At 48.9% G+C, this 126475-nt stretch overlaps 2 protein-coding genes across 5 annotated transcripts; both read left to right on the forward strand.

Annotated features, from left to right (window-relative positions):
• Positions 1 to 9134: 9134 nt before the first annotated feature.
• Positions 9135 to 84388, forward strand: RBFOX2 (RNA binding fox-1 homolog 2). 4 transcript variants are annotated; one of them, XM_032188460.1, is made up of 14 exons: positions 9135 to 9244; positions 13110 to 13240; positions 30517 to 30741; positions 39996 to 40142; positions 52670 to 52723; positions 61851 to 61943; positions 64689 to 64749; positions 67200 to 67253; positions 67406 to 67498; positions 68648 to 68780; positions 74248 to 74287; positions 81828 to 81916; positions 82881 to 82953; positions 84122 to 84388. In XM_032188460.1, the coding sequence occupies exons 2-14, from the start codon at positions 13214 to 13216 to the stop codon at positions 84164 to 84166; spliced, it is 1134 nt and encodes a 377-aa protein (XP_032044351.1). In that variant the 5' UTR covers positions 9135 to 9244; positions 13110 to 13213; the 3' UTR covers positions 84167 to 84388. The 4 variants fall into 4 exon arrangements, with proteins under 4 accessions (XP_032044351.1, XP_032044342.1, XP_032044360.1 ...); XM_032188451.1 differs by lacking the exon at positions 13110 to 13240; XM_032188469.1 differs by lacking the exons at positions 13110 to 13240; positions 74248 to 74287.
• Positions 84389 to 99071: 14683 nt separating this feature from the next.
• On the forward strand, positions 99072 to 108291 carry MB (myoglobin). Its single transcript, XM_032207897.1, has 4 exons — positions 99072 to 99130; positions 99819 to 99920; positions 106490 to 106712; positions 107416 to 108291. The coding sequence occupies exons 1-4, from the start codon at positions 99072 to 99074 to the stop codon at positions 107560 to 107562; spliced, it is 531 nt and encodes a 176-aa protein (XP_032063788.1). The 3' UTR covers positions 107563 to 108291.
• Positions 108292 to 126475: the final 18184 nt, after the last annotated feature.

Below are 126475 nucleotides of genomic sequence, written 5' to 3' on the forward strand. Positions count from 1 at the left end.
TTTTAGGCTCCTGGCGTTAGAAATAGCAAGTAGAGGAACCAGAGCTAGTGGTGCAGAACATGAAACTGGGTATTATAGGGATAATATCAATCTGCGAGAAGAGTAATCTTGACTTTAACATGTATTCAAGATTATGTGTGGTTCAGATAGGGTAGATGTGAAAGGAGATAGGCTGTATTGTATGCAGTAGACTGTAAAGAAGAAGAAAAAAAAAAGAGCAATACCGATAACGCAGGATCTATTTCTGGTCAAATTTGCTGTGGGGAGGAATGGTAAAAGGGGTCCCAGAGGGAGCTCCGTGAGTCTGCTGTAATCTCTCATAGGATTGGATTCAGATACAAACCTGAGTCTCTGAAATGATGTTATTCCCAGCACCATTACAGAGATAAATATTAGTATGAGAAACTTTAATTTCTCAGATACAGCTTGGAGACCAAATGCTGCTAATAATAATAGGGTCAAAAGACTTCTTCACTGTAGCATCGTCTGTTGTTGAGACGGGGCACGTATCGCAGCCGATAACGACTAGTGCAGGAAAAGGAGCTGCTCAGAAGCCTCCATGCCCTCAGCTTTGTGCTGGGTGGTGATGGTGATACAACCTTTGATACAAGAAGCAATGTATTTAGCGAAGGCGGTGAACTGGATTGAAAACTCGGATGCTGGGGTGTGCGTGGTGGTTTTTTTCTTTTCTTTCCTTTTTTTTTTTTTTTTGATTGACAGAGATGCTTTGGGTGCAGATTCCTGATAATAGAAGCGAAAGGGAAAAAGCTTGGAAGGAAAAACATCGTCCTAAGTGGAGGCATAATCACCTCATAAAGGATGCCAGGTGCAAAAAGAGAATCTCCAAGGGGTAGAATAAGGCATCAGCAGAGATTGCTGTGCCTTTAAGGTCAGGAAATGTGGGGATAAAAGGGGGAACTGGCAAAAATCAGGCTGAGTTAAACCTTGCAAATGTTACTAAGAAAATGGGTGACAGCTTCTCAGAATCCTACTGCAGAGAGGGAAGGATGTGGGGCCACGGAGTGCTGGGGATAGGATAGTTGATGAGGATGCTCTTGTTGTGGTGGCAGAATTGAACAAATCCTTGTTGTAAGTGGAGTTGATCATGGGGGTGAAGGCAGGATGGTAACAGGCATGAAATCACTGTGGAAGCAACCAAGTTAGACGTTTCAAAGACCACAGCGTGTGCAGGCTGGGCTGGGAAGCAGGTTGCCTGGGGAATGATGTTTCTGTTTCTGAAAGCAGGAGAACTGCCTCATGAAACTGCAGATCTAATGCAACTTCTGATAAATCTATCAGATCAGGAGTGGTATCGTTTGCTCGGAGAAGAGGCAGCATCGTACCCCTCGCAGTGATAGGGCATGACCTGAGTAAGTGCAGACCTGTTGGGCCAGCCTCCGTTGGGTGCAAAATCGGAGATGAAAACAGCAATTAAAGGCTCGGATGCAAATGAAAAATGGGATAAAACGCAACGCAAATTCATCAGAATAGCATTGTGTCAGGTCAGCCGATCTGTCTTCAACAATTTTATCTTTTCCTTTACTCGCCAACATGCATTTTTCTTAACAGGTTGGCACATCTTGCTGTAGCACAGGTCCTACAGCATCTGATGTGATGCTGCAGAGGAAGGTGCAAATGAGGCTGGAGAAGATGCAGTTTAGTGCTGGAACTGGGAAACGGATTGGGAGCAACCATCTTGTTCTGGCTGCTATATGTGTATTTAAATTCTATTTTTCATTTTATTTAGAAAAGAGGAACACAGGCTAGATCAGGTGGAAGAAAGGGATTTTGGAGACTGGGGACTAGGAAGCTGGATGTGAGAAAAGACTGGAACAGCTGCTTGTTTAAATGGGTAGAGGGGGCATACATCAGGGAGGTTAATTGTTAGGGAACGAGAAGAAACCTTTAAGCCAGAGGACAGCACTGGCACAAGAACAAAGAACAAGCAGAAATTGCTCAGGAATAAGGTGAAGCTGGAGACGTGCAGAGCTCCCAGCTGCTGGCGGGCGCCGTTCTAGAGCAGGCTCTGGGCCAGGGGAGCGTAGCTGCAGGACCCGGTACTAAGGTAAAAGTTCTGAAAAGATCAGATTGCGTTGTACGACAGCAGTTGAAGAGACTTTCCGACACAAGGAATCAGATCGAGACTTCATATTGCTGTAATTTTAAACTTTCTTGTACGTGTGAGCATTTGCAGGAACACGGCTATGGTTTTATAGCAGTTACCCAACTTGTGTTACTGGAAATGCGTGTGCAGAGCAGGTTATATGGTAATGTAGTCGGGCATTTATCTCCAAATACAATTACGGAGCGCAGCCTTCATGTATTGGACTAATATTCCTTGCAAGTCAACGTGCAGTCGTAGACCAGCCACTACGGGCAGCCCCTGTAGCAGTGAATTTTCACCGTAGACAACTCAGGCGTTGATTACTGGTCAATAAAGTACGTCGAGTCCTGCTGTGTCCATCTTGGCACACACAACTTTACAAGTAGTTTGTGTAATTAAACTTTCCGTGGGGCATGGGAGGTGTGATGCTTCCTTACTGAAGCATCACCCGGGTATCCCAAGGCAAAGTTTAAGGCAAAGTACTTCAATCTGCATCAACAACTTGAAAACATCACGGCTCTATCCGGATCTATCCGCTATAGCTAAAGCAAGGGAGAGGTTGGGTGATCCTCCCCGCTCCCCCTCCTTGTTTTGTTTTGCCCGTTTGACAGTTATTTATAGATAGTACGATATCTGCACGAGGATTTGGAAATGCTTTATTCCCCGGAGGCCTGGTGGAAAACAACAAAAAATCGGATTGTGAAATAAATGTAAGGTTTTTAACTTAGTTAGGGATTTGGTTTTAAAACCTGGGGCGGTAATATGAAGTAGCAAAAAAAACAAGCAGTGGAAAAGACTTCAGGTTTTTATAAATTAATGCCTTTTCATAAACAGATGTTATTGGAGATACTAAATTGCCCGAGTGCATAATAACGAGCTATGCAGAAGAATGAAGGGCAGACACCTATTGAACGTGCAGTTGCAGAAAGGGGAAAAATAAATAAATAAGCATTGTTGTCTGTTCGGAGGAAACCAGATACAATCTGTGCCCTACGGCGGGGCTTGCGGGGAGGGCGAGGAGGGGAAGCCACGCAATCTTCTGGAGGTGAGGAAGAGGCACGGTGCGAGCTCCAGAAAGCCAGGCTGAGTCTGGGGTGAAGTCAACTGGACGAAGGCAGAAGAAGATGGAAGTTTATTTTGGGAATCATCCTTTTTTTTTTTTTTTTTTTCTGTGGCAAAGAGGTTTAGAGGCATAGCTGCTTTCCCATTTATGGGCAATTAGCTTCTCTGTTGTCTGCACAAATCTTCACGCAGAAACAATGGCTATAGAAACGTTTTTTGCTGCTCGCGTTTAAGGAGCAGAAAATGGCATGCTTTATACTCCCCAAATTGGCTGGGCTCCTTTTGTAAGGCAGGAGTGGCCCTAGGAAAGATGATGAGAGTGGGTGGCAGCTGCTCACCCGGCTCCTTGCTGTCCTTTTCCGAGGCAGCTCGGCCAGAAGGGGCAGTCGGAGCAGGGGAGAAGCCAAGAGCTGACCTGCCCTGTTGATAGGTCAGAGGCTGCGGGTTCCCCTTCCCTGAATCGTGGATTACCAAGGAAAGGGTGCCAGAGACACGATCCACGCATTTAACCTTTGGGGGAGAATGAAAAAGTTAACTCGAGTCTTTTTGAAGGGACCTAATCTGCGTGCCAAATGCAAAGCTGATAGTTGTCGGTTCTTTTTTTTTTTTTTTTTTTTTATTAGTATTGTGGTGTCTGAAGGAAAATGGAGGTGCCGCAGGAAAACATGAGGGGGCAAAGAAGAGGAAAAGGGAAAACAGCTTTCTTGTGGTGATGCTGGTCCATCATACAGGAATGGCTCCAGCCGCCCGCCCCAGAGCGGGTTAGCAGTGCCCAGCCACGCTACGCGGAAATTAAAGATCAGAAATGTTCAAAGAAGAGGACACAAAGCAATGAGCCCCCTCCCAAGATGCATTTGAAGCAGTCGGGGGGATTTGGGTAGCCTGCCTTGGTTTGGATCACTGTAGCAATCCCACTTTTGAAGCCCCAGAGCGAGGCTGTGGCAGGCCTCTCCCTCTGGAGGCCGGCATTTTGTGTGCCTGGGGGTCTGTGAGCCCACGCGCCTTGCCGCGGGCGGTCGCCCCCCGGCCGTGTTTTGTCTTCTAAGAATCACCCGTGGGCTCTCGGCTTTCGGGAACACGCCTGGCATGCGGGGCCAGGCCGGGTGAACCCTCCGCCCCGTGTCAGAGCAGCCCGGCATCTGTCCCCGTCGGTTATCCCTCCCTGGGAACGCGCCTGGGACAGAGGAGAAAGCGCCGGGGAGGGGGCCGCTTCCCAAAAGAGGGAGAACAACTGGCTCTGCCCCCCTCACCCTACAGACCCCGGCCTTGGGGGCAGCATTAATCCCCCCCCCGGGTGCTGTGGGACAGCTGAGAGCGGGTGACCTGGGGGTCCCCGGGCCCGGCTCCCCCCCGGCAGCAGGGAGGGCGAGGCGTCAGCCGATACGGCCGCATACCCCATCCCGAAAGAGATCCCTTCGGCTCGAGGCATCGACGTGGCTGCTCGCCTCACCCCTCCACCCCCCTCCCCTCTCCACAGCACCAAAGGGTTTTTTGCGACTCTAATCCCAGCACCTGTCCCTGCCTAGGACGGCAAGAAGGGTACGGGGGTGGGGGAGGAGCGGTCCCATATGTTTTTCGCTGTCCTGGATTGGGAGCGTTCCCTCTGACGCACCTAGAGCCCGGAACATATGCTCCCTTCAGATCCGAAATGCTGTTTGCTTCCTCCCGTCCCCGGCGGCTGCGGCGAGGATCCTGCCGGCCCCGCTCGGCGCTCGAGGCTCCTAGGGCCGCTCTCCGGACGGGATTTCTAATTTTAGGAGCCTCCGCTGCGTATGGTCGAGCGCTGCCTCGCCGGATCCCAGAAGAGAGGGGCTGAGCCGAGCCGAGCCAGGCAGCTCCTTTTTATTTTCAGCTGAGCCAGTGTCAACCTGAGTGGCCCCAGAGGCCTGAGCCAAGCACTGCGCAGGGCTGCCAGAGTCCTTCCCACCAGGCTGAAAGACGGAGGCTCGGGTCTGAAGCCTCCGGTCCTGCGTCCTCTTGGCCTCTACCTGGAGGATCTTTGGCTATGTATGGTGTGTATTGTATGGATTATCAATACCCAGTCGTCCAGGTAAGCGAGAGGAGAGCGGCGACTCGACAGAGGCGTGCTGTTTGCTTGGGGCGGGCTGGAGCCCTGGGTGCTGGTCCCGTAGGACACCGCTGCCACCACGCTCGGCGTGTGCCAGGCCTGGGCTCCCCAGAGGCTCCGCCGAGGGCTTTGAGCCTCCCCGCATGCGAGTGGCCCTGTCTGACGCTTTAACTGCCTTGTTTGAGACCCGTGTGCGTTTGCATTTCTGGCTTTTTATTTTTTAATTTTTTTTTTTTAGGGGGGTTGAGTTGACAGCAATGCCGCGCTCTGCAAACTGCTGTGTTGTCGAGTGCCTTGCTGCTTTGCCCAGGGCATGTGACTTGTGTGACTGCGGCTTGTCCCTCAGGGGTGGCGAGCCACCCCGTCACCCGTTTTCCTCCTCCCTCCTCTGAAACCAGCCACAATGCCCCTAAAAGTCTCCCCCGTCACCTTTTTGCTCTTGGAGATCCAGTAGGGCGACGGCAAAGGGTGGGTTTCGGAGCAGGGCTTTGCCTAAGGCAGGGCGCGTTGCAGCCCTGGCTGGGGAGGGGGCTATATTTGGAGCACACGTGAGCTTTCCTGGCCTGTCGTGTGGCCTTGGAGAAGCCAGGGGCTCTGGGTCAGGCTCAAATACTTTCGGAGCCAAGTGAAAGATGATGTTCTCTGCGCAATCCTTGACTATTCAGTGTCAGCATTCCTTGTCCTCAGAGGCACCAAATTCATCCAGAAAACGTGAAAGGCAGACTTAACAGTTGAGGATTATCTACCCTGAGATGCTTCAGATAGCCACTAAAGAGTATTTTGTTAGGTTACCTTGTACCGGGTTTTTGATTACATACATGAATAGACTCCACCACCAGAAGTGTGTCTTTTGGTTGTTAAGATTTGTTCCTGATAAATTGGTTCTTTGCACTTGAACCTTTTTTTTTTTCTTTTTTTTTTTTTTTTTCTCCCTCTGGCCTTGATCCAGCTGGCAGGTTTGCTCCATCTCAACTTGAGCCAGCACAGAAATGCAGGTAATGGGATGTTAAAATCGAAGGCTGGCCTTTCTTTCTGCCCTAGCAGCACAGGGAAATTAGAGGCATGGCGAAAGAAAAAGTCCTGAAACTTGCTTAAAGCCGAGTGTTTGTGGCTTTCTCTTCTCTTCCCATTTCTACCAGCCTTACGAGCATTGAACTAACTCAAGCATTTGAAAGTGGAAGTGTAGACCACTTAATCCAACTGCGGGTGAATTCTTCATTTGTGCTCTCACCAGTGTGATTTCAGTGGCCTTGCCCCATCACCTGCTGCTTGAGAAGCCTTCTCCAGCTTGTTTTCCAGTAGGATATGAATGACAGGAACTAACAAACACCATCAAGTGTGTCTGGGTGAGCACAGAAGAGAATGTAGCGGGAGGTGCTGAAGTGCTCAGGTGTGAGCAACAAGCCTCACCTGGCTTGGTGAGGATGATGAGGTCTGCCCTGGCTCTGCGGAGGCAGACGAGGTTAATTTTCCCTGATTTACTTCCTAATGCTGCTTCCACAGCACAGGAAGGAAGTTTCACTGCATTTGTGCCTGTGATGCACAAAAAATCATGGCAACTCCCAAGTCCTGGCATCTAGATCTGTTCTGAATGTGTCGCTTTTTGAACAAATGCAGTCAGTAGGAAGGGATGATCTCATGGCTCTGAGCTGTGTTCCTCAGGCTTCCCGTGCTCGGCTCTGCCTCTGCGTCCCTGTCGCGTTCAGCAGCCTGCTCTGCATTTTGGGGCTTGGGCTCTCCTGGGTGAAGGGTGGCAAGCCATGATGCTAAATTGCGTGGTGGTTCCGTGACGGGCACACAGGTGACACTAGGTGGAGGCCCACCAAATTTATTTCACTTGACCGTCGGACAATTCCCCCAGCCCCCAGGGGGAAAGGTGAGTCGTGCAGATCAGCTAGTTAATTTTATCGGTCTCGTTCATCATCAGGTGTTGCTTTGTTGGCTCCGGTGGAGCCCAAGTCGAGGTGTGCTATCAAGTCTGGTCTTGTTCTCCATGGTATTCTTGAAACTTTTGAATCTCTGTATCGGGTGTTCATGTCAGATGTGTTCAGGGCGATCAGAGCTCCTGCAGACCCATGTTTCTTGTTGCCTGAGTGCATCCATTAGAAACAGGGGGGCTTCTTTGGCTAAGCAGGAGCAAAGGTGGGTGAATTCCAAGCAAAAGGGAGGAGATGCTTCCTCCGTACATGGTGTAAGAGGGAGACCAGCAGGAGATCATACTGATGGGAATTCCCACTCGTCTGTCACGTGAGCAAAGCAGTTGTAGCAGCGGGGTGGTGCAGATGGGTAAGTGCTTACACCTTCCTCTCTTCCCTTAGAGGGCTCCTTGGTGGCGGCCAGTATTCCTAGAGGTTCCTGAGGTGAAGGCCAGAGTGGGTTAGAAAATAACACTGGGTGACCAGTGGTGGGATGAGTGTGGCAGGCCATTTCTCTACCCTAAAGGTCTGCGCTGTGCCCTTTGATTAGGGACAAGAAATCGCCACCATATGCCGTAGAGACGGGGTGAATGCAACAGTTAATCTCCATTAACTTAAGCTGAATTACGCTGAGTGATTTGCAGAGGTCTGGTGAATGAGATGCACGTAGCTCCAGCCTGGTGCTTTGCCATGGCAAAGGTATAAGGAGGTCACCGTGTTTTCTGCTGCTTTGAAACGGAGCTCACACTTGACCCAGAATCGTGCTCCAGAATCGCAGGTTTGTAATAGGGGAAAAAAAAAAAAAATAAACCCAATTCTTTCCCTGCTTGTGCAATACCGCCGGCAGACCTGTGTAGTGTCATAAGGAGCGGGTTGGCGGAGAGGATGCACTAACGGGGGAAAATGTGGGCTCTGCTCTGTTGGGACAGCATGGCTCGCTGGGGCTTTGGTCTTGGGCTTCTCACATGGAAGGAGCAATGAGCTCTGGCTGAATTGGTGGAGATAGGAGGGTCAGATCTAAGTTTGCAGTGAAATTGGGGAGCACTGGGGGCCAGCGCAGGCTGCTTGGTGCGATACCTGTGGTGTTTTTTTTAGTGGAAATTATAGCTGAGGGTTTGGGGGCAACGCAAAGGAGAGCACATGGGGATGTTGTGGTGTCACTTGGCTCCTCTGCCACAAAACCTGGCGGGTCTCTGGATTGCCAGGCGCCAAAAAGAGGTGTCAGAGGGGCCGCTCTCCTCCTCGCGTCAGGGCCCCCACAGCTTGAGGTGGGCTTCGTGGGCACGACGCCCGCTGCGCCCAGCAGCGCTGCCGGCCATTTTACCAGCTCCCGGGCAGAACCAGCGCCGCTCAGCCACCCCCTTATTTACATTTTGAGGGAAAAAAAACACCAAGAGGGGAAATCTCCTGGCCCTTTTCCCTCTCTATTATGAGGGAGCCGCGGCTCCAGGCGCTGTAGTGCTTCCGGGTGAGGGCTCGGACCGTGCCGCCCGCTCCCCTTTGTGGCAGCCGGAGCCCGGCCGGCAGCTCCCCGCCGGGGAGGGGGGGGGGGGGCACCGCTTTTTGGGCTGGGGGGAGTTTTTTTTTTTTTCTTCTTTTTTTTTTTTTTTTTTTTTTTGAGCCGAGCCGGGCGGGGCGGGCTAAGGGAAAGGGGGGGGGGGGGGGGGGGGGGGTCCCGGCTCGCATTAATTACCGCGGCCGGGCGGGGCGGCGCTTCCCGCAGCCATCTGGCCGAGCCGGGGGGGGCGGCGGGAGGAAGGGGGAAGAAAGGGAGGAACACGGGAGGAGGAGAAGAAAGGGAGGAAAAAAAAATATATTAAAAAAATAATAATAAAAAAAATAATAACAAAAATAATAATTAAGGGCTCGGGGGGCACCGCGCCGGCGAGGCGACGCAGCGCAGGCACCCGCCTCCTCGGAGCCGCGGGTGGTTTTTTCTTTTTTTTTTTTTTTCCCTTTTTTTTTTTTTTTTTTAAATCGTCGCTATTTGATTATTTTATTTTTTATTATTATTATTATTCTTTTTTTCCCACCTCCCCGCGGCCGGGCTTTCCCCCATTTTGGTTTATGGAGAAAAAGAAAATGGTAACTCAGGTAAGGCTGCTTTGTCTGCGCGGGGGAAGCTCCGGAGCTTTGGGGCCGGGAAGGGGGGGGGGGGGGGGGGGAACCGAGCCGAGCCGGGACCGGGGCCACCCCACAGCCTCTCCCCGGCTCGGTACCGCTCACCTGGGCCGGGAGGAGCCCGGAGGGAAGGCTGGGGGCTCGCAGTGCCCTCTAGGGAGAGCAGGGCAGCGGGCGGCCCCTTCCCAAACCGGGCTGCCCGGCCCCGGCCCCGCACAAAGGTAAGCGGGGGGCCGGCAGAGCCGGGGGCGAACCTCCCCCCCCCCCCCCACCGGGTCAGGGTTTGGGGAGGGTAGCGGTGGGGTTTTTGAGGTCTCTGCACGGTTTTTGGGGGTTCTTTGCCTCGGTGGGGTTTGGTATCTGCAAGGGAGGAGGAGGGAAAAGCGGCATCGGCGAGCTGGGAGCCTTGGGAGCCAGGCATTATATAACGCCCCGCAGTGCCTTGCGGAGCGGCGAGCCTTTCGGGGGGCTATTCCCAAGGCTCTCGGAGGGAACTTTGCTTCAAATCTGGGTTGATCCAAGCTCTTCCCTCCCCCACCCCCTCCTCACCCCAATCCTTCCCCTTCTGCGGAGCTTTGCATCGTTTCTCAAAGGGATGCCCGCGCACCAGCCTTGGCTTCCCTCGTCCCTCGCCTGCCCGCGCCGAGGTGCTGCATGTCCCGCTGCTGCCAGAAGCGACACCCGCTTTGACCCTTGCCGTCCCCTCACCCCGCATCGACTTGTCAGCGCCTGAAAAATAAGCTCCCTGTCCACCGCGAGGTGTCTTCCCCTGCTCCCAAGCCCCACCTTCTGCTCCTGCTATTTAGTCCCTTCCATTACCCGTTCCTTTTCGCCCGGCCCAAGGCTTTCCGTTCGGAGACAGAAGAGCTCTGCGGAAACCTCCCGAGGCGCTCGGTACCTATATTTAGTGCCGTGAGTGATGCTCGAAAAGCCGGGGCTTTGCTTGCAGGCGGGGTCCATTTATCTGGCGCTGCCTCGCTGGGGATGCGCCCGGGTGGACGGAGGTGGATGCCCCCGAGCTGCGGCCGGGCGCGTGCACGTTTCGGAGTTCCTCCACGCAGCTTGGTGTGCGTGCTGGAAGCTCCCTGCCACCACCTCTCTGCGCATAATCCCTGCCTGTGTGCTGCAGAAGGGAGCCCGAGCCCTCAGCACACAGCGGGTGCATAGCTGGTGTGTCCCCAAGACCCAGCACCCCAAAGCACGAGCTGCTTTGGGGCCGCGTAGAGCCGGGGAGGACGGGATGCCCAGCTGCTGGGGCGCTGGGTGAGGCACAGGAGGGCACAAGCTCACGTAAAGGTTGGGGATACCCTCCTAGGAGCACGCGTTGTTAGCGTTGCTTGACCTTGAATTATAAGTGCCTTAAAAGCGCGTGCTGCCCAGGGTAGGTTTTTGGGGTTTGCGCTGCGTATTCGCGTGCTGATGTTGCAGCTTCATGTGGAGCAGTAGGGGAGGAGAGCTCAGCTTGCCCTCAGCTCAGGGTTTTGGGGTGAGCGGCTGGTGGCCCCAGAGTGGGAGATGAGGAGGATGGTGATGGTGAGCTCCGCCGCAGCGCTGCTTCTCGCAGGGGGCCTCCGGGGAGAGAGGCACGGCCAGCACCGTGCCCCCACTCCGCAGCGCTGCTGGGGGCAGTGCCCTGGCCTCGCTCAGCGCCTGCAGACCTGCTTCACCAGGGCTCCGTGTCGTGTATGGGAAGTAGACATTGCTGGTATCTTCAGCTGGTAATTGCTGCTGAAGGGATTCAGCACCGCTGAACCGAGCAGAGCGAGGTGCTGTCGGCAGGATCTCGCTCGGTTTGCTTCGAGCTCTGGATGCCGTTGTCTGCCTTGGCTGAGTTCTGTGGCATTTTAGGAGGCGAGCTCGCCCATTCTCTTTGGGAACCTGGGAGGCTAGCTGCCCTGTAGACCTGAGGGCTGGTGAACCAAAATACATGGGGGGAAGACCAGAAATAGCGATGGGAGGTGCTGGAAGGGGGAAACGTGCTTGAAAATAGGAAACCAAAATTGCTAATGAGAGCTAGAGCTCAGCTTCATTACCAGCAAGTACCCTGCTCTGATCCCCCTTAATCCTAAATCAGGGAAAACGAGCGTTCAACGGGGCCCGGTACATCATGTGCTAATTGCAGATAAAAGAGAAAAGTCTTGGGGTGGATGGGAATTATACGGTAAAAGGCTTTCTCTCGGCGCGGGGAGCTTGCTGGCTTGCGTGGAGCACAAAGCCCTCCCTTTCTTGGACAGCCCAGTGCCTTGCTGGCGTTTTCCTCCGAATCTGTTTCCCATCAGGGCTGGGAGAAGGGGGGAAGGTGTCGAGCATCTCGCAGAGTGGGAAGGGAGCCGCTGCCTCCTTAAGGAGTCCCGCCAGCCCATGTGGCAGCCGGCAGCAGCAGCGGCGCTGGAGCCTGCGTGCATGCCCGTGTGTGGCTGTGCGTGTGCCTTTGTAATGAATCACCCCGCCATTGTCTGCTCCCCTCCCTGCTGCCGTGCCTGCCTGCCTGCCCGATGGAGCCTTTCACCTGGGCTGCTGCCTGCTCGCCGGCCTTCTTCCAAGACGGGAAGAGGAGGAGGAGGAGGAAGGGCTGCTGGCGGTAATGAAAGCCAGACCACGGAGAGCCGCTCTTTTCAGGCACCCCGCTTTCCCCCTCTCCCTCTCATCCGCTCCTTTGGATGCGGGTGTAGGCAGGAGCATCTGAAGGTCCCCTTTTGTGCGGCCCTGGGCTCACCGGGCTCCATTTTGCGGCACCATCCTGCCTGCCAGCCTGCCCCCTCTCGGCCCCCCGGCACCCCCGGCGGCTGCAGCCAGCACCGTTTATCTTGGCACGTGTTTGCCTCGCTGCGCTCTGCCCGGGGCTCGGGGAGGTGATGGCGTTTGTGGCTTGGAGACTAATTTATGTCCTTGTTAAAACGAACCAGCGAGCGGCCTCATTTTTTCCAGAGGTTTTCTTCCCTTCCCCTTCCCCCTTCCATAACCCTTTCCCTGCCAGGGCCAGCGTGCAGCCGGGAGGCGACCGTGTGCAGCCCGAAGTTGCCGCTCGCTCGGGCAATGCTTTAAAAAAATAAAAAGCAAATTACAAAAAACCCATGCAGAGCTCCTTAAATGGAGATCTTATTTAAATCAGAGCAGCGGCTGACTCATTAAAGGCCTCCCTGTCTCCGTTTCTTTCCCCAGCCTCGTTCCCTTCCCTTATCTCCCTTCGTACCCGGTGACAGTAATGGATTTTTGGCTGCCCCCCATGCTGGGACCCGGAGGGGGGGCTGTGTATTTGGGGATATGCGGGGACAGGAGAGGGGGAGCCCCGTCACGGCAGCTACCTTGTGCTAGCTGAAGCTGTGCGACGCATCCTGCTGTAGCAGAGCATCCTCCTTTGTCTGAACTGTCTGCAAGCGAGCCCGAGTGCCAGGACAGCCTCCTCCTCCCGTCCCGTAGGTCTGCTTTAGGGTCTCTTACACCTCCCCTGGGTGCTCCAGGATCTCCTCCACCTTCCCCCTATCATCCCCTCCCCAAAATTAAAGCTTTTTTTTTGCACATTGAGGGATTCTCTCCGGAGCTACCACTGTTCCCCGTCCCCTTCCCTTGCTTCGAGGATTGCAGCTCCCTTTTCCTTTCGGCCAGGCGTCCTCGCTGTTTGCTCTGTGGTTTGGTGTCACCCTGCAAACTTGCATGAGCTGTCTGAGGGGGATTGCTCTGTTCTCCATCCACGGCCTCGTGCTCTTTTTTTTTTTTTTTTTCCTTTTTTTTCCCTTTCTTTGCCGCTCCGAAAGTGGTGCTCGCTGACGCGTTACTTGACTTTTCTGCCTCTGTGTGTATCCCCTAGTTCTCGCTTCCCTTCTGCTGTTTGTCGTAGGACCTCGTTTTAGGGCTGCGGGCACCATGTCAGCAGCAGAGGTTTGTGTGAGAGGAGTCCTGGCCAGGCCCTTTTCCAGGAGAATCTCCCCCGGAGATTGAAGGATGGATCTGCAGCTCGCTTGCCCTGATGTAAGGACATGTTTGTTTGATGTGGGCCTATGGATTGTGTCTGTAACTTGTTATGATACCCAGGGATTTAACTGCTGCCTGAGAAGGGCTTATTCTTAAGGGCTTAAAAATCAATGGGGCCTGTCAGAGCCCAGTGAGTGGTTTTTTTATTTTTTTTCCTTAAATGTGCTTTTTTTTCCCCTCTTTGCCACCTTTCCTGAGCGCTTTCGGACGCCTCGGGGTAGAAGCAAACTCGCAGGGCAGCCTCGGGATGGCAGGAGCTGCGTTTGCCGTTGCCTAGGCAGGATGGCGATGTGAAAGGGAACCCGATACAGCAGGGCCATTTCCTTAAGTCTCTGTCCTAGAAATAACCTCGCTGCTCCCCGGAGCCTTTCTCCTGCAGGTGCCTGGGTGACGAATCCCAGGTACCCGGGAGGGGAGAAATGAGGATGCCAGGGTTCGCGCTGTCACCCTCAGCTGGAAAAAAAAAAAAAAAAAACACCACATAAATGTAAAAATACCGTTCCGGCGCTATTTTAAGAGCTATTAATTTGTGAACTATCCAGATCAGTGCAAAGGGTTGTCGTGAGCTACCAGAAATATTATCAGCTGGAGGTTTTGAAGGATGGGGAGCCCTTAATACCAGCGGTGTCTTTCCCTGCAAGTTGCTCGGTTCTGATGGCTCCCCTGCATTTAATTAGTATTGAGCGGCCCTTTACTATAAAATGAATGCCAGCGCAAAGGGGAGCGGGGGTGAGAGGGGATTTAATTCTTTATTTTCATAAATGGCCAGGTCTTATTGACCTTCTTGCTGGATTCAGGTAAAATGCTTGACCCGTTTGCCTCCTGGCTGCAAAATCCCAGGATTGCCTAAAGGGTATCCCTCCGAGGAGTCTCGAGGAAGTGGTTAATTTGCCTCAGTATGGGCTCAAATGGGATTTGAAAGGTTGTAGTCAGGCACTGTCCCTATCTGACGTGTTCCCTGGAATCTGAGCAGAGAAATGTTGCTTTCCTACCAGATCCTGGTTTGCTCTGGCAGGGACAGGAGTGATCCCGTGCTGTGCGGGATGGTTTTTGTGGGGCTGCTCGGGGTGGTTGTGCTGTGACCAGCAGAGGCTGGAGGTGGGTAGGCTCCTCTTGCAGGGTTCACCGAAGCCAGAACAATTAATGTTGAATGGAAAGCTTTTGCAAAAATAACAATAATAAAAAAAAAAAAAAAAGCGTGCTTTGAATATGGAAAAGAAACCAGGACAAATGCTGGGCCTGGTCAGCAGTGATTTGTTTGCAATATTTATTTATATGGCTTTGCAATACCGTCCATTGATACAATCCAGCAACGTTATTCATGAACTGAACCGAGAGTATCACGACGCTCATGCCCTTCAGTTCTGGGGCACTTCTATATTTTAGCTCGGGAAGGGGACCTCTGCTTCTTCTCTGTATTTCCACGATAGTCTTTAATCACCCAACTGCCTGCTATTTTTTTTTTCCACAAAAAAAGGAAAGAAAAAAACCTCCCATCCCCATCAACTCCGGTCCCTGTGGCACCACGGTGACCTCTGCGAGGATCGCTAGCAGGGCTGCCCACCCCAGCTGCATCCCACAGACCTCTGCCACTCGCGCTGGGTGTGTAATTAGCTGGCGTTTTCGGCGTGTGTTTGCCAGTTGGTTTCGTGTATTTGCTGACAGCAGAGGAGTGGTGACTTTTTGCAACGTTAGGTCCGCTTTTAGGTTTGGGGAGTGTTTGCCAACGGGCACGTTTTCCCTTCTCTTCCGTCCTTCCCTGACCTCTCCCATCCACCCAAAGCGGATGGCTGAGGTGAGGCAGATCTCCTCCTCCTCCTCACGATGTCCAGCCAGTAGTTTGTGCTGTCCCTGTCTCCTTTCCTCCTAGTTTGGCACACTATTTCTTTGCCGTGACAGCTTCAGTTCTTTCTCACCTGACTCTAAGGTCTGCTTATTCGTCCTCTGCTCTCTTCCTCCTCACTTCAGTCTCCTTGTTGTATGCTTTAACCATCCCACCTGCCTTTTTCTGCCCCTGTTGCAGTCAAACGTGCCTGATCTATCCCTTTTTCCCCCAGTAACCTCGTCCTCTTGGCTTTCAGGCTCCTTGTCCCAAATTACTTTCCCTCTGCTACACCTACAGATTGGTTTCTTGGTTATTTTACGTCTTGCCTTCGAGGTGGGTAACTGCTGTGCCCTATCCTTGGACCTTCAAATATAGCTCTGGTAGCAAATGTACTTAATAAAATGTAGTTTTCTATAGTTCTGTTTCAGCATCAGTCAGATTTTGGTACCTTTTCGGTATCATTCCTCAATGTAGATCCCTGAAATGAAGGTTTTTCTGCTAAATATGAAGTCCTAGCGGGGTTTTCAAGCAGGCTTGTTCTTTTTTTTCCCCCACCCCATCATAAGACAAAACATTCTCCCCGCTCCTTTCTCAGGTTGGATTGATGTGGCTGAAATTAACTGCAGCAAAGCAAATCACCGACCGCCAACTAAAATGCAGATAGCATGAATAAAAGGGTCCGGATGTTTTCTCAGGATGGTAAACAACTGCAAACAGGGTCTTAGAGTGGGAAGTATCAGCCAGCCTTAATAATAGGTGGCACGACTGGCCCTGCCTGTAATGGAGACTCTCTCCCTGAGCAGTCGGGCTCTAAATACCCAAGTGGAATTGCGCTCCAAGTAGCCTGTAATCTGAGGGTGCAAGGAGACACCAAAAATGTCCCAGTAATTGCGAGGGTAATCATCCAGCTGCCTCTGAAGGCTGCCCTCGGGCTGGGAGGCTCGAGGATGGTTGAAACCCTCTGAACTGTCCTCCTGGGTTACCCTGCTTAAAATTCACGGGCTCTGCAGTTGCGGTCCTGGGGAGCGCAGGCTTTCTGCCTGCTGTGGAAGTCCTGGGCTCCCCGAGCTGTCTGACTTTCACATAATCTCTCCTGATTAACCAAGGTTTAGATAATCAGAGGGTGACCTGTGTGGTGTACAGACCTTCGTTCACCTCTTGGGGGTCTTACCGAGGCTCCCTCCAGTCCTCAGAGCAAAATCTGCTTTAAATTCCTGAAAAAGCCAGACGTAAAAACGCCCCGGAGAGGAGGTCTGATTTCTTGGATAGCATTAGTCCTCCTTTGTCACACGTACCCTCGACGGATGGAGAAACCCTTCATTTAATTTGTAGCTTTCCTTGTTTTATTTTATTTTTTTTGATGCTGTTCGGCGTGGCACGGAAAGGAAGGTTATCAAAACTCGGCCAGCATGCAAGGGGCTTTGCAATATTAGGGAGCGGGAGTAAGAAAGGCTTTTGTTTTCCAGCCTGTGTCCCTTCCAGCTCTGGGAAACGTCATTTAGATAAATAGGGCAGCGGGGGAAAGGACTTGAGCGTTTCAATAGGCAGAGTTTTCAATCTGTGGTATCCTGCAAAGGATCCTCCCAGCCTGGATCGGGAGGCAGAGGGGAACAGAGCACGGCAATTTGGAGGAATTAGTGAATTAGCCAATTTGTTAACTCTTGGTTGGGCTGTGAGGCGTTGTGGTGTGTTAGCTTGGTGCTCAAGTACTTAACACACGTTAGTTTGCTTTAACTTTGCCCTGGCTTTCCTTTGTGTGCATGAAGGAGCTGTTAAATTTGGGCAGGGTATTAGTATGCTGAGCCATCCCCCGAGCAGCCCCTGACCTCGTTGCAGGCTGAAGCTGTTTCAAAGCATCACCAAAGGGAGGGAAAGCACTTCTAGGAATCCCTCTTAGGGTTGGTTTGGAGGATTGTGTTTCGGTGCTGGGGCTGGCTTAGTTCAGACCTGCACGGTGGAGCCTGTCTGAATTAAAGGGCTTGGTGTGGAGGGAACTGGGAGCGATGGGGGTTGTGACTGGAGGCTGTGGTGGGACCTTGGGAGACTTCTGTGCTCCAGGTGTCCTTCACGGGGACCTGGGGAAGAGATTGTGCATGGTAAAAGTGACTGAGGAAGAGGTGTGTTAAGAGCAATGTGTGCTTGGCGCTGTGTTCAGCATCGGGTCCCATCTTCAGGAATTCAAAAAAAAAAAAAAGAAAATTTCAGGATTAGCTCAAGCTGACTGTAAACTTTGCTGAAAAGTGGCTCCCTGCAGCCCATTCCTGTGTGCTCCCTGCAGCCCATTCCCGTGTGCTGGTGCTGCTCCTGGGCCGCTCAGCTCACAGACTTCGTAGTTTGGTGTGGAGCGATGCTGGGGGACTGCCCGACCCTCGTGGTGGCAGAAGCTTTGCTCATCCAAGCCAGCTGAGAACCCCCATCCTCAGAGGTAATTTTTGGAGGGTCTTTTTAAGTCTTTCAAGCTGTTGTTGGTTAAAATACCGTGAGAATGAGTTTATCTGGTAACGTGAACTTCAGAAAGGTAGGGAAAAAAATTGCTGCTGAGGTCTTGATGCTCCGTCAGAAAGCGGGACTTCTGTGCGCTTTGTCTTATTCACTGAGACGAATCTAAACAGAGCAGGTTAAATCAGATTAAGGGTCCCTGAGCTGTGTTTTTTATCCATTTTGAACTTGTAGCTTTAGGCAGTCTGTTGGCGACTTGGCCGAAACGAAGAGGCTCCTGAAATCAGCCCCTCTGCGCGGAGGTGGTGACGTTCCCGTCCCTCTTGGCTTGCGGCTCAAACGTGATTTCTTAAGGCTTTTTTTTTTTTTTTTTTTCCTGTTAGCAGTGCTCTTAATTAGCTCTGACAACGAGCTGCGGGAGTTGCAGCGAGCGTGGTGCAGAGGGAAGGAAGGAGAAAGCTGTGCCGGAGGCTGCGGGCTGCAGCTCGCCCGGGAAGGTCCGTGCCTGGTGGGGACCCACACGGGCAGAAATGCGGCTCCCGGCCGGTCCTCTGCTGAAAGCAGAAGTATCCAGAAGGCCAGAGGGTGGGTAGGAAACTCTGAGCGACTTGGTCTGTCACACGGAAGGGAAGAGGAACAGCTTGAGCCAAGCAATCGGAATTTCTTAATATTTTGGGGGAGCGTAAAGGAAGGTGAACCATCTAGGAGAGTGCATTTTGGAGAGGAGCACGGTGTTCTCCAAATCCTCCTAGGGCTCCAGGTTAGCTGTGAGGCTCGGTGCATTGCTGTATGATTTTTCTGAGATGCTCTTTGGCGTAAATCTCAGCAAAAAGAAGTTGTTGGAGGGAAAGACCCGCGTTAGATTGACCTGCAGAGCTGTGCTGAGCCTCCTGGGCTCGTATTTGGGTGCGATCTCTTCAGCAGATCTTGAGTGGATCTGCTGAGCGCCTGGCTAGCCCTGGAAGATCTCAGCCTTGCCTCTGTACCCTGTCGCTTTCCGACCAACAAAAAGCAATCCCAGTTCCTTATGTCCTCGTTGCTTTGTCTCAAAACTTCTCCATCTTCAAAGAAACAATTCAAACCAGTGCATTTCTTGCTTTCAGCTCCTTGAAGGATCAGCATCTTGTGACCGCTCGTGCTTCAGGATCTCCTTCCTCCCTGTCCTCAGTCAGTGCTGTGCATTTCACACGTCGTACCTCCGAAATTCGGAAAAACTGGCAGGGGCAGCTGAAATCTTGTGGTGTTTTCGGTCAGCTGTCAGTGATAGTAACCCGATCTCGGGCAAACCCCTCCCTCCCTCTCCCCAGGGTGCCTGCTCTGCCATTTGCGTGCCATTAGGGCTGATATGATCCAAATTAACTTCTTCAGCTGTTTACATTTACTTTCTGAGTCATGAGAGGTCTGCGGGAGCCACGAGATTCGGTGTTGTTTTCCTTCCTAACACTTTTCCTTTTGTCTTCGAACGAACTTTTTATCTTTTCTTGCCTGGGATCAGATGCCTTTTATTTATTTATTTATTTATTTATTTTTACCACATTAGCGTGCTGGTGGGCACAGGGCCCATCACGGGAATAATCGGCAGCTGCTCTGTCAGCGGAGGAGCACTCATTATTTTGATGTCTGCTGCAAAATGGTGGCTCCTGCGCTAAATGACTCGGTGAGGTAATTGCTCGTCTTCCAGGATACGCTGCTTGCGCTGCGCAGGAGGTCTCTTAATAGGATGGAAAAAGCACAAGGTGGTTTTTTTTTGGGGCCAGGCTGAGTCTGACTTCTGAGCAGATCCTTCTCAGTGATGTTGTTGAGGGTTGTGGTGGTTGGGAGCGGGGATGGAAAATCCCAGCACTCGCTGCTTGCCGGGCAGCAGGATTGGTGGCCCTGTCTGAGCTAGGCTGCTGCGATTGCTATTTTCTATTTTTGATAAAAACTGTGTCTTTTTGGAGGTGCTGCTGCTGATTATCCAGCAGCTTGCAGTAGGAAGCTTGTTCCTGGTACCTCTCAAGGCCTCCCCTGCGTAGGTAAGACCCAACCACCCTCAGAGAATGGTTTGGGTTGGAAAGGACCTCAAATACCACCTGGTTCCAACCCCTGGGTTTTCTGAAGGCTTCCCTGCCCTGTGTGACCAGTGGGTGTTTTCTGTCCTCTGAGTCTGGTGAGGTAAGTGGGGGAGGCTGGCACGAGAGCCCAGTTTTGAGCATGGCCGTGGATTTTATGGCCTTGTAAGTATGATCCTGAACCAGTGCCTTAAGGGAGTTTGATTTCCTTCAAAATACACTGCAAAATTTTTGTTCCTCCCTCATATTTTTTTTTAAAGTTCCTTTATAGGTGCAATTAAGAGGGGGGAAAAAAAAGAAAAGCAAGCTTTTAGCACCGTGGTGGTTAAAATCGTCCCCCTTACCATGAATGGCATGCAAATGACAGCTGATGAAATGAAAGCACTTTCTGTTATGTCCTAAACCTGTTTTCTAGCCAGTTTTCTCCATGCCAATGCTGGCCAAGTCCTGTGCATCTGTCAGCATCCCAGGGAGAGCCAAGCAGAGCTGCTAGTGACGGAGGAGCACCCGCGTGCATCTACTGCTTAAATGAAGGAGAGGAGCTGCAGGGGATAAAGATGGGCTTTCACGGGTTCTTGCTCGACCAGGCAGTGAGCTTTTGGGTTTGGTGGTTTTGGTTTTGTTCCTCTTCTCAAGGTTTGTTCTGAAGTGGCCTCATTTCTGCGGGGGCTTTAAGCAAATCCTCTTTCCCTCATCGCTACGCCCCAAAGCCAGCGGCCCCAGAAGAGGTAAAAGCACACCTCGCTGGAAAGTAGAGCACCTTTTTACCTTTTTTGCGGTGTTTCTGCCTGTTTGGATGGTAACTGGAGCTGTGCTCATGAATATTTGAGGTGCTCAGGTGCCTGCTGAGGGCTGGAGGGATGGGAGGTGGTCGGGGCAGGAGGGGCAGAGCAGGGAGCGGCCGCGGCCCTGCGTGTTTGTGTCTCCTCTCTTATTCTAATAGACTTCTCATCGGGATGAATGTGCTCTGAAATATTTATTGCCCTCTTTAAATATTCATCGCTGCAAAGGCAGCGCAGCCGGATGGCAGCAGCAGAGCCTCGAGGGACAGGGGCTGCAGCAGTCCTTGGCATTTCCTCTCAGCAAGATGATAAATATATATATATATACGTGGAAAAAAATAATAAATAATCGGGCATTCCCCCCACTGCAGGATTGATAGGAGCAGCCAGGCGTGCAGCTTGGTGTTTAAAAGTCTGGTTTTTAACAGAAGTTTGATGCGTGTTTGGTACCTGATGTCCATCACGTGTAAGCTGCTATTGCGCCAGCTTACGTGGGGACGCTCTAAAAGTTAGGCACAAGCGGAGCAGGGTTGTGGCAATAACATCTGTTCGTTGTCCACGTAGCCTCTTTTTTGGGGCCGAAGCTGCTCTCAGGTGTGTTTTCACGTTGTGCTTAACCTAGCACGACCGCAGGCTGCTGCGAGGAGGATGGTTCCCCTCGCCTGCCTGCCCTGCTGGGGCAGATAGCGGGCGAGACGGCTGGGTTTGGGACCGAACAGAGGAGTATTGTTTGGATTCATGTTCTGGCTGTGGCCGTGGCATAACGAGGTCTCGCAACAGCCAGGGGAGGCAGCAGAATCGCCTCTTCCGAGGCCGCTTGGTGGTTTATCGCATTAGCTGGGCCGTGTAACTCCTCAATCGCTTGTTTCTCTCCATAAGACTAGGTCATTCCGCTTATAAACGCGTCTGCTGCTTGGTGTAATCTGCTTTCCTTGCTGTTCATCGACTTCCACCAGCTTCTCGTGGCTTTCTAGAGTATTGCCCTATAGATCCACCTCTACGCGCGTTGCAGGTCGGTATGTCTCACCCTGACACCTCTCTTCTGAACTCTGTAATGTTCGCAGCGTAAAGGCACGAAAGAAGGGACCAAATCCTTCCCAGTAGCTGGCTTAATGACTGTCATTTAGAAAATCAGCAAACAAAATAAAATGGTGCCTCTTACCACAGCTGAATTCATCAGACTCAGCTCCTGGCTATTGGTTTTCCTGATGCTTTCGCTCATTTGATTAAATATTATTAGTGCCCAGTGTTTTTTTTTTTCCTAACCATTAATGTACTTTCACAGAATAATGAGTTGGCACTTAATTTTTTTTTTTTAATGATAAGCAAGATAGGTTGGGGTGCTCAAGTTTTTTTGGTATACAGCCATGTTTTGTGTCTCCCCACCACCCTCCCAGTTTTGTGGTCACTTTGTGGCTCTTTCCTGTTCCCTTTTGAGTTAATTCCCCTTTTAAAATGCATATGTGAAAGCACGTATCTTATTTTTCATCTAGCCAAGGCCACACACTGAAGTAATATTGCTCTCGTTTTCTTGTTGGTAACATATCCAGATGATTTTACTCATGCTTTTTTTTACCAGGCTATTGCTCTGGTGAGTTGCTTCTCTGTGGCCCTCTATTCCTTTCCAGCATCCCTGCTTTCCAGGATACAGAACGAAGGCTTTCTTGAAAATGGAAAACTCATCTTGGAACAAATGAATAACGAGATAGGAGAAGCGCGTTGCTGGAATGGAAAGTCATTGTGGGAAGAAATCTGCATTTTTTAAACTGTCAAAATTCTGTTCTCGAGCATATGCCAAGTCACAGATTTCCTCCACCCCGCACCCCGAGAGCAGCTTGATTATAATATTGTTGCTTTGTTATCGAGTCCTGGCACTTGAGTCACAGATGAGTCTCGTTTGCCTTGGCTGGGGCCGCGTGCATCCGAGCCCGTCTGTTCGGCGCTGCATTGTGGCCGTACCCACGGTGAGGATGTGACAGGGCTGGGAGCTGTAACTGCCTGCATTGAAACAACAAAACACACAAAAAAACCAACAGCCAACAGCACAAAAGAGATCCTCAGGAGGAGCTCTGGTGCTGTGTTTCGGTATGCTGCATCCGTCTCGTCCCCCACCTTTGCTCCGTAGTCACGTCCGAAGGCACAGCTCCGCGCTCTGCTTTCTGCCAGCTCTGCAGTTCTTTCCGAGGCATTCAGAGCCTTCCCAATTGATTCCAGATGTGCTCGCCTGCCCGGCGTTTTTCTCCCTTCCTCCTCCTCAGCTGGCAGCGGAGGCAGAGCTGCTTTTCCGTGCGAGGTGCTGGAAACGTACGGGCAGGAGGGAGGGCTTCTTGCTGGCCGGGGAGATCAGGGGGATCAAAGGGGCCTGCGTGAGTACGATACAAATTAAGCTGTCCGGGCTTTGAGGTTTTCTTTTTCTCACTAGTTGGCCCTCATCAAGTAACCACGCCAGCTCAGAGCAGCACCCCCATGCAGCGAGCAGCAGGGGAGAGGGGTGCAGGGAAGCCGTGTGCCAAAAGGCATCTTCAAAATCCTTCCTAGGAGAGCACCAGGTACAGAGAGAGATCCGGGGGAGTCTGTCACATATAGGTACGTCACGCAGTAAGGGCTTGGAGAAATTCCTGGGACTAGAGTAGATTTGGATCTTTCTAAGGGGCTGAATGAAAATCCAGAGGGTTTAACCCTCAGGAAAGAAGCCCGAATTCCTGGGGCTGCAGGGATGACCCGCCCCACGGTGTGGCTTGGTGATGTGCTTGCAGCTACGAGGAGACAGCCAGCCCGTTCCCAGAGCAGGGATGGGGGATGAAGAACCGCTTCCTGGTCCAGCTCAGGTTCCTGGTTGGGTTTGAAGAGGCAGATGCTGGTTTTTGGAAATACAGCATCACCTGGAAAGCTGCCATTGCATCGGCCTTGAAACAAAGCCGCCTGAAGCGAGCGATCTGCCTGCAGACCTGGCTGGGATGGCTGAGCTGTGCCAATACCCTGCCATCCCAGCAGAGAGCTACCGTGGGTTTTTCCCACGTAGCTTTCCCAGAGAGCTAAAATCCCTACCAGGGATTTTCCTCCCTGTGTCCTGCGGCCCTTCTCGTGCTGAGCAGCACCGGGGATCTGCAGGTTAGTGGTCAACTCTGGCAGAAAAGCAGTGCAGGCAGCTCCTCTGCAGTTGTGTATGTACCCAGATATGAGGGTGGGCTTGATATAATGCAGCCATGGAGTGCCCCCAGACGAGCTATCACCCTGCTCCTTCCCTGCTGCTGGCCTCTGGATCCTGCTGCCTCCCTGCATGGGAATCCGCACTCGTGCGACTGCGAGTGTGATCGGTTTGCTAATCCGCCCGAAAAGCTAATCGTGGTTAGCCTGGATTAAACATACGTGACACATCTGCAGTGCACTGTCTCTTAGCTGTGATTCATTTGAATTCTGGTCCAGAAGAAGAAACTTAACCCTCTTTGCCCAGCAGCGAAGTCATCTCACTCGTATGGGGGATGCTTCTGCCGCTCCGGGTGCCTGTTGGATCAGCGTGTGACTAGATTCACCGTATTTTGAGGCTTTATTTTCATAGCAGTTTGGTAGAAGCTAGCTGTCTTATGGAAATCTCTCTCCCAAGAACATCTGACTATGAATGCAACGTGGAAAATGTTCACGTGGAGCATTGCGGAGCTGAGAACACGGCCAGGGTAGGTGCTAAAGATTGGTTTCGAACAGGAATCTGAGCCTGGCCTTTCATTCATGCTGGCTTTTCTTGCTTAGAAAGCATCCATCCTGGGGACTTTTTCCTTTGTTCCCAACCCCCTTTCTCCCCAATAATTTTCAGAAGTAGTTTCATTCCTAGTACGGAATGGAAACAGATGTTGGAGTCTTGATGGAGTCTTGTGAAGCACAATTCTCTTTCTAATCAACCCCAGAGAGCGTGAATTGATTGAAAGCATTTGTTGGGACGCCTTAATTGCCAGTAACATTTAACTTCTGCTTCTTTTTTTCTTTTTCTTTTTCTTTTCTTTTATTTATTTATTTTTTTTTTTGGGAAAAGGGAATAATGTAGATTTTAGGCAGAGGAAATCTGTGTTCTTAACCTCAAGGTGGGCAGGTACATTTCAGGCTGTGGCTCTGGGCCTTGCTGATGTGCTACTCTCAGGCTTTGGTCGTATCCAGCTGGGAGCCTCTCTGCAGGTTGCCCAGGGGCTTCTTAATTACAGGAGGGCACGTTCAGCACCGAGAGCCCACATCTGCACGTAGGGATGGAGCAAACCTTGGCCAGTCCTGGAAATAATGACAGTGTGGGGATGAGTGAGTGCTTCCTGTGTATAAGGGTAAGATAAGACTATAATTGTCTTTCTTCCTTTCCTACAAAAGAGGGGCTTGAACTTCTGTTTTTTTTTTTTTTTTTAAAAAAAAAAAAAAAAAAAAAAGCCAGCTGCTTTCTTTTACCAAACAGTTTTTGGTGGCCTGGAGCGATAGAGCGCATATTGGAAGATAACTTGTTCTTCCCTTGCTTTACATATCGAGGAGAAGGAAGGACAAGATTAGATAATCTAGTGCAAGCTCGCACCGGGAAGTTGAAGAAAACATGCCTTTAAATGGTGAGCGAGGTGCAGGTCTGTGCCTGGGCATCTATTTTGGTGGAAGGGTAGCTTATTTAGGCTTAAGCTAAGCCAGTTGAAAAACTGCGTCCTCAAGTGATTGCATCCAGTGTAAGTTATAATAAAAAAGTGTGCCTCTAAACTTTCCCTTAACAAATCTGGCATAAAACTCCAAATTCTTGCAAAACTTTTCAGGGGTTCGGGAGGCATTGCTGTTGTGTCTGCGGTAGCAGAGTCAAAAATCCCCGCTGCGTCATAAATCTAACGAAAAGCAAGCTCCAGGCATGGGGGTGAAATCCCAACCCCCCTCATTTTGTGATCCTCCTCAAGGTGCTTTTATGATCGACCAACATCAAGGGAAAAAAAATTGTTGATTTTATCAGTCTGGGTCGCCAGACAGACAGACAGACAGTGCTGGCCTCGCTCTCTGGAGTCTCAGCAATGCCTTTGTAGTGCTGGCTGCAGGTGTGGGTGTCGGGTTGGGGTCATGCACCCGGCCCGGTCCAGGGAAGGTTTGGGCAGAGGTGAAGATTGCCAGGGGCTGGTGGCATAGTAACTGCGCTCAGAAGTTACCTTGTGCTGTCCTAGGTCTTGTAATCAGTAACACTTGCAGGGAAGGCATGTTGTCCACATGTATTTTTGCATTTTTCTCTTTTTGTTCTCCTTCCCTTGTGTCTTTCCCCTTCCTTTTAGCTTTGTATAGCCTTTTCATTCTGAACCTTTCTTTCCATAGGCTCTGTACCTATGGGGTCGGGTGCTAAAGGACTGATTTAGAGTAAAAGTTTGAAGTTGTAAAGCTCTTCCCATTCAGAAGCTGGTCAATAATGAAATGGCGATGACATGGAAAGCGTTATTACTATGTTTTGGGGTAAAGAGCTTGTATGATGTTCCCAGATCCCAGAAGGGTTCATGTGGCTGAGTTTCAGCAGGACGGGGGTGATGGAAACACGTGGCTGCACCACCCCATGCATCACTTCAGCTTATGTTTGACTGTCTTCAACACAAACTGACCGTAAAGAGCAAGGCACAATTTAGATTGTTCCCTGATATGCTCGTTATCATCAGGGGGCAATTTGGGGATGGCCTGGGAGAGGGTTAACATGTGCTGTGTGCTGCGGCTCGCCCCAGCTCATCCCACTGTGGGTGCCCCAGCCCTTTGCTCCCCCCATCTGGCTCCCGTTCTCCTCTTGCTCTCTGCCAAGCCGCTTCAGCGCTCTTAACTGGGAACAAAACTAACCTGATAATAAAAAGTACTTCTTAGTATGTAAGAGGGCGGCGGCTCCACTTGGAGCCGTAGCACCCACGGAGCCCCAGGAGGCTGTTTTGGGAGGGCTGGGAAGGTGAGCCCGCTGCAGCAGGCTTAATTCGCGTTCACGGTGAGAAGGGGGAGAAAGCAGCCTGTGGTTTCTCTCACTTCTCTCTTGGTCTGCTACAGCAGGGTTGCAGGCTGGCCCTTGTCTGCTCCACGAGGAGCCACACGAGGCCTCTTCTACAGGAGCCACGTGGCACGTTTGCCTCCCCAAGAGCCTCTGTGACCTGCTCAGAGGGGGACGGCGCCGTTCCCTCGTCCCTATCCTTGTCCCCATTCCTCCTGTGGGGTAGCACGGGGCAGGTAGAGCTGGCGCGTTGGGCTCTGCAGATCCGAGCTCCAAGCGCTTTTTGCTGTTGACGAAAGGGATTAGGGCTGGCGCGGAGAGCAAACAGCCGTAGCCGGGAGCACACCAGTCGGCACAAACACCTTAATTGCCTTCAGCTAGCTGGGAGGCAGCTCCTTCCAGCCTCAGTAACACAGGCACGGCGGAGGCTTGTCCGTCAGCAGCGGGCTGGCCCTCCCCATGCCCTCAGCAGGCATCTGCTCAAGTCTAGCCCAGTGTTTTGGGGCTTACCAGCAGTGAAAGGTGTCTTGAAGAGGCTCACGTTTACGAGCTGTAACATTTCCTTGAGCCTTTCTCCGAAGCTCGTGGCTCTTCATAAGCTACCGGGCAACACCCAAGTTGTGGCGCTTCCCAAAAGCGGCCCCTGGCAAAATAAACTGAGCTTTTTGTTAGCTGACAGCTTTACGGGAGCGGGAGGCCTTTGTGTGTGTGGTTGCGGCCCTGGCGCTCGGTGCCGCGATCTTGGATCACCACCTGCTGTCTGCTGACAGAATTCACCCTAAATCCCCTTCGCAGAGCCGCGGTGCTTCTGGTTGAGGCTTCCCCCCCACCCCTCTGTGAGGTGCTGCCACGCGGGCTTGCTTACGGCTCGTCTGCCCAGCTTTTGTTAATTAAGTTACCGCCGCATCGCCTCGTGGAGCTGTGTCCCCGTTCGGGGTTTTTCACTGCCTTAAAATGGGTTTTTGAATAAAACGTGGGCTGAGCTGCGTAGGCCAAACCCCGACCCGGAGATGGGAAGCTGGCAGCTCGAGGACAAGGCCTTAGCTCTGCAGGGCTGAGAGCAGGGCCTGAATCTGGGAACCCAGTGTGATATCTGTGTCCTCTGTCCCTTTGGTGCCCTGGTGGCGTGAGCTGATGGGGCAGGTGTCCGAGCTTGGCCCCAGGGAGCTGCTCCGAGCCCTGCAGATAAATAAGCGCTTGCTGTGGGAGTAGGGGAGCTGTGGTCGCCATCTACCTCGCAGCTGAAGGAAGGGGCTGTCTGCTCCGGAGTGCTAATTAGGTTCATTTCATCCCATCACACACGTCGCTAGCAGCAGCAGTCGATGGGGGAGCGTCGCTGGGCTTTCTCCATCCTGCGATGGCATCTGTGCATGTGTTTGGCAACGGTGACCGCTCTTTGGCGTGGCCACCTCAGCCTGTCCGTGTTGGGTCCCGACGTGGGGAACCTCACGAGTTAAACCAGGCAGTGCTGGCGATGCGGTGAGGTATGTTGTCGAGACAGGACAGACCAAATAGTTGCAGCTCAGCCCTTCTGATTGTTCCCCCCCCCACATACCTTCAGCAAGGGTTTTCTCGCTGCTCGTTAGACCTCCTAGGAAGTGGGAAAAGCAACGCTCCTGAGTGCAGGACTTCCCCTGGAGGGTTGGAGGTAGGGAAAGGAGTTCAGGTTCTGTGTTTGAAGATAAATGGGATTTTTTTTTTTTTTTTGTTAGTTCTTGAAAATATGAAGTGTTGGGTAAATGTTGAAATTAGGCAGAGTAACGGGAGAGGAGGATATCGGTCTGCCACGAAACCTGCGGGGAACACCTCAGGAGTTCTTCTTTGTAGACAGCAGTGGAGACAGGACAAGTAATTCCACAGCACTGAAGGAAATTAAAATTATTAAAAAAAAAAAATCAGATGGGAAACGTGTACCTAATCATATCAAGAGAAAATAATTTGAGATCCAGATACTCCCTCGGATGATGAAACCTGGACAAGCATAATAGTGGTAGATCTACAGATAACCTGAGACATTAAATTAAAGATACATTTGTAATAAAAAATATGATTTCTGCATGTGTTAGTAAGATTGCTAAAAACCGAAGTGACAGTGGTATTAAAACATTGCATTCTGTACCAAAAATTCCTTATATAAAGATCTTAGGAAGGTCAGAGAGAAGTAATAAATAAAGTTGCCAGGTTATTTTGGCTTGTGAGATGTGATTAAGCTCCGAATAAATATGTATCATCAAAACGCCATGAGAAACAGGAGAGAGAGAGAGATAGCATTTTTCATCCTTCAAACAGTTGTAGATAATTGAAGAAAGGAGAGAAAATATTTAAAAGGTTGCAATGCATTTAAACCAGAAGGAGCAGTATTAACTGAGGGGGGGGGGGGAAACGTTGAGAATAAGATGATACAAGGTTTCTGGGCTGGCATTTTAAGTAGCCTAGGAGTGAGATTAAACAAAACGCTGGAGTATGTCCTTCAGGGAGCAACTCTGCACTGTTGAGAAGATGGCATAATAGGTTTTGTTGGTGGCTAATTAGCATTCCCTTCCTCCTATCAGGGATCCCACCAGCTTGCGAATCTGGTTTGTTCAAGGAAAATTAGAAATAGTTTCTGCTGCGGCATCTTTCCTGGGGTTATCTTACCGATTTTTGAAATTAAAAAAAAAAAAGATCGGTTTCATATTTAGCTCTTAATGTTTAACAAAAGAAATGGGCTGGCAACGTGAGCTGTATGGAAACAGGCGGGAGGCTGGATGTAACGAAACGTGGTCAGCAGCAGAGAGCTTGGAAAGACAGCAACGTGGAGCTGGAGCTCGCCCCACAGATCTCCAGCGGGGTTGAGGCTGTCGGCAGCCCCACACCATAACCCTGGGAGTGAGCACAAGCACAGGGAGCCATCCTCGTTTTGGGGCAAAAACCCATCCCTTTGGAAAACGTGCTCGCTGTGTGAGAAGCCACCGCGTGCATGCTGGGGAGGAGGAGAGGGCAGGGCGCTCGGTGCCAATGCAGAGCTTTGGCTCATGCCGAACAAGGGATGGTTTCATGAACTCGAGCCCAGCCACCCAGAGGCTCGCTGCCTGCGTGAGGGCAGCGCTCTGCAGCCTCACCCGAGGGAGACAAAGCCAGGCTGCCACAAGGCCTGGGTACGCCGACGTCCGAGCAGATTTGGGACTCGGATGGCATCTGAATGAGCTGGTGCTGGCCGCATGCATGCTGTCATCGTGCCTTTTGTCAGGAAGGGAAAGTCCCAGGTAGCCTGATAAAGGGACTGGGAGGTTTGTCCAGCTGCAGCGGAGGCCCTGCAGCCCCGGTGTGCTCCCTGCTGAAGGCTGCTCGGTAATTCCCTGCCTGCAGGACAAGCTCCTTTCCCCCCTTTTCCTCCGTTGATTGAAGCGTGCTGTTGTCAGAATCGGCTCAAGTACCTCTGGGCTTTGTGGGGGAGGACCCGGGGCTGGAACAGCAGCCAAAATTTAAAATCAGGATTAGTCTGTTGACACGCACATAAATCAACCAGCCGTGCTATCATAAATCTTCTCCGTGGATTTCGCTGCGGCGGCGGTGAAAGCGGTAGGAGCGGTGCTGCGGGCTGGGCCTCCCAGGGTTGGGTTTCAATGCCAAGGCTGTGCTCCTGCACCCCGGGGGGCTCAGGAAGGTCTCCCCCAGCTCCCCCCCTTTTCCCCTCTCTGAGAACCCAGCGGTGGCTGCAGCCTGCAGGCTTTGGCCTTTGCTCCTGGTGGGTTTGCAGGCAGGCTTAAGGCAAGGGTAGGGTGGGATATCTGCTGCCTCCTGGGGATGCAAGGCAGCGCTAAAAGCTGCACCCATACCAAGAGCAAGGGAAGGGGGTGCAAAGGTCAAGCTGGAGGAGACGGACTGAGATACGGTGCTTTGAAGGGATATTGAAAGGTAGCACCTTGTTCTTCTATCTCTGCGTCCGTAGCAATCGGTATCTGTGCTTTCCTTAGCAAGCAAATTGCACACCCGATAGCTTGTTCTCCGTATGCCACCCAGCAGCGAGCAAGTTGCCCAAAAGAGATTAAAAACCGGTGTCGTAGTTCGGAGGAGCGAGGCGTGCTCCTTTTGATAGAGAAGATAACAGCAGACGGTGCAGCATTACAGCGGCGGTGGGTGGGATGTTGACACGGACTGTTTGTGGATAACTTCTCCGGGTGATGTTTCCATCTGCCTGCCGCGGTGTAGTAAATCCGCCTTCTGCTTTCCCCTTTCTCCAGGGTAACCAGGAGCCAGCAGCAACTCCTGATGCAATGGTGCAGCCATTCACCACAATCCCATTTCCGCCACCCCCACAGAACGGGATTCCCACAGAGTACGGGGTGCCACACACTCAGGACTATGCAGGCCAGACCAGCGAGCACAATCTGACGCTCTACGGGAGCACGCAGCCGCATGGAGAGCAGAGCACGACCACGGCCAGCACGCAGAACGGGTCTCTCGCAGTAAGTGCCTGGGGCAGGGTCGCTGGGCTCTCCGGCCAGGGAGCTGCTTCTGGAAGAGAAAGCCACGGAGCAGGTGGCTGACTCCTTCTGGAGTATGCAGCACATCAGTGGTGGGCTCAGAAAGGAGACGATCACAAAAGGCCGGAGGTTCTGATGATCCATGGCTACATTCTTGTGCGTGTTCTCCTGTAAATAGGTCTCTGGGAAGAGGAGCCATACCTGAGAGCCGTGGTTTTTCACCATGGTGGCGTTGCCCAAGGATGTTCCTTTCTAAAAGGATTAGTTACCTTGAGTCAACTGACGAGTGGTTCAAGTGAATGCGATGGTGGCAAGTTCTGGAAGGTTGACAGTACAGAGGATTAGGGAGAGCGCATGTATTGTAGGTGTAATCCCAACGCACTTCTGCTTTCGGGAAGCTAACAGAGTAGAAAAACACTTTTCTTTGACTTTCTGAAGATGGCAGGAAGCTTCAGGGGCAAAGATAGGAGAGGACCTCTCAGCTACTAGGCATCCATTTACCAAACGAAGATTTTCACCTTCTTAGTTTTTTTTGCTTTCTTCTTCCCATGGCCTGGAACTGGCACTGGGCAACATGCTGGCAGATTATCCCAGGAAAAGCTTTATCCACCCCTTAAGCCACTTGTTAAGACTTAACTTCCTAATAAAGAGCCTTATGGTGAGAGCCTTCGGTGCTCAGGGGCGGATTTAATCTGTTAATGCTTTCAGTTTTGCTTGTAGTTGGGTGTTTGGCTCGCAGAGATTATTTTTCCCCCAGTAAGTACAGAGTGAATTTAGTGCCAGCGATGGGAAGAAGTGATAGTGCCAGCTCAAGTGTGCACGGTTCCCAGCGTGTGGCTCTGCTCTTTCTGCCCTGGACGGTGGCTGCACGGTTGACAACGCAGGTTATGGCTTTGATAAGGTCCCTTTGAGTTTATCCTGGCAACGCCACAACTTCCACGTCTCGGAGAAGAAAAAGAGTCCAAGCCCAGGAAAGCACGCTGGCAGCGCATAAAAGTAACTTCTTCAGCCTGAGGCAAATGTAAATGTAGAGAGGGAGAGATCAGGCTGGAAATAAAACTTGAAGCTGATGCAGCGTGCAGAAATGAAAGTCATCATTTCAGTACCAGGCTGTGTCCTCCCAGCCTTTAAGATCTGGGCTGCCCGTCTCCAGCTAGCAGGATGGAAACGGGGAGCAAAACACGGCGGCGGCTTTCCCCGCTGCGTATTTTTGCTGCTCCCATCTTTGCCCAGAGCTCGAGGAGCGTTTCTTTTTTAACAGCAACACCGCGAGCCCTGACCCTAGCCGAAAGCTCTTGCCAAAGCTCCCTCTGCTCTTCCTTATTAGGAGCCATCCCCGGGGCGCTGCAGGGCCGAGCTCTGCCTTTCATCAGTGCGTGCCGGCTCCGCCGAGCCCGCTGCGTGTGCAGGGCAATGCAGGGCAGGGTGGCACGGCACGGCGTGGCGCATCACGGCACGGCTCAGCTCGGCTCCCGGGGAAGGGAGAAGAGCAGCCCGCGTGCGTGGGAGGAGGGAGGGTTGCTGGGAGACTGCAGGGAGAAGGTGGCGTTGCCAGGAGGGAGCGTGACTGGGAGAGGTTATGTGAGAAACAGGCAGGGGAGCGCGCAGCCGGCCTGCTGGCCGCCAGGAGTGGATGGGCACGGCTGGTCCGAGGGCTTAACACAGCTCAGGGTGTGAAGGGTGCAAAAACGGGCTCAGACCACAGCTGTGAAAGGGTCAGGGTGCAGCCCGGCTGTCGCTGCTACGGCTGGGACTGAGAGCATCCCGCATGCTGGCACGTGAAGATGTCTGGAGGGAGAGGCAAGGCGCCTCGCATGGGCATTCCCACGCTTTACACGCATCAGGTTTTGGATCTTCCGTGTCCCTTTACCTGTTCTGTCCAGGAATCCTACTGTATCGAGTTACTTTGATGCTGCGGGGTGCCTTGGGATGTGATTGCTCGCAACTTCTCCTCCTCGGCATGCTGATTAATGATGCAGTAACTAGGGGAAGGAAGAAGGCTCAGCAGTGGCTCAAGCTGTTAACGCACCGCCCCGCAGGTTGGCTGCTTCATCTTGCACACCAACACCAAGCATCTCGGCTGTCCCGTACGCTGGTTCTTGCTCGTGTGGCACACACACACATCCCATCCACGCGAGCGAGGCTGCTCCGCTTTAAGGCGCCTTTCCCCTTCACCATCTTGTTGCCTCGCTCAAATGGCAGCGCTGACTTGAACACAGTAAAAGCTCGCTGCAGGTGATACGTGATCCTCCCCTCCCCTTACTGCGACTGACAGGCGCAGCTGCTGCCATGTGTGCGAAGGCGATACCCCGGACTGCATAGCTGGGGGATTTTTTAGCTGCTGACTCGAAGCCTGTGGTCCCGTGGGATAGCTCAGAAATTCCTCCAGCCAGGCAGCTTCGGTCCCTCCTGGCATTTAAGAACGAGGCCTCTGCTGCCGCCCGGCTGGCAGGAGAGAGTGAGATAGCAAAAGCTGTGCTCAGGTGGCGTGGGCTTCTGCCTTCCCAGGCTGGTAGCGTTTGGGGGAGCTGCAGAAGTAACAGGATATGAGGTGGCTTCAAAATCCCTCGTGGAAAGGGGAATTTCTTCTGGCTGGTATCAGGTTATGCAGCGGCCTAACGGGGTCTGCAGTGGGGTCCCTAACACAGGGTGGGAGCTCCTTTTCCTAGGAACTTGGCAGGACCCCATGGAAAAGTCAGGCTGAATGACTTGAGCTTATCAGCGGCGTTGGCTGAGTTAATACCCAGCCATCTGGAAGGCTGAGGTCAAACACCAGCAGGGAACTGAAGTAAAATAAAGCCTTGGGAGTCAAAGTCCGTGCCTCCCTCGATGCTCCCCCGGGCTGTGTAAAACCCCCGGGTGGAGGGGAATGGCTGGTTGGTGTCGTCAGCTTTGGGCGAGCTCGGTGCTGGAGCCGAGAGTGCTGGAAAGCATTCGGAGCTCTCGGGGCTGGGGCACGGAAAAGGAACGGGCACATCGGTGGCGTAATGCAAACAGCCGCATAATTTGGAATCTTTTTTTATTTTAGGATCAGGCCTCATCCGCGGGGCTTTGTTTCTCGCCTGGCATGTGGGTCTCCCGCTCGTCGTCTCGGAGCATCTGTCCTTTCTCTCGATACTGCCCCAAAGCACAGCTGAAAGACCTGCCTTAAAAATAGACGGAGGTGTAGCGGGCCATATTTGGCCTACTCCCTCTGCCCGTTGCGGGCCGTCTCTGAAGCCGTTGACGCTCTGCATTTCACTTTTTATAGTGCTGGGTCGCCTGGCTTGGTTTATATGGCTTTTTACTTGGTTTACAAGAAGGGTTCACCCCTTCTTGGTTTACATCAGCGTGCTTCTCCCTGACGGAGCTGCCGATGGGGCTGCGGTTCCTCCGCCAGCTGAGCTGCTCTGAAGGTGCACTGCTGTCAGAAAGATCTGGCTGCGAGCACTCCTATTTTCTGGCATTCCTTCCGTGAGCCACTTCAATTCACTCACCTGGCAGAAAGCTGTCTGATTCTTCTGCTGGGTTAATGAATTAGGGGCGCCCTTGGAGGACTCCAGCAAATGCTGTTGTCCCAAGGTAAGCGCCCGGAGTGCGTGGCCGGGAGCCGAGAGCAATTGTCAGCTCGCTGCCGCTCCCGGTGCTCTACCCACAGAGGGGAGATTAATCATCCGCTGAACTAAAAAAGCTTGCTTGATAGTAAATGCAATGCACTTAATACTGGGAGCTGATTATTCAACTCGTTTCTCTTGTTAATGTCAGAGGGAAGAATTTGTGTGTCTATATAAATTACCAAATGCAGCTGGAGCTCTGGAAGTCGAGGAGTAAGTTTATGTAAATTACTTTGCACGAAAATGGCAGGTGCTGTCGCCTTGGTGTTATGTTGTCGTGAACCAATATAAAGCATTATTTAATTACAGAGCAGCGTGTCTCTAGGCGTTTTGACGTGCCATACCGAAGCATATTTAACTCATTTGCTGCACCATAAAGGGCTGTAGAATTCCAGATTCCTTAAAGAAGGCACATCTGCGGTGGGGGACCCCTGCTTATCACGTTCAGGGGCAGGAGGGGGAAGCTGCTCGGTCCTCTGGCCGTGGCCCAGGCATCTAATAAGGGTTTAGAAGGAAGGGAGCCAACAGCACCACAGGGCTTCCTCAACTTCCTTTTGTAATGCACGGATGATGTTATAAGGATGACTTTCCCTTGGGTATTTCTTTGCCTGGTCTGAGATTAGCAGAATTTTCCTCTGTAATTATTTTTCATCACTTCGGTAATTAAAGCATTTGCTCACGTAAGGTATTTCAGGTGAGGACTTATGTTTAATGAATATCCTCGCTTATCTTTTGATACCGCTGAGCAGGTAGATGCGAGGAGGCACCAGCTCCAAATAAGTTACCTAGCTGCTGATTGTTTAGATACAGCAGCTTGGAAATCACTGTCTTGAGGTAGCAAACTCTGACATCTAACATCAGAAATTTGCTTTGAGGATGAGGCAGATTATTTTGCTTGTCGGCACTTCCAGACTCGTGGCTGGTGAGGCAGGTTTGAAAATGATTTCAAAAGAGAAATAGGGACTAAATCAGAAAATATCATTGTGTTAGAGTATACAGCTGTGGTAGTTCTGCATTTCTCTCAAAGGTTAGAGCAGATCTTGAAGTAGTACAGAGGAGGATAATAGCGATGATGAAAAGGATATAGCAGGTTCTTTACGAGAAGAAATGAAATCTTCACAGGAGAGGAGCTGACAGATGAACGAGGGAATGTGAGCTATATAGAGTATTGAGAGGTATGGGAAACCAAATAGGGAACTCTCCCATTTTCACTGACTAAGATGCAAACAGGGAATAAGTGGCATGCATCAAAACAAAACCAAAAAAACCGCAACCCCAAAACACAAAACCATTTTGTTGTTGGTTGTTCCTTTTTCTCCTTCCATGTAATGAAGATTTTAACTGGGGAAATCTTGTTCACAGGATGCTTTAGAAGTTGAGAGTATAAACAGGCTCATAAAACTCACTAAACATTTCACGGGCAATAGATTCATTGCCAGTGAGCAGCTCTGAGGAGGACGTGAACCAGCTCAGTTTTCTGGGGGCTGGGAGGCTGGAGGAGCATCACCGAGCATTTGCCCTGTTTGGCCAGGTGGCATTTGTCTTTAATAAGGAAAGGGGGCAAAAAGACTAAGCTTTAGTGTGTCTGAAAACAGGTACTTAGCAATCAGAAGAAATATGCCCTAAATTAATCTAGTTGCTGGAAACAGTTAAAAGCCCAGAGAAGTGGTTTGGTACCTCCTTAGCCATTTTTTTTTTGGTGAAGCTTTTGGCATACAAAGCACTTGGGCACATCGTTAGTTGTGCCTGTACTGTAGCCCAGTTGTTTTTTTTATATAACCATGCTTGGCATCTCTGAAAAATCAAGCCCATGGATACAATGCTAAAATACAATTTGCTGCTGTTGAAAGGTGATTATTATCCCCAAAGCAAGCGCAAGCTCCTGTGCCCTTCGCTTTCAGGTGTGTAGCTCCCTGCCTCTCTGGTGAGGCAGGAGAGGGGTTTGGTGTCCAGAATCCAATTCTTCACTCGTTTTTCCACCAGACCTGCTTAGTGGGTATCTATTGATGGGTGACTGGTTGTTTTGACACAGGCTCTTCACTGGGAAGTGCACAGATCTTCTGTTATCGCTGCACTCCTTGGCAGCGGGCAGGTTGCCTTCTGCCAGCCCTAGTTTCCAGCCCTTGTCTCCACACAGATCCTCAAGGTCTTGATCCGATCAGGGTTGCTTTTTCCTTTTTTTTCCTTTTTTTTTTTTTTTTATGGACCTGATACTCTAGAAGCAGGGAGCACAGTCTGTCTCCCAGATGCTAGGAACTGCCCAGGTCCCCTTTTAAATCCAGCTGTTAGTTAGTCTGTAAATATTTTGTATTGCAGGGACTTACGGGTCTTACCCCCCTCGCTGTGATTCACAGCCTTACGGACCCCCTGGGCCATGGGGGAGGAGGACAAGGGGGTTGTTTTATCGTGTGTTTTGTTGTAGTTCCTCTGCACAGGTACACGTGCACGCCTCCTTTTGCAGCCGCCCCTCGTCACGTGGCGTTTCTTGGCTGCTGGCGGGTGCAGGCAAGTGGCAGGGGGGCACGGGGAGCAAGTGGTTGAGTGAAGCAAATACCCTGCGTGTGCTGAGCCCTGATCCATCTCCCGGTGACCTTGAACAGCTCAGAGCTTGTGTGTGCAGGCGTGGATGGCGTTATCGCCGCAGAAGTGTGCGTTACCCGGGCTACGGCGAGGAGGTAGCGGGGATCCGAGGCTGTTTTCAGACGCGGGGTCTTTGCCCCGTGGCAAGCAGCGAGACCCAGGGGACAGCCGTCAGCTCCTTTCTGTGCTGTTGTGGCAAAGGGAAGAGGTCGGCCCCGAGCTGCCAGGTGCTGACGTGAGGCCAGAAGGAAGGAGCTGGAAGCGGTGCAGGGGTCGGGGTGAGGAGCGGGTGCGCGGTGAATCGCCGGCTTTTATCATCGGGCTCGGGCAGGGCAGCGCTTTGCCAGTCTCCATTATGTGCTGCCAGAGAACAGGCTCCAGGCCCTTCCTTTCATCTCCTTCCTAATGAGTTAAGACGAGGAATAACTATAAAAGGAAAAGGGGGAAAAAAAAAAAAAGGCAGCGAGATCTGAAGAGCCTATTTCTATCGTTTATGCTGTAGCTGAATGTGTGGCAGCGGACAAACGTCCTGAGCTCGTGTTAGAGGGGCTGAAAGTTCAGAGCTCACCGTAGGGCCCTGGGTGCTGGAGACGAGGGAGCTGCAGCATCCAGAGAGACAGGAGGCATTTCATGCTCAACTACTGCTGAAAAATCAGGAGATGTGGGAGGCCGCACAGCATCCAGGGGGTGTTAGCGTAGTCAGCGAGGTAAGATCGGGCTGAGCCGCCCTGTTCTTTCTCTTACTTCCCCAGTTTCGGGGCCTTTGTCTTACTGTACACGTCTCACGTGCTGGAAAACCGACTCCCGTGTGGCGGCAGCACGCTGCCATATGCAGGAACAGCTGTGAGCGTTTTTGAGCAGGCCACTGTACATGATATATTGCACCCTTGGAAAGAAAGGAGCTCTGCCCTCTGCTCGCGAGCAAATGGCTGGGAGAGGAGCACGAGCCTTTGTCTCCCGTGGAGGCAGCAGAACCAGTCCTGTGCAGCCTCTATTTGAATTTCGGCACTGACACGTTTTTGTTGTCACCCTTCATAATCTCAGCCTTCCCTCATTCCAGCCGGAGACGTGCTGGTGTGTTTAAGGACTCACCTGTGGGCCTTTGCCCACTTGCAGTTCCCCACCGCAGCCGTAGGAAAGGCAGGATTTGGCAAACGGCTCTCGCACAGCTCCAGGATGCGCCTGAAAATGGGACGGGGAGAGTTCCCTCGGAGCGGGAGAGCTGATGATTTTGGGGAGTTGTTTTGGAGCGCTCGCTCCAAGGCAGGCATTGTGTGCAGTGATGGATGGGCTACCCCTGTGTTTTGTCCTGCTTGGACGGATTTGCCCTGAGGAGCAAAGGACTCTGATGGAGTAATAAAAATAAAACCACCGAATAGCATGGTGTGATTTAATCACAAGCCAGCTGCATCGATTCTTCCCCTAGGGTGCACTCTGTGTGTTTGGAGATGCGTTTTGTCATCGGGGTGAGGCTAGAAAGAAGACAGGGAATTTAGGGAGGGGGAGCAGCTTTTTTTTGATACGATCCAAGGGAAGTTTGTGAGGTGGTTCTTGACAATTTGATATCTGGGGGGGTGAGTCTAAGCCAAATAAAAAATCTTCATCCTGGTACGCTTCTCCCGAGACTTGAGTGGCTCTGGGGAGTAGAGATAATTGCAGGGCAGTATCTCCGTTCTCCCTATCACAGCTTAATTTATATTAATCAGATCAAACATGTTTTGTGCTGCCTGCACTGCCCTACTAAAATAAAATGGAAAGCTGCCACTGCTTTGCTCAGCACGACAAGGCCCCGGTGCTTACTGCGAGCTTGCTCTTGTCAGTCCTTTATAAGCAGCGTGCAAGTTCAAGGTCGTAGCTCTTAAGGGATGTTTCTGGCCAGGAGGAGCTCTTGATGTTGCTGGTTCAGTTTATCTGTGGAGGGAGGTTTCTTTCCAAACGTTCACTGAGTGTGTATCAAATGGTTAGGGGCTGGCCATACCCAGCCGGTGGCTGGGCAGTCAGCGTGGGCAGCTCCCCTGAGACTTTTTTCTGATTTTGGGAGACAAATTATGTATATAACAAATAAAAAGAGCACCCCCCAAACAAAATCAACCCCCCCTTACTCTTCGATCGTGAGTTTTAAGGCCTGCAAGTGTTCTTGAAGGTGCCTGAAAAAGCTGACTAGCAATTACTAGCACTTCTTACTCTAAGCCCAGCATGGGTGGCTGAGGCTCTCTCCCTTTCTTCTTCCCTGCCCTTTTTCTCTGTTCTGGCCCACTGACACACCTTCTTGCTGTGTGTTTGCTGTGCACAAGTGCCCCAAAGCCCACACCTCGCCCTGGCTTTGCCGTGCCAGTCAGTGCTAAGGAATGTGGGAACGAATTCCCTCCTTTTGTTTGTGGAGCTGGTAGCAGAAAGTAGCACTTGGAGATCTTATAAACCCAGCGGTGGTAATGACTGCTTCCTGTCCCTGGGCTGACTTTTAAGTGTGCTAGAAAAGTTAATCAAAGACGTCCGTAAGCTGTTGCTATGTGGATTTTTCCCATTTAATTACAGAGCTTCTGGGGTAGTGCTTCTCTGAAGGGAACTTGACAGAGCAGATGCCATTTTGCCTGGGGATGCATTTCTGGTATTGGCCCGGTGAAGAGCTGCCACTTCAGCTGTGGGATTTTGATGATTGCATGAACATCCTGCCACATGAGATTAGAGTGGCGGTACTACCTCCCAGCTTCAGGATACGGAAGATCCGCCTCTTCATTAGAGCTTTCATATGGTGGCAGCTGAAGTGAGGAAGAGCAGGGGAAAAGAGAGCAATTTAAGAAAACCAAAGGCAAATCTGCTAAGCTAAAAAGGTGATAGGAGGGGAGGGAAGCTGAGATCTCGTTAGTGTTTACTCATGGAAGGAGAGGGGAAGAACAACAGATCGATTGTGCAGCGTTACTGGCTTTATCAAAGTAATTGTCAAGTGTTCAGATACCGCAATCACAAATGTAGTGCTAATACATGAAAAGAGATGGGCAAAGCCTGTGAAAGGAATTCGAATGGTTTCTGTTCACAAACACAACTTTGTCTTTCTGATTCCAGCAGACAGAAGGAGGGGCACAGACAGATGGACAGCAATCACAGACACAGAGCAGTGAGAACACCGAGAGCAAATCCACTCCAAAACGGCTCCATGTGTCCAACATTCCCTTCCGCTTTCGAGATCCGGACCTTCGACAGATGTTTGGGGTAAGTTCCCGGAGCCATTCAAAGCATGGCAGCTCTCCTTCACCACAGGAGGAACGCGTGGTGCTGGGGAGGAAAGGCCCTTCTCCTTCTTTTGCCCCTGCCCCAATTTACTCAGCACACTGTAAAACGTTTGCAGAAGTACAGCAATTAGTAGTGTTTACCTCAGTTGGTAAATACACATGAAAACTGTAATTGTGTTGTTCATATCAAGACGTTGGGGTAAGCTAACAATTGGCTTGGAAAAAAAAAAAACGAAACAAAACTTCACCTTATTTCCCAGCGAAGACTAGGATTAAACAGTGACTTAATATATCCCTTGCAAAGCTCTGTTTTTCAGTTGCTTAGAAACTTGCTGAAATATTTATGTCTTTCCTCATGATCCACTGTTGTGATGAAAAATTGCTGCAAGGAATTGGCCAACTAGTAATTGCATATGGAAAAGCTGGTGCAAGTCAGATGGCATTTTGCATGGTGTGTGATATATATTTTGTTTCTTTTGACTGAATAGTTTGTCTCCCCTAATAGTAACCTTTGTGTGCTCCTCAATTTATAAACTCTTCCCCGAAGAGTTGGTTCACATGAGTGTAGATGGTGACTTGTTCCATATGGACACAGAGATGAGCTGGGTACTTCATGACCTAACCTTCAGGTGAAGTTGGCTGTGTATCATCGTCAGGAATCTGTGACTTGTTGGTATGAAGCTAGTGTCCTTGGCAGATGATGTGTTTTATAGCCTTTATAAATATTTCTTCTGTATAAACGACTTAAAATGTTGCTGCCTGTTTAAGATACAGTGCAGAGCAATCAAGTCAGGAAAGACTAAAGTCAAGTATCCTTTAACCCTGCTGCTTTGTATACCTTGGTCCTACATGCATAGCCATCTGCTCCCTCAGATTCTGCACTATTTTGTAGTTTCAAGTGTTGCATCTCTTTAGACATTTGTGTGCGTCTATGCATGCACCTGTGCATGTGGAGAGTAGTGTTACAGTGTGTAAATGTGTCAAATTCAGGGACTTCAAGATTAAATTTAAAATAAAAGAAAAAGAATTGGGGTTATCTATTCATTATTTGAACAATATGAAGTGAAAAAAGTGTGCGGAGATGTTAAAACTTTCACTAATTGTCTTCAGCAGGAGTCTAAATTGTATATATATTGAGAGATGTCTTTGCTTCTTGTTCTTGAAAAATTTTTATGGTTGTTTGTTTTTGTCCATAAGAAGCTGTTCTGTGGATGAGACCAAACTGAGAAGCTGTCAAAATACCAGAGGGCAGGGTTGATGTTCGGAGGGACCTTAGCAGGTCTTCAGACACCTCCATCTTTGGAGGTGTTTAACACTTGGCTGCATACATCCCAGCCCAACTGATCTCATTAGACCTGCTCTGAGCAGGTGTTGAACTAAATGACCTCTGCAAATAGGTCCCAGCCAAAATTAGGCTTCTGTGACTCTGTTGCTGGAGGCCTGGGTTTGCATTTCTTGTTGTTCACGCATTAGATTGCTGCACTTTTGACATCTGTGGGAATGTTTTCAGGGCGAAACTCATCTCCTGGCAATCTGTGATTGCTGAATCTCCAGTTGCCTGTTCCGCTTGTGTTTTTTAGCTTGCTTTTTGCTGTTGCAGGGCCGTGCGGTAGGCAGTTCCGTCCGGTTTGGATAAACCGCTTGCTGAAATCACAGCCAGTTCTTGGACCACCTGCTACAGTCTGTATTTAGCACACCCTGCTCTTTGCTGCTGCTGCTCCCCTCTCCTGGGAGCTGCATCACTTACATAAACTGTTCCACGGTGCTGCTGCCCCTTCCCTTGGGACCGGTGCTTGACAACTGGACCCTCTCACACTCATTCGTACTGACACCGTTCTTCCCTGTGCTCCTGGTGTGGGGACAGGAATGAGGTGGAAATGGCAAGAACATCCCTCTCCTGGTCAATTTTATGTCTGCTTTGCAGATGGAGAGACCCAGGCATTATGAGTGAACTCCCATCCTGAGATGGGATATGTAGAAAATAGAGCCTAACTGCTTACATTAAGGTTTCCCACTCTTTTCTGTGACCCAAACGTTGCCACTTACGCATTTCCCCATCCCCACTAAATGAGTGGGTTGCCATTGTTGCCCAAGTGACCTGTTGTAGCTTTACTTTTTGTCTAATCATCATTTTGAGTTCTACCACAATGATGTGGTTTTAACTTAGGTAAATGGTATATTCCCTGTAAAACCTTTTGCTAGTTCACCTAGCACTGTCTTTGCTGAGAATTCTGTGTACCAGAAGATCATTCATCTTTTGGGGCATTAAAAAAATAAGTGCCCTTTTCCTGTTGCTTTGCCAAGGAAAAAATCGGTAGTTCTTGCAGATCTGTTTTTCTCAGTGCTGCTTCTCTCAGCATGTTCAGAGCCTCAAGCAGGAGAGTGTTTCTATCTGAATTCCCCCTTGCTCCTATTTCTCTTCCAGGATCAGGACGCTTTCCCTTGGGTGACTCACTGAAACCAACCCTTTCTCCTACAGGGGACTCGTGGTTGTCTGAGTCTTCAGCTGTGGCTGGCCTGTAACCCCCATCGTCTCCCTTTCCCTTCTGTGTGTCAGGTCACATCTCTCTCAACGTCATATCTGAGAGACTCAAAATCCTTGCCTGGAGTGATTTTCCCCAACTACTGTACAATGAGAGAAATTGGGTAGACAGCAAAGCAGCAGAGGAGGAAGAAATAAATGTGATGGTGGGGAGGGAGTAAAGAAGTCCCTTGAGGACTCTGACAGCATGCGAGAGGTCAGCCCAGTCCTGGGGCGCAGAACATTAGCTGATGCTTTCATCCTGTATTGAATAGAGGTGGACTTCAGATGTGTTGTTGTGCGTGTGATTAAGTGGAAATTACATAACGCTTTTCAAACCATCGCCGTCCAGGAGAGCTGCAGACATAAGGATTTCCTGATGAATTCAAGTTATTCGGGTTTCGAGTCATCTCTCACCTGTCACGTGTTCCTAACAGGTCCCTGAAATATCCTCAGCCGTGGAACAAACATTTCCTTATGTATATGCTTCTTATAGGGTGGCAAATAAAATAGGCTGCTTAAAACATGTAATATTTACCTGACATTTCATGATGCCAATAAAAAGACTTCAAGAAAGCTTCTGGAAGGAATAGGTCATTTTTTAATGCACACAGTTCTGCACCCACGGTGGAATAAATCAATAGTTGACCTTGTTCTAGCAGATAAAGAAGAGTTAATAGCTGACCTGAAATCCCACGGTTGCCTAGGTACCAGTGATTGTTATTTGTCTGTATTTACTTTGTGCAAACAGAATATGGCATCAGTCGGTAATGCAAGGAGCTTTAGAAGAGCCTGTTTCTTCAAGTTTAAACAATTGGAAGGAAGACCAACCAGGAAGGTACTTTTAGAAGGGGAAGTGTTAATGGAAGCTATGAAGTATTTGACAAAATCATACCGATGGCCCAAAAGGCATGATTCCACACTCGCAGAAAGTGTGTTAATAAAACACAAAGCAAGCTGCACACCAGGCAGGGAGGATGAAGTAAATGGCAGTGGATGTAATTACAAACTTAAGCAAAGAAGCAGGCAAGAAAGGAAATGTACTAAATCACTGAGATATTGATGATGAAAATCCAGAGGAGAAGGTGTCAATTATTTACATGCAAAGATAAAAGGTCCTATATAGGCTTAGGTCCAATATAAAATAGTGTTCAAAATTGCATTGAAAAAAACAAAGGACAAAAAACAAGCAAACCTCAAATATTTGTTTAGTACTTGCTGTGTTTCTGATGTAACAGAAGGTATTTGTACCATATGGTTTTGCGTGTAATTTATAACAAAGGAGGATGAGGCAGTGCTTGCTAATACTAAAACAAAAAACAAACAACCAGCGGATCTAGATAAGATATGCCCAAGGATAACAGCCAAACTAAGGAGCTTCTTTATTCATTAATGTTAATTTTTAGCCAATTTATATAAGCTATGGGAATTGGGGAATGACTGGAATGCTGCCCACCAGGATTCAGTATTGGTGCTGGTGGGGAATGACCCAAAGAGATACAAAGTAATTACCCATAAGCAGATTCAAGATTAAAATAATTTTGGAAAGTTTTAAAAAAACACCATCAGAATCTGAAGAAAGAGTTCAGTGCCATATAGTATGATTTTGTGTAAGTTAATACATCTTTCAAACACATTTTGTCTCTTTTGACAAGATTGTACAAAGTTGTATTGGGAAAGTTGAACATTATTTAAGCAATTACTTAATCAACTGAGTTAGTTTGTGTGGCCGATTAATGTGTTCTGTTTATTTGAATTTTTTTTTTTTTTTTTTTAGAAAAACATCTATTATTTTATTAAATATCTCTTTAAGGATGGATCATGAAAAATACTATTTATTGATGAGACATTAGTGATCAAGATTTCTTCTAGTGTAGATTTCCCCAGGGATCTGTTTCAGTCTCAGTGTCTATCTACATCAACTCATGGAAACAGTGCTATTAAAATCTTGCTAGTAAAGTTTGCAGTCAAAAAAAAAAAAAAGGAAAAAAACAAACAAAAACAATAGACAAAACAAAACAAAAGCTGTTCGAGGAGGAAGATTAGGTTACTGTTACAGAATGACTTGAGATGATTGGATTTATCATCAGTTCCCCAACAAAACTGTGTTTGATATAGGTAAGTGCAGAGTACTGTGAATCTGGGAACAAGCTGTGCTTGCATGATAGAAGATTTTATTTGGAAAACACTGATTTGGGAGAGTACTGGTGATCACACCTGAAGACAACTGTCACTGCTGAAGACAGTTGCTTCAGCAATGCAAAGAGCAATATTGGGTTGAAGGAGAGAGATGTGTCTTATGCTCAAAGTTGGAAAGATTGCATAGTTTTGTTCAGTTCTGAGTTCAGTTTAGGACCATACAAATAATCTGCAGCTTTGAAGATGAGTGGCTCTTCAGGTGTGTAAGGTGTTGGGTTCGTTTATTCAGCTTCTCAAAGAGAGGTTGGGAGATGACTAGTCCGTGCTGTCCATGTGCTTATGCATGGATGATAAGGGTTTTTTTCTAATAGGGTTTTAAATCTTGTTTACACTCATAACAAGATTTTCCAGTTGGAAACTGAGAATTTTCACAATTAACTTAGAAATAAAAGGTAAAAGTCACAGTCATTTAAGCTAATTTTAAATAATCAAGGATCTTATGGGGGAGTGAAAGAGTGCTCTCAGAGTTAAAAACAAGTTAGCCCATCTTTTCAAAATCTTATCCAGTTTTTGAGGGACGTTCTACAACCTGTATAAGGCTTCTCACATGATGGTAGCATCTTCTCCTTAACTGCTGGTAGGCTGCCTTCCTTTCTTAATGGACAATATATGGAGGAGAAAAGCTCATTCCCCTCAGTGTGTTCCCAGTCCTTTCATCTTTGTGCTGTGGTAGTGTCTGTGGTTGTATCTCATGACTGATGCCTTCACTCTTAGGCCTCAGGAAGCAATTTGCCTCCCACTATAAAACTGGCTGAGTTAATATGGTCAGTTCTGATGGCCTTCAGAGTCTCCTGAGGAAGATGGAGGCTGGGTTGGACTGCCTGCGAAAGGAAAATCTGTCTATTTGCAGGCAGAATCATGAATTACCTCCACAAAAACAATCAAAGTTTTGCTTTGGTGGTTCATATGGACAACTGTGTACTAAATCCTACTTATCTGTTGTGAGAGCAACAGCACAAGTAGTCAGAATTGATTTCTCTCAGAATTTACCTTGGTGAAACACTCAAGTGCTTACAAATCTTCTCTTATTTTCAAAACAGGAGAAAGTATAAGACAAAAACAAGGAATATACTGAGGAAGATTGTAGGTGAAGGTAGGATAGCAGTGCAGAAGATGGGAAACTTCTCAGGTTCTGGCTTCAAAAGGAGGCCAGAAGAATTTGGTTTATAAATTTATTTAATTTTTTTTAGCAACATTTCATGTATATCATTGCATGGCTACTCCCTTTAGACTGTTAGTTGCTTCTGGTGGGAAGCATCATTAGCCCCAATGATAAAGGAGTTTTGTGGGTTATTAGCTACAGCAGCAATAATGCATAGTGGTTTATATAAAAGCGACCATTTTGTCACTTCTAACTTCAGTTAATTAAGTTATTAATGATTTTACCTATTAAAGGTGACAGAGCAGTGACTATTCTTTTTAAATAAAAGATTTTAAGGAAGGCTATGTTACCATTTTCCTTCTCTGAGCATAATTCGTATCTCTGCTGTAAGACTCTTCATGTTTGTGGTAGACCACTGCTTTGTATGATCCAAACAATTCAGCTCTGGGAGCTCCATAATAGGTATTCTTGGAAAGTCTCGTAACCTGAAGGTCTTGGCTTCTGGGGAAACAATTCGGTACATTGTATTTCTTAAAATATATCAGTGGATATAATTTCTCATCTAATTTCATTCTGGTGTCAAAGAGTACCGAACACCTCTGTGAGGCCTACACTTTGAGGCTGAAGCAATAGCAAACTAGACTGCAGCTCTTCCTACTAAGATTTTGCTAGGATTTTAAGCCTGTATTTGCCAATAAATTAATGTAAATCCACAAGTACTTCATGATACACAACTATTGGAAATGTCAGAAAACTATTCGTTAGGTATTTAAGTAAACAGGCAAATAACACGATAGGCCGAGAATAATAGGAGAGTTGTGGAAAGGGAGTCTGCTCTTCGACTGGATTGGACATCTGAAGGAGGAAATCTATCTTCTGTATAGCAGGACGTGTTTTAGCTTCTTTAGTCTTTGACTAGCATTGACCACTGATCACATGTAGCCAGTCCTACACAGCACCATGTAGGGAACAAAAATAGGGGAACAAAACTTGTGGCACGAGGTGTGCTCTTTGTGAGGACTCCTGTACCCTCACTCTTCCTGTGGTAGGGGAGAGCTCCGGCCCTGTCACAGGGCAGGACTTTGTCCCTGCTGATGCTGTCGAGTAGCCTCAGGAGAGGCAGTGCTGTTTTTTCCAGATGTTTCACCTTCTGTGACTCTGTGCTGCTTGAGCAGCCTTGCTTTTGTCTGAATAGCTGGGGACCGTGGCATTTCTCTGCAAAGGTACATGTGTCACTTCAGCTGTCACCAGCTGTTGGACCCTCTGTCTCTGAGGGTTGTGTGGAGTCCTCCCAAACCGAGCTTCGAGTTTATGCCATGTCTGTGGGCACAGCTCCAAGCACCTCTCACGTGGCAGCAGCACCAGGCTGAGGTGCAGGCACGTCTCCAGGGATGGCACAAGGCAGGGAGAAGTAGCTGGAAATGTACTCTGGAAGCCAGCCCGCCGTTAAGATCTCTGGAGCGGTACCCTGTGGTACTGTTTACCTGCATCTCGCTGTTTTTGTGTGAAAATCTTTTGTGAGTCAGACCAAAATGAATGACTGAGGAAACCATGCTCCTTGTCACTTTGTTTGCTGCACTGGCTGCGGTCTGTAAATCCTGTTAGAAATCTGTGCTCTTTGTGTGGCTTCCTTTTAAAGGCTGGTTTCTTAGAAAACGTGTGTTGGGCAACAGGTCAACCCTAATAAGGGCTTGGTGGTGCTTGTTTACCATCTATTCAGCTGCTAAACTATGGTAGAGCTTTGGTTTACAAATCTTTGTTGCTTTTATCTTCCTGTCAGCCGAGCATACTGGTGCAGCTTGGCTGAAGGCACAGCAGGCTTGGCCCCACTGTTTTGAAGAGCAATGACCCAGCTTTAGGTGAGGAAGTTCATGCCTTGATAGCAGCTCAGCTCTGGCAGACTCCAGACTGTCATAACTAAGCACTGACTAATACGTCCTATGATGGAGACAGCTGGTCCCAGATGAAAGACAGCCTATGGAGCAGGGAGCTGGGGTGGTAGGGGCACTCTGTGCAGCTGGGACCTGTCCTGCAGGCAGAGCACCATTGCTCATGCATCTCAAGCCTGAGGTCCTGAAATTATGTCTTGCATAGGCAATTTGTTTCTTGGCAATCTTGAATTTCTAGTGGAATTTAAACCCTCTTTGAAAATGGACTGTTAGGTATCTTCTAGGTTTAGGTAGCTCACTGCACTCGCCTCTAAGTGAATTGTGTAGGGCCACTGCAAAGCTGCTTGGGCATACAAAGTTCTGTTGCAGGGATATGAGGTTGTCAGATGGTGGCTTACGTTACCTTTTATTGTTCCATAATTTCTATAGAATTCACCTTTACTTACTGTTACCGGCATCTTTAGGGTTAAGTTACTTGTCTGGCACGTTTTAGAGCTGATTTTTGAAAGCTCTAGACAGAGAGGAGGTAGGGCCAGCTGGAACAGAGCAGACAGGAGGGGCCCTATGAAACTGTCAGTGCCTTGGAAGGCAAAAGCTCTCTGGTGCCAGATCTCTCAAATTTATTATATGTAATGTAGTTATGGCCTCTGCTGGAAAAATCTGCTGCCTTCGTGTCATCTGGGTAGAAAGAAACACAAAGAGTGCATGCTCTTCCTTGCACAATGCCCTCGCATCTATTATAAGGTACGAAAAGTTCAAGCAAGAGAATCGTGTCCTGTTCATAGCTGAGGTCTCTTAATACCTTTATGCCCCTTAAAACTGTTATTTCCAACAGCCCCTGCTGCTATCGTATAGGAGATGATTCTCATTTACCTGCTTTACGGAAAACAAAACAAAACAACAAAAAACCACACATATGTCCCCACCTGCCATATGATTGATATGGTTCTGGTGCACAACCAATTCACAGAGGAGGCTTCTTGCACGACCTGACGTGTAGCGGGACGTGCTGGCTCCTTGGTCTCACAGCAAGCTGTTGAAGTCACGGTGGGGAGCATTTGAGATGTGTAACTCCACAATGCTTTCTTCAGAGGCTGTGAACTCTGGTCAGGATTTTTTTTCTTTTTTTTTTTTCCACTGCTGCTGTGCCGCGTTGTAAATAGATGTTCATGGTAATCACTGAGTGAAAGAGGCAGGTCTGTGAGCACAGTGATTCATGTCTTCAAGGTTAGAGATTAGAGGGTTAGTCCCCATCATGGATGACCTAAGCATGGATCTTGTTTTATTTGGCCAGACCCTCTGTCTGCTGTAAAACACAAACATGCCTGTATACATGATTTTAAAAAATTACTAGGAGGGCATTTGGTGTTGACCCTTTTATTTACACGGCCTAGCATTTTCCATACAAAATTTGTAACCTCTTGCAAAGGAGCTCTTAAAACTTCCATTGTTTGCCGTAAGCTGTTGACATTTGGTAGGGGAAGCACCATCGGAGAACAAAGTGCCTTTTTATGTTCCTCTAAATTAGATTCAGCTCTGAAGGAGATATAAACCGCTAAAATGAACTAGTTCTTTTTTTTTTTTTTTTTCCCTGCTTTCGTTCTTCAGGAAAATTCTGGCCTGCTACCAAAAAAAAAACACAAAACAGTGCCTCCAGTCCTGGACCTGCTGTAACCGTTGCAGCAGTAAGGACAAGAGCCATGATGTTCAGAGCTGCCAGAGCAGCTGTGGCAGAGTCCTGGAGAGCCCAGCACTTGTCCTCCTGCCTCGCAGCCACACTGCTTTCTTCCAGGGAATTTCACGGAGCAGGAAACCCCTCCCCAGCAAGCAAACCTCAGTTCAGCAGTTAGCTGCTGTTGTCCCTTCTGTCCCCAAAAGTTTCTTCCCTCCTTCTTCGCAGCTTTTAGGTGGAACGGAGATGGGGGCAGATTGCACAGGTGGCTGTAGCCCCGTTGCAGCAGGCTTCAAATGGTGCTTGCTGCAGCAGTAGGATTTGATGATCTTAATTATCATCGAGGAAACAACATACATATCTCCTTCATCTTCGAGGCACAGAGACAGCCCTACCACCTGTCTCGGAGCTGGGTCAGACAGCTTGCATTCAGCATTACCACCAGCTTTTTACTGCTCCCGAGGAATTAAACACACAAGGCAGGATTTCCTGTTGGTGTGGAAACCCTGAGCAGTGAGCTTGGCCGAATGGGGCTGGCAAACAGCTCTGGCAGTAATACCCGAGTACCCAGGCCCAGCTGGGTGTGGAGAAAGGGGAAGATGGCAAGGCATAATTGTGCACCAGAAGCTGCACAGTTTGTTCTCTTTGAAGATGATTCTAATGAAGAAGAAACCGGTGATTTTTGATGGCTCTGAAGATTCTGAAAATAATTTTGGCATTTGCATCTATCAAGAGCCCGGCTGTTTCAGCGCGCGTGGCAGGGCTCGGCAGCTGAGCTGATCTGGCAGGGACAGATCCTGTTCTTGGGCTGAGTGTGCAGCTTTCCATCCTCCCTTGCTTCCCAGAGCCCTAACGCTCTCCTGACCCTTTGAACCAGTTCAGATCAGTAAAGCGTCAACAATGTCTTATTTATTCCATTTCTTGGGCTTTTTTTTTTTTTTGGTGGGATTGATGAGCTGTATCAGTTTATCTGCGGGTGAGAATGAGAATGGGGGCCAGCTTTAGGAAGCTGGGGAGCCCAGGCAGGAAGGACGAAGGAGCAGGGACAGCCCTTTGGCAGCCGTGAGCTGTTAAATTGGTTCAGCCCCTGTCGTGTAACTACACTGAAATAGTCTACCAAGAAAGCAATCATGACTGATTTCTTTCATGGCAGTGCCCAAACAACAAAGACAACAAAAAGCAATCAACGGCTAATCTCCTTTATAGACAAGCCCACACCAAGCGTGGGATAGAAATAGAAAATGTATTTTCGCTGTGATTGGCACAGCAGTGGTCAAAAGAGGATCCAGCATGGATCAAGCCGAAGCTGTTGAGATGTTGAGGTTTCAAGGAAGATGCAGTCACTGTTCACGTTTACATTAGCATTATTCAAACTTCGGGTAACGTAGGATATTGTGAATTCAATTGTTTTGAGATGAATAGGAGATCAAGTATTGTCCTTAAACAATAGAACAGTAAAAACAACATCTGTGATCCAGCATTTGTAAAAGAATACAACCATCTCCTTTTTAAGAATGGAAGATGGGAGCAGACAGAAGCTACGGCTAAAATTGTTGGAAGTATTCGGTTTGCATAAAGACGATTGAAGGGACTTAATAGCTTTTTACTGCTTTACATATTCAAAGCTTCTCTGCAGTCATCATAGCTTGCTGTTGCAAATGTTCCACAGTTGCAAATCTGGAGACAAGTCTTTCAAGCAGAGCGCCCAGAAAATAAGCATTATACCTACTTGACTACATATGGAAAGGCTGATTTAAAAAAAAAAAAAAAAAAAAAAAGGCAAATATCATATTGAGAGCACCATGGCAAAGTAGAATTCCAATGCCCAGAGGTTGTGTTCACCATCTTTCCTAAGTGTTAAGCCACTCTTTCTTCTCCTGTTGCCTCTTCCTTCATTTCCTACCTCCTTTAAAACTTCTGCAGGCAGTAAGATGAAAACCATGTTGATGAGAGCTTTGGTAAAGGATGGGGTATGAGGAACGTGCAGATACGTATTTGATTTGAAAGCAATAGACATTTCTGGAATGAAGGCTCCACACGTGCATGTTCCTGAGAATGAGATCTTGGAGCTGTCTTTCTGGAGAGCAAACCTCCCATTTGGAAATAACTACAGCACTGATATTTCTATATGACAGAGTATTGTGGGGCTCTGCTGAAGTGTTAATACCTTTATGTACAGAATACTGGTTTGAATCTGGCCAGATCGATATAAATACTAAAATACGTTCCCAGGCAAGGGATGTGATCGATACATGGTTCCTTGGTGTGGCAAATTGCCTTGCTAGCTTGTAGCCCTCATTTCCCACTTTCTGTTCTGTGCTAAGTGGTGAGATCTTTGGAGCCAGTTGTTGAAACAGCACAGAGCAGCGGGGCACTGTTCTCCCCTGGGGTCTCCAGGCTAAGGCAGAAATCGGGATCATCATACATGACAAAGTTACATGGGTTTTCAGCAGCTTCCTGTATGTCACAGGTTGAAGTGAATGATCTTTTCTGAAAACAAACAAACAAAAAAGACCTGTTGTGATTTGGCCGTGTTCAGTTTCTGAATCTTCCCTTAATTCTTTTGAAGGCTGAGTTTCCAAAAGTAAAGGAGGAAAACGAGGGGATTTAGAGTTTTTGGAATTTCTAGGGCCGGGAGTCTTTTGTGACTATCCCCTCCAGAGAAACATCCTCACAGTTCAGTTTCTTTGTGATAGCCACTTCAGGAGGAAGATGAAACGCTGAATGATATTTGAGGACTGTTGTTAGAAGTCTTAGATGAAATCATTTAACCATGTCTTAGATAAAATAGTGGAATGAGGAAAGAAAGAGCTGTTTAGATTAAAAGAGGTGAGGGGGAAGCCAGCAGGGGGAAACCAGCTGAAATCCCTAAAACTCTTGGAGAGATTGTTTTTCTTCCTTCAGACTTTCATGAGAAAACCTGGGGTCTGTGACCAAGAGGTTTTGTGTGTCCTAACCTGAGAGAACTGGGTCATGTCACTGGGATTTTATGCTTTTGCTTGTATGCTGGAAATGGAAATATTCTCACCTCCCTTCTTGTGTTAAGCCAGCACCTAAAAGGTACAAAAAATTGACTGCCAAAAATAAATCTTTTTTTTTTTTTTTTTTCCCCTTGTCTCTGCAGCAATTCGGCAAAATCCTTGATGTAGAGATAATCTTTAATGAGCGCGGCTCCAAGGTAAGTCCTGTTCCTGTACCTGCTTCTCTTGTTTTGATTGCACAGAGTAAAAGGCAGTTCATTGCCTAGAGAATACACTCTGTAGAGATCAGCAGGAATTAGCATGATGGGGGGAAGGGAAAACCTATTTTGAGGACTGTCTCCTGTTCCCTCTGACTCCAGACTCTGAGCATGGTCATTTCTGGGCAGCATGTACGAATGCTCCTAGACGCTCCTGTCTGTAACGTGGGATCAGGTTCCCCAGCCTTTTGAGCAAACAGGGAGTCAGCTGAGCCTTCATACCAACCCCTTCTCATTGCACTAGCAATGGGTGCCCTGTGGGGAAGGCAGAATAAGGTAAAAACAACTCCATGTGACGGGAGCTGGTAAAAACAAAGCATAATAGCCCCACTCCCCTCACCCCCCATCTTCATTGCATTAAAATACTTCCAGAGAAAAAAAGTGTAATATCTCAAATGTGGAAGGATTTTGTTTACTCTCTTTTGCAGACTTTGCCTGGTATTTCTGAGATTCTGACCTTTCACGTTTGAGATATCTGATGCTTCGTAAAAGCATCCTCATTCCCCTTGCCCTGCCCCCGTGGACCTCCCCCCACTGAATTTGCATTCGCACACCTATCTTCATCTCCAAAACGTGTTAAGAGGGAGGTTTCGTTGAGAGCTAATGGTAATTTGTTTCTCTGGAGATGAGATTTCAGATGTTGCTTAGGTCAGTTGCAGAGAGATTCAGTGATCTTTGTCCTAATTGGCAATTGGTTCTCATCACGTAACCAGTATCACCACAATGACAAATTGATGTGATTCTCTCTCTGCCCAGGAGGTTCAGCACTGGAATAGCAGGGAGTTTTGCAGGTCAGGAGCGAGGTGCATTGCCAAAGCTCTATGGGGGAAGCTTGCACAGTGCATGTCTATACTCTGCTTGACTTAATCAATGCTAAGATTCCCATTTTCAATTAAAACAAAATTTCCCTACTCCCCCCACACACGTGTGTGCACATGTGTGCATGCACACAAGAGATTTTGAAGTTGCAATTCAGCTAAGCAGTTTCCGTGTAGAGCCTGTATGTCTTTCTCCTGAATTTGAGGTTCACGACCTTAAGGTGGCCTCTTTGCTTCAACATGTCTCCTGGGGTCTGTTCATGTTCAGAGCCCTCTGCAAATTTCAACATGTGCTCACCAAGACGCATTGGGAACTTCTTCAGTCTCTGTGTTATCTGGAAACCAGAAAGCAGCTGACCTGTGTACAAAACAAAGGAGATCCAGCCCTTTCCCCATCCTTAGTTTGGGCTTACTACCATGGTTTTTCTTGTTTTGTTTTTTTAATAAAACAGTCTGAACGAGTAAATGGCTATGTGGCTTAGAGAGCTGTACTTGCCTTGTGGATAAAAATCTATACGCTTTAGCAAAACAATCAGCTATGCTGAGTTTGTAAATATTTATTCTGCTCTCTGCTGTTCTTCTGATATTTATAGGCCAGAGCTGTCTGCGAATTAGACCCGGTTTTAGTCATTTCTATTTGGCTTTGGGAATAGCCTCTGGCCTCTATCAGATCTCTACTTTTTTGGATGTAATTGCAAAAGAAAGGGCAAAAATAACTGTCCTGACAAAGCAGTGAGCTCTATCCTCCATCTCCCTCTGCTTGTGCTTTTCCAGCACAGTGTTTTCTTCTCCATACACGAACTTCACCCTCACTCTTCCATCCATACAGCCCTATATTAAACGCCCACGGCTGCCCTTTTCCTTCTGGGCAACACTAACATGGGAGGCTTTCTGTGAAGACTTGATTTAGGACTATGAAAACTGTTTTCTTCTGCAATTGTTAAAGCCCAAGGCTTCTGGTTTTCAGTTAAAACAGAAATTGTTGCTGAAGAGTTCCTTGATCAATCTCGTCCTGAACCCTTGATAAACATACGAAAAACGAAAGCAATCCAAAGAGATATTCTTCGAGTCCTTGACCGTGCAGTTTTCTACTGCTTTTTTGTCATCTTAGAGCAAAAAGCAGTTGCAGAACTGGTAGCCGATGTGAGGGATGGGGCAGAATCTGAACAGAATGAGAAAACGCCCAACGAATAATTTTGTGGTATCCTTGCATCCTTCTCTACCCAAAAGAATTAATGTTTAAAAAAAAAAAAAAAAAGAATGCAAGATTATTCCTGCTTAGCATGAAAATGGGAGGCCCCAGTGTTTGAGTGGGGTGTAGCTGCACGAAGCACCTGGTATTCACGTAACAATGGACAAACAGTTTGGTGATCTGATGGTGAAGCAAAGGAAACGGATCTTTCTGGAGGCCACTCACTCACTCTTGGGTTCTTCCTCCACCTTAGGAAAAAAAATAAAAAATAAATCTGAATGCATTTTCCTGCCCTGTGGTTTCCATTCTAATCTAATGATATGAAACCTCTCTCTCTTCTTCTCCTCCTCCTCTCTTTTGGGAATCCGAAAGCAGATGCTCCTGCTGCCTGCCTTGTGCTGTGTTCTCAATGCTCCCTTCCCTCCCCTGGGTTCCTGAGGGTGTAGAGTTTTCTCTATATGTTTTGAAAGCATTTAAAAGGTTACAGCGGTGAAGCCCACGCTGCCCTGGGTCTGCCCCCACCCAGCGGACGATGGGGTCGAGCAGCTCTTTGTCCCTGCCCGGCTGGGGCAGGAGCTTCTGCTGAAAGCGCTCCAGCGCTGGCGGGCAGGAGGGCCTGGAGGAAACCTGATGTTTGCGTCCTTCCTTTCGAATCCACCTGAGATGACCAGGCCCTGACGCTGCACCCGAGGGAACCGTAGAGGACAGGCTACGTGTTTGGGATCTCCACGCTTTTAGGAAGGATTAGTAGGATTAGGTGGACCTTGGTAGACTTCACACTGATACTGCTTTGCTCCCTATGAAAAACAAGGTGTAAACTTCAAACATCCCTTGAATTCCATTTCGTTTTATTCTTTAGCTTGTATGACAGAATGACATCAGCCTTCCCCTGATTTATTTACTATTTTTTGCTTGCTTCCTGGAAGCTGGCTGTTTGCTGCAGTTGTCCTGTTTACCATAACAATTTGAGCTCTGACCCATGTAAATAAAGGCCTTTAAATAACATCCTGCTCACGGCTGCAGCTCACCGTGCACTTTGCTGAACCCTGAATAAAACACCTCCAGAGGAAGTCGAGGGATAGGATTCCTGCTCCCCTCGTCAGTGGAGAAGCATCCTGCAGATGCAGATTTTGACACGGTTGTGGTGAACTGACCGGGCAGACACATTTGCAGAGTTCCTGCAGTCTGCCTGTGTAGCACTTCAAACAAGAAGCCTGTGACATTCATAAAGCTGCAGGGGAAGGGAATCCAAGCTCTCTGCTCGCCAGCCGCGTGCCAGGTGGCATTCTGAGATGTGCCCTTGGTGACATTCAGAGAGCAAGAAAGCGTGAGCACACAGCAAAGCAGTGGCTGAGGAGGGAGCACGTTGTAGATGGCTAAATGGTAAGAGGTCATGCAGGTGCAGATTACAAGCTTGAGATTTCAGGTCAGCGTAAGTTTTTCCCCTCTGCTTTCCAATTTGAAAGCCCAGATCCTTAAAAAGGAGGATGGTCTCCAGGTTTTTGTACAGGACTGAAGCATCTAGAAGTGCTTCACGTTTGCTTGAAGAATTGGTTGTGTAGTGGCTTACATCCAGTCTTCACAAGGAAATTCCATCCCTTAGTGAGTGGAGGTCCATCAAGAAACCCAAAGTAATGAAAAACTTGTGCAGAAAGCTGCATGGAAGCACTTAAGTCTTCATGTTTGCAGTTAACTGCAGGTTAATAATACTCATTTAGGTTTGAATAACTCTGCCTAAAAGACCATATGCGTGCCATGTGCATTTATGTCTTCTTGGAGTGGATTAGGTGCTTTGAGAGAGCCACCCTGTCCTGAATTTAGTTTCTACTCAGGGAAACAAGTATCTTTCCTTGTTCTAGAGGGCCTGTTTTCACTTTAATTCTATTTTTGTAATTTTTGTTCAGATATCATCAGTTGAGCCAGAAATTCAGATAAAGTTATTAACACAAAGAGGCTTAATAACAAATTAGGCATAAAGCAGTGTCACTTTCTCAGGTCACCAAATCCCTTCATAATGCTCACGGTTTGCAGGAGACCTGACCTTTTGTCCTAGTTTAGTTAAGAACGGTGAATTGCCTTGGTCACCTTCAACTCTGTGATACTAATAAACTAACGAGTTAAATTTGTCCATACACGGTGAACTGGTTTATTTGAATTTGAGTATTTAAGGCTGAGGTTGATGGAGTGATAGCGTAAGCCGATTTGCTGCTCCTTGTGGGAAGGGGCACCTTCCTCGTGGTGCTCATGTCACTGTGCAGGGACTTGAATTCAGGGCGCCAAATTAGCAAAAAGAAAAAAAAAGAAAAAAGGAAAAAAAGGGAAAAAAAAATCCAGCAGGGAGAGAGAAGTAGAAGCAAGAGCTCATCTTCTGCTGGTTTAGCGTGTTGAACTCGCTGACCACACAGCAAGGTGAACTCCCTGTCGGATGAAGGGGAGGAGGAGGAGGAGGAGGAGCACACAACCAGCAAATTGTGGGGCTGCACGACCTCTGCTCCGAGTTGGCTGGAGCTGATCCAGAGCCGCCAGCGCTCGCAGCCCTGGCTGCAATCCCACCATTCAGCCCCATCCTCTGCCCCCTTCTTGGTTTTTGCAGGAGGGATTGGCAGTGGAGCGGCGCAACAAGCTGGATCGGGGAAGTGATCCAGCTTAAAAATAGCCCTGCTGTTGATTTTTTTCTTTGGATTTTTTTTTTTTTTTTTTTAAAAAGGGATGTATTTATTTATTTATTTGCATTTCTTTAGCCAGAGTAATTCCTGCATCTGTTTCACTAGACGGCACAGGTAGGCAGCTGGGTGGATGCTTTGTGCATCCGTGCCTGATGCCCCCGGAGCAGCACAGGGGAGCTGGAAGGGCTGCTGAAACGATGGCAGCCTCAGTTTACACTGTTTAATTTACACCAGTATGAAGTGAGTGTGTGCCTCTGATACCATGTGCTTCTGAATTTCGGGCAGCGTTCCCATCGGTGCACCCAGTCCTGCTCATCTCAGGTGGATTATAGCTGAAACCTTCCTCCTCTCTCAAACGCCTTGGAAACAGGTAGCCTAAACTTCTGCCCCTTGGCCGTATTTTTTCAGGCTCCTGAAAGTTTGTTTATAAGCAAAGGTGGGGGGAATAAATTAAAAAAAAAAAACACAACCCAACAACTCAAGAGCACAGCAGTAGAGGAAGGCAAAGCCCATTGCTGGCTGCGTGCTCTAGGGGTACAAGGCAAAGACGCTGCTGCTGAGGTGACTGTCTAAACTCCATGACAAACAAAGGGTTAACAATGCATGGATTTCAAGGGGCTCTGTTTAGTTTCCTTTGTTTTTATTTTCTGTTTTTTGTTTTATTTTATTTTATTTTATTTTATTTTATTTTATATTTTTGTTGTTTTTTTTTTTTTTGTTTAATTTCTGTGTTCTGGCCACACCCAGGAGAACCGTCTGCTTTTGATTTCTCCCTTTACGGTTACATGGTAAATTTTCTTTCTCATTCTTCAGAGATGGAAACGTTCAAATACTCTCTCTATATACATTTATTTATTTATTTTTTACACTGCTCATCATGTTGCTTGTTATTTATTGCAGAGTCTGAGGCCAGACTAAAAGGGTGACAGTTACTCGGTCTCTTCAGGCCCTTTGAATAAACCTTTGGGTAAAAAGGGGGTTAGTCTGGCCCTGCAAATTACTCATAAGTCCTAAATTTTTTTTGCAGGGTTTATTTAGTGTTTGTGGGGTACGTTGAAGTTTACATTTATTTTCTGCCTGGGAGAAGTTCCTGGCAGTCGGTGGAGGGGGAAATGTTGAAAAATTCAGCCTTGTTATCATAACAGTCTTATTAAACATGAGTTATTTGTATAAACTAAACTCTAGAAACGTTAAGTCTTTTTTTCTTAACTCAGGATTGTATCTTCCCTTCCTCTGGCTCCATATCTAGTACTGTGGGGCAAACCAGTGCTTGCTGTAGACCTGAGCTAGCAAATACTGGTTATCTGCCTCCTTTTTAATTTATTTTTCTTTAAGGGCAAGCCAACCTTGGGAGGGAAAACTGAGAATTGCTTGTTGTATATGTATTTGGGTACAAATTAATCCCTGTTCTTTGCAGGTCATCTGTGAGAAGGAATTAAAAATATATGTATGTGTTGTTTTCTCTCCCACATCAAAAATATGTGTATTTAATTGCTAGCTTTTAAACTTAGAAATAATAGAAATGTCAAGCGTGGCTCACCTATTTTTCCTGATTGAAAATTTGAATGTCAAAGGGTTGCATTAAGAAGACTAACCAAGCGGACACAAATATTGACTCTTATCGTAGTCAGCTATGTGAAGTGTTAATTCAGCGTTGACATGAAATGGTTTTCAACAAAGCATTGCATAAGCCGAGGACCGATCTGTCAGTACAACAAAACTTCTGGTTAATTAGTTAAGTTGTTCAGAATCAAGTTAACTCCGTTTTAGTTCACATTGTTAATTATTCCTGGATAGTCTGCATGCGGATTGTAGCCTTTCTTGATTTAACTTATTAAAAACACAGAAAATTCAAAATCAGTTTAAAGGTGTTTGACGATAATCTGTTAAAATCTATTAAAATCCCATACAGACTTCATTCATTGCAAACAAATGTGAATTAAAATAGTCTTAGTTTGGTTCTAGTCTGCACAGGCTAATGTCTAAAAAATTACCTTCCCTCTGCTCTCCAGCTTTCAGTTCACAGCATCACAGAAGACATAAATCTCATTCAGGCTCTGCAGGATTGACTAGAACAAACAGAAATTTTAATGTCAAAAGAGAAGAGGGAAATAGAGATTGCTGCTGCAGTCTGTACCTCCCCTCCTCCCCAAACCTTTTTCAAGATGCTTTTTCCCCATTATATCGAACAGAGGGAAACGTGTTACTCTATTTCTCAGTCTTCCCTTTCTCTGTAGGGGTTCTTTGAAGCAGATAAAATACACTGTCCCTTCATAATCAGCTTGGCTATTACACTCCCCCCCATCAGTTCCATGCAACCTGCTTGACAGCTGCATGCGGTTGGACTGATTTATTAGCCCTGATCTCTTGTAGCTCAGATTTTAATTGATTTCTGCTGAAAACATATATGTTGTTCAGAACAAGGCAATGGTTTGTTATTTGTATAGCCTTTATGTTTTAAGCTGACAAAATGAAATTATCCCAAGTTTTAGATTAGGGGGCTGGTGCCCAAAGGAGAGTTCTTGTTGATTTCAATATGAGACAACACTTAGCTAGGGAGTTTTTGTTATTGCTGATTCTAGAGGAAAATAATAATAATAATAAAAAACCCCTACATTTTACAAATATATAATAGTTTTGTGCTGGAAACCTAGCTGTGGATGATAAAGGCCAGCATGCACAAAGGGGCTTTCCAAGATTACTGTTGTACAGACCTTAAAAAAGCACTTAGAGAACGACAGCTTGCTTGTGTCTTGTTGCTAACAGTGCCTGGAAATCCAGATGCTGGTTTTTGGGGGTCCACGCATGCCAATCCTGAGCTGCATGCAGGGGGCTGCCAGGCTAGCATGCCAGTGCTTTGGGTCGCTCGCCTTACCTAGTGCTCTGCTCAACATCAGGAGTTTCCATTGCATCAAATGCAGGCTTTGTTCTCCCTCCTCCTGCGCCAGCAGAGATTGCTGCCTGTGCATTAGAGTGGTATTTGCCTTGTAGCCAGGAGCCAGTTCTCCTCCTCCTGTTCTTAAGGTACCCTAAACACAGACTGTCGCTGAGTTTTTGGTTGGCTCCGCTCCCTGCAGTGGCATGAAGAGTATCTCCTCGTGGTTGTCTGTAGTAAAATACATTTTGCTACCAGCTAATTCCTACTTCCCTCAGTCTTCTTGGCTCTGCTTGACCATCGGTGCTCCCACTTCTGTGGAAGTGAGCATGATCTCTTCCCCTGCCCTCCTATGTGACCGCATGAACTGATGGCAGCATGTGGGATGTGAGCATTGCATGTGCCGCCATGGGCTCAGCAAACCTAAATCCCTCTAATAAAGGACGTTTTGGTAGTCCCCAAGCTTTTGTGGCTGTGCCCAGCAGGGCACGTTATTTTTTTTGCAGCCTTCATAGCGTTTCTAGGCAGAGATTCGTCATCCACAGCGCAGAGGTTGCCATCTCAGAACAAAGCCAAGCGAGATGGGTGGCAGGCTGTGAGGGAGGCAGCAGTAGGGCAGAAACACCAGAAAGAAAAGATATTTACCAATAGATCCACATTTAGGTGTTTAGATTAACCCTCAAGACCAGCGTGGTGCTTACAGGTAGGCAAATTTTGAAACTAGACCACTACATAGTACTGTAAATCTTCACCTTGGGTGATGTTCATTTGGTGCTACCTAGAAGCCCTCCCCATGCGTTATTAGGGAGGTTACAGGCGTAGGAGTAGCCATGAACCGTTCCCTGAAGAGCTTGCAAGGGATGCTTTACACACAGCCCTTCCTCTCAGCCGTTCTCCAAGGTAGGTAATTATTATTGTCTCCGTTTTACAGGTGGGAAAAGCAAGGTTCAGGCTTTGATTTGCCCAAAGCTTCGCAGGATTGCCGGTGCCAGGCCTGAACTCAGCTCGCTGCTCTCTCTCGCAGCGGCTGCTCAAGAGGACCAAGTGCTGCTCAGTGCCGATGGCCTGTACCGTGGCCGGGGGGTTGGTGGGGTCGGCACCGCGTGCGTCTTCATGGTCAGGGAGAGAGAGGGCAGGAGCCCCACGTGGGCCGAACCAGCTTGAAAAAGGAAAAAAAAAAAAAAAAGAAAGAAAAAAAACACTTTTAAAAAAATTTGTCTCGAGTAACTTTGTACTTCTTTTTTGGTCTGGCCTCAATTGCTTTTATGTTTTCTTTTTTTTTTTTTTTAATTACTCTTATTATTCTTATTATGATTACAGTTCCTTTATTTTATTGAATTTTGATTTCCTTCATTTACGAAACATGCATGAACCAACAATGTGACTCTAGGAGGTTATTGCTGAGTTGTGCTGATGTCGATTTCATACTGTGATATTTTTTCTCTATTTACCTAGAGATCAGTATTTCAATATATAACGATGTGCATGTTTTCCCCCCTTCTCCCGCTGCATGCAGGGATTCGGGTTCGTAACTTTCGAGAATAGTGCTGATGCAGACAGGGCCAGGGAGAAATTACACGGCACCGTGGTAGAGGGCCGTAAAATCGAGGTGCATGTCTTCAGTAATTCAATTTCTTCTTTATATTTATTCTTTTGATTTCTTTTTGTGTCTTGCCTCACTTATTTCACATTTGGATCCCAGTCTCGTGTGTGCGTGTGTGTTTGTGTCTGTGTCCTTCACCTCCCTGCACTGAAATGTATAAAAGTTTACCCCCCTTTACGAAATATTTTTATTGTTGTTTTGGGTATATATTTTTTTTCTTTTCCGTTTCCTTTTATTGAGTTGTTTTTTTGTTTTTCTTTTTTTTTCTTTTTTGTTTTTCTTTTTTTCCCACCCACTCCAAATTTTTGCCCTTCTGCTGTCTTGATTTTTTCCTTTGCTTCAGTTTGCGAGGCTCCGATCTCCTGTTAGCAGGCCTGAACGACACTAACCGAAAGAGTACTGTCCGACTTCTAACTCTGTGTCCGCACAGAAAGCAGGGGGCCAGCCAGTCTCCTCTCTTTCCTCCGAGGCCAGTTCTCCTCCACGCAAGTGTGAGACGATGCCCGCGGCGGGCGGGGAGGGCGGCGGGGCAGAAGGGCTCCGGGTCACGGTGGGAGCCGGTCTTTAAACGTTTCTAGCTCTCGCTTTGGTCCTAAAGGGGTGGCGTTGGCCAGTTTGGTGTTCCACTGTGGTGAAGGCTAACTGGCCCTTCCCTCTCTCCCCTCTCTCTTGAAACAAACGAACAACAACAACAAAAAAAAAGTGCAAATATTGATCGAATATGAAAATTACGGAAAAAAAAAAAGCCGCCGTTTTGAGTAAGATGTCTGCATATTTTGCTTTTTTTTTGTTTTCTTTTTTGTTTTTTTCTTTTTATTTCCCTTTTCAATGGTTTAGGGTTTAGGGCCCTCCACTTGACTCACTCTTTCCATGGTAACTATACACAATGCTGGCGATGGTACGAGTTGGCGGTAAGTGAAACAAAAGCGCTAGAGAAGAAGCTTTTTTTTCTTTTTTCTTTTTTAATTTTTCTTAAAATTACGAAAAAAAAAAAAAAAAACGAAATTAAATAAGAAAGAAAAAATCCATCTGCCATCTCACATTAACACTACAAAATGTGATTTGACTTGTTGTCCCCACCCGCCTCCTTCCTCCCTCTCCCCCTTTTATTTTCAATGCTGTTGAGTAATGCCGCCTGGACTTTGGATGTACATATCGTTTTGTAGCAGTCTGAGCTGTTTGATTACTGACTTCATGGTGATTTCCCCTTGCACATCTTACTCAGAGTTACTGAACTCCAGTTTGGCTGGTTTTTATTAATGCACCCATTTCCTCCCCTCTCTCTCCTGCCCCTTCTTTCTGCCGCTCTCTCTTTCTGAGACCTGTTTGTAGCTGTTACCGCTCCTTTCCTTTCTTTCTTTCTCTCTCCCTCCCCTCCCCGTTTTTTTTTTCTTTACTCGGTTAAATGCAGCTGTTGGTCTCTTTGCTGACTGGTGGTTTCTGATCGGTTCTGGCAATTTTTCCTTTAAGTGCTTGTGTTGCACTTTGCTGTAGCAGCTGATTTCAGGCACTCGCTCCATCTTAATGATTGTCTGTGAGACCCTATCTCCTCCCTCCTCCCTCCCCACCCCCGAATCAATTGTGTTTTTTTTTTTTCTTTCTTTTATCTGTGTGTGTTTAACTGCATGCTCTCAGTCTCATCATTGTTGTTTCCCATTCTTTCTTTTTTAAATGTGTAATGTTTCTATCGTTTTGGGGCTGAAGCAAGAGTAAATGTAGTTCCAGATTCCCCACCCCGCGTACGCTCACCTTTCCATAAGCCTCAAGGGCCTAGAGCAGCTTTGGTTTTTATAGTATTCTTTTTTTTTTTTTTTTTTCTTCTTAACCCTAGCCTGAGTTCCCATTTGGCATGTGCTTTGATAAATTATTGATGTTGGATAAAACTTCACCCTCCTTGCAAGAACTTTGAGGCTGTCTGACACGGGGCTGCAGTAACTTGGCTTCCGAACTGGTCCATCTTTTCTTTATCAGCACCATCTCTGTGGTAACACCCCACTTGCTTGAGCAATCAAACCGCTTGGAACGATGCAGAGCTCTGTAAAGAGGGTGGAGGGCACCATAAAACGACAACAACAACAACAGATTCAGCTCTTCCACTATGCATTTCTTCTCTTTGCTCCCAGAGATTTGTGTCTCGGGAGGATAAAACAATTTGGAAAAAGATTTGAGAGTGATAGGGAGGAAATTGGTGAACGAGGACTGTCCAAACACTTTGGGGGCATTCCTAAAACCTCCTCAAACCTTGGCAGTTCAAATCTAAAGCTGACGGACTCCAGGTTTCCTGTGACCTGTGAGCCACAGCCCAGCGGTTAGCGTGAGGAACAGGTCAGCTTGTGCAGCACCTGCTTCAGTTTCCCTGTCCTGGGCTGCAAATGTGGTTGCTGCCACTCGAACAGAGCCTGGACAGAAATCACCAAGGTTTTGCCCTTGAGATGGGTGAGCTGGGAATAACCACAGGCGCCAAGGGGTGGCAGGGTGTCTGAGAATCTGCACGTTACTCTTGTTGGCCTTCTGTTTAATGCATAATTTTTAAATGCCATGTTTAGCTGTAATGGTTAAAAATTAAATGGCAATTGTTAAAAGTAATTTTAAAATAACTGCATTTTTGTAAAATTAGTTATTTAATTTTTTTTGCTCAGAGAAGTATAGTGTGTGTGTGTGTGTGTGTGAGATAGCTGAGAGTTTTCCATCATTTTCCCTAATGTCCTTTGCTTCCTCCCCTCTCCTCCCCTTCCCCTTTCTTGCTTTTAGGTTAACAATGCCACAGCGCGAGTGATGACCAACAAGAAGATGGTCACACCATACGCAAATGGTAAGAGAGACTGTTGGGACTGGTGATGTGCTGAAAGGTTGGAAGGAAGACGAAAGCTTCCTGGTGAAGGGAATGTCGTAGTATTTCATCAGGACCTCCTCAGGGGAAAAAAAAAAAAAAAAAAAAAAACGAAAAGCCCCCACCAAAATCAAGAAACAACTCCCAAGCCCTAATCTACACCATTAGGCTTCAGTATAGCTAAGAGTTTATGGAGGATTACCATTTTTCAGGTGGAGAAGTTGGGGCAGAAAGGGGTAGTGACATGCCCACTGTGGCCAAGCTAGAAAAGGAGCCCAAGGTCTGATGTGTCACCTGCCACCGCTGCAAGGTGATGCTGCGCCAGTCTGCAGAGGGATGGCCGTCACCTAAATACCTAAATACAAACGGAGTATAATCTAAAGAGCTGGATATATCTCAGTTTAGGTTCTACCAGTAAAAGTACAACTGTCCCCAAGCAGCTGGGAAAGCAGAGGCCTTGGACTGCTTGTGTGTTCACTTGTTGTTACAGGCTGTGTCTGGTATTCAGCCATTTTCCAGTGAACCTCAATAGAGAAAGACCAAGTTGTTTGGTTAATGAAGAATCCTGTTTCACTGTGATATCTAGGTTCTTCTGTCTGCGCAGTACTTCTATGGCATAGACGCATATAGCATAAAAAAATCATTCTTCTGCTGACAGAACTGAATGCTGCTTTGATACACATTTTGAATTTGAGTCTTTGTCCTGAACCAGGCAGGAAAAATTCTTCTTGGCCTGAAAATGTTCCTGAACAGCTACAGCAATGCAGGAAGCTAAGCATAGGTAGTTGCTAGTGCAAGAATCTGTTTTGATTCCACCTGAGACTCAGAAGTCAGAAGATACAAATTTTATTTGTGGCTCTGCTGCTGACTTGTGTGGCTCTTGACAAATCATATAATCTTTTTTTGGTTACAGAACTGGGGAATTAGGGATAGGGACAAATTAGGGATAGGGCCAAGCAGAAAGACTGGGATTCTGAGTTTTAGTGTTTGAGCAAAGTTGGGAAATTCTGCAGTAAAAGGTAACACGGCCATATTACATTGTCTTGAAAGCAAGGACAGAAACGTGTACAAATTGGTGTCAACAAATAACTGGTGATACATGATAACAGGCAGGAGTATTTTGTTTTATCAACCAACAGTGTCTGCTTTAAAACTACATAAAGGCACTCGGTATTAGGCCAGGCCTAAGGCACAGGCTAAGGCCTAAGCAGTGGTACAATCACTGTTAAATTGAGGGTTTAATCCCAGTCCTGTTATTACCACCATTGCATCAGTATTTTACCATCGAGGTGGCAGTACAGGGCAGCATGCCCAGTCGTGTGGAGGAGCATGTTGCATCTCTCGGTGATGCTCTGCCAGCCCGTGAAGGGGTGGTGCTGATGGGCTGCAGCTCACAATGTTGTTCTTGTGGTTTCTGGGCTGGGTAGGGGTGGTAAAAGTGCAGCGAGTGTGTCAGGACTCCTAAATCAAGACAGAGAGGAAGGGGATGGATTTATTTCAGTGGAAATGCCTGTGTGATGGCTAGCTGAACAGATGAGGTCTCTCCGTCCCTCTCCATGCTCTGTGGAGGCCAGCCCAGATCAAGTTGTTAGCTTTACACCCATCTCCTCTCCCCAGAGAGAAAGGTGGGGGAGATAACAGGTCTCTAGATCTGACTGGGGAACATATTTATCATCAGACCCCGTCTCCAGTGGCAGGCCTTTGATGACCTGAAGGGTTCTCTCTTGTATTTTTTCTGTTGGTGGTTTTCAGTTCTTGCCAATTATCCAGATGATATTAAAACCGATTCTCTGGGAAGGCTTTCATCTGAAAAGATGAAGCACAAAGAAGGCAGGAAACACTAAAATAACACGGAGAGGAACAAATGTGAGAGGAACAGAGTGAATTGCTTCTGTGCGATACAGTTGTGTAGTTCAGTTAGCGAGGAAATCTCAATCACGGGCGCTTTTTAGGTCTCTAGCAAACAGGGCAGAACGGTGATTTGAGGATTTAAGGGTGTGAATTGACCTCCCTGGGACGAGAGGCTGGGCCGCTGGCTTTAGAGAGAGGCTTTGGCTCCACGGCGTTCCCCTGGGCGCGTGGAGGAGCTGACAGCAAGGGTCAGGCCGAGAATTCAGGGTCGCACGGTGCTCGTGGCAAACATGCTTATAAGGTAGTTGGCATTCCCTCAACGGCGTGCTTGCCCTGCTGAGGATCAGCTGACGTTTGGCTGTTCCCTCCAGCACAGCGACCCGTCCCTAGAACTTGACATTAGAAAAAGGCAGTTGGCCTCCATCTACACCAAGGGGGATTGAGGTGAAGCCGAAATTGGGAAAGAGCTGCTGCATGTGAAGCTGCTGGGGCGCATGCAAGAGACTGTCCCCCGTCCCCACGCTGCCTGCTCCTTCTCTTGGTGTAGATTTTGGCATTCACTGCAGTCTTTGTTGTTGCAGGTTGGAAGTTGAGTCCTGTGGTTGGAGCGGTGTACGGCCCTGAGTTATATGCAGGTAGAGCTTAAGTAGACACTTCCACTTCTGCCATTTAACTGCAGTGGTGTTTGTTTATGTTCTCAATTTGCTGTTTCTTTATAACCTTTTTACGTTCTTTTTTTTTTTCTTTTTTCTTTTTTTTTTTTTTATTCTTTCTAAAATTAAATTAGCGTCCAGCTTTCAAGCAGATGTCTCGCTGGGCAATGACGCCGCAGTGCCCCTGTCAGGAAGGGGGGGTATTAACACTTACATTCCTTTAATCAGTAAGTAGCCCCCATTGGCCCCCTGTATTGTTGCTGTGCTTGAGTTAACTATGACCTGTTTCCCTTCTCTCCAGTCTGTATAATATATACTTGAAAGGATGGGTCTCGCTGGGAAGGAGTTTACCTCTAGCCCAAGCCTATACCGTGCAGTGGCCGTAACTTGTTCATCCGCAGTGTGTTTCTGTGCCGGTGAATGGGGCTCTGAGCGATGAGGAGGCTGCAGAACAAGGGGAGGGTGTGTGCGAGGAATAGGCCATTCCCTTGATTTCCCCCCCTTCCCCCCCCACCCCCCAACCCCGTCCCCTTGGAAATGAAAGAAACCCAAGGGACAAATCCCTACAAAGTACATATTATACACGCTGTTAAACCACCAGTCTGCAGGGCCCCCGGTGGCATGCACCTGGGCGCGCGCTGGGTTGGGTTCGTGCCTGGCGACTCGCTCCCTTCTGGGCATCTGCTCCTTACAGTATTTGCAGATGCCTCGAGGGCTTTCCATCGTTTCCTCGTGAGCCAGTTCACGCCAGCGTTAAAGAGTAATGATGCAGGCCCCGCTAGGCGTGGGGCCGGGTCCTGGTCACGCTTTTTTTTAAGTGAAGAGGGGCTCTCGGAAAGCTGGCACTTTATGGGAAGTTTCTGCTGCTGTTATATGGGCTATCTTGTCTTTCAGGCTTTAAAATGAACATACAGAGGATTGGGTGGCAAAGAGTGGGAGGGGAAAGGAGGGAAGAGACTGATGTAAGTTGATTGACTTTAAGGGCCTCTTGACAAATTATTTTAAAGAGCCTCTGCAGTTTTGGAAGAGCCGCCTGCTGTATTGATAGTAACTCTCTGCGCTTCTCGGACTCTAACCAGACTGCATGGCGGTGTCAGAAGGGGGGGATTTGTACCCTGTTTGTGGTGGGCAAGGCATGCCGAAGCATTAACCTCTTGCATGCCAAACCTCTCTGCAACCCCTCTTCCCCTGAAGGCCATGGTGTAGCAGGACGTATGTATCCGATGCTTGCTGGGATAGAAGCATGCCCCTCTGCAGGATTGATGCAAAACGTCCCACCGCTGTGGAGCTATTGTGTCACCTTGTTTGAAGCAGGCGGTTGTTCCCTGGGCAGGAGCTCGGATCCTTTTCACCCTCCACCTTGTCTGTCTTTCCAGTTCCAGGCTTCCCCTATCCAACTGCAGCCACCACAGCAGCCGCGTTTCGGGGAGCCCACCTGAGGGGCCGAGGAAGGACGGTTTATGGGGCAGTCCGGGCAGTACCTCCCACAGCCATCCCTGCCTACCCAGGGTAAGCACTGGTCACAAGAGCAGAGTGCTCTGCACAACCGTGTCAAATAGCTAATTGGCTAACAAAAACCTAACGAAAATTGTCCGGATGGTGAGAGGCGGGATATTGCAAGTGCAAGAGCGTTCTGCACACAAGGGCATCCAACGGGGGCAAATCTAAATTTTGCCTGAAACAATTCTCAGTTCTTGCAGCAGCCTAAAGTGCTGATGTACTCCTTCTCATAATTCCTCAATTCGTCTGCCTGGTATTTGTCATCCATTGGCCCAATACATGGTAGTGCTACTGAGAAGGATGCAAAGAGAGGTCTAAGATTTCTGAAAAGTTCGTACTCTCTGCGCTCCCTTTGTGGTTTTCTTACCCAGGAATGAGGAATATTATCCATTACCTTCATGCCTCACCATCTGACAGTAGGATACAGAAGAGCCAGTTACCCACAATGGATTTGCTTTCTTTGTTGGAGACAGTTTAAAAAGGTTTAAAACAAAGATTAATCAAGTCCATTAATTTGAAGTTGGGAGTGTTTGGGATACAGGGAGAACGAAAGTGCAGCATTCTTCTAACTGTTGTATGAAGCGGTGGTGAATGCGTGGCCTCAGCACACTTCTCTGCCCTCTGACTTTTTGCTAGTAATGCAGTGGAATAGATTCTGTTACAAAAGAGTATTCTGCTCTTCAGAGTACAGGGAACCAGGTTTGTACGTGGGTTTTGTTTGGGGATTTTTGTTTGTTTAAGTGTGATGGAGTGACAAATACATCGGCAAATCCCTTCCTTTTTCTTTTTTTTTTTTTTTTTTTTTTTTTGTTTGATTTTGATGATTTATTCATATTGCCTGTCTCTGGAATTTTGTTTGCCATATTTTCCAGGCAAGTTTCTCAGAAAGAGTAGGAGCAGGGACAAATCCTCCAACAGGGAAAAATGGATTGACCCTTTTATTACCCCCCCTTAGACTAGCCCCAAAAGGGAAGAAAATAAATGACAAATCTTTTAATAAAAAGAGAGGAGGAAGCCACACAGGATGTAAGGATCTGGCCTGATGGATGCCGGATAAGCTTGCAATGCCTTCTGTAGCAGATGAAGCAGGGAGAGCTTCTGCAGCCCTTTCTTGTTAGAGTCCATTTGATATTTAAAGTGAAGCTGAAGGAAGCAAGCTGCAGCGGTCACGTATCTGTCTAGCTTTGCTCTCAGACAAATCTGGCAATGTTTGTATTTAATTCACCCAGAGACTTAAAATGAAACCTCCTGGCTGAGCACACAGGCCTTCAGAATGGAGCAGTTCTTCTGGACTTGTAGATCCACCTCTCTGTACCGCTGCTCTTAGTTCATATTGTACGTCCTCTAACCATAGCCTCTGACCTGCAGCTTGTCTGTCTGTTGCTCTAAAAATGACCCAGCCCTGTTTGATTGGGAAATGCTCCACGGTGAAACAGAGAAGCACAGCTAAGTGCTGCCGTCTAGGAGGATATGCAGCGCTTGCACCAGGGAGGGGGGGCACATGCTTCACTCAGGGCATAGCAGCTAGATCATTCCTAGGAGAGGCTGTCAGCAGGGCTGCACCGGGAGGGACTCGAGCCCTGTCTTTGATTTAAACCCAGCCTGAGTCCCCTGTAAAGGGTTTATTTCTGTTTGGAATATAGGCCAGGATCCAAAGATTGTCCCTTCCAAATACTGTCTTGTGACTCTATTTACTTAGATTATGTTTGGTTTGTCTGACGCTGCTGACCGATTTCATGTCTTCATGGGCAGTGTGCTATCCAGTAAATACTTGCGGGACAGCAGGAAACAAATTGCCTTCAGAAATGGCCCAGAGCTGCCCCTCATCCCAACCACTGGGATGCAATTAACTAATTCTGGTGTTTATTGTCATCATAGTCAGAGTCTCTACGTGCTGTTTTGTAGATGGAATTTGATTCCTTAGGGAATGATGTAAATTCTGCTGTTCAGCTCTGTGTCGCAGTAACCTGTAGGACAGCCACAGTTCTGTGTGGGCACTGCTGACCTCCCCTGAGTCAGGGCAGTCACACATTCCTGACACCTTATCCTGCATCAGTTGCTTTCTTCCTGGCCAGTGGGAAGCTGACACCGTAAGATCTGTCAGCAGCATGTGAATGATCGAGGTTTAGAGTCTTGTGGAAGAAGACAGTAAAGTAAGCTGCAGGTGAACTCAAACCTGGTAGAAGGAACTGATTTTCACAAAACTTTAAAAATATGTTTTAATACTTTAATACATTTTAAAAATTAACAGTACCCCTGAATGTGTGAGCTTAGCAGAATTCAAAAAATACAGAATGTAGAATAATAAAAGCTTGTTGGAATTGCCATGCTGGATCAGACCTGAGGGCTGTTCAGGTTAGTGTATAATATTTGACAGCATCTGCAGTGCTAGATGCTCCAGAGGAAGGTGCAAGAAATGGTATCATTCTTAATACACACTTTTTTCAGGATCTAAAGCAAAGATTTACTAATACATATGTAAAAGGTACGTACGGGTATGTACGGACATGGATGTTTATCCAGGGAAGGTTATTCATACAGTAGAAAGCAATTGCTCAGACCATTTAGATAGTCACCCAAGCCTGACCTCAGAACACAAAATGCACCCTTCAGTGTATAACTGAGGCAGCATTCAATACTAGGATGGAGGCATTATAACCTCTAGTCTACAGTGTGACTAAAGCCAGTGCAGGAATATTGCCCTGATCTGCAGTGGCTGTGCTTTCTAAACGAAAGCTGACAAATTGCACTTCAGATCAAAGGCTGTAAGAATTAAATCAAAACCTTTTTTAAAAAAAAAAAAAAAAACACCAAAAAAAACATGCCTACTGTAAAATTCTCCCAACTAAGTAAGCTCAATCAATTTTATTTCTCAAACTGTAGGTTAGGCATTGGCTTGTTCATGTTCATTAGGTGCATCTATGAAGAGCAGGCTTGTTAGAGTAAAGTGTAATTTAGTCTAGGAGTGTAAATATGTAGAAGATTCTCTGACTGAAAGAAGTAGATAAAAGTCAGACTAGACATAAGGCAGTAGTGATTTTTGTGGGGTTTTTTGTTTGTTTGTTTGTTCTTTTATTTTGCTTTGGTTGGTTGGTTTTGGTTCCTTTTACAATACAGTCGAATGTTGGTACAGCTCGATTAATGATATGATGGCTGCTTTACAAAATCAGCATATGCCTGGTTCTTGTGGATGTCTTTTAGCTCATCTATTGGGCTTTTCACAGATGCCACTGAGATTCGATGGGGCTGCTTTACGCTTCTGGTCAGTCTACGTAACCAGAATGGTCTCTGTGGTTCTCAAGCGAAGCTTCTGCCAACGTTACGAATCACAAATGTGGATGTTTTAGCATGTAAATAAACCTTGCTGAATTTCAGCGCTGGCAGTTGGTATCAGTTAGGTCCCAACTGAAGGAGAGAGGATGCATGTGTGCTTGGTTGCTTGAACTTAGGAAGCCTTCCTCTTACATGTTACTAGTGTTCCTTGCAGTTTTCTCTGGAGAGCTGATGCTAGCATCTCTTGCTGACAGGATTCTAAGTTACACGAACAGTGGCCTGATCCAATGTGGTAATGCTTTTATTAATCCAACTGGTTGTGTTTGGAATAACTGTTAAAACTGCTAACCTGTTCATAAACCAAGTCACTTCCTCTGTCATGCATTTGCCTTTCCTGCAGGAGCAGGTGGAGTATCACTGCTAAAACACTCCAGATCCTAGATAGAGAACCCAGCAATGTAAGTCACTGCCCCAGGAGCCAAATTCTTTGTTATGTGGTTGTCAAAATTTAGCTTCGACAAACATGATCTCATGGCCTGCTTCTCCCTGCTGAAGTGGCTCCCCTCTTCCTCTAACAAGGGTCTCTATCTACATATCTGCTCCCAGCGCTCTTGGAGACAACAATAGCTCTGTCCATTGGGAATGGAGTGTACTTTTCCTGGGGAAGACAGCAAGACTGAATTATTCAAGCAGTAGCTAACTCTGCAACAGATTTATTTTTATTTACTTATTTATTTATTTTTTTTTAGTAATAGCATGCAGAATTTTGGCAAGATACGCTGGGCTTTTTTTTTGTGCGTGCGTGCCTTACAATAGGTGGGTGTCTGAGGGTGGCAGGCTCTTGGCAGCATTTCACATTCCATCTGACGAGTAAAAAAAATAATAATTAAAAGAAAAGCTAGCACTCCATGCCTTCTTTTTTCCTTAATGCTTCTGGTAAGTCATGCACATTAGGTCCACGAATATCGCAGATGGCGGGGCTGATGCTTTTTAAAGCCTTGAGTGAGTTTGTGCGGAGCTGTTCAGAGGAGAAAGCAAGAGGAAATCCCTCAGTACCAAGGACACGCTTGAACGCACACGGGTGGGGGGCGTACCCTGTCTTCCTTCCTCATCCTTCCCCAACCCCTGTCCCCAAGGCAAGCTGCGTAGTCCTATGCCAGCAAACGCTCTGGTAAGGGTGGCTCTCTGGGCTCTGGTTTATCGATTTTGCTGCTTGAAGTTCTGAGAGAAAGAAAAAAAAAATTAAAAAAAATGGCTTAAACCAGAAAAGGCACCATCCCATGGAAACCCTCCCAGTCGCTCCTCTCTGCTCTGGAAAATGCCGTGACTTAGCAGGGACTCCCACTGCACCTTCCAATTCTCGGACCTTGGACCAGTCACCTAACCTTTTTGGCTCATTATCTCTGCTTGTGAAAGCAATGCATTGTGGGTATTTTTGGTTTTTTCTTTTCAATTACATTTCTCTGTGTTTACTTTGATCAGAATTGATTGACTTGTTTTTCCGGAGGTGTTGCATCGGTTCTTTAAGATGCTGAATAATAATACTTTGCATGCTTGTGTGATCAGCCGAATCTTATCGCATGTCTAATGTGCAGGGTAAAAAGCAGGTGATGTATGGATGTCAGAAACAAAGCCAAGCAGCCCCGTGGAGCTCAAATAAACAATCGTACCCAACTCTCTGAAACGTGCTTCCGACATAGGTGATTCTGGCCCCTGTGGGATGCCTTCTGAGGGGCTTCTCGATTTCCAAGCCCACTTCACGAAGCCCATGTCTCCATGTGTGTAGGGGGTAACTTAAAACAATTCCAGGAGAAAAACAAAAACAAAATACAAAACAACAAAAAAAAAGAGTGGAGGTTTCTAAACCCTTGTTTCTCTTCTTCAGGACATCAGATCTTTTCGAGTCTATTTTTATTGTACAACATGGTTGTTCCCCTCCCTCTCTCCTTCGCATACTGTCTCCCCCTCTGCCCGCCCCTTCCCCTTTGCATGCCATGGAAGATGACTTGGAGCCGTCTAGCGTGCGTGCGCACACACATTCTCTTGCTGATTTGCTCCTGCCAAAAGCCCAGGTTGTGGATTCATACATCACCTGCCTGTGTAAAACGCATGTGCATGCTGCCGTCCTCAATAACCGGAATGTGTTTTCTGTTCTTTTGTTTTTTGTTTTTTGTTTTTTTGTTTTTGTGTGGATTTTCTGCAGTGTGGTTTACCAGGACGGATTTTACGGTGCTGACCTCTATGTAAGTACACACACCGGAGCCTTCTCATCCCCAACCCCTGACAAGCCAGCCTTTTTTTTTTTTTTTTTTTTTGGTTTGTTTGGTTTGGTTTGGTTTGGTTTGGTTTTTTTTTTTTTAAATATCATTTACTTTAATTTTCTTCTTCCTTGTGGATATATATATTTATATATTTAGGAATGCAAGCATGCTTCTCTGTCACTGCGCTTGCCCCTGGGTGCAAGACCTAAGCCTTTGGGTTTCCTGATCATTGCCAGGGTCAGTTTACTGGGTGTCCTCTCCCCCACATGCACACTGCTACTAATCAACCTGAGAGATGATTAGCGAATTAAAATTTCTCTCAACACTTCTCTCGTTTACATAATTCGGATATAAAAATAACAGGACTGGTTTAGCCTCAGACCTTCCCTTTCCTTCTCCCCCTCCACCCTCCCCTTTCTCTCCCCTCTTGGGGCCCTTTCAGGTTTGATTTGTGCAGCCCACACTAAACAGTGCAAGCTGTATGTTTAAAAACGTTCCTGTGCCACTGGGACGTGGAGATTATCCCTTTGGGGAAGGCACTGGGACTGATTAAAAATGGAGACCGAGATGCTAGAGTGAAAACTGACATCTCATTTTGCTAGTCAAAATGGTACCTAAATAGGCTAGATTCTCTTTACAATTCCCTGAAGAGGTAAAGTACAAATACATGGAGATGTTCGGTTAGAGAAGTCAGCAGCCTCCTCCTGTTTGGGAATTAGCTCTGATACCCCAGGAGGCGTTGTCTGTCATTGCCTTTGTCCTACCCAGCCAGTCGGTGTTGCAGATCTCCAGGGCATCTGTATACAAAGCTGGGTTGTGGCCGTCATGGATCGAGGGACTCTGGCCAGTAAGAAAAGCGGTTTTCCTCTCCGATGGAGAGCTGTTGCAAAGCAGCTGGGATAGGAGCGTGCCCTTCGTAGCCAAAATATTCAGGTCCACTACTGCCATCACAACCTGTGGCCTCGTCTGGCTCTGGCAAAGCTCCCAAAGTTACAGGTAATAGCTCTCTGGAGCTAGGGATGCTTTGTATTGGTAGTGGCATGGTTGTCAGCATGGATTTCACGTCCCTGCTCCTTTGAAGTTGCTGCTCCTGACGTTTATGAAGAGGACCCTGAGGGGTTAGACTGAAGATAATGGATGGAATTAGCTGTTGGATTTTCTTGGCTTATATGGAGGGTCAGGTCTTATAAAGGCACTTTGCCCATCATAGTTTACAGCAGTCAGAAGCTGTACTCTCTACACGTAGACGTTTTGGGTGCATTTCTTCATTCTTACGTATGCCAGTGTGTGCACATCCCTCAAAATTTGACCTGCGTAATCAAGTGTTCCTGTATTAAATGCTGTCAAGGGCTACACGAGAGTTTTGGGTTCTCCCATCTCACTCCTAGAACGCTAGCTCGACAGACCACTGAGTTTTCTACAGCAGGCAAGCAAATGAGCAATACCTTCTGCTTAGTGCCTCTTCCCTCAGAGTATGGCATATAAAAGGTTGTCATGTTGAAATGGAAAACTGGCTGGGGTTACTCCCTGTTCCTTTTCAGAAAGCTCCTTCAGAGCTTCCATTGCTGACGGGGACGAGATGCTTATCTAGCGTGTTTTAAAGACAGGGACTTCAGCAATGAAGAAGCCCCATAATCCACCAGAAAACGTGGTGCTGCCGTGTGGTAGCATCACGTAACGCAGAGCCGAGCCTCCAAGGCAGGTTAAAACTGCGTGGTGACCTTCTGGCGACTTTGCTTCCAGTGGTTTAGGTCTCACTGTGAGAAAGCAGGACGGCAGGACAGGGTGCTCATCCAGGGAGGTGGTGCTGTGTTTTCCTGTGTTGTTGCTGCCCTCCAACAGAGCTCAGAAAAAAAATAATCATAATCCTGATGTGAAGTTACCCTTCCAAGCGATTTGCTCATTGGCACACGTAGAATGAGTGCAGCATCCCCGTGCCCCACTGATGTGCAGTGCTGATCTGTGGAAGGAAAGGCAGAGGGCTCTTCTGTTAGGTTTAGCCCTTCCTGGCTGGTTTAGGGGGAAAATTAAACTGAGGTTCCCTTAGGGCTTCAGGGTGGAAATGACCCTGAGCTAGGAAGGAGTAGTTAGCGGTAGGGAAGATGAAGGGGACATGTCCCGAGTTTGGGCTGCTTTTTCTGCATAAGTACTACGCACCGATTTCTCGTTTTCCTCCTCCTCCTCTTCCTCACTCCTTTTTTCTGTCCTGGGGCAACCATCCTGCTAGCCGCGCCTTCTCTGAAGAAGGCATTCCACCTCTTGTTGGATGCATCCCACTCTGGCAGGACACCTGAATCCATAAAACAACCAGCCCCAGGCTGCAGAGGGCATCATTTCGGATCCTAAGAAGGGTTCTCATTCCTCTACAATGGGGTCAATCTGGGGCTGGGGGGGGGAGAAAAAAACAAACAAACAAAAACAAAACAAAACAAAACAAAACAAAACAAACCACCTGTGTGAAGACCACTCCTGCCTGTGAAAAGCGTGCTTGCATCCGCCGGAAAGAAAAGGCTGGTGAGCCCCGCCGCGGGCTGTTTGTATGATTGTTTCTTTCCACAGCTGTGTTTTTTTGAACTGCTCTTCCTGTGTTCTGTTATAGAATAGTCTTACAGGAACCAATCATTAGCGCTAAAATACCTCAGGTAGGAGTGCCAGTGTGACCTGCCAACCGATCAGATTGTGGATTGCAGTGGAAAAAACTGAATTATACTAACCATTCCAGCACCACATTGGAGATGGGAACAGAGGCTTTTTTAGGGCAGCGCAGACTCCCGTGTGAGCCAAGCCCCCGCCGTAGCAGGGCGGCGTGTGTCCAGATTTCACACCGAGTGGCATTTCATTCGAAAACTGTGTATACGTAAATTCAACGGAAGGGTTAACAAGGTCATGCTTGTCCCATTACCATGTAGAAGCACCTGCTGCAATGGACGCTGTTGTCCTGTCACCTCTTTTAATTCATTCATGCTCATTCCTGGTGCACGTATGCCACCCCTTCTAATCCAAAAATACTGGAAACGGTTCTGGCCCTCTCTGCTTCTTAACTTCTGCTCTAGGGCACTGTAGGGGTGGAGAAGGCACACTCAAGTCACGACAAATTGAAAGATCCCCAAACCGGGCTCTCCGTCTAAACTGGCAGGTGGCCAAATGTGTCCAACTGGTACCATGAGTTGCACATTGCTCCGAGGGTATGGGAATGCTCGTGGCATCGAGTAAAGGGTGCCAGCAACACGCTTTGTGCACCTGCCTGAGGCAGCAAGGGAAGAAGAAAAGGGAGGCTTATGGTCATAGGATACACTGACAGAGTAAGCTGTAGGTTTGGATTTCCTCACATTCCCATTGCGTTGTCAGATAATATGGACACAAAGAGTAGAAGAGAAGATGGGACTTATTTTGTGCTGAACTGTGCAGCCTTTACATGCTCATTTATTTGCGTTAACACGTTCAGTAATTGGAATGCTGCTCTAAATTGGGATTGCAGCTTCCGATATAGCTTGTTTTCCCAGGTTTGTTTCCCTGAAATAACGCATTATTGAGAATGCTATCAGCTAATGTTAAAGAAGGGATTAAAAAAACGTTTTCTTGCTTCACTGATGAGCCAAGGATGATAATATCACAGAAGAGTCATTTGAAATTTGGGCTCTTATGAACACCTGAGCAAATCCGGTTGTTTGCCAATTGAGATCTATAGGCTCGGGCTCTCTACACGTTCTCATGGGAAAAGGGGTTCAGCACAGCCCCAGCAACACCGGCAGGATAACAAGAGAAGGAGAACTTAAATTAGGATAAGCAGCACTTAGAGTTGTGTTCACCTCTCTCACCTGCTCCCCACACAATCCAAAAGACTGTACCAGAAGGAGCCCGTCTTGTTTGAGACAGTCCTTTTGGTTGTCGACTGGCCCAGTAAAAATGCATAAGGCTGTTTTTAAACTGTCCCCATTGACAGAAATGTCTCTGAGCTAATGTCTTCGCAAGAAGCTCAGACACATCCATCTCCTCTGAGACAAGGCTAAAGATTTTAGACTGAGCCTAGACGGGTAAACCTGTCCCTGTGGGATGGCTTCACTTAAATAGATGGAGTGGGGAGGTTGCGCAGCTGTCCTGGGTTTCTTGCACAATGCCACTCGATGGTGTCTTCTGTTGCAGTCTGGAGGAGCGTGGTGCAGCTAGCCAAGGGCCTTTTAAAAATTATTTCTTCTTTTATTGGGAAACACGATTGCTCATGTTGGGTGAGGATGCTCTACTCTGATACAGTTCATACTTAACGAGAGTACCTGGAGTGAGTGGCATCAGAAATCACTAGGGGCGGTAGGACCTTGTAGCTGAGGTGACGGATGAGCTTTGCCTACCAGTTACAGTTCTGTGTGAGCAGGGAGGGCAGGAGAAAGCACCTGGGGCATTGGGCAGGCTGAGTAGGGCTGGAGATGCATTGAGGGAAGTCCACCTGGGTCCCGGGTTAAGGAGAACAGGAGCGTCAGCTGGGTGAGGTGACCTGCACAGCCTGGTGAAAGCGTTTGTGGACTCAGGAGGAGTGCTCGCTGCAACTGGCCTCCTCCGGCCTTCACCCTGTTTCGGTGGACCTGCTGGTCACGCTAAACACATTCCCGTCTCAGAAATCCCCCAGCTGTCCGCACTCATTGCTCCTGTGACAGGAACGTACCATGGCCATTATAATCCCCATTTTTGGTTTTATTTGGAGTACACACGAGTAGGCTTTGCAGGCCGCTTGGAGCCGAGCGGCCCTGCCCGGGAGTGTGTACCCCTATCCCGTGACATTTTTTTTAAATTAACAGTAGCTTCAATTTTGCATCAGTGCATGGTTAAAAAGCAATACACATGTCAGCTATTTCTTAACTTCATTTCTCCAATGAATTATTTCTCCTGTTTTTTGTTTTTTTATTTTTCCTGTTTTTCTTTTTTTTCTTTTTTTTCTTTTTCGTTTGTTGTGCAGTCGACTGAAGAAATGTTAACATCCCGCTCTAAATCTCTCAGTGGAGTCTCTGTTCCCTTCTCTGATATAACAGATGGGTTATTGCTTGTTATAATTATTAACATCGTGGTGTGGGACAGGGCTAGGGTGGGAGCCATCCCGGGGACGGGGGGGCGAGGGCGGGAGGCTGCGGGGAGTCGTCGAGGTTGGAATGTTAACTCCAGTGGTGACTGACTGTTTCCGTAATAGCAGGTTGTTGTGGCTGCACGCTCTAGTACTTGAGGCTGTGTACTTCACTGAGCTTGTGGTAGAGCCTAGGGCGAACTGCTGTCCCAAGAGAATGCTGGGATGGATAGAAAACTAGCCAATATGAGTCTGAACGTGGTGACTTTGCTGGTTGTTCTAGCTCCAGATGTCAGCATGCTTAGTTTTTAATTTTGATTAATAAATGTTACGCCATCCCTCCCCCTCCCCCTTCCCACACCTGATTCCAACCCTTTTCTTTTTTTCTTTTTTTTTTTTTTCTTTTCTCTTTTTCTTTTGTTTTGGTTTTGTTTTCCTTTACGAGAGACGTGAGTTAAACGAGAATTACATGATAACCCTTTTCTGGTTTCAAACTGCATCTCGCTGCCATGTGTAGGGCCTGTGCCAGTCACGTTTTGGAACGGCTTCGGATGTGAAATGTGGCTGGTAGGTGGGAAGGAGGGTGGGAATTATGGGGGGGCTGCAGCAGCCTGCCCTGCCGAAGGACAGCGCCAAGGGGAAATGTCTTCCACGCCGTGCCCAAGTGACAGACCACACCAAGAGTTCAGGAAGGTCACGAGCTTAAGGAAACGCCACAAGCTCCTAATTTGGTGAGGTCGGTGAAGGTTTCATTTGGATTGCCCCCTTGTTCCCCTTGTCTCTGTCATGTTTTGGAGGTGGAGGTAGTGGTGGCACAGCAGTAGCGTGCCAGAAAGAAGCCAAAACCTCCCCAGAACATCAATCTGAAGGGCAGGGATTGAAACCACTAGGTAAGGGGGACAAAACCATGACACAACGTTCCTTTCAAGCAATGTGGTGATGTTTCACAGGTGATAATTTGCCTTACTCTCTTCTATTGACTAGAAGATTAAAAGCTCTGCAAGTCTTTCTCCTCCAGAGTAAGAAACCATCCCCAGGTATGTTTGGGGTAGCATGCAAGCCATCGTGGGGGCAGTCCCACAAGGGCAACCAAAATGAAGTTGAAATCGTGACTTCTATTTTAAAGGCTGTCTAGACCCAAACAGCACTGCTGAGCCAAGACAAAGTCTGCCCTGCAGTGGAGCTGATCTTGTCCTCTTAGTTACATACAGCCGTAAGATTTACAGGGGAAAAAGCGGTGGAGATATTTTGAGCTGATTCTGGAGGTAAAGAGCATAAGCCTGCCTTCTGGTCCTTCCAACTCTTGAAATGTCACTTAAAAGGGGAAAAAAAAAAAAGCCAGAAGCAATCTGGAGTTTTCTGATGTTATTTATGGCTCATTGTGTTTCTGGCAAATCAAAGCCACGGTTCATTTACCATTGCTCCCCCATAGAGTTTACAGAAACGTGTTCAGAAGCATACAGTCAGGAAAGATCTAACCTGGGCTTCAGAGCTTTGTCGTGACTGCCACGCAGCCTTAGCTCCCGCTCTGAGAGGTGGCAGGCACCCGTCCCTCATTACTGCGAGGTGCACGGAGCTGTGGGGCTGAGCCTGGGCTTCCTCTGTTGGTGGGAATTCTGGTAGGACACTTGCAAGCCTTCCTCTGGGCCAGGATTTATGTTTTGCCAGCTCAGCTGTAACTACATATTTAGGATCTGCCTCTTCCCAGTGTAAGCATTTTAAAGAGCTTTACTACAGATGTGTAACGTAGGTGTAAATGCAGCAGCAGTACGGTCTGCTCAGATGTAATTTCCCCCAACCTGTTTCTTTCTTACTCTGAGGGAGAGGAGAATGCTCCGGTTGGTATCTGTGTCAATTTGCTTGTTGGCAGCCCTTTAGACCACCAGAGATTGACTTCTCTGACCTTCTTTTACTGATTGCTTTTTGGCTTCTCTGGCTATTGATGCTTTTATGCATCTGAACCAAAAGAAATTCTAGCCTTTGGGGTCTCCCAGGCTTAGAAAAGAGACAAAGGAGAAAAAAAAGCAGGAGCTCCTCTGAATGATGCCCTTTCTAAAATACATGCTTCACAGAAAGTGCCCACCTCTGATTTCCCCAGCGTAAGAGGAAGGGGACATAGAAATTACATTGCATACAGTATTTCAGCTCTCTTCTGATTTTCCATTCCTCCATGCCAAATTTAGTTTCCTACAGGGATATCACCATGCCCAGGCTCACTTCAGTTTATTCCTTGCACTAAACTGGGAAATGGAAGAGCCTCCTTAGTCCTTCTGAGCAAAGGGAGATAGGAGTTAATGGGCGATGCTTGTGCTAGATAAGACATGGGAGCTGATGCAGTTTGAAACACTTCCTCTCCTTGTGATGTGTGTGATTCCTTTTTTTTCTTTTTTTCTTTTTTCAATTTTTTTTTTTTTTTTTGGCTCTGCGTGGGTGGACAGGTATCTGTAAAGTCAGTTCTCTTCTCTCCTGCAGGGTGGATACGCAGCCTACAGATATGCACAGCCTGCTACTGCAACAGCAGCCACGGCCGCTGCAGCCGCTGCAGCAGCTTACAGCGATGGGTATGTAAGGGGGAGGCATCCCCGGGGGCTAGCTTGCTGTGCTTGGAGGTTTGAGGAGCATTGATCCATTACAGTACTTCTACTTTCCCCGTTTCTTTGTCTTACTTGCACTCGCACGTGCACACTTGCATGCACAACCCAACGTGAAAGATTCGAGTGCACGACTTGTCTCTCTCTGCTCCTGGGGCACTGTTGCCCTCCGGTCTGTGTGGGCTGGCACAAATCCTGGCCTCTTCCTTTATCCTGGTGGTTCTCTGGGCACAGGAGGCAGTGTGCTTACGGCCTCAGAGTTGAGAGACCTGGTTTGCATCGCTAGCTCCTTGCTCTGTGACTCTGAGCAGGTCGTTCCATCGCTGGGTGCATTTCTCTCCCCATCCATGAAGTAAGAAGGGTTCAGCTCGTCCAGTACTCTCGGGCGCTTTAACCTGTGGTCCTGCGTAAATGCAGAGGGTTATCATCATCAGAGTGCTTGCCTTAAGATTTGTTATCTCCCGTGCAGTAAGGCTGTGTTTTAATCTTTAATCTGCGCATGTCAGAGCGTTAAAGTTCATGCTCCCTCCTCATGCTGGAGAACCCCTTTGCTGCTCTCCACTTAGCAGCTGCTACCATGCCAGTAGCACTAGCACCAGCAGCCGCCCTCCTCCCAAATTGCATCGCTCGAGGTAAGGGATGCACTAACCGTCTTGCCAAGGCGCTGACCTCTTTCCTACAGGTTGAGCTCACGGCTTCTGCCACCTTCCTCCTCACAGGCCGGTCCCTGCCCATCTCATACGGTGCATGGCAGCATGCCCATCGGCTCTCTGCGGAGAGGGGCTGCCTGTGTGCATGTGTGTGCATGTATGCATACATGTGTGTAGAAGGGCATGCTGCTTCCTCCATCGCCCGTGGTCAGAAGGCTGTTTCTCTGCCCCTCCAAAGTGACTTTTTTTTTTTTTTTTCTCTCATGTTTTCTCCCTCTCTTCAGTTATGGCAGGGTGTACACAGCAGATCCTTACCATGCCCTTGCCCCTGCCGCTAGCTACGGAGTTGGCGCTGTGGTAAGTTGAGATTTTCTTCCTTGTGCTGTTTCTCATTCCTAGCACGGGCATCAGCTGCTCACGGTGTGTATCAGGGACCGCAACTCTATCCAGAAATACCTGTCCACTGAGGGAGGAGGTCCTTAGCTGCAGTGCTGGCTCCCCATTCTGCATTCCTGTGTCTGTCTGTGTGCTCTAGGAAAGGAGCTGGGTTATAGGAGACCAGAAACCATTTAGTCTTGTACATCTTGTACAAAGGAGGAGGTTGAAGGATGACCAAAAACATCAGGAGCCAGAATGTCATTGCTGACTCGGTATAACCGTATCAAGGAGATGGATAGAGCAAGAACCAGCAACGGCTGGAGATGCCGGACATCCTTTCTTGCCTTTTTCATTAACTTAATTAAGAGCCCTTTAGAGCTCTGTTGCACGATGAGAAATCAGCCCAAGGGAAAGCGAGGGAATAAGTTGTTCTTGTGACATCTTGCAGCAAAGCTGCTCCACTCGGTTCCCTCTTCCACCGGCGGAAGGATGCGGCGTCCTGCCTGCCAGCAGGAGTTACACAAGGGCAGGGATGAGGTATATTGGCATAGGACGGGAGCGGCACAGCTTGCTGAAAACACATGCTTGCCCATCTGCTTCCAGCCAGTGCAGGAGCTGTGTTGCTGCAAAGGCTGCAACGCAAATGTGCGCGGAGGAAAAGACACCCACATACAGCTGGCTGCAGTGGAGCACCTCCCTTTGGGCTCAGCGCATCACGCGGGTTCCCGTTAGGGTCAGTGGAGGAAAAGCAGGGATTTCTAGGATACCAGGTCATCGTGTCTGTTTTAGATCTCTACCTTAAGGTGAGGTGGAGAGCATCCTGGAAGTGTGTGTCTGCTATCCAAAAAGTCAGTCTAGACAGCTGGCTCAGAGGTTATGACCTGTGAGTCCCGCCTCTGGTACTGAACTCCCTGTGACTTGGGCTTGCCAAAGTTCACCTCCAGCTGTGAGCACGTCCTCCAGAGCTATGTTTTTTGTTTTTTTCAGGCAGAGTTCTCCTCTCTTACTCCTTAGGGGGACTGATGGTTGCGGGTCAGTGCCAGGACACTTCCATTAATCCTTCTGAGAGCGTTTGGGCACTGCCCCTGAAGGTTTCTTCCAGGTTCGCTACCTAACAACCTCTTCTCTTCTCCTTTAATTTCTACAGGCGAGTTTATACCGAGGTGGCTACAGCCGATTTGCCCCCTACTGAAGTGACGTGAGCCCCCTGCAAGTGGGACAGCCCCCCCAGTTCATGAGGCCTGGCTATTGCAATATTTACTAGTAGAGGAACTCTATAGCAAGATGAGGAGGAAAAACAAAAAACAAAAGAGAAAATACTTTTTTATACCTCACTATGTTCTTTGAATATGTATTTTTTTTCCTTTAAATTTCTGCCTTTAATTCTTTTGTTCCAAAGATTGTGCTTTTTTTTTTTTTTGGTTGTTTTATTTTTTTGTTTGTTTTCCTTTTTTTTTTTTTTTTTTTAACTGTGGTAAAAAATAATGCATTTCCGTGTCTGTATGTTGGTGCATAGCTTATCCTACCAATCACGGAAAAGGCGATTAGCGTTAAGGAAAGCTGTTAGAAACCGAATATCATGCAATTAATCAGGAACACACAGACAGAGTTACTTCCCTGGGTCTGGTGCTTGGTGCCTGGGAGACAGGAGGACGTGAGGGAGAAGTCTCCACCTGCTGTGTTTCTGGTCTGCAGAAGGAAGCACTCCCTGGCTGTGGCTGGGACCTAAATGCTGGTGGGAAATAGTCATTTACACGCGGAAAAAGGGGGAAATGCAGAGACTTTCCTCGTTTTTTATCACCATCTGACGCGCACAGGTCTGGGACAGTTTCAGCAGTGTCAGGACTTTAGACTTGGCAAGAGAAGATTTCCTCAACCTGCCCAAAGACTTTGGCTGTTACCCGCTGTATAGGGGACGAGACTTTGAAAGGAGTTTTTTTGCGGAGGATGATCTTCCCCCTACACACAACTTACTCTAGCTGATTGTTGTCCATTGCTGGTGGCTGTAATTACCTTAGTTTCACATCCTCCTTTTCAAGATCTTTCTCCCTTGCTGTCCCCTTCCTCCCTCTCTTCCTCGAGGAGTGGCAGCCGCAATGCACCACCCCACAGAGCACCTCTGCTGCGGACAGCGAGCGGCGACAAGGCGGCGGTGAGGCCTCGATGACGAAGAAAGCTGAGGCTGAAGACTCAAGCATCAGAGCCGTGCTCGGGCACGCCGAGGTCCAGCCCGTGAGGTCTCTCTCCTCCTGCTCATCCTGAGCTGCTTAGGCACTACTGCAAGTGACCTGTTCCAAATAACACGAGCGAGACAAACGAGTCATGTATAAGCTGCTGAGGTGAGGGTCACGCATGTGGGTTCGTGGCGGGGAAAGAGTGTCATGTACATCCAAGCGTGATCCTGAGGTAGTTTTGTTTAGGTCCGGAGGTTGAGGGGAGGCAGAAGCGGCTTGCACAAGCTCTGAATTCATAGGAACGTCCCACCACAAGCTGTATCCAGGGCCCTCACAGAGCCACGTTGCAAACCCCGGGGCCGTTTTGCTCAGCATGCCATAGAAAGCTGACGCCCCTGGGCTGCCGGGTCCGTATTGACACTACATATGATAAGATTTGGAAGAGGAGAGACCGTTCAGGGGAGGACTCCACGACTCCCGAGACCGTCCCCCTTCTGCTCTCACCAGCAGTGATCTGGCTGGGTTACAGAGCTGGCTTTTTGGCTGACGGCAGGAGCAGTGCTGCGGCGGGGAGCTGCCGCTCTCCAGCCCTCCCTGCTCAGCCACTGGCCCCGAGCGCTCCCAGCAACCCCGATGCTCAGAGGCAGGTGCTCTTGTGCTCTCTCTGACCCTGTGTTAGCCTAAAAAAACCCGCACTTCTCTGCCTCAACTCTCTCACTTGGTACTGGGGTGAGCGTTTCACCCCCAGAAGGGCTGCTTGGAGCACGGGTTCGCTGGTGGAGCCTCTCCCAGCTCCTGCTGCACGCCTTCTTCTCCACCCCCAGCTGATACCAGAATAGGAAGCCTCCTGCATTTAACACTAAGTGGTGTCAGCCAGCAGAGCTCCCCGAGGAGGTGTCCTGGCCCAGCCATGCACAACCACGCGTTTTTTTTCCTCTTCCCCAGCGAAACACGCAGCCTCTCTGGGCGCAGCAGAGAGGAGGCACCTAAAGGAGAAGGATGGGGAAGCCATGAGTTAAGCTAGCGACCCTAAAGCTATTGATTCTCTGGAGGAATAGCTAGAAAAAGGGGACACCAAACTGCCAGCCTGTTGGCCACCTTTCGTTGTTGTTGTTTTTGTTTTTGTTTCTTTTTTTTTCCTGGTTTTGTTGTTGGTTTTTATTAATTTTTTTTTTCCAAGCCAAAGTTTGGTTTGTTGCTGTTATGACAATTTTTTTTTGTTGTTTGTATATAAATATTTTAGTTAGATTGAAAACGGGGAAGGGGGGAACAGGGCGGTCGGGGGCTTTCACAAAACCTAGGAAACGAGGGGAAACGGGGGGCACGCGGGGGGCTTTGGCTGAGCTGAGGGAGGAGGCGGGGGTAGGACCAGTCGCGCTCGCCCTCCCTGCCCCCGTCCTGCGGTTCAGTTCAGCTGGTTCTGACTGCGGCTCCCCAAAAAGCTGGGCTCGCCCTCCCCGCGTGCCCTCCCTTGCCCCTGGCGGTGCAATCGTCCCCGTCCCCAGCTCTGCCTCCCTCTCGGCCCCTTCCTGCCTCCCGGCGCAGTCTATGCACGGCGGCTTCAGCCCACCCCGCGGCTCCTGAGAGTCGGAGGGCTTGCGTGCGGAAGCGCCCACCCTTTGCGGGGCCGCAGTCAGTCCTCTGCTGTAGGATCTCCTGAGTGATGCCTGCCTGCTCCACGCCAGCCAGCCTGGGGCCTCCCCGAGCCCGGCCAGCTCCTTCCCTCGTGCCCCGGAGTTATTTGTCACCGCGTCCCCGGCCACCCGCTCGTGGTGCCCGGGCGCTGGAGGCGGCTGGCTCTGCGGAGCGCCGTGCCTCCCAAAAGCTTCCCCGCCAGCTGAGGCTTTGCAGCGAGGTTTCTGGAGGAGCTGCTGTGCCACGGCGGCAGCGCCGCGCTTTCTTCTTGGCAAACAGCGGCTCCGGGTTCGCTCGGAGGCGCAGCGAGCTGGCTTGAGATGGGTTCAGAGCAGCCAAGCCTTGGTTACGTACCCGTCTTCTGGAGAAGCGAGGACAAAGCCTATATCTCCCTATGCAAAATGATTGACTCTTCATGAGTTAACCCCGGGCCCAGACAGCAGCTAGTGCTTGTCCCGGAGATGGATCTGCAGGCGCGAGTCCCCAGGGCTTGGCTTTCAAAGGGAAAACCTGCACGAGGCGGGCTGGCAAATAGCTTGCTGCTTGCCACCTTGCCTGGTGGCACCGGGATTCCTCTTGGTGTGGAGGACGAGACGTTCCTCGAAGTGTTGCTGTCTGTACTGTCTTGCAGTAGGTCTGGCCAGCACACCGTATTAATACCGGTATAATTTTGGATTGAAGTGCTAATTTTTTATTTTTTTTTTTAATTCTTATTATTTTTTTCTTTTGAAATCTGCTGGTCCGTCTGTCCGTGTGGATATATAGTTGTGCTGGTACAAAGGTGAGCTCTACTGGCGTAGCACGTGCCCTGCTAGGAACGCCCTCGCAGCGCTCCTGCACCCCGATGTGACCGTCCCCGTGCTGGGCAGGCTGCCCCGTGGGGTTTGGGACCTGGAGCCAGCGGGGAGCCCAATCCGAGCCTCCTGCAGCTCAGTGGCAGGCGAAGCAGTCGTGCAGATCCCGTGAGGTGAGCTCGGGCAGACAAAGCCATGTTTCTCAGCTGCTGAAGTGCCCGAGAGCTGCAGGCTGGGCTTGCTGGGGAGCTTTGGGATGCTCAGGGCTCTGTCGGTGATCCTCAAGGACGATGTGGGAGCAGTCGGGGCGCTCCTCCAGGTCTGTTTCCCCGTCCCTAAAGCGAGAGCCCTGTCCCAGCCCTGAGAGCAGAGGAGATCACGCCTAGGGGAGCACTTAGAAATCGGCTAAAGGGAAAAGCAGGGGCGAGCTCCGGGTCTGGCTCCAAAGGGGAAGGATGCCCGCGGGCAACTGCCGGCCTGGCGGGGTCGGGGGATGCTGTCCCCGGTGCGGAGGGGCGATGTGTGAAGCGTGTTACCTGTTTGCACTGTTTTAATATAGGACGGGGCGGGGGGCGGGGGGGAAAAAAAAACCAACAACAAGCAGCAACCCAACCTAGTGAACGCGATGAACATCCGATGTAGAACTTCTCTGTGTTTTTATTTTGTCATGCTCTTGGGAAAAATGTCCAACATTTTTGTAGTATACACCAGTGAGACTTGATTCTTTGTTGCATAAAACACTATTTTTGGTGATGTTAATGTCTGAAAAGCCTCTTCCCCCCACCCCCCCCCCCCCACACACACCTTACCGGTTGCCCTCTCCACCCTCTCCACCCCGGTCAAACTCCTCTTCTGCAAGGAAAACTCCACAGTCACCCAGGCAAGCAGGAGGCTGATGGCCGGGGTGCGAAATGGGGCCCTTCCCAAGCAGGCTCTGGGGTTTCTCCCTGGTACACGTTCCTCTAGCCAGGAGTTTGCAGGACAGCAGCCCCCAGCCCTCTGCAGCGCACACAGCAGCAGCAGACCCAGCGGGACGTGGGAACACCCACCTCCTGGCTCCGTTGCTGCTGCTGACCCTGGAAGGCAATTTTTGGGGGTCTTGGAAAGCTCTGGCAGCGACTGCCCTCTGGGCACGGGGCTGAGCGCCTGCAGGGCCCAGCACGCGCGTCCCCCACAACCTCTTGGCGCGTGGTGGGACAAGGGCACGCCAGCCAAAAGCCTCGCCCCATCTCACCAGGAGATGGCTGGTGTCCGAAGCCGTCCACCCCAACACTCATTTTTTGGCTGGCAGTCAGCAAAATGCCAGTTCATCTTGATTTTTTTTTTATTTTTAATTTTTAATTTTTTTTTTTTTTTCCTTCCCTGAAGTGGGTCAGTAATAAGTCTCCTGCCAGATTGCCAGCTCTCCACCGCTGGAGGGGCTCGTTGTTTCCCCCAGGAGCCAGTTCCTTACAGAAGCCAGGAATCAGGCCTCCCACCGGAGCAGTCTCGGTTCGCTCATGTTTTTTTTTTTTTTTGTTTGTTTGTTTTAATTTTTTAATTTTTATTTTTCTGTTCACGGGATTTTGTGTGCGCGCGCATGGTGTAGTTTTGGCAGCTTGGTTCGGCTGCGCTATCAAGTGACGAAATAATCCTCTCTTACCCCAGGGGATACGATTTGTTTTGGTTTCTTTTTTTTTTTTTTCCTTTTTTTCTTTTTTTTTTTAAGTCTGATAAATCCTGCTTGTACATAGCTGGAGCTAAAACCTGGGGCTGACAGCGAAGGAGAGCCGGGGCCGTAGAGCGCCGTGGAGCTGGCGGAGCATTTTACTGACCTCACAGGCTGATCTACTTGAGACTTGGAGATTTTCCGTGCCAGGCTGAGATGCCGCAGCACCTCCAAAGGCAGCGACCGACTTGCCCCTATCACACGCGGCCTCCCCAGCACCTCCCATTGCCAGGTACCGCCGGGGAGCAGGACGTGTCCCCCCGCGGGACGCGGTCCCTTCCCCCTGGATCATTTCCTAGGACGCCCGAGCCGCTTGCCCAGGGTCCCATTTCCCTGCCGACTCTGGAGAAGCAGTATCTGCATCCCAGGGCTTTGTGACAGCCTCTAACTTCCCGCCCCCCCCTCGTTAAGTATCATATTGTATAGTAGCTTTCAGACCATACAGTATTCATTGGGTTATTCCTATTATTATCAAGTAGCTGGAATTGTGAAGGTCGGAGTAGTTAGATCTTTAGCTTTTATTCCTTTTTTTTGTATTACTATCCATGTGTATAAATTATTGATCATGTTGCTGGCTTTTATAAACTCTAAGCAAGGGGGGAAACCCTTCCTAACCCTTTGCAAATGGTAATGAAGCACTGTTTTTAAATAAAAGAGAGAAACACCACCCTGCTGCCTCCTGCCTCTTCTCTGTTTTGCTGTGCCCCAGGTGAGTCGCGCTGGTGCCATCCATCTCCCCGCCGGCCACCACCTGAAGAAATTGGGGAGCTGCTTGGAGGAACGAGCCTGGAGATGTCGTAGCACCAAGAAAGGGCGAAACCTTGGCAAGCTTCACCAGCAAAATCTCAGCCTGGTGTGCTCGTGCTCCAAGCAACCCCACTCTTTACCCCGCTGCCCGTTAGCAGAAAGCACCGGGTGTTTGCCGTGCGATAGGGAGCCTCTTTCCCCCCCCCTAAACCTAATCTGTGTTTGAACCCGTCAGCTTGGAAGGCCACGTGGCCGTTTCCAGTGGCAGTATCGGTGTTTTTTCTTTCATGCCTGTGTAGCCGGGCTCCTGCTGCTGGCGTTAGCGCGGGTTTGATCGTTATCGCGCCCGGCTGGAAGCCGCCACGCTTGTGTCGGGCAGAAATCTCCGCCGGGAGCTCGGCCCCAGCTTTTAATCACCGCTCCCGTTGTCCTGCCTGCAAAAGGAGCATCGCGGCGGATGAGGGGAGCTTCATTCATATTCCGTGGAGCGCTCAGAGATCCTCAAGTGAGAGGTGCCGTGCAGATACATACACAAATAATCAGATGCCTTTTCCGCTGAAACGATCCTAAAAATAACAAATAATAAATCCCTGTGGGCAATTTGCAAGTAATTATGGAAACACAGCCGAGTGAAATGATACAGCGGAGCAGGCCGAATACAGTTGAGGGCAGCACATGGTTATTTATTATTTTTATTTTTATTTTATTTTTTTGGAGCTGCAGGACTCTGGGCGCAAAGGGAAGGGGGCTCGGTGTGCCCCTGGGCGGCGGGGCCGTGGGTAGCGCTGCGGGGAGGAGCGCGCTCCCGGAGCATTCCTCCGCGGTGTTTACCGAGGAGCTGCAGCGTGTTCCTGTCAGATGATGCTCATTTCGTTCTAACAATAACCCGGGAGGATGTTCAACAGAAACTGCTAAAATTAGACGCCTGGAAGTCAGGGCTGGGTGATTGTCACCGAGGAGCTGGTTCGGGGGAGCCGGGAGGGGTCTCGAAACGAAGCCCCCTCCATGCCGGGACAAAGGTGTAAGGCAGGGGTGATCTTAAAAAGTGCAGTAGAGGCGTTGCAGGTATCAACCTGCCTTCATTTTAAGGCAAAGCAATAAAATGGCTGATCCTGGAATGGGCTAATAAGCCCTTAAAGGTGTCGCATTGCTCAAGGCGGGCTCATCGGGAGCGGAGCTCGCCCAAGGAAGCTGACACCGGTTCTTTGAACAGACTGCGGGTTGGTTGAGGAAAGGAGTGCTGCTGGCTTAAAGCGTTTCCCTTCTGCAAGTGTAAATAACAATAAATAATGGATGATTCACGAGGCGGTTGTGGCCGAGCACCAGCCGCAGCACGCGTTTCGGCATGCGTGGGCAGCGTCTGCAAAGGCTGGAGGTACCGCGGTCCCGGCGGTCCCAAAACTGCTCAGTGAAAAGATTTAAACCCCAAATCCCAATGCCCAGGGAGAAACCCTGATCCCCAGGGCCAGCCTGTGCTCAGGGGTTTGCTGCTGGCCTCCTGTTGCCCGCACTGCCATGGGGCTGAGAGCCCAAGCATCCCTCTGATGGGAGACCTCAGCAGCTGCCGTGGGAGGGAGCGTTGCCTGCACACTTCCTTTCTGTCCTTATAAAAAGAGCTCTCTATCTGTTTATTCCCCCAAAAGAAGGATCATTCACTTCTCTCTGGAAGCACCTTACAAGGCGCAGAGATCTGACTTTTCCTAGGGTTGTAACACACCCTGGCGTTCGGGCCTCGAGGCGAGAAAAACTCCAGCCCTACGCGCCGCGGATGGACGGAGGGACTTGGCTGCAGTGAGTTATTGCTGAGGAATTCCTAAATGTCACCCAGCCCCGCGAGCTCCGATGCCTCAGGCTGCCCAGCCTCGACCTTCACTGCGGCTGCACCACCCACGGGCCTGGCTCCAGCTCCAGCCCTTCGCCCTGGGCTCGCAGCGAGCCTCCAGCCCCAACCCCGGGGTGCTGCCGGTCCTTTTTGGGCTGCCTGGTGGAGGCAGCCCCACAAACCCAGCCCGGCCTTGGCGTGCTGCACCCAGCGAGCCCTCGCCTGGCTCCTCGCAGCCCCTCGGCGCTCGGCTCCCTCGCTGCGGCCTGCGGGCACCCGGAGCAGCTGTCCCACTTTGCGGAAACTTTCTTGCCTTTTTAAGGACATGCCGAGTGCCGTGCTCTAACTTTAGCACAAAGGTATGGTTGACTTGGCTTTTTTTTTTTTTTTCTTTCTTTCTTTTTTTTTTTTTTTCTTCTCTTTATTAATGGATGGATATAAATACATCTGCTCTCGGTGCCTGTCTTGTTCTTCCATGTGTAAACACCCAGCTCTGCCCCGGCTCTTTTGGATGATAAATTCCTCAGCTTTTGAATCACAAATCACTTTGTGTGTGTGTGTGTGTGTGTGTGTGTGTGTGTTGGGAGGAAGCGTCAAAGCGCAAAGTCACTTTGCTTTTTATAGCAGCGGCGCTCTCCAGCTGAACTCGGCTCAGAAATCACTGATTTCACGGAGCCCTGCAGCAGCAGCAGCAGCAGCCCCTGCGTGTTTCCATCGCTGCTAAAATAGCCTTCGTGCCCAGCCGGAGCCCTCGTGCTGCAGAGCGCTGCCCTCCTCCGTTATTTGCCAAGGGTGCCCCCGTCCTCCCCGGCCCGCAGGCTAGGGAACCTCTCCGCACGGTGCAAGCACCAGGGCTTTGCTTTTCTCCCTCAGTGCACCCGAGGAAAGGGAAAACCTTGCCTGATCCCAGCCCTATTCCCTCAGGAGGTGGGAGGCACCATGCTGTTCATGCCATGGTGTGAGTGGTGCTGGGGAGAGGAGCCCAGAGGTGTCCTGGGGGCCAAACTGGGCAACGCAGGGGTGAGGGTCTCAGGGACGTTCCCCTGCAGCGGGGAGCAGGGAGGGTTTCTCCCAGCAGTGGTGAATCCCCCCTTGGCACACGGAGGGCTTTCTTTGCTGTTTTTCTTTCAGTGCCCACACTTCTAAATGTTTCTCGTTTCAGGGGGAAACATTTGGGAGGTTTTTGTTGTGGCTGGGGGTGAGTGGCAGGCAGGCCTCCTCCTGGTTCTCTTAATGGAAAGAGACAATCAACCCCCTTCCCCACCAGGTGGGCCACAAAACCCAATGATATAATAATAAATGAGCGCTCTGGAACCTTCCCCACCCTTGGCGAGTGGGGTGTGTGTGTGCCTCCATGTCCTGCTTGCAAGCCCCTGGAGCTGGAGGCTTTTCACGGAGCATCTCCACGTCCTCTTTGCTGCCTCCCGTCGAGGAGAAGAGCCATGGGAGAGGTTTTGACGCTTCACTTCCCACCCTGCTGGGATTTTGGCTGTTCCTGCCTGCAGGTCTCTCCCCGCTCGTGGCACCTGGGGATGGTCCAAAGCAGCTGTGGTGCAGAGCCAGGTTGGCCCTGCGAGGCAGCAGGGACTTGGTGCATGGTGGGCCTACACTTGGGTTTCCTTCAGAAGAGGGGAGATGCTTGATTCCCCAGTGCCCTTGTGTGGATTCGTGTTGCTCCGTGTGCCCTTCTGCTTTTAGCAGGGATCCTGAGAGGCCCCAAAGGTGCCCACATGCAGCCACCCCCTTGCCTCCCCGCAGCCGTGCCTGCACAGCTCCCCCGGGGCCCTGTAGTACCTCAATTACCCCGCTCTGAGCATCCTTGCCCGAAACACAAGGACATTTGCCGTGGGGACAGCAGAGGTGAGGGGTGAATCTCCTCTCCTGTGCACTGCCCACAGCCATTTCCCAATTTCACAGCTCTGCTTCGTTGCCCTGACTGCTCGGGGCCACAGGGGGGGAGTTGTCCTTGCCAAACCTCCATGTGCACCCTCCAGCAGCCAGGCTGTCCCCACGGGACACAGTCCTGTCATGCCCAGAGCCATCAGCGGTGTTTCCATCAGCTTTGTTCTGGCCCCGACTTCACTCCAGACCTGCTTTTAAAGGTTATTTCACTTCCAAGACGGAGAAAGTGCACACTGTGAGTGTTCCCAAAAGGAATGACCCATGAGAACGATGCGGCTTGGGAAGAGCTGGTGATCCGAGGTAGTAGCAGCAGAAAGGCAGATTTTGGTGGTCTTTGAATGGTCTCTTCTTTAAACAGTGTTCCTGCAAACATCTTGGAGAGGTCCCAGAGCTTGTTGTTACCAGCCCTCATCTCTCCAGGTCACGGTAAGGTGCCTGGGGCTGTGGTATCCCAGGATCTCCTGGCTCTCCACGTGCAGGATGGCCATTTCCAGAGCCAGAGCTGTGCTGTGCCACTGAGGGCCCGTGGTTATACCGGGAACGGGACCTGCTTCTCCTCCTCAGCCTTGCAAGAGCCACCGACCACCAACCTGAGGAACAGGGCTAAGACCTGGCTGCTGGTGGCCTGATCACAGCTGCTTCGTGCAAAGAGAACAAGCCCTCAGTGGGAAATCTGGAGGCCTGGAGGTGGTCCTAACTCTAAAAGTAGAGTCAGAAGGTGACTGAAAGACACAGGGACGGTGTGGCATGGCAGCACGGCACTGGGGAGGCACCTGGGTCCCCTCTGCTGGGAGGTCTGATGGGCTGTGGGCTCTGTTTGGGGACATCACCTCCTGCCCACAACCCCACATGGTGCCTCCTGCTCCTCACCTCCATCTGAAAAGCACGGCTCGTACTGCACGCTGGAAGTCAGCTTCAGTGATATTTGTGCTCCAGAGATTGCTTCTGCGAGTAGCCATTCACATTCACATTTTCCCTGCCATCGCTGTGGTTTTACCTATTTCTGATATCAAAATGTGGGGGTCATTTGATGCTCAGTTACTGATTTCCCCAGCCCCACCAGCGGGTGCTGTTGTGGTGCCATTTGCACGGGTCCATCACGGAGTTGGGGATGCTGTTCCCAGGTCCGGCTGCCACCCAAATCCCCGACGGTGTTTTAAAGGAGATGTTTGTCTGAGAGGCGATGTTTGCGGGTCGTGTCTATTTTTGCTGCTACGCCGTGTATTTGTAAATCGGGTTTGAGCAGCGTGCAGTGCCCACGGCGCGGCTCCGCGTGGATCATCTGTCATGTCAGAAAGTGGGTTTGAATGTCTGTCTGCTCATCTCAAGCTAAATATTTATTCTGTAATTAGATTGTTTCGTTTCAAAATGTCGTTTATTTATTTTTTTATTTCTTATTTACGAACAAGAAGGCAGTGTTTGGCTGCCTAAGCACGATGGGACTACACGGGTGGTGAGCAAACCGTGTCTGCGTAGCTGGTGAGGGTAGCTGGCCTTCACAAAATGCCCTCTCTTCTTGTCTTCCCTCGCTGTGACAACCATCTCCATCCATTTCTAAGCCAGGATGTGCTGGGATATTGCATCTGTGTGCACGGAGGAGAGGGAAAAGGCTTCAGCCCTCCGTGGCCGGGCTGCTCAGCGCTGTGTCCTCCTCGCCCCACAGACCCCGTGTGGTGTCCGGCCATGCGGAGCCATCCATCCCCATCCAGGTCCCCCTGGCATGGGTACAACTGGGACACTGCCCAAGCATCCCCGTGGCAGAGCCCTGGTCCTCACAGCTGTGGAAAATGCTGGAGGTCTGGGGCAAATGCGGGTTAATGCTTTTCTGCTACCAGGGCGCCCGAAGTCATGCTCTGGCGGGGACGGAGGGAGGCTGGTACATGCATGCGTCGGTAAAGATAGAAAGGAAGGAGCAAGTTTCATACTTCACTGAGGCACTTGAAAAGCGCTTGCTGTTGTTGTAATTTCACTCCTGAGCAGACATGGCAAAAACCGCGGCTTCTGGTTTGCTTGTGAGTTCATATGTGGAAAAAAAAAATATATAGAGAGAGAAATAAAACATTGGTGTCAATCTCATTCAGCCTGAAAGTATTTCTTTTTGGCTCCTGGAAAGCCAAAACTCCCCTGACCCTTTGCTCCCTAAATGAGAGGTGTGGGCAGGCAGCGAGCCAGCAGACAGCATCCTGGTGGCACAACAGGGGGGTCCCTTTGCCCCCAGCTGGGTGGGACGGGCACTGGGATGGCAACTGGTGAAACTGGGCACCTGGTGGTGTGCGGGGAGAGATGGAGCAGGAGTGGTCACAAACCGACAGGACGGGAAGTCTTGGCTGCATGGATAATGGGAGAGACACTAAAGGTAAGAAAAGAGGATTAGGCTTTGAATTAAAGTCTAGAATATTACTTCAAAGGGCATGGCGGGTAGCTGAGCTGCTGGGGAAAATGCGCTGAAGTTTGGGGATTTGGTTTTGGGAGCCTCTATGAGTGCGAGCTTCCACGTGGACCTCAATTTGGTGCCAGGGGAGCTCTGCCTCAGAGCACAACATTTTTTAATTATTGAAAATGACCCGTTCTACTTGATCTGAGGCTGAGATCACAAAATATTCCTAAACATGGATGTTTGACCAGGATAGCTTTGGGAAAAAATTGGATGAAGAGAAGATGGGAACAGCTCCAGAAAGGGATCGCTTGCTGCTTGGGCTCCTTTTGGATAAAGGTGATGCTGCCCTCTGAATTGCTTATGGACCACAGGGGAACACGATAAAAAAATTGTCAGGGGAAGGACATAGTTCTGCTGGGGGAAATGAAGCACGAGGTATGGCTCTGCTATGCTCAGGAGGCCAAGGGCCGATTCCCTGGTATCAGGGCCGAGGCTGGCACCAACTCTCCCTCTTGTGGACATTCCCCTGCATGGTGAGCAGCCCTCAGCCCCCGATGGCTTCATGGCAGGCTGTGGTGGGCTGGTGGGATGTGCTGGCTCTCCAGAACTCCTGGATTCACCAGAAAGCCCTGGAAGATGCCAGTGCCAAACCCAGAGGAGCATGGATTGCCTGGGAGTAGAGAGGTGCCATGTCTGGTGAGACCTCTGCTGCACCCAACGGAGAAGGAACGAAAAGGACCCAGGCTTCGATAAGCAATCTCCAGGCAGATCCTGCTGCAGACCAGCTGGATCTGATCACTGAGTCACCAGCACCAGGGCATGTGGATGAAGGAGAATGATGAAAGCCTGGTGCACGGGGAATTCACCTTTTCCTTTTCCTTTTCCTTTTCCTTTTCCTTTTCCTTTTCCTTTTCCTTTTCCTTTTCCTTTTCCTTTTCCTTTTCCTTTTCCTTTTCCTTTTCCTTTTCCTTTTTCTCTTTCCTTTTCTTTTTCTTTTCTTTTTTCTTTCCTTTTTTTCTCTTTCAATTTTCATTATTTCTTTTGAAATGGGCATGCCTTGAAACTGTTTGTGAAGGGTTGGAAAGCAATTAGTGAATTTGGGGGTTTACGCGTTGGCTAACCTGTTGCAGAGTCACCAAGTCTCTGGTGGTTTTTAACGTCTTCTCCCAGTAGGGCTGCAACCATGTCTGAAATACATTTTGGGGGAGCACGTATAAGAGGATTAAAAAATTATAAACCCATGGAGAATTCTGCCTAAGGCTGTTGAACACAGGGATGCAAATACGGCCTTGGGAAGTCCCTTAGTCTTAGGTTGCTGTCTTGGAGTAGGGCTGTTCCTGCTCCTTACGCTCTGCCTCTGCCTCTGGATGCTGTTGGGGGAAGAGGCGAGATGAGCTTCTGGCTGTCCAGAGATCCTGTGTGTGTAAGATGCTTACAGGTGGGTTTTCCATCAGTGACCCCAAAGAGCCGAGCTGTCTCAGCAGACTGAGCATTTCACAGGGCTGCTGTGTTACACCACGACCACGGGACCAGGATGCTCAGCACGGGTGAGATGCTTTAGCACTTGGTTGGTTGAGCAAGGCTTGTGGCCAGAATCAAGCCCCGCTGTGGACCCTAAAGATCAAAAGATCTGCAGGAAATGAAGATGAGGTGAAACTGCGAGAATGACAACAACAGGAAGAAGATGCAGAACAAATCCCATCCCAAATCCAGAGGTAAATGCCCTGCTCCTGCAGCCAGGCCACCAGTGCAGTGCTCAGGATGTTCACTGCCACCCGGTGTTGATCTGCTTGAAGAAAACATTTATTTTTTTTGCCCAGGATTTTCTGCAGAGGGATCGGTTCCTCCTTTAAGAGTACTGGATCGCAGAAAGCACTGCTGGATTAGGGACTGCTTACATCGATGCTCTTCCCAAGAAGGGACAAAGATCTTGTGGTCGCTCTCCTCATGCAGGAATGACAATGCAGAATGGGGCATCAATTCTGGATGTGGCCAAGGGCAGCTGGAAGCAAGGGCTCATTAAAAGGCAAGTGCAAGCGTCAGCACAAAAACGTGCATCTGGGCTTCCCCGTGGCCTCTCATCTTGCAGAAGCCCTGTGCTCAGGGGATTAGAGGCAAGGGGAATGAAGACGTGGTCTGATTCCTCCTACAACCTATGCTGTATCCTGGTTAGTTCCCCTACCTCAAGAGGCAGCTCTGGCATTGGAAGTTTTCACCATTTTGCTCATTTGCAGGTGCCTGAGCACTCTTGCAAGGTGAGGCACCCTCCAAGGTGCCCTCGCACATGTTCTCTGGCCTTTGCCTTTTCCAGCTGTCCCTCAGCAGGCTGTAGCTGCCAGTATGGTGCTGAGTGTCGGCAGATAAGAGCAAGGAATTCCCCTCTTGCTTTATTATTTCTGTACATAGTACATAGTACAGAAATCCCTGGGTGCCGCGATGGTGTTATGAGTTTTAATCCACCTGATTCCTAGAGGTCTCCAGGCTCCTGCTGGTATAACCCATGATCTTACCTAAAAAAAAAAAACAAGCACAACACATTTCTCCCCTTTGCTCCTGGGATGGGCAATGCTTTACAAGCTGCTTGTTGTCTTCTAACCCTGCTCCTCCTTCCTTTAATGGCACCTGTGTTTTCCCACAGACATCCTCAGCCCTTTTGGGCTCTGGTATCCCAGCCCCAAAGGAGATCCTTGCAGCTCCACAGGAGCAAAGGTCGCTTCCCCTGTCAGCTCCTACTTCACAGCCCAAATATTCTGGTCCTGGACTGCCCTGCTGCTTTCCTGCTTGCTCTTCCACCAGATCCAAGTGCCAGCCTGCAATGAGCACCCCGCTTAGCCCAGCTCAATGGTCCATCCAGGCACTGCCTAGCTGAGGGCCTGGGAGCTGTGGTTCGGTCGTGTCATGGCTCTGTCCCATCCTGCGCTCCCTCCGAGGGCAGAAAATGACTGAGTCGTGTCTGACAGTCACCAGAGGTCAGATCCTGTGCGTCCTGAAGTATGGGTAAAGCTCCCTCTGGCTTGTACAGGGCCTGACCCCATACTGAGATGCTCCACGCATAGCACAGCTCTGCAAACCCGCAGCCCAGACCTTGCCCTGGTGCTGCCATCTCCTCCTAATCATTCCTCTTCCTTTCAAGCAGGCGCTGGGGTCACCTCCCAGCTGCTGAAATCCATCAGTGTGCGGGAGCCCTGCCTGGAGGCACTGCTAAGAATAGAGCTTAAGGGTGAGAGGAAGGGAGGAGAGAGCCTGGAAGGGATTTGGTTGCTGCCAGCACAAGTCAGCCCCCACCAGGTCTCCTGCAAGAGGCAGAGGACATGCAATGCATGCAGCGCCTTTCTCTGACAGCCTTCTGATCCTGAAAATAAAGCAAACAATGCTCTTGCCTTGCTATGGCTATAGGATTTGCTATTGCCCTTCTCTCCCTGGCTAGTGCTGCCGGGAGTACAGTGTGCCACCTGTCTGTCCGTCCGTCTGTCTGCACAGCCTGCGCCGCAGGCTCCGAAAGCAAAGCGCAGACGCACAGTCCTCGAAGAAGCCATGTATCAGCAGAATGCCATAGAAACCGAAGCTGGGCTGCAGGAGGCCTTTTCCCCAGCATTATGCAATACCCAATTATGTAATTGGGAGTTGCATAAGGCGCCCGGCTTCTTCGGCGTGCCGGCCTCCCCCCTGGCTGCTCCCCTGGCAGAGCAGCACGTGCCAGGCTGGCACCAGGCTGCACTTTGCACAGCACGGGGGCACGGCACAGCCAGGGCTGCGGCCGTCACCCCGAGCCGTCCCCTGCTCCCAGGTGGGGTTTTTATTTTTAATTGTAGCATGGGGAAAAAGGTTCATTAAAAAGGAAAAAAAAAAGGGGGGGGGGGGGGTTGGTTGTTGCAAAAACCCTTGTTCACCTCTCTGAGTTGTTTTGCTGTGCAAACACAGATGGTTTGGGGTGTTAAAATTGAATGGTTTTGGAGCATCCTTCGCTCCCTCCTGCTGGAAAGTGCATTTCATAAGCGTATTTAAAATGAAAATAACCGTCACTGTGATTCCTACCAGTGCCTGTCTCTCAGGCACGCATTTCCCTCTTTGCAGCAGCCCTGGCTGCAGAGAAGACAGAGCTGGAAATTATTGCAGCATTGCTACATTAACCTGCCAAGGCAGCGTGGGGGACTGCTGGGCTCTCTGGCACTCGTTTTACAGGCCGTGGCTGGCTTTCTCTCTCTCTGCAACAGCGCTACTCTAAGAAAAACTGAATTTGGCCAAAAAAAAAAAGGGAACTGGTGCATTCCTGCTGCTGGCATGCAATTCCCACCGGGGTACTCCGGCCCAGCCTGTGCCCTGTGTTAGGAACCGGCACTGGCTGCTGCTCCTAGCACCGTGCCCTGCAGCCAGACCTCATTCTTCCCCTGGCTATCCCAGGGGCTGAACCTCTCTGATTGCTCACGAGTGGGGAAACAAGCAGCTTTCCCCTTTGCAGGGCTGCTGCAAGGTCTAAATGCACTGATACCTATGGCAAGGTTTGCTGTCCGTCAAGGAAGGAGCTGTTTTGCCAGAAGAGACTCTTCCCCTGCCCTTTAGGGAGGGGGGATCCTTTCCTAAGCACCTTTGGGATAGACACCAGCCCCTGCAGCCCCTAGGAAAGGCCACAGCCCCCCTCCAGCCTGCGGATCCTGCATGGGGACAGGGATGTGGCCTCCCGTCTGCATGGCTCTGTCGCCCGTGGCCACTAGATGGTAGCAAGCCCTGGCCGACAGCTCCAGGCTGCTGCAGCTCGACCAGGGCTCCCCCAGCAGCAGCACTGGGGGGTTTTGGGGTCTGGGCCTGATCATCGCCATCATCCCCTTTGGGGACCTCACAGCACGGCCAGAGCCTTGCGAGACCCTTGGTGATGGTGGCACGTCGGCTGCTGGTGCTTCGCTTCACTGCGCCCCAAAATATTAATGATTTAATGCTCGTTTAACAAGAGCGCTTTATGGACGACCACGGGCGCGTAGGTGTGGTGTGGCCATATGAAAAGGCCACCCAATCGCCCACGTAAAGGTGACAGCCGACAGGTCAGCCCTCGGCACTTGGTGTTTGCCCAGATGGTGGTGCCAGCCATAGGCCTTGCCCAAGGGGATGACCAGAGGGCTGAGGCACGCGTCCGCATGGCCGTGGTGTGCTGTAGGGCTTGCAGTCATTCTGCAGGCCAAATTTATTTATGCTCCATGGGGAAGAGCTTACGATTTCTTTTCATTGCCGTTTCACTTGTAGAAAAACTGCTATGGCTGCCCTTTTGAAGGCCTCTGTCCATTTAATGTCTGTACAGAGACTGTTGGCTTCACGGCCATGGGGCAAGCAAACTCAGATGAGGTTATTATGGTGATGGAGCAGTTTCAGCATGAGGAATGCAACGGAGCTTGGTGCATAAGCAACCGCCTCTTGTGTACCAGGAGCACACATTTCTCTCGTGTCTGAAGTGCATGTAAGCCTGTAAGGTCAGCATTTAGGATCCTACCCAAGGCTGAGCGTGGGGCGGTGCAAATGCTTGTCTGGTGTGATAAGGACTCGAGGAGTGAGGCTGTGGGGATGTGATCTCTGCTGGAGGGCTCCCAAGTGCTCCTCCATCACTTTAGCCTAGTTTGGGCAACTGATAGTGCCCCGGTGATTGCATGGGGAAATCAGGATGAAATCTTGGCCTGGAAGCGTTTAGGAGGCGGGTTTTGGGGTGTGAGGCAAAGTGGTGCATAGAGGAGAGAGGCAGAGGACCGCAGGTTGGCTTGGCTGACAGGCGCTTGCTAAGCACAGCGGGAGAAATTCTCCTGCCTCTAGGCTTGGTGACCAGCCGACACCTCCACCTGCCTCTGGCCACCCTTCCTACCCTTCGGAAAGGCTGCAGTGTACTGGCTGGGCTTTGTTATCGGGCCGTGCTCTGCCTGCACTCAGCCCTTGGAAGGGATTAATCATCCTGCTGGCACGCCAGGCTGCTATCGGTCCTGCGGGAGGCTGAGGAGATAGCCTGGGAGGTGTCCAAAACCATATCCATGGTGGCTCGTGGTGGCTTTTCCTCCTGATGCTGACACTTGGCATGAGAGACCTCAACCCCTGCAGGGGAAAGGAGAGGCCTCTGGAGGGGAGGAGCAATGCCAGCAGCCATCCTGGCCTTGCTTCTCCCTGCCTTTGGCAGGCAGGGGTGTGGGAGGCGGGCTGGCCTTGCAGATGACAGTGCTCTTCAGGAATCTTCTGCTGCACAGCTTGACACCGTTGCTGGGTCCTTGGGAAGCCGGGACAGGCTCCTGGCAGTGCGTTTGGGCAGTGCCCTTTCTGTCGAGAGCGGGCCGTGTGCCAGTCCAATACGAAAAGCAGAAATGATGCCATCAGTGGCACCCACAATAGCACCCGACCCGAAATAGCTTCCTAGAAAAAAAGAGAGAGGCTGATTAGGTTAGACAAGCCTGAAAGAGAGCAAGATGTCCAGCTGACGATTAACAGGTGTAGGTCTGTGAGGAGGGACTATAAATCCCGCGGGTGAGCTCTCCAGCCACCCTTTTGGGGAAAGGCAACCACTGCAGGCAGCGCTCGGGACCCGTCCGCCCCCATCTTCCCCTGCCTCCGGTGAACCATGGGGCTCAGCGACCAGGAATGGCAGCAGGTCCTCACCATCTGGGGGAAAGTGGAGGCCGACCTCGCCGGCCACGGGCATGCAGTTTTGATGAGGTAGGCAAGAAGCGTTGGTCCTAAGAGCAAAGCTGAGAGACTGAGGAACGCTGCGTACGGGGACTCGTGTTCAGCACTGTGCGTTTCAGCAGGCTGTTTTCTCTTCATGTAGGGTGGTGGCATTCCATGGCTATGGTTTCTGGCTAAAAAAATTATGGCTCACTGTGTGAAGGGGCTGAGATTTTGTCTTTCTACCTGTGAGGGAAGGAGGAGGCCTGCGCTGCTTTCAAAGGATGGAGGCACTTTGTTGCTCCCTCTACCTGACCTGCAGGCGAAGCTCTGCCTTGGATGCTCACTGCCCAGGCACTGATGTGAGAAATGCTGGAGCAAACTGTGTGCCCTGGGCCTTCAGGTGCTCTGCAGCAAGGGCGTGGGGAGGAAGGGATGGAGAGGGGAAGAAAATCAGCTCTGGTAGTTCTCTTGAAATCTCTGATTTCAGTAAAATTTACTATAAATTACCTGGGTGTTTCCCTCTCTCCACCCTGATGTCACCCCATCCTGCTTTTTGGCCAGACCCCCTAGAAATCCAGGCAGTAAAACTTGTCCATTCCCTGCTGATGAATTTGGGGTCTGGGTGTCAAATGAGGCACATCCTTCCCTGTTCTTCCAAGGTCAGAGAAGGCATGCTCGTGAGGTCCCCATATGAGAGGACCCCTGTCCCTACACTGTCCTTGAACTCCTGCCCCCCGAGAGAGGAACACCCCGGGAAACAGAAGCAAATCACAGAAATGCAGCCTGCAAGGGGTCTCAGGGCTGTGGAGGGGGAAACAGCATCGTATCCTACCCTGTCCCTAAAGACCAGAAGGGATGGAGATGTCAAGGAGACCCTCTCCAGATGTCCCCTCAGCTTGTGCTCAGCACTGTATGCTAGGAGGGTATGGACGCTATGGACAGCAGTGGGGATGTGGCTCTCACACGGGGGGGGGTTTCCCATCTCAAGAACAGCTAAAGGGAGGACCCCACACCGATGGTCAAATCCACAATCCATTCAAAGCTTTTCCAAAGGTGAGCCAAACCAGAGGGGTGTTTTATTTATTCTGACCAGTTCAGCTGGTGAGATCCAGAGCAGGTATACTGGGGTGGTGGGCAGCAGAAGGCTGAGCCCTCCCCACCTGACCACCTCTGTGAGGTGGCTCTGAAAGTGCCCCAAGACAACAAAAGCAGTTCCCAAACTGCACAGGTAATGCTGCTTTTCCTCCAGGTACTGAAGGCCGAGCATTGGCATTAAATGCCAAACCATGGCATTAAAGGTGATACCCCCATCCCGTGTGACTCGGTGCTCGCCAGCACACATGCAGGTCATTTCTTGCTCCTTCAAGGGGTTTCTGAAGGAGGGGAGAGACAGGGGAAGCCCAGCAGGCGTCTCTCAGTTTAGAAATGTGCCTGCTTTTGCCTTGTTAAAGGCTTCTTAGGTAGATGACATATCCTGGAATATGTTTAGGAAAATACCGATCCAAGTGGATGTTTTCCAAAGGAAACAAACAAACAAACAAAATATTCCTCGGAAGAATATTCAAAGGTCTCAGGAGTATCTTGCCTTTGGCATGATTCAGCCCTAGCCAGACACGATGGAGGGAGGTTTTTGGAGATAACTCCATCCCATTGCATAGGGCAACCTCATCTCCCTGGGTGAGAGACAACCTTTGTCATAGAAAGATACAGGAGAAAAAAAAAAAAAAGAAAAAAAAAAAAAAAAAAAGAGAGAAGGCGTGCATTGTGCTCAGCACTTGGTAGAGTACAGAAGTCCTTTGGAGATGTTTGGAGGGAAATGTTGGCAAAGATCGATCACTCATTTATAGAAGCTTTTTGCTGCAGGACAGCTTCTGTTTTCCATGTGGCTGAGGTATTTGTTAATGTAGCCTAACCTATGCTTACATGAGATGTCAGAGAGCCTGGCCCGCACCCAAATGGCCACTTAACAGGAGGCATGTTTAGTTCCAGAGGGGACCAATCCCTAGGAAATCACAGGACCAGCACCTTCCCAAGGGCAGAGCAAGTGAGTAACCACTGTCCTGCAAAAGGAGGCTGGTTTGGTGGCTGCAAGCCCTGGGCCAAGGGTCCAGACCCTGCAGCGGGCAGCCTGAGTGAGCTACCTCATGGATGCGAGCCACTGCCCTTCTGCTGCTTCAGCTGCTTGGGTTATGCCCATCAGAGTGCAAAATACCTGAAAATAAACTTGTGCAGGGGAGCTGGTGTCTCTCAACACCTCATTATTAGACGGCTCCTAATAACCAGGACAGCCAGTGTCCCCCTTTCACCCTGACTCTAGGACTCTGGCAGGGAAAAGAATGAAATTTTCTACCAGTTTGGTTGCCAGTGGTGTCAGCATCCTGTCTCCCAGGAAATGTGGCAGGGAGGAAATGGGGGACAGCACTAGCCTGGCTTTTAGCCACCCGTCTGCCTTCCTGATTTCATTTCCATTTTGGGATCAGCGCGCCTATGTATAGCACGGAGTGGCAGGGCACCGCCAAGTGCCTGATGCCCCGTGCTCTTCTTACCCACTTGCTCCCAAGGACTCTCAGGGGTGCTGTGCTTCCAGGTGGAGCAGCCACACTGCCAGCACCAGGCTGAGCTGGGGCATGCGCGAAAAGGGCAGAAACTCAAACCCTCTGTCTGTGTTCACAGGGTGGGGGCACTGTAAGGTCTCCCACTGAGCTGATGTTCAAGCACACCTGAGCCTGAAGGTGAGGGACGTGAGGCTGGGGCCTCTTTCCTGGTCAATGCAGAGATGGGCTCAGGTCTACAGTACCTCACAGGGAGACAGGCTGGGGGAAATACAGGCTAGCTCCTCAGTGAGAGAGTGAGCCAGGGTGGACAGGTGTTTTTGTTTGGTTTTGTTTGGCCTTCAGGTGAATGCAAGAACACAGCTCTCAGTGCCACGACAAGCCTTGGCTATTGTGTCTGTCCTAGGACAGTTGGCATAGCCCAGGGACTGGTGCAAAGGGTTAGCACAGCTATAAAAAATAAAATAAAATAAAATAAAATAAAATAAAATAAAATAAAATAAAATAAAATAAAATAAAATAAAATAAAATAAAATAAAATAAAATAAAATAAAATAAAATAATAAAATAAATTTTTAAAAAGGATATTTTTTGGATACCAGTTGGACTTGGTTAGGGTAGTGTCTCTGTCTCAGCCAGAAGGAATGGAAAAAAGATGGGTTGATCACCTTAGGACATGTGTAAAAGGATGGGATTAAAGTAGATACAATATTCAAAGGGAGGTACATCAGCAGCTTCTGCCCTCCAAAGACAAGAGGCATTTTATCATTTGTTAATGATAAAAATCAGCCTGGACAAAAGAGATGGTAAAAGAAGCTTCTGCACACAGAGTGTCATCTTGCAATGGAACAACCCACCAGAGGAAGAACAACCTACACAGATTTAGAATAGGGTCAGCTGCTTTCCTGGCTTTCCATACACGCTAAATGGAGCGACTCTGAATGGTGACAATTTGGAAAGGGTCTTAATTCACCTGGCATGCTTTCACCTGGCATCGTAATTGCCAGGTGAAAGCAGCCACTTGCAGCAGGCACTAGCAAAGAGCTTTCTCTGTGGAGGGAAGCAGTTTCTCATACATTTTCCTGTCCATGTACCCCTGGAGTGGCTGGACCTCAGCTCTGTTCTGGATGACAGCTCTGTCAAGTCTCACAAGTCCCTCTGCTTCTGTCCACAGGCTCTTTCAGGACCACCCTGAGACCTTGGATCGCTTCGAAAAGTTCAAAGGCCTGAAGACCCCTGATCAGATGAAGGGCTCCGAAGATCTGAAGAAGCACGGAGTTACCGTCCTCACCCAGCTGGGCAAAATCCTGAAGCAGAAGGGTAATCATGAAGCAGAGTTGAAGCCCCTGGCTCAAACCCATGCCACAAAGCACAAAATCCCAGTCAAATATCTGGAGGTATGGAAAAGGGCAGGGAATCTTGGTGTCTGATGTGTAATGAATGTGTGCAGGACAGCTGTGTCCTGCGCTTTTAGTTAGTGATGTCTAGTTGGTCTTTAGTGAGCTCTCAAGTCCAAGGCCTCTGTGTACAGACAAGAAGAGGCACAGAAAGGGCTCAGCTCATGGTATGTGAATCTCCAAGTTTAGATTTCCCATTCCAAATGCCATATGCAGTCTGAGACACTCTTGACAATAATAAACCAGCCCCTGCATGCCTGGGAAACTACACGACATAAGAACTGCCAGCGGCTGGACACGAGGGATGTACAATTTTAGAGTAAGCCCTGGAGAATCCACTGGAGACCAAGACCCACAGAACTAAGTGTTGCACAAACACAGGCATGAATATGGGGCCTCAATGGACAAGGCAGGCAAAGAGTGGGAAGGGCCATGGTCTACTCAAGGTCACAAAGCAGATCAGTGTCCAAGCTAGGAACAGAGCCCAGTTCTTCTGCCCCGCCCAGGCTCCTTGCATGCTAGACCACAGTGTCTCTCCAGAGACTGCGGGAAGGGCTACTGAATTAGCTCGGAGATATTTCCAGGCTCTGCAACCTATTTCTTAGTCTGGATTTTCTGAAAATAAACCCTGAGCGTCCCTTCTGTTTTTTCTTTTTTTTTTTTTTTTTTTTTTCTTTTTCTCTCTCTCTCTCCTTCCTCACAGTTCATTTCTGAAGTCATTATCAAGGTCATTGCTGAAAAGCACTCTGCAGACTTTGGGGCCGATTCCCAGGCTGCGATGAAGAAGGCCCTGGAGCTGTTCCGAAATGACATGGCCAGCAAGTACAAGGAGTTCGGTTTCCAGGGTTAGCGTATCTGCACAGAGGGACACCACGACGGAGGCCTGGCCATGCATCTTAGAGAAGCTTCCCCAGCACTGTTTTGGACATCTCACGATCGGCCATCCAAGACGTGTGGGAATGCTTCGACAAGAGGCCGAGAGTCACCACAGGCAGAGCAGAGGCACTCAGAGTGATGTCCATGATAAACCGTTGTCCTTTCCTGGCTTCACGTATACAAGAGAAATAATCTGTTTACTTAGGAAAAATAATATAAGGGGTTATCTGTCAGCTTCTGCCTATCCCTATGCCCTTTTTCTTCCCCCCTCCCCAAAACCCAGTCTCATCTGAGAGGAGAATGTCATGGCAGGACACGAAGGGATGTGGAGGAACAAGGGGTGTGTTGAGGAGTGCAGTGAACAGGAGGGTGAAGGAATGACCCAAGTGGTACAAAAGGGATGTCAGGGTGGGAAGTGGGGACACCACATCCCTTTCCTCCCCCAGGTGAGACTGTTAGCGGGTTATGGTGGAGAGCTTTCAGCGCCGTCACTGGTGTTAGCTTGTTTCGTGGGGGTGAGAGCATGTCAGTCTCTGGGGTCTGCCAGCTTGGCAACGCGCTGAACTCACATTAGCAAACCTATAACGAGTAGTACACCCTGTGAGCCGTAGGTTTCTGGCAGCTGCTGCTATGCATGTGAGGCTGTGTTGCACTGGAAAGTGAAGTATGCGTTTCTCAGAAAATAAAAAATTCCCGCACTGGTGTCGTGTGTTCGCTCCTTGCTCCGTAGGAGCCCCAGCAAGAAGTGGGGGAGATGGAGGAAGAGGAGGAGGCGTTTTGTTTACGCACCCAGCCGCCAGCGGGCGGGTACACGTGTGTCACCACGGGGTCACGACCTGGTTCCTGGACTTCAGGGTTCCAGAAGAGCATCCTCATTCTGCACGAGAAGCGCTCCCTGACTCGAGGCCGTGGCCGCTGCTGAGCAGAGGGGATGTAGAGGGGATGGCCCCTGGCCAGCTGTGTGCTCTGCCTTTTTTCTGTGTGCAGCAGGGAGCTGGTTGCTGTGCCCTGCTGCTTATGGGGAGGTTGCACACGCAAGCAGCCTCAGGTCCCAGCCACAGCACTGAGCGCTGCTCTCTGCAGGAGATAAGAAGCAATAGGGTTGCTTAGCCTGGGGGGGAAGCTTGCAGAAGCAGTGGGTGCCCTTAAGACCCAAGCTTGGGTCTCTGTACCATTATGGGATGCTGCAGAGGCGAGCAGCTGGGTCCTGGCTAGGGGAAATGCATGGGGTCGACACCGCTGCTCTTCTCTGCTGTGGAGATAATGTGGTTTATCTCGGAGAGACAGCGTGAGGGCAAGCATGAGAAAGAAAAATGAGGTGCTCCAAATGAGGAGCTACCAGCAGGGTCTGGTTCAAAGCATTCCCCGCTGGGCTGCGTGCATTGGAGGCAGAGCAGGAGCCGCCAGCTCCCTTAAAAATCAATCCTGAACCAGCGTGATCCGCTGGGTCTTTGGTCAGGGCAAAGGCCACAAAATTTCAGTCTCTGAAAGGAGGAGGAACGAATTCCTTCCCAGAACAGAGCATCTCTGATTTCTTGCTCTTTATAAATCCTCACTTTACCTCTGGGAGCTTGCTTGGGGTTTCAACCTTTCTGAGTGGGTCACAAAAGCATACGGTGTCACATAGATGAAGTTACAGCCAGGTGGTCCCTGGCTTAAGCAACTCGCTCCTTCTGACTCCAGTCTAGCCCGTCTGGCTTCGCAGGAAGGGCAACCTATTTAATTAAGGTCTAGGATTGCCTGTCCAACACAATAAGATTTCCTGCCAGTGACAACAGGCTCTGCTTTGGGATTAAAAGCTCTGCTGTGGCAGCTGCCTCTGTCAGTCCGAGCGGGACCGTAGTCATCTCCAGATATTTTTATGTAGGGCAGCGTGGAGGAGGAGGGAGGATTTGCACACATGTTGTGCCTAGCTACGGGTTATTTGGTACCCGGAATGTTTGCTGGGCCTTTGGGAGCACTGACCCTTTGCTCAGTCTGCCTTGCCCACTCTGTCAGCCTGCTAGGGACCATCCCAAAACTTGTGCTGGGGCCTGATGTCTTGTGCCTACGGCCCCGTAAAGACGAACCAGCAAGTTCAGATAACAATAACCACGGGTCTAAAATCAGTGCAAAGCTGTATGCTGGCTGAACAAGCCCAGCTTATCGCTGGCAGGAGATAAGGTTGGGATGCTTGCAGTGAAATCCAGGCACCTTTGCTGCTCGGGGTCCTGAGCGTGCCCTCGGCTGCAGGCCTGGCATCACGCAGAGATACAGGTACGTGTATACAGCCAGTCTGCAAAGCTCCTGTACAGCCCCAGCTTTAGGGGCAGGGGAAGCTTCCTAGGAAAAAGGGGTTGATGGAGATCTTCTGAGTGTCTGTGCTGGAGTCACCCTTTCCACGGTGCTACGAGGAAATGTAGCATTTCTGGACTGTGTGCGGGACAAAGCCCCTCAGTGGAGATAAACTGTATCAGTGTAAGCTCAGAAATTGCCTCCTTTCCAGGAATAGCTTCACAGGAGGAGGATGGGTCCCAGGGGCTTTTTTTCCAGCCCCCTCCCCGTTCGCACCCCGTGGTGTCATATACACATTCCTGGTCACAGGACGGGCTGCAGATTGTGCGGCTGCCAGCCTCCCTGCCCCGGCACGTACACATCCACTGCAGCCAGGTCGGCCTGGTGGCAGTCCTACGCTTTCCATGCACTCCCACCATTTATTTTATGCTAATAACGCTGTTTCTGGTGGTAAACGTGCTACACACCCACCCCTGGGTTGAAAAACATCCCTGTGGCTTTGCGCTCGACAAGCCATCCTTCTCCCAGTGCGTTTCCATCGGCAGACACAGCTCCCCGTGGCACCCAGCCAGCGACCTGAGCTATCTCGGGCTGTGGTGTCAGACACCAGAGACACAACAGGGCTTCAGACGCAGGGAGCAGGACCTCACAAACGGGTCAGCCTGCCCCAAATGGGCTGCAGCAGCACTGCGGCTGTGCTGAGAGTCCAGTGGCAAATTGTGTTAAATATTTAGCACGTTCACATGAAGTTTGTGGCATTCTTCACGCTTGCATCTCCTTGTGGGGCTAACAGGAGGAAGGGCCCAGGAAATTTCCAGTCCTGTCATGGTCATGGAATATCTCTGCTTTCTGGGGACTGGCTGGAGCACAGACAGCGTCTTAAGGATGTCATGTCTGCGTGGCAGTGTAGCTTAATAAGGAGACTCAAATAGTCACAGCACATGCTTTCAGACCAGGGGTATTTTTGTCACGAGTCCCAGTTATTCTACCAGCTAACCAAAACCTGTCCTGTAGGTTATGAAGAACAGAAAGCAGTGCAGGCAGTGTTTCTTTGATGTGGCCTTGCCTGCCTTATAATGTCCTTTTTTCCTGAAGGTGCATGGGATCCGAGCATGTCCTCCTCCTTCCTGGACTCATTGATTTCAGCGTTGCTCAAGGTTGCATCCTTGATCGTTTGGGCTGTGCAGGGCTCAGTGCTCACAGTCTGTGCTGCTTTTTGGACTGAGCACACACACGCACAGACACACACACACATCTCTACACGAGCACCAGGCTCACAACACACATCGTCAGCAAAGCTCCTCTGGCCAAATCCTTCAGATGCCTGCGTGCTTGTGCACCGGTTCTTCATTTAAGGGGATGATATATGTTAGCTCCCACCTTGTGCTTAAATGAAATATGGCAGCAAGACCAAGGTTTGCTAAGGTGTGAGCAAGGAAAGTGAGAAGACAGACTGTGCAAGGGCACGGCACCTGGAGAGCACAGGTAAGTGGGAGGGCTGTTAAATTTCATGCAGGTGTGCTGGCAAAGTCAGGGAAGCCAGCTGGAAGTAAAAGAGAAGAGAAATCCCAATCAGCCCCTTATATCCAAGAAACTAATAAATGAGCACTAATGAAGACGACAGTCACAACAATGCAACCTCATCAGCCAGCACACAGCCCTGTGATCAGCGACACGACAAGTCCATCTCCAGTCCTGTGACTTCTATAAAATCCTTATCCAAATGTCAGGAAAGGTGACCTTGTGGCTTTTTAAAGCGCTATTTTATAGTCACTTGGCTGCACTGTACCGAGGTCCTTTCCCAGCTTGGCTTCCATCCCCTGTAAACAAACAGAGAGGAGAGACAGCCTCCGCCTTACCCCCAGCCCCGCAGAGCCCATCTGTGGGAAGCTGTGGCAGACGGGGGCACCTTGGGGGCTCTCTTGGGCAAGGAAGACCCTGCTCCAGGGCATACCAGCCTGGCTGGAAGCTGGGTGGACAAGGCAATGTGTATTTGGGATGGGGAGGGTATTGGAGTGCCTGTCCTTTCTGCCATGCCCCCAGAAAAGCACCTCGTGCCGAGACAAGCAGCAGTTCGGTGGCCCTGAGCTGCCTGTAGGGTCACTTGGGTTATGCCTGCCCAAACACAATTGCTGTGAGGTCAGTGGGGCCAGCCTAGGTGCAAAGCTATTCCACTTCATCTCAGGCCCTGGCTCGGGTAAGGGCTGTGGGGCTGGCCTGCTGAATTTGGTGAGAAGAGGATGTTGCTGGTACCGCTGCCCTTCGACCCAGCAGCAGACGTGACCCCGTGTCTGTTTTAACTACCTAAAGGTATTAAAAATGAGTGCAACATAGACAGCCTTGTCTAGGAATCTGTGAATTTCCCCCGGCTATAGGGTTGAGAAGGGGGCTGTGACCACATAGCTGGGCTGTTATTAGTATCCAGGATGGCTCCTTTAAAGCCGATCCTGGCATGTATATCATAGCTGCAGCCTTATGTCTGGAGCACAGCATAAAGAAGATGAAGCCCGTTCCTCTTCTGTAGGGGAAGCTCGGTATGAATGCAGCCTCTGAGTGCCTGATCCTATTTTAGATTCTCCTTACAGCAGGTTCAAATGTTCCAGTGATAGAATAGCTTTGGCTGGAAGAGCTTCTAGATTGCTAGCATTTAATTGTCTGCATCTCCATGCTTAGCTTGCGGACCTCCCGTGGTTTTTCAGCGTGTGTAAGTAATGGTGCTTTAATTCACTGAAGTTTTTCTGTCTTCCCCCAACATGCCCATCTGTTTCTGTCCTTGAGCCAAATTCCAGCACCCAAACTCTCACCAAAAGGGTGGAAAATTCCTGGAGCCGATACCCTCACTAAGATCTGGCATTGCTCTGCCCCGGGCTTGCATGACAGCAGCCTTGTCCTCTTGACTCTTGGTGAGCTTTGGGGTTATCTGGAGAGATAACTGATAGGGTGTCGAAGCGGCTCTGCCTCTTCTCACTCACCTCTCAGCTGGATACACACATACAGGAATAGTCTGGTGCCCTTTGAGGGATGTAGTGTGTCATGGATTAACTGTGAGTTGGTTGGGGAGAAAGGAGGGGAAAAAAAAAACCACACAAACACAAACAAAACAGCCGTCCAGTGTCCCTGCAGAGTCTGTGGGAGAGCCTGCACTGAGCTAAGGGCTTGTGCCAGGCAAGCTCAGGAAAGCTGTGCAGCGACAGAGGCAGCGTGCAGCATGTGCCACTCCTCTCAATGGGCAGACGGGTCTGCGGGGTCTGCGAGGAGGAATGGCAAATGAAACGCAGGTGGGAAGATGGAGGCACAACCCCCTGCCCAGACACCAAAGCCCAAAGGCTGCTTGTGGCTGTCAGTGCCTTAGGAAGAGTAATAGCATCGCTCTGACAACCCCTCTGCTGAAATGGGATGGAGGGAGTTTCCTCACACGAGCTGGTAATGGTGTGTTTCTGTATGGGCTCACAGTTTTCTCATGGCGCTGGCGCAGGATGCTTTCTCAAAGCTGGCCCATAAATCATGGGGAAGAAACTTCTTGAGCACTTTGTTTTTGCCGTGATAATGGCACGTATTGCTAACCCAGCTAATCCCCCGGCTAATTTCAGCATGTCACGTTTAAGCTTTTGTCCCTGTGTCTTCTGGCATGTTCCCTCTACAGCCGAAATGATCTCTCAGTGCACAAAACCATTCCTTTCCAGTTGAAATCCTCTCTCCCATAATGGAGTTCTTTGTAACAGGCACAAATTGCAAGCTCTTAACAACATGAATGATTAGAAAATAATCTTCAACATATTTCCTCCCATGTTTTTTTTCTAGTTCAGCTGTCCTGTATCTTCCTTGTCTGTTTTAGATCAGAAACTTGTTGGCTGTTTGTGAGTGTCATCCGGGACAAACTCTGTTCCGATGTGCAATGCTAATTAAGAACTGTTTCATCCAATTTAAAACTATCACTCTATAAAATGTCCTGCGTGAAAGAACACTCTTCTAACAATATGTCGGTGTTATTTTCTATACTGACTTCACCCTAGACTTTAGACAGAGACCCACCTGTGCTTCCCATCTACAGCGCTGTGCAATTATCCCCATTTTACAGAGGGTAAACTGAGGCAGAGCTGGGCACCAGCACATCCCCTATTTCATGCTTTGGTCATTCAGCTGTCCTCTAGGCCAGGCTGCAGACTACAAGGCAGGATGTTGGTGAGCTTCTTGTGTAGGAAGGGACATGAAGTTGTGCCATGTGCCAGAAAGCAGTCCTTGCTTTGATGTGGTGTCTTTTCAGCAGCTGACAAAGGACATCCTGTATGTAGATGTTCAGCTGAAGCGGTGGTGTGGTGCAAACGCCCAGATAGATTACAGATGCTGTATACAAAGCAAAGCAGTGTAAAGACCTTTGGGCTGAACTTGGAATGAAGTGCTCTGGAGATTAACACACTACGGTGCCACTTGGGGCACCGCTAATCTTCTCACTTCCACAGCAAAAGGCCCTGGACCGAGATCATAAAGGAACAAAATATCTGAAACAGGCTACTGGCAGAAATGAGGCCCCTAAATCCAAGTGTATGAACTTTAAATCCTCCCACATAATTCTTTACATGCTTACATTTTCATCAGTAAAAACCCTGTGGGTTTCTGACATTCTGCTTCTGCTATGTCCCGATCTTCTACCAGCTTGGGTGGGGCTAAGCCAGTCCCTCAGATCCTCAGATGTGACCTTCCTCTGCCTAATCTAGCAGAATCCACGCATACCTTGCCCACATCTAACCTCCAAAAAAAAGCTTAGAGCACTCTGCCAGCTCTGGTCTTTTAAGAATGAGCTGTGCCTCACAGTCGATGTTGGAAAGGGCTTGCCTTCAGGAGAGCAGGTTGAATCCCAGCCCAGGGATGCTCAGGCTCTGGGGGAGTTGACTTTGGAGAGGTTTTGTTTGTTTGAGCTATGATTACAGCTTCTCCTCCTACCTTATTGACAGTAACATCTGGATCTACCCGCACTCACAGTTCTCTGTGGATGAGAGCAACAGGAGAAGAGTGTTTGCTTTCCTTACTGCTTTGTTCGGAGCCTTGCTCACAGCTGTGCCTGCCTGGAAGGAAGTCACAGATCTCGTGCACAATGGTCAAGAAACATTTCCTCTCCTAGCATCACCGTGCCCACGTTCATTCACACCGTGGCTCAGAAGAGAGACAATTTCACTACCAATTCTGCTGGCAGCATGCAGTAGGGAAAAACAGATGGAAGTGGAAGTAGTGCTTTTTTCTTTTCCACCTACAGTGAGCTTGGAGACAGACAAACCTTTTGTCTTGATATTGCAGCCATGCCAGCAGTAAAGGGGTTAATTATGTCTGTGAAAAAAAAAAAAAAAAAAAAAGAAAGAAAAAGGAAAAAAAAGGTGTGTTAGAGCCTCTCAATGTTAGAAATAGACCAAAACAGAGTAAGCGAGTGCTGCAGAGTACATCATCCTTTCAAGCACTGGAGTTGGTGAGATAAGAGATAATATTTACTTGAGAGTATATATTAAGAGAGAGAGAGAGAGCATACATCTCTTGTATCTTGCGGGCAGAGCATCTTAGAAATAAATTTAAAGTATAATCTTTCCTCGGACATTTGATTTTATTCCTGTTGGGAGTGCTTAGCTTACAATTAATTCTGTGTCGAGAGAGTGCGTGTGGGGGTGTGTGTGTGTATGTACGGCACAGAGCCTATAGTTAGCACACGGAACTAAATGTTTTGTTCTGCAGCCCCAAAGGTACACAGCCTCTCAGCATTCATTAATTTCAGTGGGTGTGAGACCTTTCAGAGAGCAGGATGCTAACAGCAAATTCTTTGCCACAGGCTTGGGACCACTCATTTCATTCTGCTCATGATGCAGGAGGAAGTTGGAAGCCGGCTCTGCATCTATTCATCAGCTGCAGTATGAACCCCTTTTATTGCTGCCTTTTGTGGCGATAGCTGCAATCTATTTAAAGTGCTAAGCCTTCACACTGCAGTCCCCTGCAGCAGATGTAGTAGAAGCAGATACCCATGGAGGGGAGGCAAAATGAACTCGTCCTGCTGCTTAAATGCCAGGCTTCATCGCAGTCACTGACAGATACCCAGCTCCTGGCACGTGAAGATGGGGTTTGTTTCCTTCTTCAGTGGTTTGGGGCTTGGAGGGAGGGAAGGTCTCTTGGGGAACTTATGCTGCAATTTATATTCCCTGCTTCGTATTCATCCACTCTCTTTCATTTCTCCCCCTTAGAGGGCATCCAAGGAGAAGGAGACGCTTCTGGTCTTGTGACCTATCTATCTTTGCATCCTCGGAGACGTCATGGCTAAATCCACGTGGCATGACTGCCAGCCTCAGCCCGAAGTTAACACCAGCAAACTCATTCTCAGCTCAGCAGTTGGTCCTTAAACACGAACTTTAAAGCTGCACGGGTGGGTAAATACTGCAGGAAACCAAGGGCCTCAGACAGATCCTTTTATAGGAGAAACTGCTGAGACATTTCATTGTTGTTTTTTTTCTTTACCAACCATTCTGTTAACTTTGGTCCTCTGCACTAGACTGATCGGTGTCAGAGCTGGCCAAGTGCAGGGTTTCTCTGCTTGGACAATAGCCTGGCAGAATACCATGGAGAGCTATTAAGAACTTTGGATAGTAAAGGCTTGGCTACAAATTCCCATTTAACCCAAGGCTCATGTTCATCAGAACTGTTGCCTGCTAAGCTCTTCTCATTGGGGTGGGAATGGAGCAAGGGAAGGAAAGAGCAAAAGTGGCACTAGGTATGTGCTCTGTGAAGGCACAGTGGTATCCCCAGTGGCTTGTCCTTACCGTGTCTCCTCTCCCCACTGTCTTGTCGCTCTGCTTTTCTACTTTGCCCACCTTACCAGGGCCTGCATGAATGAACTGATCTCACTCTCAAACAGGAAACAAGAAATAAAGAATTACAGCACCATACACACTACTATAAAGCATCACCGCATCACGGCTGCAGTCTTGTTCCTGTAGACCGCATAGCGACATGGCTGTTACAAAAACAAACAAAATTTATGCTCGCTAAGAAAAGGTTCCTGAAAGGCACATCCACCCCATGAAGATCTTCTTACATTTTCAAAGGGAAAAAAAAAACCGTGGCTGAGAATCAACTATTTAAGCCCATAGCAACAGCAGGGTATTTTTGTTTGGAGAGGTGTAGGCGACAGGGAAGAAGCATAGCTATTTTCCTCCCAGGGTATATTCTGTATCTGGGTTTTGCTAGTCCAAAGTGACTTCTGCAGTCTTTTACCAAGCTTTATCAGGCTAATGCCTGGAGATATGAGCTCCTGTTAGCATGATGCAACCAGACTGAAGTGCCATCCCAGGCCAGCCGTCCCCTTGCAGCCACGTTGTTGGATATGATGCCCACTGGGGAGGTAGAGGGGACCATGCAGTTCCCAAATAACAGGTTAACATCGTGGTGTGCTCAGAGGGGTGGCTGAGGTCATGCGATGCCCAGTGTTACTCCACTTCTTGAGTTGCAGACTGTTGTCTCCTAAGAAAATTCCTTTTTACTGAGTAATTAATACAAAGCCTCAGTGCAGCCTAAACTAGTTGTCATGGCATCACTTGTTTGTTGTTGTGTTTTTTTTTATTTTTGTTTGTTTTTGTTTCCCCCTTCCCCCCCAGAATATATCTGAATAATTGGGATTTGGTCTATGACAGAGACAGGAATGGGAAACATATTTGCCCACCCAAACTTCAGAGAAAGCTTATGAATGATGTACTAAATATTAGTCAAGTAGCAGTTTGAGTCACACCTGGCACCACAGCACAGCTGACTCAAGAAGCAGTCCTCTGGGACACTACGCAAGGATAAATGAAAATAGAGAGAAACTCTGGCAGCGAAATCTCCTTTCTTCTCTTTGTTTCTTTGGGATGTTGTCCGCTGCATTACTGGAGGAGATACTGCTTGGTCTAAGTACAAGGGACCTCTTGCTCCCAACCCCCAAAGTAAATCCCAAAGTCATTTTCAAACCAAGACAGCTATCAAGATGGGACTTGTGGTTCATATTCTTTCTCCAACTGTTACTGTCCAACGTCCCGAGACAGCTGCTAGCCCAAAAACATCAAATCAGAACTTACACTGGAATAAGAAGTGGGGTGAGGGGAAGTAAGTTCAGATCTTCCATTTCAACCTGCTCCTTGACCACAGACATAGCAGAGGGCTACGCAGGTCTGTGTTCAGATGACTGGCTGAATAATTTCATTATACAGCATCTTCCCTAGCCTCCTACAAGGCGTCATTTGTCTGTCAAAGAAGGAAACATCATCCCTCCTCAATGAAGGGCCTTCAATTTGCTTGAAGAATTGCTTTTATTATACACAATTAGTGGAGGGCTGACAGTGTGTTTGGACAAGGTACAAGACACAAAGGATAAACAGTCCCTGCTCCACAGAGACCAAGACAACTTTGTTGAGCCAGCTTCTTCTTGCCAGTGAGGCCTGCACCATGACCTTTTCCCAGTGAGGTAAGAGCAATCTGCTAGTAATGTTCCAGGGGCTTCACTCCACATGAACGAGAAAAAAGGTAACATTAAATGAGATGAGCACGACTGTCATAAGCTATCCTTCTGCTTTCTGCTGGGCATTCACTTTTGCATGGACAAAACTGAAATGGTTTCCACCATTTCTCTTCTAGGTGTAACATGCTCCAGGAAAGGCCATTCACTTCAGTGACAGACAGGCTTTGGCTCATTTGCTTCCAAATGCTATCTACGTCCTGTTGCTCAAGGTAATGTGGCTCTATTTCATTACACTACCACATATACTCGTCATTGCTTTAAACTGTACAGAAGCAACACCATTCAGACACGAAATACACTTAAATGGATCTGCCTGTCCTTCATGCAACTCCTTTGAGTGGTCATAAAAGACAACAGTAGCTGTTGGTATAGGCACCATAACTCAAAGGACTTCAAAGACTGATTCAGCTAGGTAGAAGGTGTCAGAAGAGGCAGCCTGAAGTGGTTAGAAGCAGCAGCCAGAGAGGGGAGGTGAAGATTGCGATAATACTGAATTCAGTAATTCAATTGCTGATTAAAAAAAAAAAAAAAAAAAAAAGAAAAAAAAAAAACATAGCACATTGGACATTAGTTTATTAAGGGCTCAACTCGATGTTTGTAGAGGAAAATTCTTTAGCCACACTGTACTCAAGGACAGACAAGATGACCTCAGACTTTACAGATGATCTCTGCTGCTTTCTAAAGCAAGCAAAACAAAACAAAACAAAACAACCTGCTTGTTCTAGTTTAAGACACGAAGTGCCACTATAGCACTTACAGTGACTGTCATTTGAGTTATCCTAAAGGGGACAAAGGACTGGATGAAGACAAAGCAGGGTATGCAGAGCACCTCCTTATGTTTTCAAAACATGAAAAAGTGATTATGAGATGTGAGATATAGGAAAAGAAACATGCCCAAAGAGATGTGATATACTAAGACATGCTATGCCAGAAGGTGCGTGTATGTCCACTGTGCAGCACAGAGCACAAGTTTGTATAAAAGATCCTACCAAGGCTTGTCCAGGATACATTTGCACTGATGCAAACCCAGACTTGGATGCTGGTTTGATAGCAAGCTGCTTTCCAGAGCAAGCTAGTATTTTCTTCGATAGAAACAGCAGCACCACCTGAGGAACAGATAGACAGGAGGGAATTTGCCTTTCCTTAAGAATTTCAAACAAACGAGGAGGGAGAGGGACGCGACGGACAGAGCCTGCCCGCAGCCCGAGGTGGGGAGGCGCCGCAAGATGGCGTCCTGCCGCCTCGCCGCCCGCCACAGGCGCCGAGGGGGGGGCCATGGCGGTCCCGGGTGGGCCTGCAGCGGGACCGGGCGGGACCTCGACCCGCAGACCCGCAGCACCCAGCCGGCTTCACAGCCTGTCACCACGTTTTTATTTTTTATTTTTATCTTTTCTTTCCAGAGGCAGACTGTGAGAGATGGCATCTGAGCTGCCACGCCGTTACTCGGCTTGGTGAAGCTGCACTGAACCGCCCGTCCTGCCACACGCTGTCCTGTGGCTGGGTCTCTTCCTTGTTTCTGCAGCAGTGGTGGTGCTTCTGAGCGGCGTAAAGCTGTCTTGACTGTGTGATGTCCCGGAGTGAAATAATGTCACGTTTCCTTGTGCAACAGGGCATGGTGTTTGGGAGAAAATGAGCTAAAGTCCCTGCCCCTCTCACCCCAGTCAGCTGCAGCTGCCTAAATGTGGCACGTCCTGCTCAAGGGCTAGGAAGGATGGGGATCTTTACTTCAGCACCCACTGCAGAATGGTAACACTGAGGTATTTGGGATGGACAAGCCCAGAAGAACAATGTGACACCCAAACACCCCAGCCATCCAGACCTGCCCAGCACGCATCTGCTCCCAGCACTTTTCCCTTCCTCTCTCCATGCATCATGCTGCCTTTACAACCTCTAAGTAATGCTTATGTATGAGGTATGTGGGTATCTCTGCTGGGAAAAAAGATCTGCTTTGCAAACTCAGCTTTTTTTTCCTCGTTAGAATTCATTTAAATTTGATGCAGGGACTGTACTTTCTAAGTGGTATAAATTACATCATTGCACTATCTCCTCCTATCTTATAATTTTTGCTTATCTCATCTTAAAACTTTTGGCTCATCTTTAGCATCCTTAACAGCACTGGAAAGCTTGCAGGGCCTGCTTTTGAGGTTTTCTGAACCTCTGCAGGTTTCCTTAAAAATAGATCTTACGTCCACTGAATTACAATAGCAAGAAAGGCTTTTGGGCAAGATACAGAGTAGAAAAAAAAAAAAAAAAAAAAAAAAAAAAAAAAAGGTAGCTTTTCTGCTACTAAAAGCAACAAAACCAAATAGTGGAGACTGCTCTTTCTAAGTAGAGGCTTTGGTGCATAGGAGTTTACTAATTCAGTTAAGAATAAAACAATTGACTGACAGAAAAAGTCAATATAAAAAAAAAACAACACTTTATAAACTGCAGGAGACAAAAAGATTTTGGAAACATATTTTCCCTTAATTGGACATCTATTTCTGCATGGAGTCATTTGTGTACAGCATCCAGTCGTATGGCTTTTGTTTGACAGTGAAATGATCAGTTCCTCAAAGTGTGAATCTCACGTGGGAGAGCCTCATCACAGCTTTGAAAAGGACTCCTGCCCTAGCAAGGCTTTGTCAGCAATTTCAGAGCGTGAAGATGTAATCTCTGTTGTAATGCTTAATTCTGTGTCATCAGATAATAGCCTTTTAATGGTAGCAGAGGTTTTGTGGGTTGTAGTGAGAGCCCCAGGGAGGGGGGGACTCCCATGTGCCAGGTGCTGTGAAGGGATCTATAGCACGGGATCTGTTGCTTTTACAGGTGTTACAGGAAAGGCAAGTTGAGGTGGATCTGGGTACAGGCATAACAGAGCTGCCTTGAGCAGTGGTCTGATGAAGAGATGTCAGGCAACACCACCTCTGCTGCTGACTGTGAGGGTGAGGCTGGCTGAGTCTCCCACAAAATTTGAAGTGGGGGATGATGACTAATGGTAGGAAGAGGAGCTCCTGCCTCACTGCCTTTTTTTTTCTTTTCTTTTTTCTTTTTATTTTTTCTTCTTTTCCCCTGACTGACTGCAGGAGCATCTACCCCAACCCTTAAGAGCTCTCTCTCCCAACCTTCCTTTTCATTTCACAACCTCTATCCTTAACTCTTCCCTTTCCACAGTAAGATTGACCATGTCCAGGTAATCCATCCCACAGATGGCAAAGCTCAGGAGGCTCAAATAGTGACAGGGATCTTTTAAAAGCCCAGTCCAACACAATCATAGGGTTGTCAACATGAAACGTAACACCTGTTGTCTAATATCTAGGTATCTTTTGGGACTGGCGCTTGGGATCCCCTGTACGCTTTTGTAAGTATTCCTAAGCCTTTCAGTGACTATCTCAGCAGTATTAATAGCCTAGTTTTGCAGAAGATGGAACTCATACCATACTATTGATCTCTGTCCTATTGCAGACAGGACGTTCCCCCACTTGCTGCAAAAGTCCTGTCTCCAGTGCACTGAATAACCACTAAGCAGCACAGATGTTTCTGTCATACCCTAGCCTGAGGCATAAAATCCTGATTTTTGTCTTCAACCAGGTTTCATTTGGGACTCCCCACAGCCCACCTCCCAACTCTACAATAACTAAAAAAAGTCCTTTCACAGGATGGTGACCAGAGCTCCAATTCCCAGGCATACTCAAGTTTTGGAGAGATTCTAGTCCAGATCTTTGCAGCTCAGCACCATTTCCAGCCATGGGATGTCACCTCTCCTTAGCCCAACTTTTAGCAAAATCTTCTTGCATTGAGCTTCCGAGATGTTGGCTGTCAACATGCAGACATGAAAATCAGCCTCCCCCCTCCCTCCTCCTTCCTTCCCTGCCTCACTGTCCTACTGCAGAGTCTCTTGGGCTCCTGCCACATGGAGCTAATCCCATAAAGACAATCAATCTCTCTCTGCCAGACTGATATTGATCACCTCCCTTCACGTGGACCCCCCACAAGTAACATAATTTCCCAGTATATATCCCCACCCCCTGACCCTGAACCATTTCATTGCCAAGACATCACACAGCGCTCCTAAAGTCATCCTATGTTCTCTCTTTCCCTTTAGTAAATTAGACCCTTTCTTTTTACAAGCAATATAAGCAGCTATGAGTATAAGATGTTTCCCTCTCCTCCCCCCACCTCCACCTACATGGCACGAAATCTCAGGCTGTATTTCGCAGACTCGATTTGAAGTAAGTTTCTTACTGCTGGCAGAATCTGCCTCCGCGCCCTTCCTGCTCATTCGGTGAGTGACACTAATCAGCAGTGTGGGAGGTAGGGACAATATCAAGCATCGAAGGGGATTGACAAGCCTCACTCAGAATTTACACGTACCCCAATAGGTATGTGAGGGTGAAATAAAGTGGTTCTATCAATCTCTTTGTATCACTGCCTATTGCTGGCTGCAGCTCTTCGTTGAAATTAGTGGTTCACTGAGCGGAGAGGAATAAACAAGGAAAAATTTTCCCCCAAAGCCCTATTTGGTGAGGGTTTTAGTTGTGTCAGCCTCCCTCCCCAAGCAAATGCCTCCATATTATTAACAATATGTAATCGACATGAAATATCAGGCCCTGCTGGGCAGGGAAAGATACTTTGAATTATCTCAGCAGGAGGGCTGGCACTAATTTATTGCTGTTGTGCTTCAAGTACTTCTGATGCAAAAGATGAATGGAGCTGAAAGTTTGTAACTTGACTTGTTCAACTACATTTAGTCGTCTTGTGTAGCATCAGCAGGGTAATGTGAATTGGCATGAGACCCTTGAAGCAGCCTAGTCCTTCACTCCTTGTTTTCTTTTTAAGCATTCTTCCTTCCCTCCTCCTTACCACTTTTCCCAGTCAAGAGACCTAGATGTAGAAATGTACTTGCTGTTTCTCCACAGTCCCTTCCAAAAGGATGAGTTTCATGCCTATTCTAGTTTTTTTGTTTGTTTGTTTGTTTGGTTTTGTTTGTTTGTTTTTTGTTTTTTGTTTTTCCTGTGAATTTGTCAGTGGACCATTTTGTAAAGAGAGGTAGAGCTGAAGAAAGCATCCACAGCTCTGTTGAAGAGACGAGAAGGATGATGATGTTTCACATGATGGGCGGATTACAGCAGAGGTATTTACAGACTTGCTCTTTTTCTGGCAGTGAAACCAACTGGAATGGAAAGGTCTGCAGACACTCTGTTAAACCTCATTACCTTCCAGAAGTGGGTGGCTGCCTGCAAGCTCCTTATTAAGAATTGTTCCTTGCCTGGGCTAAACTCCAGATGGCTTGAGGGAATTGTCTGGGGGAACCCTCTTGTTGTGGGCCAAAACTGTGACAGTGAATTTACAGTTTAACAGAATGGGAGATTCAGTTCCAGAACCTAGGAACCATTTAATTTATTAAAATAGTCATGTCCAAGGTGCCTCTTGTCTTTGAGCGTTTGATTTTGCAAACCCTCTAACACAATCTCCGCCTCAAAACCCTGCATTGGGGTGAGAGGTGACAGTGGACCTGGGAAGAAGGAAGATGGAGGCAGGATATGCCCTTCTGGAGGGCAGCAAAAACCATCAGCAGCCAGGAATCTCCCAAACAGTTGGTCCCCATCTGCCATTCTGAGGCTTGTGTTGCTTCACCTCCTTGCAGGAGGACACTCAAGAGACTGCAACTGCCCATGTGGGAACCTCTCCAGCTTTCTTTGTGGCTTCTCTTTCTTAGTCTCCTCCTTTGTGAAGGTGAATTTACTGTTCCTGTGGGGAGGCAGGAGCTGGGAAGCTGTGCTCTCCAGGCTAGGGGGAGAAGTCAAGACATCTAGCTGATGCTGAGACCTGTACTTCAAACAGTTAATGTGTTGCTTTAACCATTACTCTCTTTATTATTATTATTTTTTAAATATTTATTTATTTTATTTTTTTATCAGATATAAAAGAGCTGTTCTTTGGAGCGTTAGTTTCCAGTGTCTTTGGTTGACACTCAGAGATCACTACCTCCAGCTTTTTGGGCTTGCATCGTATTACATGCTAGTATGGGCTCACCTTGTCAACGCGTTCTTACAGCTAGTTTGGAGGCGCAGGCTTCTGTGATACTTAGCGTGGGCTGTTGCTTTCATGTCAACCCAGCAAGTCATAAGTCACGGGTGCCCAACTACTACTGCTGGCAGGGTGTCAACTCCCAAGTGTCAGGAATAGCAATACCAGTCAGTCAGTTAAAGGAGACATCTGACATCCTCATCTCTTCTGACACTTTGTTAATCTGGGTTTGCTTCCCCAGGCCTCCTGGTTTCCTCAGGAGTGAGGCTGGGTTGAAACTAAAGGCTTTCTTTTCTTTCTTTTTTTTTTTTTTTTTTTTTTCCTATTTCCTCCTGAAAAGAAGCATTGAAGCCTGCAGACAGCCAGAGTCCAAGCTCAGGAGCGCAGCACTGGAATGCCTCCCCTGGGTCAGGGTGTCCATTTCCTGACTATAGCAGCCTATCATGTCACACAAGCTCTTTCCTAGTGCGTCAGGCTTATCTTTAAAAATAGTCAGGCTCCTTGTCTCTGGCCTCTGGAGCAGAGGCAGAAAATGAAACTTTTAAAACAATCTCAAAGGAACATTTCCCGTCCACAGGACAGACTTCACCCGATGACGGCCCTGTCTTTTCTTGTTTTTGCTTGTTCCTTCAAATATCTCTTCTCTGCCCCTTCCAGGCTGCAGAATATACATGGACTCTATGTGTTTTGGGGGAACCTAGAGACTGACTCCTGCCATCCCTTGGCTTTACCTTGTTTAATATAATCCTCCAGTTCCCCTCTGGCCCTCTTGGCAAGCAGGCAAGCACGTCCCACCACAGAGCAGCATCTGGCTAAGTGCCCATGTTCAGCTGGAGTCATGTCAAGCCATAGGCCACTTCGATGTCTCCTGTCACAGCAGACATCTGCTGAACGGGTTATCAAACGTCGGGCCTCTGTGAGGTTGCTGGCTTGCTGGTGTGATATCAAAGAACGGGACTGTGCGAGGTCACTGGATGTCTCCCTCCAGCGGGCCAAAGCAGACAGCAGCATGTCCCTAAAGTCACCTTGCTAGCTTTACAGTGTGGTGCCAACACGCTGTGTTGTCTCTGAGGCTACTGAACCCAAGCTCTGGATTCAGCTGGGCTTTTCTGTAAGCACCCCAGGATCAAGCTGTTTGAATGTGGCACAATTTATTCAGTGAGCCTTGCATAACAGACCTCACACAGCACCGCAAAGCTTCCACGTTGCTCTCATTTTGACTTCTTGTTTCTGAAAGTGAGGTCATTCTGGCTGGTTGTACATCTATTTGTGGGATGGGCTGTGGCTCATAACACACATGTTGGACACAGCAAGCATCCCTTGAAGTGTACTACAAATCCCTTTTAGGGTATTCTCACAGGTCTCCTGTCTCTGCAGACCAACACAGTCTGGATGACTGGCACGTGCCTGATGTGGAGATGGGACATGGATAGGAGAAGCACCTTGGCATGGAAATTCAGAAAGACTCCTGTAATCTCAATTTACATCTTTACAGTACTGTTTCTAATGCTTTGCCTGTCACCAGTACTTGCATAGGTGAAGGAGGAAAACCAGGGCAAGAAACTCAGTTCAGGCAATCTTTTGTCATTCTGTGTTTAGCTGTCGTGGAGTGAAATGACATTTGATGGCATTGTGAGATGGGACACAATCGGTTGCAGAGAAGAGTGAGAGTGACAATAGGAGTCACTGTGCCCTACTTGTGGAGACAAAAAGTCTTTGTCACCACAGCCATTTCCCTAGAGGTGCCAGAAGGGAATAGGCTCTGGAAACTACGTCCATGCAGCCTCTGGTAGAAGCCTTGAATGAGATCTTGTGCTAAAAGCCATCAAGAAGGCACCAACGTGGCACTGCATTTTTGCAGGTTTTGACAACAGTCAGAGGATGAGGGCTGATGTGCAATGTGGGGAATATCTGGCAGTATAGACACAACTCAGAAGAGACATTTTTTATTGTTATTTTTTGGTTGGCTCTGCGTAAAGGCAAGGAACAGCAAATTTTCATCTGAAGTTTCGGAGGGCTAGAAACAGCAGATACTTTCTTTCCCTGTTTGGACTTTCTCTGAAAGGCTGGAGGAGGGCAGAAG

This window comes from Aythya fuligula, chromosome 1 (genome assembly GCF_009819795.1).
Source record: "Aythya fuligula isolate bAytFul2 chromosome 1, bAytFul2.pri, whole genome shotgun sequence".
Lineage (NCBI taxonomy): Eukaryota > Metazoa > Chordata > Aves > Anseriformes > Anatidae > Aythya > Aythya fuligula.

Excerpts from the sequence above, each read along its gene's own strand:
- RBFOX2 (XM_032188460.1), top strand. The coding sequence starts at position 13,214 with ATGGATCTGCAGCTCGCTTGCCCTGAT. Across the intron at positions 13,241-30,516 it reads TGCAGCTCGCTTGCCCTGAT|GGTAACCAGGAGCCAGCAGC; the intron begins GTAAGGACATGT and ends CCCTTTCTCCAG. Across the intron at positions 52,724-61,850 it reads TTAATGAGCGCGGCTCCAAG|GGATTCGGGTTCGTAACTTT; the intron begins GTAAGTCCTGTT and ends CGCTGCATGCAG.
- MB (XM_032207897.1), top strand. The coding sequence starts at position 99,072 with ATGACTGAGTCGTGTCTGACAGTCACCAGAGGTCAGATCCTGTGCGTC. Across the intron at positions 99,131-99,818 it reads CTGTGCGTCCTGAAGTATGG|AGCAGCACGTGCCAGGCTGG; the intron begins GTAAAGCTCCCT and ends CTCCCCTGGCAG. Across the intron at positions 99,921-106,489 it reads GAGCCGTCCCCTGCTCCCAG|GCTCTTTCAGGACCACCCTG; the intron begins GTGGGGTTTTTA and ends TTCTGTCCACAG.